At 39.7% G+C, this 124072-nt stretch overlaps 7 protein-coding genes, 1 long non-coding RNA gene and 2 pseudogenes across 8 annotated transcripts in view; 4 read left to right on the top strand and 6 right to left on the bottom strand.

Annotated features, from left to right (window-relative positions):
- napsa (napsin A aspartic peptidase) overlaps positions 1-797 on the top strand; it is a 25383-nt gene extending 24586 nt beyond the window's left edge. Inside the window, exon 9 of the mRNA XM_058404507.1 lies at positions 1-797. This exon is cut by the window's left edge and continues 685 nt beyond it. The gene's annotated coding sequence lies outside the window, so the exon portion shown is untranslated.
- Positions 798-5017: 4220 nt separating this feature from the next.
- On the bottom strand, positions 5018-8587 carry mief1 (mitochondrial elongation factor 1). Its single transcript, XM_058404506.1, has 4 exons — positions 8441-8587; positions 7947-8127; positions 7557-7828; positions 5018-7450 (listed from the first exon to the last, which is right to left on the bottom strand). The coding sequence occupies exons 1-4, from the start codon at positions 8585-8587 to the stop codon at positions 6632-6634; spliced, it is 1419 nt and encodes a 472-aa protein (XP_058260489.1). The 3' UTR covers positions 5018-6631.
- Positions 8588-8736: 149 nt separating this feature from the next.
- On the bottom strand, positions 8737-10697 carry LOC131362495 (mitochondrial ribosome and complex I assembly factor AltMIEF1-like). The gene is made up of 2 exons (XM_058404509.1): positions 10563-10697; positions 8737-8987 (listed from the first exon to the last, which is right to left on the bottom strand). Exon 2 carries the CDS (start codon positions 8947-8949, stop codon positions 8737-8739), a length of 213 nt encoding a protein of 70 aa, XP_058260492.1. The 5' UTR covers positions 8950-8987; positions 10563-10697.
- Positions 10698-12527: 1830 nt separating this feature from the next.
- On the top strand, positions 12528-20512 carry si:ch211-256m1.8 (uncharacterized). Its single transcript, XM_058404505.1, has 4 exons — positions 12528-12678; positions 13778-14225; positions 15730-16128; positions 16252-20512. The coding sequence occupies exons 2-4, from the start codon at positions 13779-13781 to the stop codon at positions 20113-20115; spliced, it is 4710 nt and encodes a 1569-aa protein (XP_058260488.1). The 5' UTR covers positions 12528-12678; position 13778; the 3' UTR covers positions 20116-20512.
- A 1911-nt stretch (positions 20513-22423) lies between these two features.
- Positions 22424-24139, top strand: mpst (mercaptopyruvate sulfurtransferase). The gene is made up of 2 exons (XM_058405336.1): positions 22424-23110; positions 23418-24139. Exons 1-2 carry the CDS (start codon positions 22522-22524, stop codon positions 23714-23716), a joined length of 888 nt encoding a protein of 295 aa, XP_058261319.1. The 5' UTR covers positions 22424-22521; the 3' UTR covers positions 23717-24139.
- Positions 24140-26025: 1886 nt separating this feature from the next.
- On the bottom strand, positions 26026-28709 carry LOC131362473 (uncharacterized; annotated as a pseudogene).
- Positions 28710-29980: 1271 nt separating this feature from the next.
- On the top strand, positions 29981-32747 carry LOC131362474 (uncharacterized). The gene is made up of 2 exons (XM_058404476.1): positions 29981-31753; positions 31870-32747. Exons 1-2 carry the CDS (start codon positions 31534-31536, stop codon positions 32445-32447), a joined length of 798 nt encoding a protein of 265 aa, XP_058260459.1. The 5' UTR covers positions 29981-31533; the 3' UTR covers positions 32448-32747.
- Positions 32748-37784: 5037 nt separating this feature from the next.
- LOC131362484 (uncharacterized) lies at positions 37785-43853 on the bottom strand. Its single transcript, XR_009206201.1, has 5 exons — positions 43637-43853; positions 43405-43467; positions 43175-43315; positions 42991-43043; positions 37785-41339 (listed from the first exon to the last, which is right to left on the bottom strand). It is a non-coding gene; the product is annotated as an uncharacterized LOC131362484 (long non-coding RNA).
- Positions 43854-51944: 8091 nt separating this feature from the next.
- On the bottom strand, positions 51945-72800 carry LOC131362933 (uncharacterized; annotated as a pseudogene).
- Positions 72801-96906: 24106 nt separating this feature from the next.
- LOC131362940 (uncharacterized) lies at positions 96907-98244 on the bottom strand. Its single transcript, XM_058405297.1, has one exon. The coding sequence runs from the start codon at positions 98242-98244 to the stop codon at positions 96907-96909; it is 1338 nt and encodes a 445-aa protein (XP_058261280.1).
- Between the last annotated feature and the right edge of the window lie 25828 nt (positions 98245-124072).

Here is a 124072-nt window from a genome sequence, read left to right as displayed (position 1 = left end):
CACACTTCCAGCCTGCAGCTTTAACTTCATTAATATAAAAAACACGGAATAATCCCCTCATTTCAGTCTGAAGTGTTTTACTGCTTTCCTCAAACATGCTTTAAACAACACTGAAGTCTTCAGAGCGCTCCAGTCTCCTGACTAGCTTCCTTTCTTTCCTTTTCTATTTCTTTCTTTCTTTTTCTTTCTCTCTCTCTCTTTCCTTTTTCATGCCCAGATATGGAAATAATGAGAACGTTCTTGAGAACAAAGTCATTTAAAAGCATCAGAATTGTGTTTTCAGAAAAGGAGAAACAAACACAAAAACAAACAAACAAACAAACAAACAAACACGTACCAGTCTGACAAACTTCTTTAATCTTTTTATAGTTAAAGTTTTTAGGTATTTCTTTATCTTTCTGTATACAGAACTAATGATTAATGATGAGGAATGTGATGAAGGAAAAAACTACAGAGTTTCAGAATTTGGAGTTAAACTACGTGTCAGTGATGGGAATGTTTTTATTTTCATAAACTATTCTGTTAAAAATGATGAAAAAGTAAAGAGTTGAATGTTTTGAATGTTGAAGTGTTTTTTGGTGGATCTGTGTGTATCTGATTTCCTGGACTTGGTAAGAGTTGTGTTTTGATCACGCTCTGATGGACTGTGAGGCTTCATGGTGTTTTAGAATGATCTAAACTCTTTATTTGGATGTTTTTGGGTTTGTTTTTTATCTGATTGTTGCACTGAGACTTGGATTTGCACTGCACCGGCTTTCAGCTGAGAAACTGAAATAAAAATAACGTGTTTATTAAAACTAATCTCTCTTTTTATCTCCCATCGTGTCTGATTTATAAGAGATCAGATTCATGGGGCTCAAACATCACACATCATTTAATCTCCTCTAGAGCTTCTTCATCTGCTGGATCTCATCTTCAGCTCTAAAGCACAATGATGTCTCTGTGAAGATCTCACTCAAACACCTCAGCTCGCTTCTGTAATAAAATACATCTTTATTATTATTATTATTATTATTATCAGTCAATCTGTAATGAAGATCATTCGTTTTATATGGAGGTAAATCTTTAACTTACTTTAATCCTCGCTCAAGTACAGAGTCCAGCTGTCTCGTGTCCTGATCTCCTGACTCCCCTGATCACATGACTCCCCTGATCACATGACTCCCCTGATCACATGACTCCCCTGATCTCCTGACTCCCCTGATCTCCTGACTCCCCTGATCACGTTTCAATTTCAATTTATTTGTATAGAGCCTTTTATAATGGACATTGTCTCAAAGCAGCTTTACAGCAGAGAAACACACACACACACACACACACACACTATATATATATATATATATACACGTTTAAATTAAAGTTACTATTTTATCCCTAATGAGAAACCTGAGGTGAGGGTGATGAGGAAAAACTCCCTATGATGATTTGAGGAAGAAACCTTGAGAGGAACCAGGCTCAGAAGGGAACCTCATCCTCATTTGGGGGACACTGGACAGGAAATAATGTAACTGTAACTGATTAATGCCCTTTCTACAACAACAATCAAGAGCTCCTGAGGAACTATGAGGTCAGTGTAGTTTCTGAGGTCATTATAGACACTAATTCCTTGCTGTCACAAGCTGACCGATGAAATGGCAGATCTGTGATGGTGTGAAAGTCCACAAGTGTCTCTGTCTGCGGCTGTTTCCTGGTTACAGGTTGACCACACAGATCCATCCACAGCATCAGTGAGCACCACCAAGCGACGAGACTCTGACCAGGGGTAGAGCCCATGACAAGACTCCTCCAATCACGCGACTCCCCCGATCACATGACTCCCTAAATCACGCGACTCCCCCGATCACATGACTCCCCCGATCACACGACTCCCCCGATCACACGACTCCCCGATCACACGACTCCCCCGATCACACGACTCCCTAAATTACACGACTCCCCGATCACACGACTCCCTAAATTACACGACTCCCTAAATTACACGACTCCCCCGATCACACGACTCCCTAAATTACACGACTCCCCCGATCACACGACTCCCTAAATTACACGACTCCCTAAATTACACGACTCCCCCGATCACACGACTCCCCGATCACACGACTCCCTAAATTACACGACTCCCTAAATTACACGACTCCCTAAATTACACGACTCCCCCGATCACACGACTCCCCCGATCACACGACTCCCCCGATCACACGACTCCCCTGATCACTGTAACGTGAGGCGTTGATTTAATTGTACTGTTAGAATGAAGATCACATGTTTTTGTACCGAAAAGCCAGAAGGATGGGAGGAGTCACACCCCATTGATTCTCTGAGTATCAGTCTGGTCTCACAGATCAACACTCATCTGAATTACTTATAAAATTAATATTTTTTTCTTCATGATTTTTTTTAAGTAATATAATATGACTTTGCTTTAAAGAGTATTTTGAGCAGTGTTCAAAACAAAATACTGTCTGATAAACCCCGCCCACATACACTAGACTTATGGAGTTCCACCCACATAAACCCTACCCATTACGCCCCACCTACACATAACTACACCCATTAAGCCCACATAACTATACCCCATTAACTACACCCATTAAGCCCCACCCACACATAACTATACCCCATTAAGCCCACATAACTACACCCATTAAGCCCCACCCACACATAACTACACCCCATTAAGCCCACATAACTATACCCCATTAACTACACCCATTAAGCCCCACCCACACATAACTATACCCCATTAAGCCCACATAACTACACCCATTAAGCCCCACCCACACATATCTACACCCCATTAACTACACCCATTAAGCCCCACCCACACATAACTACACCCCATTAACTACACCCATTAAGCCCCACCCACACATAACTATACCCCATTAAGCCCACATAACTACACCCTATAAAGCCCCACCCACACATTCCTACACCCAGTGGTGGGCAGTAATGAAGTATTTGTAATATATACTTTACTAAAATATAACATTTTTTCAGACTTTTTACTTTCACTCCACTACATTTTGAAGTAACACATCGTACTTTTTACTCCATTACATTATATTTATATTAAAGAAAGAAAAAAGAAAAGCAGTTGTCCTTATACAGTAAGCAAACCGAGCTACAGCGTGTGCATTATTTCTGATCTAACATAACGTAACATTTTGGTTTGATTAAATGCAGCGAGCACAAGCGGTTCTGTAGAGCATTAACACTGCAGTGTCACAGCCTGAAATACTGTAGACTACGATGGAAGAAAACCCTGACCACAGCCCTCCACCTGACCACCCATGGCCTGACGTGCAGGATTTGTTTTAAGTAACAGACGCAAGACTCTTTCATATTCAGATTCCTGCTCTGTCTCAGTAACCTACCATTACTTCTCACAAGAATTCAACATCATATTTGTGTAAACATAGAGGTCAGTGCATCCTGTGGTCATCATAATGACCATTTTCTTTAATATGAACCTAGTGTTAGCTTGCAGTGTTGAAGGATTTTACTGTGTATGTGAATAAATCTGTCATTATCTTAATGATGTCACATATGGCTAGTCATACTTTAGTTAGCTAAGTAAGCTAACGTAATCAGTAACTCTTGAGCAGCAGTCTACATTAACGTTACTGATGTTCTACAGCAACACAATCACCCAAGAGCTCAACTTTTATTGTTGATATTTGACCGGTCACCAAGTAACATTTCTTTTTCATGTAAAGCAGAATCAGATTACTGCACAAACACTGTAACTGTCCATCACACACTAAAGCATTAGTTACTGAATACTGAAATATTCACTGAATTTCAACTTTATTTCCTCTGAATCTGTAGAGCAGCAAGTTTCTGTTAAAGTCAATCTGCTTAGATCCTCACTGGTCATTTGTTTAAAACTGATTCCCAGGACACAGGAGTGTCCAGCACACATTAGTTATTCTGTATGAGTGACCGAGTCCGACTGTCCCGCTGTATGTAAACTTCATATTTTCTTCTGCTGTGATTATATTTTCATTTTTAAGCACTTTATGTAGGAAACAGTTTACACGCTACGTCTTTATATAAGGGTCCTGTTTCTTGTGTAGTGTCCATGCACAAATACCTGTGCCCTGTAAACACACACACTAAAGTGTTTTATCATGGTTTTAATTTGTTACTATAATAAGAATAATCTAAATTGTCTAATTGTTCACCAGTCCTGCTATTTTCCAGCCCCATGTTCCCCTTGTGCTCCTTTATTTAGAATAATTTTCATGACATGATCATTTCTCAGACCTTGTATTAACAGTCATGTGTGAGTAGAGGGACTGAATCTTCACATAAAATAAAATAAAATAAAAATGACATTGGTGATAGATAAATGTAGTACTTTTTACTTAAATACATTTGTACTTTAACTCAAGAAAAAAGGACTTCTACTTTTACTGGAGTAATACCTTAACTCGAGTATCTCTACTTTCACTTGAGTACAGGAGACGTGGACTTTACCCCCTTATTAAGCCCCACCCCCACATGCCACACCCAGTCAGCTCCTGCCACCACACACTAACTCTACTGCTGTAGAGTTAACTATTTATACTTGTGAATCTTTGTTTTTAATTCCATTTGAAACCTATGAATTAAATGTGAATAAATATTAACAATTACATTTTAAGTCAAATAATAAAAACTGAATTACGTTATATAAACATATATCTGTTTGTCCTTATCTGATTTGTCTGTACAATGAGCTGCTTGTTAAAAACACAATATATTAAAGGGTGTGTGTGTGTGTGTATGTGTGTGACAGTAAAATTCTAAGTGCCTGCGTGGCGTTGATTAATCAGAGTTGATTAATCAACACCAGTGCAACTTAAGAACTTTTTATCCATTAATAGTTACACAGCGTGTTTTTTGAAGGTAGTTCCTGTTGTCACTTACATTACAGCAGCTATAAACAGCCGTTCCCTCACCAGCCTCCGAATTACAGGATCCAACATAATCACTCATTCTGCTCCAAATAACGCAGGCGGACGTGAAAGCGTGAGCGTTGCTGCTGTTTTAATAGATCACAAGACACGTTACATCACAGTGCAGTGAATCATCATCATCATCATCTGTATCATAACTAACATGTTTCTCTGATTAAATACGGCTTTAGATCTGATGTTACTAGAGTTTGAGTTGCATTTCATACACAAATAGCGTTCTTAATAATTTATCTGTTTATTCATTCATTCATACCAACCGTCATTTATCATTTGCTGAAGGTCATCTGCTTCGAGGCGTCTATTAGCAGCAGACACGACCCTCAGCGAATAATAAACAACACGACCATAACAAACATTCTTAAGGTACCAAAAATATTCACACACTATCAGTAACATTTAAAGCTACCCCCCCCCCCTTTTATAAATAAATGAGTCCAGGATGAACATGACCCTGTACGACTCCATAACACCGAACTCTTCTGCACACCATTCCCAGTATAAAAAACTCACTGGTGGAAGAGAGAACACTGAAAGGGACGTTTGCATAATGATCTCCTCAGAAACGTTCGGATCTTCCATCAGAGCATCTCGCTCCGCCTCGTCCCGCGCTACAGTCACATCAACACCACAGACATGCCATGAGCGAGCTGAAGAAACTCCAAAAACATTTCAAATAAAAGTCACAGTCATTAAATTATGTGAAATGCTGCAGCTCTTCTTCACTCATTTCACATGTTTCCGAATCTTATTAGACCTGATAAAATGGCATGAAAATAAAAGCCTCTCCTTCCCGTCACAGTTACTGCACATCGCTGCAGAGTTCTGGATTCTGATTGGCTGGAAGAGAAGGAGATGGTTTGTTTTCTATAACAGCATCAAAATCATAGGTTTATACGAATGCGTTCGTTCTGAGACTTTTTATCGTTTCTATAGTAACAGCTCGGACGCGGCGGTGGACGCTCCACTGATTATAAAGACATTACGAGACGTGTGGAAGGAGTCTCCGGTGTCAGCGCTTTGTAACAGTCTTTGCAACACTTCTGTGCAGTTTCTATGACAACATGACAAGCTGTGATGGTCTGAGAGAGAATACAGAGAGAGACTGATGAGTGTTTATAGCTGCTATAACAAGCAACAGCAGGAACTGACTTGTTTAAGTGTAACTGTAAACAGATTAAAATGTACCGTGTCGTTCTTTCAGCAATAAAAACTGTAATTCTTGCTAAATTACAGTGTTGTAAGAGGAGTAGACTCTTGAGGACATGCTGTTATAGGAAACTAATCCCCCTGAGGGCGGTGCCAGGAACTCCGCCCTGCACTGGGTTATGAGGAACCAAACTCATGCCATGACATCAGCGCTGTTTTATTTAAATTATTCTTGAATTCATCAAATCAAACGGCAGGGTTTTGATCTCAAGCACAAACACTTACATTAGCAACACTGATCAACATGCTATCACACACACACACGACTGTTTTATGAAGGAAAACAGCATGAGTGAGTGCGGTGACCTGTTTAACACCAATGAAGTTTAGCAGCAGACTATTTTAGCAGTGTGACGTTTTACACACACACACACACACACCTTATTCAACTAATGCATGAGCTAGTTTTGGTAGTAAAGTCATGTTTTACACTGCAGTGTGTTTGTGTGTGTGTCTGTGTGTTACACAGTTCTGAGCAGACTCTCAGGGTCTGATAGAGAGCAGTACAGTGTGTACCCCAGGTCGTCAACCTCTCGTGGCGTGAGCTCACACAACAGGTTGACCTTGTGGTCCAGGGCGCAGGGCAGTCTCCCGGCCTCTAGGTGTCCCACTAGTGCACGTATGAGCTGCGTGAAGCGTTCGGCCAGCACCTCGCGGCTCCAGTTGCGCTCACTCTCACACAGCAGGAGCACGGCGTTAGCGAGGTGACTGGCGTTCAGCGGCGTCAGCGCCGGGTTCAGTTTGCAAACGGCTTTGGCAATTTTGAGGCAAACGCAGCGGCAGCCATCATCGTCTCGGTCCAGAGCCAGCAGCTTCGTGGTTTCCGCCGACCAAAAGCTCTGCCTCCAGAGGTTCTCTCGCTCGCGGTGAGGTTTGGCGATTAGAGACACAGCATCCTCTGAGACGAGCAGGGGCAGGAAGTCGACGTGGAGCCGTCGCTCCGAGTCGTACTGCACCTCCAGAGAGAGCGTGAGCGCCTCTGTGTGTGACGGGACGGCAGGACGGACCACGTAGCCCAGCACGCTGCCAATCGCCGGCCAGTTCATACACCCTGTCACCAACTTCTCAAACACCTCCAGCACGCTCTTCGGTGAGAGGTAACCGCCGATCAGGCAGCGGTCCCAGTAGCTACTGCCACGAGGGAAGTACTCCAAGTTCTCACGACGCACGAGCCAGAACCCGGGAACGTTCATGATGGTCTCCTCACCAGGAATGAATGACCACAAACTCTTCTCCAGGATCAGAGGAACCATCAGCTGAGCATGATCCGCTGACACCACCTACAGAGACAGGATATTATTTGGTATCATTATTATTATTATTATTATTATTATTATTATTATTATTATTATCATCATTAGAATCTTGTTGTTGCTGAGTGCTGACCTGTAGATCATGGTAGAGGCTGCCGCTGAGGTACATGTCTCGGAGCGGCATGTCTGGCACTTTGGTGTGGATGAAAGCTCGGAGCTCTGCACAGATTTCGAGGGCAGCATGTCGAGCTGCCTGCTGCTCCTCAGGCGAGATGTTTACACGCTCGTGATAAAACGCCCACAGGTGCTCCTGCAGGGACAGACGCATACGCCCTCGCTGCAGCGCTGCTTTACTACTGCTCCTGCTGCTGCTGCTGGGACGTCCTGCTGTCCTCCGTGGAAAATCTGAACACACACACACACGCAGACACACACTATATTGGTTAAAATGCCACCTGATGAGAACAGATTGAAGTATTTAACAATGCAGTGAGTGTGGTATAAATAATAAGCAGCACTTTACCGGGCTGGAAGGAGCTGGAGGACGTGGGGAGTGTCTGCAGTGACCGACTGACGTTCTGCTTCATGTCGTGGTTCAGCGTCCGTGGCGATGACCCCAGCCAGCTTGGCTCCTCCCAGCTCCTCTTTCCTGATTGGTTGGCCTTTGTGGGGCTTGTGGGAGCGCTGAGGGTTCGGTCATACATCTGAGACAAACGACACACAAGACGAGTGTTCAGTGAGGAGCTCAGAGAGGAGAAAGACAAAGACCAGGAGACACTCTACGTCTGACTGAGAATCTTTAAAGGTCAAAAGGACGTGCAAATGGTTTATGAAATCTATGGAACTTATAAACTGGGTAACCTACAGAACCCTAGGAACAGGAAACCTTTAATCATATATGAATTCAGAATCCTGTTGAATAAATAGTCTGAAGGCTCGAAAAAAGTAAACCTGTAGAACATAAGGACTGTGTAATCTACACACACACACACTCTCTCTCTCTCAACTCTCTCTCACCCTCTTGACTGCGAGTGTAGCGATGCCCAGCATGGCGGCTCCTCCGACCCCCAGCACAAGTTTGGCGTTGGACAGCACAAAGTCAATGGCTGAGCCGAGGCCGTTGTCATCTTTCTTTCCTTTTCGATCTCCGTTCACTCCTGCCATCCTTCACCAGAGAGAGAGAGAGAGAGAGAGAGAGAGAGAGCGAGTTAGTGCACCCCAGTGAGTCTCCTGCACTCCTCTGTAAGCTGAATCACTGCAGTGATGTTTGTGTAACAGGACAAGTACCTGCTGCTTGTTAACGTGGCTCTGTTCTAGACCAGTCCGCCCAGACGGCTGGTGAGGAAGAACTGCCCCCTCTTCAGCGCCTCCTCTTTTTCTCGAGGCTCACTGAGAGACTGGCAGCGTCTGAACTCGCGGGCGATGGCACGTCTGTAGTAGTTGCGGTCGGTGTACTGCAGGTGGCGCCCTGCACGGAGCAGCGCTCTGTACAGCTCCAGCACGGCGCCGCGGGACCAGCCGCCCATCAGGGAGAGCTCTCAGAGTCTCTCTCACACACACACACCTACAGGACATGGAATAGAGACCATGGAATGAAGCCCCGCCCACCATTGTATTATTACAGATTAATAACAAAAAAATAAATAACTTAAACAAGAAGTGTAATGAGCTTTTAATAGCAAGACACCTCAGGAACTCACATCAGTCATATTTCATATTTCTGATGAAACTGATAAAAGAATCTACAGAACCTCTGTTTTTATATCTAACAGTAAAAATGTTTTATTTCCCCGGTTCTGTTTATTTGTGTCAACTACATTTTCCATTCCTCAGCAAATCCGTCCATGTAACAAACACATCCTGTTAAGTGATCATCTTCTTCTTCTTCTGGCTTTTCCCTTCAGGGGTCTCCACAGCGAATCATCTCTCTCCACCTCTCGCTATCTTCTCCATCCTCAACACTTACACCCACTAGCTTCATATCCTCATTTATTACATCCATATACCTCCTGTTTGTCCTTCCTCTTTTCCTCCTGCCTGGCAGCTCCATGTCCAACATTCTCCTACCAATATACTCACTCTCCCTCCTCTGGACATGTCCAAAGCATTAAGTGATCATAGAAAAGTGCATTTTCTCTTCTAGGGGTCAGTTCAGGTGTCATGTTGATCTATGTGCAGATGTTTTTCATACAAACACACAGTGTCTGTACAGCGAAGTCAACATTGTTATAATAAAGCAGGGAAAGCACAAGTTTCTGGTTTTATGAATTATGCAAATTCACATACATTTAACTAAACGAAGCCTTGTTTACATAAATAGATGCTGGGATTCACTTTTGAAGAATTGTAAACAGCTATTAAAATATCAGCCGTGTGGTTTTGTTAAGATCAGATGGAGGTTGTGCGAGATGTGAGGACGTTCTCGGGGGATTAGTCCACCATCCTGTGGCTTTTTAACACACAGACCAGTGAAAAAAGACACCACCAACAATCCCTTTCAGCTCTTCATCTCCAGGTTCTCTCATGACTCCTGCTGAGTTCTGGGTTCTGATTGGCCAGAAGCTGTTGATCAGTTTCCTGTAACAGCAGCAGCGCAGGTCTGTACGCTTTCTACAGAGAGACTTTATTCACAGAGACAGTTTATTCAGGAGGTCACGCTTCTACACTCTCTCACGTAATGGCTTCGTTCCCTGAACAGGTCCACGTTTTAAATAGCAGCACTGTGTTAAGTACAACCTTCCCAACACCTATTACAGTAATAACACGTGCGGCGTTATAACTCATTTATAACACCCACCACAGCGCGAGACACATAGAGTTCTGAGACATTTACCCAGAGTGTGATTTCTGTAAAAACTCTAATTTAATCACAACGATTAATCAACGCATAGCCTATGAATTAATAATAATAATTCTTATCAATAATATCAATAATAATAATAATAATAATAATAATAAGGCACCAAGCATTTAAAAATGGAACAGTTAGAGCTAGGTGGCTAACTCGCTAGCTAGCACCTCACTCGGTGACCTTTAACAGCTAAAAACATCAACGGAACTAAAGTTCTTAAATGAAAATATCTAACCTCTCCAAACACTGAAACAATCACTTTTTAATACATTTAACAGAAATGCTTACGATTAAAGAAGTTTATAAAACGTTTCGTCCTTTATTCCGAGGCGGAGCTGCAAACTCCCCTCAGATCCGGCACCGGAAGACCCACACCACGTGACCCTACGACAAGCGAGAATGATTTCCGGAGGACAAAACGTTTAGATCTATAAATATTTTTCGAAACTTAAATTGTACTTATACTATAATGAAGCTACACCTGTTGAAAGAAATGTCAATAATATACCATTTAAATATTATATATATATATTTTTAAATAATAAGAACAGCATATGCAAATAAGTCAGCGTGACGCTAAACGGGTGTTATTTACATATGATTTGCATATCACACGGCAATTCCATCAACACTTTACATAATGTCGTTTTTACACAACTGTCCTAGAAAATAGTGTCGTTTATCTAAAAGCGAATCAATCAATCAATCAATCAATCAAACAAAGCCCTACTCACACACATGAGACACTGATAAAATATCACTGGATAAATATGAATAAAATCCTGTCCTTGTACATGTGAGACATCGGTTTAAGAAAAGTTTTCATGGGCAAGGAAATAATAACGTTTATGATCTTTTTTTTTTTTTTTTTACACTTTCTAAATAATTTAAGACTTTATCCAGAGAGATAAATCCCCCCATAACTCTTAATGTGCTGGAATGATTCCTGTTCTTAAAATCCGGGTCTGTAAGGAGAGACAGTAGCACTGAGTCTTCAGCGAGGGTTGAGTTCTCAGGCGAGAGATGGCATGTGGATGGTCAGAGAGTCACATGGTTCCTGAAGCTCCTTATTATTGGAAATCTGATCACAGAGATGACCAGAATGATAAAAGACCCTTTGTCCCATTAAACTATTTGGCTAAAAGAAGATAAATGGCAAATTAACCGGTGAAGGAATAAAGAGATTCACAGGATTCTAGAGTGCCTATAATTAGCACCACCACTTCAGATGATAGCTCCTCAGAGCTCTTGTAAAAAAATAAGGCAAAATGAAGTGCCTAATTATTACACATAAAAGATATACAGAATATTTAAAGTGCATTTTCACATCCCTGTACATATCTGGAAATAAAGTTAAAATATACTTTTTATAGTTTATCCCCCAAAATGTAAAGCAACAACTTTTAAATGATACTTTAGCATGCTGCAAGTTTAAGTTGTCTTGTATTTGTCACATATACATTACTGCACAGTGAAATTATTTCTTCTCATATCCAGTCCTTGGAGGTTCGGGTCAGAGCGAAGGGTCAGCCACAATGCAGCACCCCTGGAGCAGGTGGGGGTTAGGGGCCTTGCTCAGGGGCCCAACGGTGGCAGCTTGACGGTGCTGGGGCTTGAACCCCGATCTTCTGGTCAATGACCCAGAGTCTTAACCACTTAATGTGTTCTAAAATAAAGTCACCAATGTTTACCCCTTCCAAAATGGCACGCTAACTATTCATAAATTTTGTAACCCAGATATTTCCTTATTAATAAGATTTTCTTTGCAGCAAATATGCCTGAATATATAATAAAATGAAAACTTTCTACATAAAAACCATACTTCTATAAAGATGTATATAGTCAATATGTGGTTTGAAAACCTTTTTTTTTTTCCTTTTTCAAAAAGTACCGTCAGCTGTGACATGAGGATTGTGTGCAGTTTTATAAGGAAACGAGTTATGTTTTATGGAGCATGCTGGAGAATCTGAATATCACACTCACTTTTTTTTAGGTTAAACCCAACAGACTTCTATTTTTTTTCCATCTGAAATGTGCATAAATATGTAAAAGATGCTTTCTTTACTAACTTACAAACATTTTTTGCAACGTTTAACTTTGTATTTAGATTTGTCCTAAACATAAGAGACCACATCTGCATAGCTGTGTAGTTGTTTCAGACATTTACACTCTACGGCATAAGTGTTGACGCGGTTTGTGTTGCTACGTTGGCGATTTGGACTGAACAGAACGGGGAGGTGAACAGATGGGGCAGTGACGGACTCCGCCTGTACGGGGAGGTGGGAAATTAAATTCGGTAATTAAAGTCACTCGGTCTGCGTTACAGACTTCATCCTGTTCAACTTCTGCAACAAAACCGGAGTTTGCTTCAGCACACAACTGTGGTCTGACATTCTGCTCTCAGGTGAGTCAAAATTCTATTCAGATAGATAGATCATATATAAAATCTGTGATATATAATAACTATAAATGCATCAAAATATCCAGATTTAGAAAAATTGAGAAATTTCATCCCACAGTGCTGTATAGTTCTGGAATCTGATTGGTCAGAAGGTTTTCCTTTATTTCCCACATTAAACAGATTCAAAGCGTATGTAAGCAGTAATAGAGTGACGTTTTATGAAAGGAGACAAAATACAAAAAAATTTAATTTATACTAAACCTTTTGGAAACTCTGAGCATCTGTTTCTAAACTGCCAACTTGTTTACTTTTCTTTCAGCAGTGAATGTTATTTCTGTCAAACAAAAAGAAAATCTCACAACTGGGTGGACTGTTTAGTTATATATTGAAATGTGCCTAAAATATGTTTAGGTGCTGCTAAGAATACAAAATAATTATCATTGTCAGAAATATCATTGTAAAATAAAAAGCATCCTTATCAGACAAACTCATATTAAAGCCCCAGTGCCATGTTTCCATGAAGACGTGATACACAAACACCGTGCTAGGCTAATTAGGTTGGAAACAAAAGTGTCTCTCATGCATTAAGTAAAATTTCATCTTAGAGTATCCTGTGGGTTGCATTAGAATTTCACTGAAACATGAGGAAGCGCTGGTTTGTGAAAATGAGATAATGAACTTATTGAATTTTCGCCTAAACAATGAAGTGCTGCAGATCATGTGAACTGTGAGGAGATCGTTACAGTCATAATTTATAACCAAGTCACATGTCCGGCGCTGTACTTACCACAACAGTTACCGTAGCAAAATAAGAACAAACAAAAAAACTAAATGTGGATAAATAATCTTGAGAGAAATAACAGATGAATAGCAGGACAGAACAAAACCCAACATCTCCAGAGATATAAGCAGAAGTGAATGTACTGTGATCGGAAGTCAGGTGGAAATGAATTTGCAAAAATCTGTGGTGCAATACTTCTGCACCCAACTGTTAAACACATGCTCATTATCTTTTTTAGATACTGTGTTAAGTGATAATTTACAGATAATCTGGTTTAAGAAGTGATCAAAAAAATCTGGCCCTGGGTTCTCTTGTCCTCAGGATGGCGCTTCTCGATTACCCCGTTCCCGACTTAGACATCACTTTGAAAGAAGCGAGCCGGGTGCTTCAGCTCGTCCTGACTCCAGAGGAGTACACCCACTATAAAAGTGCTCTTACTCAGCAAACAGAAGCTCTCAAGGGTATACACAAGCAGCTGAAATCCAGCATCTCCTGCCATGAGAACTGGGTGACCGATCAATTCAAACAGCGTCTCCTGTCCAGTTTCGACTCTCTGCCGACCTCCACAGCGATTCCCTCTGTGCTGCCTCCATCCAAAGCCAGTGGAGAGAGTGTACAGCTTGAGAGGGCTACGACTCTGCTGTGGGCTGTAGCCAAACTGTACAGTGAGCCCTGGCTTGTTGAGGGAGATGTACCTACAGAACGCACGCAGCAGTCAGAGATGTTTGCTGCCAGTCGTTTACCAGGCAAACATCAGGATCAGATAAAGGTAAATATGTGGTGTTTAAACCTCTTTTCAGACAGAATTAGGTTTAAAAAGTGTAAATTAAACAGTTTAAATTATGTACTTATTACTTGAGTATTTCAGGGATTTAGTCCTGCCTGAAATGTTCCTTTCTACAAAATAAGAAATAACTGCAAGTAATATACATCTACCATGTTGGTACAGACAGCATTTGTTGCATGTGACATACAGACACACAGCCACATCCCTTACAACAAACGCATATATTAAAGATCAAAACAATCAGTAGGGCTTTTCACACTTGAATTGTTAACCCTGGACCATCCTAAACCCCGGATAAACAGAATCATGGGTTATCTGTAATCACGTTTCACGCTGCTCATACTATACCTGGGATTGACTCATAATCCTGGGTATTCATTAACAGACATTGCACACTGTACATTCCCAAACCCCGGGTTAACATTCTTATTTGTATATTTGCGGTGTCACTGTCACTGATTGGACGAACAGTAGGCAACCTGTTTACATGGCTTTTTCTGCGTCTTGCTGGTTATTAAAAAAAAATGTCAAAAAATGTTATGTAGGTCTTTAGCCATTTTAAGCCACATGAGACACACAAAGGCAAGAAAACAAAGACGACAAACAGAGAAAAGTGTGTGAATATTTCTTTGAATTTCTTTTAAGTGTGGAGAGATTAGTATTTGCTTGTACAGTAGCATCATTGTTTAGAGTCACATCCTCATTTCGGAAATTATGGGTGGCTCCCAGAAGTCATCACTGGTAGTGTTTCATTGCAAGCGTTACATTTACTGACAGTGACCGGATACGCCACTTTCGAATGACACAAACAACTTTTATTTATTTAGTAAATGCTTTGAGACACCACATTATAAAAGTCAACACTTCTCTACGAAATGCTATTGATGCAGAACGGAGTCGCAATTACATTGTAGCGCCTAGCAACCAACAATGGAGTATAGCTAAATTTGTCAGTCAGTTCCTTAAATACTCTCTTAAAATATTTTTCACCATGCCTTCCGATTTGTCTTGAACAGACTTTTCTCACCATAACTGTAAGAATAATACCGCCTCCTTATCACTGCAGTTAACATGCTTTCCGTCTTTTGACATTTCTTACCTTTCTCTCATGAGCTGCTCTTTACATGATGCGTGTTTCCTGTTACTGATGTGACATGAGCCTCGCTGTTACATTTCTGATTGGCTGTCTGTTGCCAAGTGTTCAGCAGCAACAAGCAAACACCGTTTGGTTTCACACCGAACAAACTTAGGACCACAATGTGGGGTTAACACCGCAAATGCGCTACTAAATGCATTTCATAACCCGGGGTAAAAAGTGGCACTAACACCACTTTCAAATTACAGGTGTGAAAGCGCAGTGTGAAAAGCCCTAGTGTGTATTAAAATGAATCATCCGACATATACCCACTATTCAAATCTCATCTGAATAGTACATATGAATATACTTCAATAAATAACAGTACAACTATTCAAATTTTATTCTCAGGTGTATCCAGAAAGCCTCCATGCCATCGTGATCTGCCAGGGAGGTGTATTCCCAATTCAGATTATACAGAGTTGTAGCGAATCAGGCAAGATCTCGCCTGTGCCACTTCTTAAACTCTACACCCAGTTAGCTCATGTAATCCATCTTCCAACTGCATTGACTGTTCAGGATCCTTCTACAATTTGTGGTCTGTCTGCTCTTAATCGTCAAGCATGGTACGCTGTTAGGGAGGAGATCCTGAAAGCTGGCAGTGAAGCAGCAGGATCACTTGGAGTGATGGATAGTGCTATTCTAGCTCTGTCACTGGAAGACTGCTCTGCACCTGTGGATCTGGCAAATACCCTCAATGTGGTCCGTTTGGGAGTTGGGAACAGCCAGTGTCTGAGGTACTATGACAAGGTATGTGGTAAAAATGTGGATGCTTTAGAAACTCACTCCATTGCAATTGAGAAACAACTTTGCTTCATTAAAAGGTACAAGTGCATTGAAATTTATATGCAATTATGAACATTTTGTTTACAGGTGGTAAACATGGTGGTGTTCAAAGATGGTGTTGCGGGCATGCTATTTGAACACAGTGCCCTGGATGGCATGGTGGCTGGCCTTGTGGTTGGACGTGTATGGAAAATTTCAGAGTCTCTAACTATTGAGCATATAGACAGATCAGATGATACCGTTTCCCTCCCAAAACCTCTCCAGTTCCCACTAGGAGGTATTAAACTGCTGGATCAACCACTTTACCCCCTTTCAGAAGCAAGTAACCCCATTGTTACTTTTGAAGTTTCATCTTACCCAGATGTTTTCACAACTCTAAGGAGTCACAGAGGATTATATGATGCATGGATCAATTTTGCATTGCAGCTCTCTCTGAGGCAAACTCTTGGAGAATCAGCTGATCGGTACATCATGGTGACCCCTACTCATATGCGACACTACAAACATGGTCGCTGTGATCCCACATATTCAGTCACAATGCTGTCTCGTCAGCTAGTTACAGCCCTGGAGTCCTGCATTGGGCCAGATGATGTCCCTCACTATACCAGAGAGCTTTTTCAACAGTTCCACTTAGCATTCATGGAGCACAAAAAACATATCAAAGCTACCAAAAGTGGTAGCGGTGTAGGACCTCATTTAGCTGTCTTGCGCAATGGTCTATCTCAAGACAACCCGCTTAAGAAATTTCTAGATCTTTTTGGATGCCCCTCCATCTACCTAACTGGTTCAGATCTGATGGAAGGTGTTGAATGTGCTGTTGGCAATGTCTATGCAACTGACCAGCTAGCTGTTACATATCTTGGCAAGAAGGACAAGGTCCGAATTGTGCTGAATGCAAAGGGAACATTTGCTGGCATCTTAGGAAAACTCAACCAGTGTCTTGAGTTAAATATAAAGTCAGTGATGCTTCTTGCAGTAAGGTATGCAATTGCTGGGCAGATGGAGGCCATTGAATGCCTTCTGGGAACTGAGAAAGAAAGAAATGGCACAGCAGCAGATGGGTTCACAAATAATTGGAATAAATTGGTGGACAAACAATCTCCAGACTCTACTTTATCAGGAAAGTCAGATTTCACTCTGGTCATTCATGGTGGAGCAGGGGAGGAAATGATGATGAACAATAAGGTGGTCAGGGTTATTGAATTTGCCCTTCACACAGCACTTACACTGGGAGCGCAAGTGCTAACCCAGGGAGGCAGCAGTCTGGATGCAGTGCAGCGAAGTGTCACTGCTTTAGAAGACTGTTTCTTATTTAATGCAGGCAAGGGCTCTGTGTACAACCAAAATGGCCAGCATGAGTTGGAGGCTTCCATTGTGGATGGCCACAAAAAGAACTCGGGGTCAGTGGCTTGCTTGTACAATGTAAAGAACCCAGTGAAAGCAGCCCGTTATGTCATGGATAAGAGCAACCATGCATTACTAACTGGAGATGGTGCTCAGGAGTTTTTGCAGGGTCTCTCAGAAAAAGAAAAGCCAGTGAAAACAGACTACTTTCACACTGACATCAGATATAAGGAACTTGCAGGGAAACTCAGTGGAAGTACAAACAACCATCCTCAAACTGTAGGTGCAGTTGCTCTGGATTGTTGGGGCAAGCTAGCAGCAGCCACATCCACAGGGGGCTTAGTAGGCAAGTGGAAAGGTAGAGTTGGAGACACAGCGATTGTCGGAGCTGGAATATATGCTGATGATAAACTTGCTGTTACATGCACTGGTGATGGTGACGCATTCTTACGTCAAACAGTTGCTCATAAAGTAGCTAGTCTCTATAACCTCAAAGGGTACAATCTGAGACAAGCCTGTCGAGAAGTAATTTATGAGGTTCTGGGTGCAAAATGTGCCGGAATCATTGCTGTTGACCACAAAGGTGAAGCTGTAGTTGAGACAAATGCTGGGGTAATGTTTGTTGCATCAATGAAAAGTGGTATTGCTCAAGCTGAAGTCTTCAGACCTATGATGAACTTCGCAAATGTAATTTGGGAAAATGATGAACTAGTAGCTTATTTGCATTCTGAACCCTGGACCCCAGGAACAACCATTCTAACCCGAAAAGCCTTAAATGGGCCAAACAGTATTTTTCACTTAACAGTGCCTGACTATGTGGCAATGTTTTTAGAGGCACAAACAGTTGCTAACTTGCTTTGTGAGAAACTAGGAGTGTACAGATGTGCTCTTATGCTTAGACCCCAACCAGACAAGCCTGCTTTTATCAAAATCCTGCCTCTTTATGGCCTAGAACCCAACTGGAAGGCTTATCTTGCCAGGGAAGAAGAATTCCACACACACGACCCTGGCTGCTGTAGTTCAAAGAATGGCCCACGTTGTGAGGATGAATTCCTTGACCAAGTCCAAGCAAAGATCAAGGCTCAGCTCCCAACACCCAATGCTCCATCTTACTATGATTTCCATGGAGATCCATCTCACAGTGAACTTTTTTCACACATTGTGAGAGGGGAGGAGCAACACTGGCGTGTGTGGGAAGATAATCAACATGTAGCCTTTCTTACCCCATTCCCCAACACACCTGGCCTTACAGTTCTGGTTCCAAGAAAACCTCTATCAAGTGACATCTTCCGTCTTGGCAAGAACGACTACATAGCCCTCATCTTGGCCGCACGGAAAGTTGCCCAACTTCTGGAAAAGGGAATGGGGGCTAGAGGTGTAGCCCTCATATTTGAAGGTTTGGAAATAAACTATGCCCATGCCAAGTTGATTCCAATTGTCACAAAACCAGGTGAAATGCCTCCCACTGTGCCTCCTCAGTTCTGCCCAATCTATCCTGGGTATGTCACATCTCTCGATGGTCCTCCAGCAAGTGCAGATTCTCTTAAAAAGATCCACACAAAAATCACAAAGACAACTCCACCCCGAACTTGGGAAAACCCTAAAAACCACTCCATATTAGCCATTAAGAGCCAATGGTACCGCAATCTCTTTCAGATCCAAAATACTCTATTCCACAGTACAGTTGATTACTTTAGTAACAAATGCAAGTACTCATATGCACTGACACCAATCACAACTGACACCATTTCTTCACCAATGGGTCTAGGGTCTGACTCTGAGCCTGTTTTTGTCAATATGCTTGGCCAAGATGTGTACTTGGCTGACTCCATGCAATTTGTCCTAGAATACTTCTTACGATTTCAAGAGGGGCTTCCAGGGACATACTATGTCTCCCCCAGTTTTCGAGGAGAGGACCCTGATGCTACTCATTTGAATCAGTTTTACCATGTTGAGTGTGAGCTGCTTGGTGACATGGATGCAGCTATTAGCATCGCAGAAGGCTATGTGGTCCACTTGACACAGGCAATGTTAAAAAATCACTCAAAGATCATCCTAAGTGCAGCAGGAACGCTGTCTCATGCACAGGATCTGTTGACGAGTTTGGAGAAACCACTCCCAAGGGTGACTCTGGAACAAGCTATTCCAATGATGCCATCCTCTGACTGTATTGAATGGGTACAAGATGGGCAGCCTCAGTTTGGCAGAAAGCTTACTCGCAAAGGAGAAGCAGTCTTGATTGAAAAGTATGGCGGTGCTGTTTGGTTGACAGAAATGGATCACCTCAGTGTACCTTTCTACCAAGCTTATGTTAAAGGCTCTAGTGAAACCAAAGCAAAGGCAGCTGATTTGCTCTTGTGGTTGGGGGAGACAGTAGGGCTTGGGGAACGGCACTGCACCCCCGAGATGGTTCAAGAAGCCCTACGACACCATGCAGTGCCAGAGGAATCATATAAATGGTACATCAACATGAGGAAAGTCATACCTTTGTCAACAAGTGGTTGGGGCATGGGTACAGAAAGGTACCTGTGTTGGCTACTGCAGCACAATGATGTTAGAGACATGCAGATCATCCCCCGAATGAAAGCCAAGAAATACCTGCCTTAAAATACACTATTAAGTCTTTGAAGTAATAAAGAAATATACTTTTTGTAACAATTACACAATTCCCATTGAAGGTTAGTTTTAAAAAGCAAGACATAAACATAATTTACATGATTTGATCCTGTACAGTGACACGTAAGATTCCACATATTACGATGATTTTTATGACCACATATATGAAATTAGATTTAAATTAAGTATTCATGTATGTCTTTCAGATATTGTGCAATGATGCTCAATAAAAATAAACATTGCATTCTATAAAAGTATGTATCTCAGCTTGTACACCTAATCACTAAGTAAGGAACATGGGTATGTGACATCATCAGTAAATTAGATCTTTTCATTTCTTGGCAACTTTGTTTTCTGAATTATGGAAAATATCAATAAAACCATTATGATACCCATAAAAGTGTCTCTGTTTTATGTGAGCTGTTTCATCTGAATTGTTCTGATCTGAATTGAGATAATTCAATTGTTGGTGAAAATTCATGAGTTTGTCAAAAGGGAGTAATAAGATTTTAAAATTCTACAAGTTAGGTCAGGAAAATTTCTCTCTCTCTCTCTCTCTCTCTCCATTATGTCACCATGGTTAAGAGTGGTACTTTCATTTTTGTTCATTTGTAAGACCCCAGTTCAGCACATCGCTAACATACTTTGCAAATGGCAAGAAAATAAAACGCAATAAAAATAAAGAGACCACACATATTATAATTAAAGGCTTATGAGGGTTTCATCACAATCTCATAACTGGGACACACAAATAAAATAAAATGGCTCCTCAACTTCTTGACAATGTGACTGTTCCTAATTCCTCTTAATGTCTGCAACAAGAAAAAAGCAATGGAATTTTTACTTTGCATTCTTTATTTAAGTGGGTCAATAATAACAACAATATATAACTGTTTTTACAAGACCCCATAATTATTTAAATATAGGCCTCTATCAAACGGTTGCCCAATCAGCTTAGGTTAACCTAAAAAAAATTGTTAATGAAATATAGTGACTCAAAATGTGGGCTACCAAAAGGTTGCACAGAACATTAAAGGACATAACATCTAACATCAACATAACTTCTCAACTTTCCCAAAAGGATTTTTTAAAAATAAAGTTTTCGTGTTTTAAATGTCAGGATCTTCTGGAAGGTAGAGGGACCTGCTGCAATTTCATTCCAAGACAAATCAAAAGAAGAGTTGTATGGATGTGGATGGAAAGTTTGCTTTAATTTGAGCACTAAAATGGACATCAGCACTGTATTCATTCTACATCTAAATTAGTTGCACTGTTGAAACACCAGTGAAAACCCAGGTATTTTATTCAACTGTGGAAGGACGTTTACACTTAAAATGATGCCTCAGGCTTTGCTAAGGAGCTAACTATGATTCAACCAATCACTTCCTGTGTCAGAGGTTATTTATGTAAATATCTGTATCAATAATGTATTTGTGGAACAATTTACAAATGTATTTATTTCTTTTTTTTATTTTAAGTAGGGTTGCACGATTATTACAAAAATCATAATTGTTGATTATTCCATTGAAATTGTAATTGCGATTATTAATTACGATCACAATTTACATTAAATGGTGTTTTGAATAGCTTTAGCATTGTTTGAAGCAACTGCATGCCATATTATATATATAGTTGACAACATTCTTCCTGAAAAACATTTACTACTTAAGACTCAAATGTCAACTATGCATTTAAATAAAAATTAAAACAAAAAATATGCATGGTATAAATAATGTTATTCTAAAAATAAAATTAATTTATGAATCTAGACTAATCTAATATGCAGGGAGGGAATGACGTATCCTGTTTATCATTCAGTCATTTTTTTTTACATTAAAGTTTGTTAAAACATTTCATAGAACTGAGAATTTCAATCAAACCATGACCCAGAAAAACCACTGGACACTCTTTTGAATCACCCCAAATGGTTTCCTTTATTTGACCTCTAACTTCCTCTTCCTGTTTTGATTTAAATAAGAAGAACAAGCAGACAATATCATCATGATCTCTCATGCTGTTTCTGAGAGACATGCAAAACATATAAACTTCTTTTAAAATATAGATGAAGTCTATTATGATTTCCGTGGACTAAAGGTATTTTTCCCCCATTTCAATTCATTTGTTAAAAGTCACATGTAAAGAAGTGTTATCAGAAACCGGTTTTCATTACAATCTACTATAACATCCATTAATTTTTGAACATTAATATTTTGCCTGTGTTATAAAGGTGTATTTATATTTCCTATATACATAGTTTAATTGAACTTTACCCGATTGCAGAAAGTTTTGCTTGTGATTGATAATCGACTCGATGAATTCAGTTAGGAAGGTCCCAAAATGATTCGTTCAAACGAATCGATTCTTTAGTGAATCACTGGTTCAGATGAGCCGAGTGTCATGGCCGCTCAGGTGAAGGCTCTGGTGAGCACTAAGTGGTTAGCCGAGGCGATCAAAAAGAAATGCGTGGGACCGAGTTTGCGGATTCTGGATGCCTCGTGGTACTTACCGAAACTGAACCGGAATGCCCGTGAGGAGTTCACGCAGCGCCACATCCCAGGCGCGTCGTTCTTCGACATCGACGAGTGCTGCGACAGGGCGTCCCCGTTTGATCACATGCTGCCCGGGGACAGCGAGTTCGCCGACTACGTGGGAGAGCTGGGCGTCGGTAACGACACGCACGTGGTCGTGTACGACTGCAGCGACTTCGGCTCGTTCGCGGCGCCGCGCGTGTGGTGGATGTTCCGCTTCTTCGGTCACCGCTCCGTGTCCGTGCTGAACGGCGGGATGAAGAACTGGCTGCACGAGGGTCATCCGGTCACTGACGTGTACTCCACACCGGCGCGCGCGGAGTTCCGGGCCCAGGGGAACGCGGCGTGGGTCAAAACGTACGAAGACGTTCTGCAGAACCTCACTGACCGGAAGTTCCAACTCGTAGACGCGAGAGTGGAGGGACGCTTCCGGGGGCTCGAGCCTGAACCGCGCGAAGGTAAACACTGTAGTAATAATTAATAACCGCGTTATAATTAACATTAAAGTATTATTTTATTAGAAATGCTGTTTTAATTACGAAGTCTCTGTTATTAGAAGAGTGCATGGATTAACTTTAGATAATTAACTATAAAAATATCTTAAATAAATAGAAGTACACCTCTCTGTCTGTGTCTGTCTGTCTGTCTCTCTCTCTCTCTCTGTCTGTCTGTCTGTCTGTCTGTCTCTCTCTCTCTGTCTGTCTGTCTGTCTGTCTCTCTCTCTGTCTGTTTGTCTCTGTCTGTCTGTCTCTCTCTCTCTCTCAGGCACAGAACCCGGTCACATCCCTGGCAGCATCAACATGCCCTTTCCTTCCTTTCTGGATTCCTCTGGTCTGGAGCGTCCAGTGGAGGAGCTGATGGAGATGTTCCAAGTTGCAGGCGTCGACCTTCAGCAGCCCTTCTGTGTGACGTGTGGTTCGGGGGTGACGGCGTGCCACATCACGCTCGCAGCACACCTGTGTGGACACCCGGGCGTGTATCTGTATGACGGCTCGTGGTCCGAGTGGTTCTCCAGGGCGGCACCGGAGCACATCGTCTCAGAGGGGAAAGGCAAACAACAGTGAGAGACAAAATAATGAAAGATCAGAAAGCTGGAGTGCAGAATGTGAAAGTGCACTTTAAACTAGTTCATTCAGTGCCTCGTGTATTGCTTTCGACTGTGTTTATAATTCAGAAGAATATAAATGGTTAAGATTCATGTTACTGATTTTATATCTCTTCGCTAGGTCTATGAACTTAATGATTTTAATTAAGCTGTAGTTCACAGAGTGCACTACATACTGAAAGGTTTAAAATCCTACACCTGAGTAAACTCTAGCTTTGCTAATGCGCTAATCTGTTGTTGTTTACAATAACTAACATAAGAAAACTGTTTTCTTCTTATCATTTGTATCATATAAGCAGCATTAATAGTCATACATTTTAATTAGGAAATTCATTATTTTTTGAAATTAATTATGTTCAAGCAAATAAAGAGTAAAACTATACATACAGACTATATGTTTACTCATACCCAATTTTTTCTTTATACGGGATAATACAATATCATGAGTGAATGTAGTGTATGTAAGTGACACATCTCCTGCTTCATCATCATGACTGTGTCCCAGAATGCACTTCTCTGGTACTTACTGCTGATCCACATCATGACTTTTGCTGCTGGATATCATTACTCCAGGGCTTTATTCTAAATCCCAAACACACCAGTCTTTATTTTATATACAAAAACAAACACAATGACAAATTCATTATCTTGGGTGAAGGGAACAATGTTTAATAGTCAATAATAATAATAAATAAACTGAACAAGAACTATTACATGCACAGTGAACCTCCATCACTTTCAGGTTTAGGTTCTAACATTGAAGACACCCTAAAATATTTCCATACAGCATGTGACATGAGCATTTGACCATTAGGCTTCTTAGTATCAGGAAAGGTTTGAACAGGAAAGGTTTCCTCAGGATGCTGTGTGTGAAGCTGCAGAGTTTTGAGGTTCTGCAGGTTCTCCTGCTGTAAGTTTCCCTTTACACAGATTCACAAGGCTTCTTGAGGCTGGAGTCATGACTCTGGGTGACAGATACCCGGCAAGATCTTTGTGACCTGACCTTTTTTTTGCGCTTTTCTTTTGGCTTTCAGCATACCCACCTGCCAATAGTCCTTCACTCCCATGCAGTCTTCCTCTGCCCAGGAGCCCACCCTGACCAGCTGTTCACTTCTACTTGCTAACATTTTGGGACAATGACTGCCTGTTTCACTCAGCAGCTCCAAGACACCTGCTGGAGGTGGCTGCTTGCACACCAATGCTACGCGGGAGCAGTTCATCATTTGACCATCAGATGGGACAACGGAACAGGTCCAGTTCCACAAAACCTTCCAATCAGTAGTCCAACACCTTAACCACTGCGCTACCACTTCCTTCAGCCACAACCATAATCCAATGTTGAACTTTTCTTTCTGTATTTTACAGTTATTAAAGATCTTAATGCTTCAGCATACCAAGACATTTTGGACAATTTCATGCTCTTTGTGGGAACAGTTTGGGGATGACCCCTTCCTGTTCCAACATGACTGCACACCAGTGACCAAAGCAAGGTCCATAAAGACATGGATGAGTGAGTTTGGTGTGGAGGAACTTGACTGTCCTGCACAGAGTCCTGACCTCAACCCCATAGAACACCTTTGGGATGAATTAGAGTGGAGGCTGTGAGCCAGACCTTCTCGTCCATCATCAGTGCCTGACCTCACAAATGTGCTTCTAGAGGAACGGTCAAAAATTCCCATAAACACACTCCTAAACCTTGTGGAAAGCCTTCCCAGAAGAGCTGGAGCTGTTAAAGGGGGACAACCCTTAAACCCTTCAGATTAAGAATGGGATGTCATTAAAGTTCATGTCCATGTGAAGGCAGATGTCCCAAAACTGTGTGTGTGTGTGTATACATATATATATATACACACACACACACATATGTATGTATGTATATATGTGTGTATATATATATATATATATATATATATATATATATATATATATATATATGTATATATATATATATATATATATATATATATATATACACACATATATACATACATACATATGTGTGTGTGTGTGTATATATATATATGTATATTTATGACCACCTGCCTAATATTATGTAAACAGCCCTAACCTGTTGAGTCATGGACTCCACTAGATCCCTGAAGGTGTGCTGTGGTATCTGGCACCAAGATGTTAGCAGCAAATCCTTTAAGTCCAGATGCTGGATTGGATTGAGATCTGAAAGTAGAGTTCTTGATTAATCTGCAAGGGGAAATCTGCAGTGTCAAAAGACAGAATGGGATTTAATTGCAGAAAGCTTTAATTGTGGCAAAGTTATGGTCAAAAAACAGGTAAAGGTCAGATGATGTACAAACATGGTCAGTGTGTGAACATCCAGATATCAAAAAACAGAGAAACAACACAGGATTAAAGAAAACGTTTTTCTTGGCAGAATCTTCCAGTGGGTTTTTCTGGGACACTTGGGTTGGTACTTTGATGGAGGACTAATTTCACATCGACATGCCCACTGAAAAAATAAAAACATGATAATTTGTAATGAGAACACAAAGAGGAATTAATTGAGATTTTGTGATCCTAAAAGAAACTTCTGAATTCTGAGTAGGAAATCTTTATCATTTACTGCAAAGCTAATGAAAAAAGTAAAACATTATATTATTGTATTAGAAAGTAATTTGAAGTGCAAAATAAATTTGTCACTTTGCTGCTAAGACAGAGTGTTAATTATACACAAGAATATAATGTGTATGTAATATTTGTGATATGAATGCAATTAGAATGAATGTTTTAAAGCATTAATTAAATGAGAAAAAAAATATGAATAAGAATATGATGCAAAACGATGTTTGAGAAGAACATTTTTCTGTCAACTGTAAAACATATATGTTTAAAAATATTAGCAACATATGATTACTGTGCTAATTACACTATAATGCACTTGTTTTATATTTTAGGTGCTTTATTGGATATAATTGTAGAGAATCTTTGTTCATTCACTCAGGCATAAGCTGCTTCCTCATTCTCTGTGAATCCACTTTTAACAGCTGCTTGAATGCTCTTCATCTCTTCTGGAGAAGCAGCAGGGAGAATGGCGAGCAACTCTTTATCAATCTTCTCCAGTCTTGCATCACTCTTCCCTTCAAACTCTTTCTTGTTCTTGAGGACAAGAGCTAAGATGGCTCTCTGAGCCCCATCACAGGAGTTCCGTAACTGCTCCACCTCTGACTGAAACTCTGGCTTTTCCTTGTCCATGGCCATCAGTTTTCCCAGAGAGCTGACACGATCCATGAGGTGCTTGGTGGACACCTCAGTGTAGGTTGTAGAGATCATGTTGACAAGGCTGGCGATGTTAGAGGCTTGAAAGGCTTGATTGTAGAGCAGATCTTTGGAGAAGAGCTTTGCATTATAGGAAAGTTTCTGTCTCTTCTCAGATGTGGAGACAAAATCTTTAAGGGTTCTGTTCAGGCTGATTTTCACAATGTTGGACACCGTCTGAAAGAAGTGTACCATCTTCTCCCACTGCTCCTTCACTCTCCCCATGGCATCCATACCCTTAACCAGCATTTGTATAGTGGTGTTAAAATCTATCTCTTTGACCTCACAGTTCCTCATGGTGATCAGGATTTCAGTCAGCTCCTTTTGGTTCTTCTCCATGTTCTCTACACTCTTCTCATACATCTCTCTGGTTTTGTCCAGTTGAGCACGGCTCTGCTCTATGCGGAACCTGGCGTTCTCTGATGCCCTTTCTGAAGCTTTCCCAGATTTACTTTCTTCTTTGTACATCATTGGTGGTTTGGGAGTCAGAGCAGGAGAATTTGTAACAGCTTTACTTTTGCTGTCGAAACTGCGAGCTGATTCATTCAGTTTTCTGATCCTTTCAATCAACTCCTTTGTTTTGGCTTCATCACATTTCTCCTCTGGTGCATACTTTGCTAGTTCTTCACAGATCTCAATGCCTTTGTTACATAGGTTTAGAGCTTCCTCTTTTGCTGTGCAGTTTGGAAATTCTTCAAAACTCTCCCTGATTCGTTTGAACTGATCTGCCTGGAATTTTGTTTTTGTAATTTTGTGTTTTTGATCATACAGACCTTTCCAGTTAATTGTCTTGTCCTTCACAAACTCTTGAATTTCCTCTGTGCATCTCAGGATTTCTGCAGATTTACTATAAATATTAATTTCATCAAAGCAATCAGCATCAGATTCTGGACCTTTAGTCTGACATTGTCGTATTTTGGATCTCATGGACATTATTCCATGAACAATTGCTGTGAAGCAGTCAGGTATGCCTGCAACCCAATCCATCCCTATCATGTCCCATCCACTGGGTAATGAATCCATTGCACTCTTGTATGTTTCATGTGCTTCTTTCAGTTCTTCTTCCATAGCCTTCATTGCTTTCTCTGAGCGTTTAGTAGCTTCTTCAGATGATTGTTTCCTCAGCTTGGACTCATCCAGTTTCTTCTTGATAGCATCCAGCTCCTCTCCATAAAAGTGCTCAGCATTTACACATGCTTCCAGCAGTTCTTGGATAATGTTGATGACATCAGTGAACCTCTTTTCTGTTGAACTGGCCAGCTCAAGACAGTCATCTGCAATGACACGGATGTTCTCCAACTGGTCAGGGAGGTGGGCTTCAACAACCTCATCATTGCCTTGGAACAGGATCTTCACAGCCGTCTTCATGTAATCTGGAACTGTCATGGTGTGGAGTCTAATCTGATCCATGTTCTTATGGGCCTCATTGAAAGCCCACCAGCCTGAGTTACACACCTGCATGAGGCAGGCACGAAATGAATCTGGGTATCTGATGAACTTGTAGCCACCTTTAGGTGGGTTCTTGTTGATGGAGAAATCAGTTTTGGAGGAGATGAAGACCAGCTCTCCCAGGATGGCTATGGAGAGAGGAGCAGGAACCAGATACTCCTCCTCCTGGTTTGGTTCCTCATCTCCTCAGCTGTGGTGAGGCTTTGATTTTTCTTTGCAATTTGGGAATCCATCACTTCCTTGTTCCTATTAAAAATAAAGTGAAAATGAATGAATTAAGACATGATACCAAATCACCATGAATCTTGGGTGTCAGCAGAGAACAATTTGGGCACTTACAGTGCAAACTATAATAAATAATAATAATAAATAAACTGAACCATGATTCACAGATACAAGAGCTGAGAGCCCTGACTTTTGGTGGGTTTAGATACACACACACAAGGACAACAAACCAATCACTGGTCAGAAAATTAAAAGAAAAGTTAAACAAATAGATAAGTGACTTAGAATGGAATATCATTTCCCCATTCATTTCTTTCATGCCTTGTGGGTAAGCCTGCAGGCAGCTTTTTATAAACTTTATCTTAATAGACTTTTCACCAGCACCACCTGATGAAAAGGTTCCCAGCACCATCACACCTTTTCCTCCATGCTTCACTGTGGTAGAGATGCTTTCACTGTTGTATTTCTTACCAGATCTGTTTCTAGCTTTTCCTCCCAAACAGTTCATTGAGGAAAAAATAACAAGAAAATAGTGGCACAAGACGTCTTAGGATTGCATTTGTTCAATTTTTGCTAATTTTCCTACACGATTTGTTAAGATCATTAAAGCTTAATTTTTTTATTTCACAGGATTGTACATGAATGTGTTATTCACAGCATAACCCACTATAGCTGAATACATAAAAATGGCTAATGGCTAATTTAAAAAATTATATTGTAGCATTATTGTAATTTATTCTGTAATTATCCAGGAGGAGGACAGCAACACACACACACACACACAGACATATACTGTATATTGAGAACAGCATCCCTCTTCCTACCTTGATTTCTGCCCCAAACCCGAAAGTCCCTGAATATTTATTTACCTTCTCCATTTCACTCACCCATCTCTGATTACTCTGACATTCTAGCTTAAAATGAGCTCATACATCACACGACTGACTGCAAACGAGTTTAAAAGGAAATAAATAGGCATAACAAAAATGTTGAGGTGATGTTGAGGTAAAGGCTCAGAAAATAGTATCTAAAGCTCTTCTTTAGATGGTATAAGCTAAATCCTAAAGATGATATGGTCTTGTTGAAGTTTTTTTTTTTCTAAACAAGATCCTGCAGGATTGCTCGGCAACACAAGGTTAATAATTCATTTGCAATTCAGGTTTATGTTGTTGCATAGTTTAACATTACATGGTCTAAAGCCACTGTATTATGTGAAGATGAACGGTGTTTAAATGCTAGAATACACTCACAGTGTGCTGCAGTACTGCTAATAAATCATGACCCTAAGTGTCATCTCTATTCCAGAAACATAAGCTGACTGGACAGTGATTCAGCCTTTCTGAAGCTGTAGTGAACACTGATTTTTTTTACCAGCTTTACTATAAATGAATAATGGAAATAAAAGGATATTGAAATAACAAGGGATACAGCACATAACATTAAAATTACTGTGTAACTTCTAGAGACTGCAGGAGATGCAGGATTGTGCTCATGAACACAGCTGAGGCCGTTCTCATGCCACTAAAAGGCACCATCTCCTCCCTGAATGAAGTCTATCAGGCACTTATTGAGACAGATGTAAATCCTCTTATTGCACAATGCTCCAAACTATTACTACATCAGACAGCAAAAAGTGCAGTCTCATCAGCTCCTCTTTCACACACACACTACAGCACATAAATACAGAGTTCTACAGCGTTATTAAGAATTACATGGCATTTATATCAATGTCAATGTTTTTTTTGCATACCTAAAAACCTTCTTGTATTACATTCATAGAAATTGTACAGAGCGGTGTCTCTCTTCCTACCTGGATATCCTGAAAGTCTTCAGTGAAGGTGTGGAGGATCTCTGTCAGCTCTGCAACCCAAACAGTGCACTGCTCCAAGACTGAAAGCCCCTGTGTATTTATAATATGGAATCTGCCCTCCCCTTTTCACCCTCCCATCTCTGATACTCTCTTAAATAGAGCTCATCTTATAAATCTCACATACCCGACTGTGGTGGGTTAGAAGAGAAATAACAGCAATGGAGGTAAACTTTCACACTTTAATTACAGATCTATCTTTAAGAAACCCTGTGACAAGGTAATCATGTTGCATGCTGTTTTTCTGAGTGCTGTATTCTTTTTATTGTGTTCAAATATGTAATCATTTCAATTCAATCATTCAAACTGGTAAAGTATAATAATAAAATGACTATGACAAATATGAGGAAATAAAGAGGAAAAAAAGAACAATCTTGTTTAAGATTCACAAAATACTATTTTATTGTCAAGGACTGAGATTTTATTTAACATCCTTTTTAATCTATAGATGACTTAGTTAATAAAATCATTTTGTAAGAGATGACAGATGATAATCTTATTTTATGATGACTCAGGTTTGAGTTTCTTTCATTCTAACACTTTCACATTATGTTTCAGAGGAAGATGATCCAGCTTTCTTCACTGGAGTGAGAATTTACAGAGAAATGAATAATAACTCAATTTTTGAAAGGAATTTTCCTTTAAAAAAACTTTTCTCTTGAAGGCTTTTTGATTTTCTGTGTTTTGTTTGTCTCTACAGAGTTGTGCTGAAGAACACAGCTGAGGCTGTTATAATTCCACTGAAAGGTGGCATCTCCTCCCTGAATGAAGTCTGTCAGGCTCTTATCGAGGCAGATGTAGATCCTGTAACTGGGAAATGCTCCAACTACGACTACATCAGACAGCAGATAGTGCAGTCTCATCAGCTCCTGGAGCAGTCAGAACAGGCAGCTAGTTCAGGGTTACAGAGTCTGGATGAAAACTTAGAGAGACTTATACAAGATGAGGGAAAACTCAATCAGGAGATGAATGAAATAAAACAAACCCTAGACAACTTGAGAGAAAAAAAGGAATCAAATAAAATATTACTCATAGAACTTCAGGGAGCTCTGCAGCTGGCCAGGAGAAATCTGAATTCAGCAACACAGACCCTTCAGGCTCAGCAGAAGAGGAAACGTGATGCTGAAATCATCACAGGTGTTGGGGCAGGAGTGATGGTCATTCCCATCATTGGATGGATTGCAGGTGAGAATTACAGCATCTAGATAAAAATAATAACATCTGAGCTGTTACATACATCATCATAACCTTCATGTCTCAGTGTTTGTTCAGACTCTATAATTTGTATTTTCACTGTTCAGGTCCTGCCATGATGATTGGTGGAGCAGTTGAACTGGATCAAGCAAACAAAGCTGTCCAAGTGGCTCAAGAGGAGGTGAGAAGGTCTGAGAATGAGATGAGAAAATATGAACATAAAGTATCTCACTATGAGTCCAGGATTTCCCAGACTGAACCTGACCTCAGTCAGAAAGATGTCAAGCTGAAGCAGATGCATAAAGTAATCCAGAAGGTGAGGAAGCTGATTCAGTCTGTAGCTGAGTTCCAGGAGAAAGTTAGAGGATCCCTCCATCTTCTCAGTATCCTGAGTGGGAGGGTCAGTGTGGGTGAACATCAGACTCGCAGATTCGTTCTCCAGGAGCCTTTAATGGATTTGATGGAGGATGTGATGAAGGCCATAGAGCAGATCACAGGGAAACAGCTCCTCTACAGCTATGACCTTCCAAGACTCATCAATCAGATGAAGGAGAACAACCAACGCCTGGCAGCCCTCTGTGCCTCAGAGAACCAACGACTGGCAGATATACGTGATTTAGAGAACAGCTCTAAGAAGAACACCACATGCTGCTTCTGTTGTTTTAAACAGAAGTTCACTGAATAATGGAAATTCTGGGGCCTGTCAGAGTATTGAAATAAGGATAAAGTATTTAAAACAAATGATGCTTCGGTCATATACAAGAGCATTACATGCCACTAAACATAAGCATAAAATAAATACAGTAAAATTAACCCAGTGTGTGAGCTAGAAGAGAAATAAACCCTGTGACTAGGTAATCATGTTGCATGCTGTTTTTCTGAGTGCTGTATTCTTTTATATTGTGTTTAAATATGTTCTAACATGAACACTTTCATTTAAACTGGAAAAATATAAAAATAAAATGGCTATGAGAAATATGAGGAAATAAAGAGAATAAACAGAACAATCTCGTGTTGACTCACAAAATAGTATTTCAGTGTGAAGGACTGAGATGATTTATTTAACATCCTTTTGATCTATAGATGACCAAGTTAATAAAATCATTCCGTAAGAGATGGCAGATGATGATCTTATGATGACTCAGGTTTGAGTTTTTTTCATTATAACACTTTTACTCTCTGTTTCAGAGGAAGATGATCCAGCTTTCTTTATTGAAATGAGATAAATTACATAATTCACAGAGAAATTATTCATAACAATTAACTCACTTTTAAAGGGAGCTGCATGCAAAAAATCCCATCAGTAAGTATTCTTCAGAGATGAATAAACTAACATAAATTTCCTTAAATTTCCTTGATTTTTACTGTTATTTTTCAATTTATATTTATACTTAACTATCATTAAAATAATCTAATTTTGGTCAAATTAATGTGGAAGGCTGCTGAAAGTTTTTTTTTTATTAAACATAAATAAATAATTCAAATCTTACAAAAAAATTTGTCCCAGATTTCCTGTATGGCAAAGAAGTGTTTTTATTTTACTTTTTATATGTCGATTATTTCATGCTTTACACAGACGAGATTAGAAACCTGATCCATATCTGAACAACTGCAACTGTATGACAGATGAAATTAGAGTTTACATTAATGCACATGTAGAAATACAAATTTCACTCCCTCCCTCTTCCCCACCCCCATTTGTCAGCCAAACCTGACTAAAACATTTCAGCAGCCTTACAACAGTTTCAGAAACACTAACTTTCTTCACACTCACATTATTATGATGAATGTGGATCATTAAAGCACTGGGTGAAACTGGAAGAATATAAATGTATATAAATATTGTGGATTGTAATCACTAGTTCTGATTACTGAGGGGATTAGCTCCACCCTCCCCCAACACCAGGAAACTACCTCCTTAATCACTGAATTTAATATAAAAACATTTTAGAAAAACCCAGCAGATGGCGCTGTAGGACTGGATTTCTCATTAAACATGCCAGGTACTGAGCCTCATCTGTTGGTAAATTTGTGTGTACGATTTTGCATAAGCCAAACCTGACTAAAACATTCCACCAGCCTTACAAGAGTTTCAGAAACACTGACTTTCTTCACACTCACATTATTATGATGAATGTGGATCATTAAAACACTGGGGTGTTTATTTTAACTGCTGGGTTGTACATATTCAGTAGTTTAGATTGGATTGGATTGGATTGGATTGGATTGGATTAGATTAGATTAGATTAGATTCAGCTTTATTGTCACTGCACATGTGGGTACAAGGCAACGAAATACAGTTAACATCTAACCAGAAGTGCAAGATTCAAGAAGCTTTTATTGTCAGTTCAACCACATACAGCTGGCGCAGTACATAGTGAAATGAAACAACGTTTCTCCAGGACCTGGTGCTACATAAACATACAACAACAAGTTCAATGCATTTCGCAGTGCAAATAATTAGCATATATAATAAGTATATAACAATAAATAATTTGCATATATGAACAAACCGCCACTGGGCGGTAGTCATTAAGGCAGGATGCAGTGGAGTTTTTGGTACAGGCACAATGGAGGTGGTCTTAAGGCAGGTGGGCACAATAGCTTGGGCTAGAGACAGGTTGAATAAGTCTGTTAGGACCCCCGCCAGCTCCCCAGCACATGCTCTGAGGACGCGCCCGGGGATACCATCAGGCCCTGCTGCTTTCCTTGCATTGATCCTGCTTAGTACTGCACTGACGTCATTAGTTGAGAATGTGAGTGGCTGGAAGTCTGCTGGGAGCTCGATTTTGATTGCTGGCTCCAGATTATCCCTTTCAAAGCGAGCATAGAAGTTGTTTAGCTCATTGAGAAAGGAGATATCAGTAGACGGTTGTGAAGGGTTGATGGGCCTGTAGTTGCTAATGGCCTGAATGCCCTGCCACATCTGCTGGGGATTGGAGTTGGAGAAGTGTTCTTCAATACTCAGCTTGTAGCAGTACTTGGCCATCTTAATGCCCTGCTTCAGATTGGCCCTGGCTGTACTGTAGGCCTGCGCATCACCAGATCTAAAGGCAGCGTTGCGGGCCTTCAGTAAGAGGCAAACCTCTTTGTTCATCCAAGGCTTCTGATTTGGGTACACGGTGATCTGTTTCTGGGTGGTGACGCTGTCTGTCGTGGTGTTAATGTAATCCAGTATAGAGGAAGCGTATGCTCCAGTCGGTGTGTTGAAACACTGTTTCATTACGTTTCATTATTGGATTCATTGGAGATTCTTAATCGGAGGATTAATTCAGGTTTTGTGAAACATTTAATTTTAAATGTATTTTTGTTAGCTTATTTGCTCCATTCCTGTTGCACATTTACCAAAATTACCTGAACTGTGTTTCTCAATTATGATAAAATCTAAATTGGGTGCATTGTGTGTATTTTATTTAGACTGCACACATAGCTCATAAAAACTCTGTGCACTTACAATATAGAGATATTTTGAATCAATCTTCTCCAGTCTTGCATCACTCTTCCCTTCAAACTCTTTCTTGTTCTTGAGGACAAGAGCTAAGATGGCTCTCTGAGCCCCATCACAGGAGTTCCGTAACTGCTCCACCTCTGACTGAAACTCTGGCTTTTCCTTGTCCATGGCCATCAGTTTTCCCAGAGAGCTGACACGATCCATGAGGTGCTTGGTGGACACCTCAGTGTAGGTTGCAGAGATCATGTTGACAAGGCTGGCGATGTTAGAGGCTTGAAAGACTTGATTGTAGAGAAGATCTTTGGAGAAAATTTTCTTTGGAATTTTGGAATCCATTACTTCCTTGTTCTTATTAAAACGTAAAGAGAAAATTAATTGCCTTTAGTGAAGCTTTGTATTCAGCTAATTGAATACAATTGTTTTTGATGTACATTTAAAATATGAGTCTCTGAAAAATGAGTTATGGCTAATTTTAAAATTATTGTAACATCATTGTAAATCATCCTGTAATTTTCCTGGAAAAGGACAGCAACACACACACACACACAATCCAGACAGAGGGAATTACCCCAGAATCCCAGAGCTCACTCTCCTTCACAATTCTACAAAAACTACATCTGACAGCAGATACTGCAGACTCATCAGAACCTCTCTCTCTCTCAAACACACACACACACAGACATATACTGTGTATTGAGAATAGCATCCCTCTTCCTACCTTGATATCCTGAAAGTCCCTAGATGGTGCACTGCCCCAAAACAAAAAGTCCCTGAATATTTATCATCACTAATCCACCTTCTGCATTTCACCCACCCATCTCTGATTACTCTGACATTCTAGCTTACAGTTAGATCATATATTACATGACTGACTGGAAATGAGCTTAAAAAAAGAAAGAAATAGACAAAACAATTATTTTGATGTAAAGTTGAGGTGAAGGCCCAGGAAATAATATTTAAGGTGTGAGTTTCTTTTTATTTAACTTCCTTTTAATCTGTCTGATGTCACATGATCATGTCTGATGTCACATGTGACATAAAAACCATTTCTGGGTTTAAACTCCATGATATGCCATATTCTTGCTGAGGTATTTTGTGTAAAGAAAAAATGCATGCTTGTGCAGCAACACAAGTTTAATAATTCATTTCTAATTAATGTTGATGTGTGGTTTAAATGATTTATTATTATTTATACTATTGACATTGTTATTTAAAGCCATAGAATTATGTGAAGATGAATCGTGTTTAAATGAAATGTTAAAATACACTCACAGTGTGATGCAGTAGTACTAATAAATCAGGACCCTAATTGTTAACTCCTCTCTGAAATATTAGTTTAATAAACAGTGGTTGAACAGTGTGTGAGTTTTAAACAGGTGTGATATAAATGAATAGTGGAAATAAAAGGCAAACTATGAAAGTATGAGTTTCAGAAACTCAGTGGAATCTTGGACCCAGAAACAGTATTATTAGAACTGCTACAAAACAACTTAACAAGCGGGTAAATTATAGACGATTTTTTTTTGTTTGTTTTTTTAAAGAAATTACCCCTGCTCACGTTTGCCTTTTCCCTACAGTAGTAATGGTGAAAAGAAGCTTTGCGAAGCTTTGAAGCTTTTCCCCTCAACTCTCATGAAATGGATCATCAAGCAAAGCTTTTTAACATGGTGTACATTAGTGACATCTTGTGGTCAAATCTTGAATAGCTGCTGAATAGCTGCCTTTGTGTGCCAGCCACTTTCTGATTATTTCATGTAATAAATTAACCTAGTATAAAATCCACAAGGGCAATAAAAAATGTTTCATTTTGTCCTATGTACGCATAAACAAGGATTTATGTATGAAAAAAATCAACACTTGCAGCTTTATTCACATAAAGTTTTGTCCTGGTCCTGAACCTATGCTTCTGATCTGGAGAGTGGACATTTTCTTAAATAGGGAATGAAATATTTTTAATTAGAAACTTGAATGGTTCAGCAGGGTGAAGTCTGAGTCTATTACTTTATTAACTACTTCTACCGTCTTTTAGAATATTCTCCCACATGTTTCTTGGCTGGTTCCATGTTCCACTAGTTAAGTGAATGACACTTGAAACCTGAGCAAGGGATACGCCCTATTTTTGATCCAGAATACGAAGCAGTCATGTTGTTGTATGTGGAAACTAATGTCACAAGTCACGTGGTTATGGCAAAACGAATCAAGCTCTGGTGCAGTGCTTGACTGTGAGATGTCGAACGTCACATCACTACCCTATAGCCCTTTTACTTTCTGAGTAAGATGGTCCTGCGTTCTTCAGTGGAGTAAGTATATATCAGTATTCACAGAGAAATGATTCAGAACAGTAAACATTTAAAGTAACTGCATCCAAAAAATTCCAACAATAAATACAATTTTTCAGAAATAAAATAACTAAAATACAATGAGTTTGTCTCTGCAGATTTGTACTTAATGTTTCTGCTTTATTTCTGTTTGATGTAACTGTAAAGCTTATTTATTCTGATAGAACTATATCTGAGACATTTTTTTTTTCATAAAAAACTATAAACTCTATTAAACTATAATACTGCCTGCCCTGTATCTCGCTCTCTCATTGGCTGTAGGTCATTGCTGAGGTGTTTTTCAGTCAGAGCTCCTTTCACACTGCATGACTTCTGGCGATTTTGAAATCACCATTGCTTTTGTCCAATTAGACTCAGAATAGCCAGGTTTGTTGTTCGTTTGTTGTTCGTTTATTGGTGTTAGTTGCTCAATAAAGGATGTACTTAGTTTGAGACAAAAGGAAGACAGAGTCTTTAGTTACTAACTAGTCAATTAATTTGAGTTTCTTCATTTCACTGCAAGTGTTTGCTTTTTTGTGTAATTTTACTCTGGATAACAGTTTAGTTGTTTCCTGCCAACATTCACGCCAGTTCGTGAGTTGCCTAGCTAAAAGAACATTTATTATCTTTGTTCTGGATTATCCTCTCCACCGAGTAACCGATGCTGAGCAAAGCTAGCATTTCATTGCTACTGGATTCTCACTTTTAACCAAAAAGAACAAAACAAGTTGAATCGCGCTTATATACGTTTGAAAACCACTGCTTTAGACATTTTGGGAGCTTGTTTATTTCATTATTTGATGAAAGACTGTTCAAAGGAGCCTGTTAGAATTCCTTATACCTGCATGGTTTAGAATTCCTCTGGCATTATGAGAGAGGAAGTTTGCTGATGTTCGTTGCATGCTGTGAAGGACTGTGTTTCAGCAGGTCTGTGAGCGGCTTGAGGACATCGTTTGCTTGAACCTACAGAAAGAGGATTTGTATTATTTGAATTGGCTTTTTAAGAGTGAAGTGGGCATTTGTGTTTTCTTAAGCCACAACGCACTTAGCTATGCCTCAGGCCTTCAACAGGGTGGGGTGGTGAGACTGGTGTGTGTGTGTGGGCCCAGATTGGTGTAGTGTATGTGATGCTACACTACCGTTTCTTTAAGTATTTAATACTTGAGTTTGTGTATAATTTTATATAACTAAATTTGAGTTTTTTATGCTGTTTTTTTTTTTTTTTTACATAGAACTTGGTCTATCAATTTCTTTTCTTTTTCTACGATTAAGTATATATTTGTGTTAATCTATCTTTATCATTTGTAAATACATTCTGTTAATTGTTATTTATTCGTTTTGAGTTTTACTTTCTAGAAAGAAACGGGTTATGGGGCACTTGAGAGACTTGAGAGACTAACTATTAGTAACCTGATGTTCTGCTCTATATAGTGAGCAGAGCATCGGCGTTACATAAAAATAGAGGTGGTGGTAGCTCACGATGTTAAGGTTCTAGGTTGTTTATCAGAAGGTTGGGGTTTGAGCCCCAGCAAGCTGCCACTGTTGGGCCCTTGAGAAAGGCCCTTAGCCCTTCCTGCTCCAGGGGCACTGCATCTTGACCCTGAGCTCTAACCCCAACTTCCAAATCTGGGATATACAAAGAAAGAATTTCACTGTGTTGTAATTTATATGTGACAAAAATAAAGGCTTCTTCTTAAATCTTCAACAGAAATTGTTGAGAACAGTGTCCCTCTTCCTACCCTGATATCCTGAATGTCTTCACTAAAGGTGTGGAGACTCTGTCTGCTCTGCGAACCAAATGGTGCAAGGTGAATAAACAGAAAGTCCCTGAATTATTATGATCTAATACTCATTCACCATTTCACCCTCCCATCTCTGATACATGCTTAAAAGGAGCTCATCTTATTACTCTCACATAACTGCCTGCAGTGAGCCAGAAGAGGCAGAACAGCAATGGAGGTAAACTTTCACACTTTAGTAGCAGATCTATCTTTAAGAAACCCTGTGACGAGGTAATCATGTAGCATGCTGTCTTTCTGAGTGCTGTATTCTTTTTTATTGTGTTTAAATATGTAATAACTTGAGCACTTTTATTTGAGCATTTAAATGGTACAAATAAAATGATTGACATTATATAAGAAACTAAAGAGAGAAAAACAGAACAATCTTGTCTTTAAGATTCACAGAATAGTATTTTAGTGTCAAGACTGAGCATGTGTTTATTTATTATACTTTTGATCTATAGAGGACTTTTAGTTAATAAAATCGTGTAAGAAATGACAGATGGCTAAAGAGATTTTTATTATAATCTCATGCTCAGCTAGGAGTTTCTTTCCCTATAACACTTTTACTCTCTGTTTCAGTTTAAGATGGTCCATCTTTCTTCATTGGAGTGAATTAAATTCCAGAATTCACAGAGAAAGGATTCATAACAATTAATTCACTTTTTAAAAGCAATTGCATGAAAAATACAACAATAAATATTGTTTTTCAGAAATGAATAAATTAAAATAATCTAATTTTTCTACTTTAATTTTTAATGCTTTTTTATTTTCTGTGTTGAAATGTTTTGTTTGTCTCTGCAGAGTTGTGCTGATGAACACAGCTGAGGCTGTTATAATTCCACTGAAAGGTGGTATTTCCTCCCTGAATAAAGTCTATGAGGCCCTGGTTAAAGCAGATGTAGATCGATCCTGTAACTGGGAAATGCTCCAACTACGACTACATCAGACAGCAGATAGTGCAGTCTCATCAGTTCCTGGAGCAGTCAGAACAGGCAGCTGGTTCAGGGTTACAGAGTCTGGATGAAAACTTAGAGAGACTTACACAAGATGAGAGAACTCAATCAGGAGATGTATGAAATAAAGCAAACCCTAAACAACTAGAGAAAAAAAGGATTGAAATGAAAAATTACTCAGAAAATCTCATGAAGCTGTCAAGGACACATTTGAGTCAAGTCAAAAGTCAAAGTCAAAAAAGCTTTATTGTCACTTCAACCATATATAGCTGATGCAGTACACAGTGAAGTGAAACAATGTTCCTCCTAGACCAAAGGTGTCTGTGTCTGTGTCCAGCACAGTTCAGTTCTCTGTTGAGATACCTGATTGCTTGAGGGAAGAAGCTGTTCAACAGTCTGGTTGTGCAGGTCTGAATGCTTCGGTACTTCTTTCTGGATGGCAGAAGGGTGAAGTGTGTGTGTGAGGGGTGTGTGGGGTGTGTAAGAGTGATTTTTTTGAAACATTTGCTTTCCATGCACCTAATCATTAAGTACATTTGATTTTAATCAGTAAGGGAAGGTTAATGCTAATTCTAATGACAAATCTAATTCAGTTTTAATCTGAGACCGAGAAAACGTTGACGAAGTTCAGAATCCTTGGGCTTAAGGGTGAGAACACCATAACAGTCTTATTTGACCTGACTCTGACTCAAGTGTTTATTTTAGGAAAATTAATGTTAAAACTACCTTTATATAATGTGCAGGTGTTATATTGCGTCTTATCATCTTATGCAAATAAAAAGTAGCTTACCGTAGTAAGTGGATTTAAACCCCAGAAGGGGTATGTTTATTGAGAACTGAGAACTGAAAGCGGGTGGAAAGAGGGAGAGTGGAGAATACTCAGCTTTTTCGGAGGAGACTGTGAGCCGGAGCTGGAGGCAGATGATGCTGTGCACAGAGGTGAGTGGAGTTGGGAAGAGAAGCGATCGTGGAGGAGAAAAAGGAGGAGAAGGTAGTAGTCGGGGCAAAACAGGGGAATAGCGGAAGCTATAATGCTAACAAATGTCAGCGTGATATGAAGTCGGTGAAGCCCTAGGAGCAAAAACATTCTTACATAAGAAATTTATCTTTTAAAATTATTATTATTGCTCCACTTCAGCATTTTGCCTTACCTTTACTTTATATACTCTTACATTTTTGTGTAATTTTATGTGCAACATCTAGCAGCTAGATTTTTATGTAGGTATTGTGAACAACAATACATGAATCCCAATTTGAAAGACTAGTTTTAGAGTTTTTAACATTATTGTTAAAACTGGAGGTCAATGTACATCTTAAAAATGCTAAATATTTTTCCTAATATTTGTTACCACTTACTTGTCTCAACAATAAGTTTGATTCCAGAGCCAAAGTAGATTCTCCTGGCCCCTTCAGTCACACACTGTTATTTTCCTAAGCAAAAAATTCTCTCTTCTAAAGCAATATTCATCATTTTTTTTATTTTATTTTGTAATACTGATTGCTTCATGGAACTGTAAGTAAAAGTTGTATTATTTTACTGTATGTATTTTTGAGCATGACAATATGCCAGTGTTACATGCCAGTGCTAGCTAACTAACGTAAACGCAGTCAAATTTCACAAAAACATCAGAAGGTTTAGAAAGATTATCTAAATTGATAGACATTGTTTGATATAATGCTTTTCTACCAACTATAATCTGTGTGGTGATGCTTTAGGGAAAACTCAAACTGAATATATATATTTATAATTTGTTCAATGTCAGCACTTGCACATACCCAAGCATGTAAGAATATGTTTCTCTCAAAATTTGTTAGCCACTTACTTGTCTCAACAATAAGTTTGATTCCGGAGCCAAAGTAGATTCTCCTGGCCCCTTCAGTCACACACTGTTATTTTCCTGTGCAATAATTTTCTGGTTTTAAGCTGTTTTAGTGCCATATATTATCATATCTTATTTTGAACAATGACTGTATAGTATAAATCTTTTACCTGGCATTTTTGCACATTACAATATGCAGATATTAACGTTACAATATTGGGTACCAGTACTATTTCTACTCAGTCCAGTTTCTTAGAAACTTTATAATGTGATGCTTCAGTCCCAGTCACACTAAGCTCTTGATATACAAAGCAAATATTATGACGCAGCTTTTGTGCAAAGTTAAAATTTGTTATCTACTAACAATTTAATGTCAGTAACTTACTTGTATTTACTGTCAGCACTATGCCAGTGCCAAAGAGGATCTTATTTCCAGCTCCAACATTCACACATTATGAGAACATGCAGCAAAAACTTTTTTAAATAAGAACTGAATTTTAGCGGTAATTATTGTTCCGCTTCAGCAGTTTACCTTACTTTATCATAATATATATATTTTATTTTAGTGGAATTTCTAATTGTTTCTAGTTGAATAATTTTACATTACACATGTAAAATAAAATATAGACAGTCGATATGATTTTAAGATTTGTATTACAAAGATTAGCTTTACAGTTTTAAAAAACTTTTCATAATGTGCATAAAAGGCTTACTTGTTTCAACGACTAACTGGATTAATTTATGTCAGTACCACTGGTAATTGTTATCTCCTTTACTGACCACATAAATAAAATGTTATAAATTTGGGGTAGCTACCATACACATTTTTCACAATTTAAAAAAAATAACTTCACATTTTCACACTTTTCCTAATGTGTGAAAGAAAAATGTGAACGACTTACTTGATTCTGTGCTTAATTTGATTCCAAGAGAGTCTGTGGGGTGACTATGGAACCTGCAGGAGATAAACTTATAAATTCTATGCTTTATCAATAGAAACATACTTCTCCATATGCTGAGCTTTTACAATCCTTGTAAAATGGGTTGGTTACATTTTTAGAATATTCACATTTTATGTTATCTTACCCGCAATTCGAGGAATTGGTTTAGGCCATGGATGTACTAAAGCGGTAGGCCTTTGGTCGGAGTCAGATCGTTCTGTTGTTCTTAAGCCTTGCACCGATGTTTCAAGACACTTGTCATCTGAAATAATCACTATGCTGTTGTCTAAGACATCATAGGAAAAAGATTCTATTAGTATTCCGAGTTATACATTTCATATTAAAACAATGTTCTGTGAGACATAATGAAATTACCTAATGCTGATTGATTTCGATTCCCTAGACACTACTGCCAGATATGTATAGTCTGACCTTGTTCTGTAATTAAATGTATCAAATTAAACTTTATATATCTGTTTCCATCTATAAGTAAATAGAACAAGATATTCTTTCTAATTATATTATTCTAATATTAATATTAATGACATTCAATCTAATACACATAAATGAAATGATTCAAGTTAGTGAAAATGTGTTAAGTTCTCACCTGCAGAAAGGTCTGTGATCTCTAAAAGTTAGATTGGAGAGCGTAGAAGTTCTGTACCCTCTGTCAGATCCTCTAAGTTGTGAAACCACTTGGGAGACCCAACAATTTATAAAACATTTTTTTTAAATAATAATTTCAAATAATCAGTAGACTAAAAACAAATTAAACTTTACTTATAAACATTTTTAAAATAATAATTTCAAATAATCAATAGACTAAAAACAAAATAAACTTTATTTTTTATAAAACATTTTTTAAAAATAATTTCAAATAATCAATAGACTAAAAAACAAATTAAACTTTATTTATAAACATTTTTAAAATAATAATTTCAAATAATCAATAGACTAAAAACAAATTATTCTTTATTTATAAACATTTTTAAAATAATAATAATTTTTAAAATAATAATTTCAAATAACATTCTTGTTCATATGTTTATGTACGTAGGTGTGTCACGTACAGGGGGGTTTGTGTACGTGTGTGTGTGTGTGTGTCATGTACTGACGGTTTGTGCACGTGTGTGTGTGTGATTAAGATTCTGATGACTAAGGGAATATGTACCCCACCCCATCAAACAAACTCATCGGATGAAAGGGGGCGGGATATTGTGACGGATACGTTTTTCTGATTGGTTGAGAAGGAGGCGGGAAAATGTGGCGGATACGTTTTTCGGATTGGTTGAAAAGGGGCGGGACAATGTGACATGAACGATTCTGATTGGTTGAAAGGGGCGGGACAATGTGACGTGGACGATTCTGATTGGCTGTCAGACCTGTCAAAATCGGTTTCGATGAAATATACACCATAATTCTCTCTCTAATGTATATGTACAAGACCAGATATACTTACTAAATGTAGCTGTTGTTGATGATCTGCCTGCTGACATGATTTTGGGTAGGGACTTATGTCGGAACCCAGAGGCTCCCTCCAGGTGGACACCACAGGGTGGTCCTAGAGTCTTCTCCAATTACCAATACAATCCAATAGTTGTGTAGTTCCAATTAGAAATTTGCAGAAAAACAAAGAAATAAAGTACTCCTCCAGGCTTGGATGAGAAAAAGCAACCGGTTTTATTTAGAAAAATATCACCGAAACTGACACTCAAATACACGGACTCATGAATCGATGCAGTCAAGTACACCCCCCTTCACAAATCCCCCAGTATATATACCCTTTAGCCCAGCTGCCTAACCTTGCTAGATTCTATGTTTCTATGGATTGTTTTGACGTTCACCCATTATTCCCTCTGAAAAACAGCCCCACCTTTCTGTGGCCTTCATACACTCTATGGGTCACAAGTTTTAATATTGACACACATTGTTGATCTATCTAACTTCTAATAAATCTTATTTAACCCAAAAACACATTTATGTCATTATACCCCTTACACCTTTAATTCAACATTCACCCACATGTTCCATGTATTCGTTGTGGTTGTTCCTGTGTAGTTGAAGGTGACTGGCTGACATTTATTAGAAATCTGAGGACTTTACCACTATTTTTATTATCACATTTACATTTACACCATTCTATGTATTCCCACTATTTATCTTTTATCTACATCAGTTTACCCAAGTAATACTGCTAATAAGGTAAAAATAAAAGGGCAAAATAGCTCTGTGTGCAGTTTAGGTTTACGTTGAGTTTGTTTATTATTGATTTATTTAGGCTAGGGGTAGTCAGTTTACTTTAATTTAATTTAAATTCCTAAATCCTCTCTATTAAAGTCTGTGATTTCCATTACACTTACTCAGTGTGTTGTGTCCCTATGTTTACATTAACATCAGTCACTGCAATAATATTTTGCTGGCGCTTCAATAACATCTTCTCCAAACCCCCTCCCGTCTCGGTGCCTATTGTTTAGTTCTTACTTATGCCACAAGGAGTTTTACCAACTTTCCACTTGCTACGGTAAGCTACTTTTTATTTTCATAAGATAATAAGATGTGATATAACACCTGTACATTATATAAGGGTAGTTTTAACTTTAATTTTCCTAAAATAAACAGTCTAGTCAGAATTAGGTCAAATAAGACTGTTATGGTGTTCTCGCCCTTAAGCCCAAGGATTCTGAACTTCGTCAACATGTTTTCTTGGTCTCAGTGGAGCCAACACCATGATATGGTACGATGTGCTAGCCTATGTCCTTGTGATGTTTATGCCAAAGCCAGAAAGTTCGAGAATAATAACCCACTAACGATGATTCAGCCAGTTATGCTCATCTCTATTTTTATGATTTCATATTTTTTTTTTGTCCTATAACTTCTACGTTTAAGTTTATGCTAATTTTATCTATTTATCCTAAGCTTACCTGCTGACTAATGATTATGGCAGGTGCTTAACAGTGAAAGAATTATTAGAAAACCAAATAATCAAATAACTATGATTATTATCAAATAATCAATAAATTAGAGATGCTAATTAGACAGGCAACATATCGGTGATTAACAATGAAAGTAAGTACTGATTACCAAAATGAAAATCATCATATATTTAAACATAACTGAATGAATCTAATGATTAACCAATTTATCCTTAATCATTATCTATGATTAAACAATTTATCTACTCTCTTTGTTCATGTCTTAATGATTAAACCTGACTCGGATCTATCTTAAAGATTAAAAGAAAGTATTCAAAATTATTAAAATTAGAATTAAAATTAGCATTAACCGTCCCTTACTGATTTAAAATCAAATGTACTTAATGATTAGGTATAAGACAAATATAAGTTTCAGAAATTTCCCACACTTACCAGTGCTTCCTGAACTCTTACATTTTCCTACAGATTGTGTAACTACCTCTAACCTTGTCAATGTTGCTTGTCCGGTGGTAACCCGTGCCCAGTGTAAAGCAGGTTTGCAACCATTGCCAGACTTACACCATAGTCTGCTGCAAGACGGGACTAAGGGCCCCAGAAAGACACGTCGTCAATGACGACTGGAAAAGGGTCTTGGAACCCCAGCCCCTGAGATCCAAACTGATGGTCTTGAGGTTCATGGCATGAAGGTCCCAGAAAATATATCAGAATTGCAGAAAACTGACAAGTCACTACAACCACTGTTTGAAAAGGTGTTTAAGGACAATGGAGCTAACTTGTGTGAGGAAAAATATGTTATAAGTAGGGCTGTCAAAATTATCGCGTTAATAATGGGTTAATGCAAATTCATTTTAACGGCACTAATTTTATTAACGCGTGATTAACACAGCACACATTTTCTGTTTGACCCTTGGCCTTGCCCGTAGTTTGGGAAATGGGAGATGCAACAGCAAACCGAAATTGAGGAATAAAAACGTCTTCTGAATATATAAAACAATGTCTGATGGTTCTGTCGACAAGACAAAGTCTGCATTTATTGTCTATGTGAATTATCACCTCAGCATGTCGAGTTTAAAACATCACTTGATGGTGAAGCATACATCTGATACAGAGAGCTCTCCTGCCCCTCGCCAAAGGCAGACAACACTAGATTATTTTCAGCAGAGATGTAATGTGAACCTGTGTTTTTTCTATGTTCTTTTCTTCAAGTGTTTAATAGTCATGAACAAGTTATTTGAAAAACATGTCTATGTTCTTTATACTCTATATTTAAGGTGGTTTCAGTAATAAATGTACACTTTGCATGTTTAGAAGAAGTGATCTGAAAATGTTAACAGGCTTGTTTAAGTAAATCGCTCAGTGCAAAGAAAGAAGTAATTGTTTTCTATGTTCTTTTTTTTCATATGTTTAATAAATATGAACAAGTTCTTTGAAAAATATCTATGACCTTTGAAACATGTCTAGTCTTCATGCTCTATGTTGAGTATGGTTTCACTAATAATAAACAACAGACCTTTCAATATTTGTCCATGCCCATGTTGATTAGAGTATTAAAAATTTAAAAAGTATTAATTTAAGGTGCATTTTGAATGGATAAAAATGTGCAATTAAGTTGCGATTAATCACGAGTTAACTCATGACAATCGTGCGATTAATCACGATTAAATATTTTAATCGATTGACAGCCCTAGTTATAAGTAATGATGTCTTATACATGCAAACCACTGAATATACCCGGTTGGTTGTTCCGACATGTTGTTGCCCCATGGTTTTACACCTTGCACAGAGTATTCCATGGGCAGGACATATGGCACTACAGAAAACATACACACACAAGTTCACGGTTTACTTGGCCCTCCATGTATACTGATGTCTAGACATACTGCCACATGCCCCACATGTCAAAAAAAACAGTGCTGTGCACCGACAGGATAGGGCACTGTTAATACCTCTGCCAGTGATATCTGTCCCTTTCCAGAGAATCTCCATGGACATTGTGGGTCCCCGGGAAAAGAGCAGGGCAGGACACCAATACATCCTGGTCATCAGCGATTATGCAACAAGGTATCCTAAGGCTTTTCCTCTTCACTCCATCACTACACCAAAGATCATCAATGCCCTCATCCAGCTGTTCTCCTGAGTGGGGATTCCAGATGAAGTAGAGTGCTTTAATCAAATGCTCAAAAACATGCTTCGCAGGTTTGTATCAGATACCAGAACAAACTGGGACAAGTGGCTGCCATTTTTACTGTTTGCCTACCGAGAGGTTCCTATCAACAGGCTTCTCTCCATTTGAGCTCCTGTTTGGGTGGCAGGTCCAAGGGCCACTGGATCTTTTGCAAAAGAGTTGGGAAGCCCCATCGTCATCTGAGGTGAAGCCTGAGAAGGGCATTGTCCAGTTTGACCACCTGGAGTGCTACAGGGAGATGGCCAAAGAGAACCTCCGACAGGCCCAAAATCACAAAAGTCATGGTACGACCAGCATGCCAGAAAGCAAGAGTTACAGCCAGGACAAAAAGTACTACTTTTGCTCCCTACATCAACGAACAAACTGCTGACAAAGTGGCAGGGACCTTACATAGCTGTTTGCAAGATGGGACCAGTGACTTTTTGTCATCCAGACAAGGGCAAAGCTACAAAGACCTACCACAATAATTTGCTGAAGGAGTGGAGAGAGCCACCCAGCAAAACTGAAACAGCGCTGCTGATTTGAGAAGTGGAAGAGGATCAGGAGGATGAACAGCCCACAATGAAGGTGGAAGAGCCAGCACAGCCAGCAAGCATCAACCTACTTCATCTGGAGGAGTGCCAACAAGCTGAGCTACATCACTTTCTTAGCCACTATCTTGTGTTGATCCGTCAGAGGCCTGGGCAGACCAACCAGATACAACACCAGATTCCCGTCCTTGATCAGACACCCTGCGGCCATATCGTGCCCCTGAGAGGCTGGTGGGACCACTCAAGGCAGAGATTGAGATGATGCGGGGTTGGGAGTCATTAAACCCTCCAAGAGTGAGTGGAGCAGCCCCATTGTTATAGTCCCAAAGAAAGATGACACACTGTGCATCTGTATTGACTTTCAAAAACTGAACTCTCAGTCAAGCTTTGACGCATACCCCATGCCACACATTGATGACCTCCTGGAGGGCATCGGCCAAGCCAAGTACATCACCATGCTGGATCTTTGCAAAGGGTATTGGCAAGTCCCCCTGGATGAAGCATCCAAACCATACACAGCGTTGCTGACCCCGGTAGGGCTATTTCAGTTCATGGTCTTACCATTTGGTCTACATGGGGCACTGGCCACCTTCCAACATCTGATGGACCAAGTTCTTTGAGGCTGTGAAGAATGGGCAGCTGCCTACTTACAGTCTACAGTACTATCTACAGTCAGACTTGGGAGGACCATATTCAGCACATAAAAAAGATGTTAAGCAAGATACAAGAGGCTGGCCTGACGTTAAATGTGGTGAAGTGTGAGTGAGTGAAAGCAGAAACCAACTACCTTGGACACCACCTTGGAAATGGGGAGCTAACACCTCAAGTGGACAAGGTAGAAGCCATTCGATGCAGCCCAAGACCGAGAACAAAAAAGGAGGTTCAGTCTTTCTTGGGGCTGGTGGGATGGTATCAATGTTTCATCCCCAACTTCTCTACTACTGCTGTCCCGCTGACCACCCTGCTCTGCAAAAATGTCAAAAACACGATTTGCTGGACTCAGGAGTGTGAGAGGGCTTTTAGCAACTTAAAGGAGCAAATGTGTTCGCAGCCAGTCATCAAGAGTCCAGATTTCGCCGAACAGTCCATTGTGCAGGTAGATGCTTCTGCTGTGGGACTTGGAGCAGTCCTGGCCCAGGGAGGTGAGGGTGAAGAAAGACCTATTGCGTTCCTAAGCAGGAAATTGTTGCCAAGAGAGACCTGATACTCCACAGTAGAGAAGGAGTGCTGACAATCAAGTGGGCATTAGAGAGCCTCAGGTACTACCTGCTGGAAAGGGAGTTTATTCTGGAGATGGATCACCGAGCCCTGACACAGATTCACAGCATGAAGGATCATAATGCTCAAGTGACCAGATGGTATCTCTCCCTTCAACCCTACTGGTTTAAGGTTCGTCTCGGTACCCGATCAGTTCACAGCCTGGAGAGGGAGGAGGTGATGTGAAAAAGTGACCCAGCCATATCGGTTAGTGCAGCACTCATCCCTTGTAATACTCTGCTATAGCGCTGTGGGTGCACACACACGCTACTAGCATACTGGGCGCTCATCCACATACACAAATATATCACTTCCATTTTCATCCCCCAAGAATAATTCACATTGCACCTAACACACAAACATAAGACCCACTTGTGAAGTTTCTGTGATTTTTATTTTGTTTTGCTTTAAACCTATTTACCTGCTATTTCTTTTGTGTTTCATCTTTGTGTTGTTTTTGCTGTATTCGACTGACCAACCTGAGCGCCACCCAGAGGCCTGGCTAAATAGTGCTGGTTCAGGCACAATACAATGAGAATTGGACTGTTCCACTTTGTTTTGAGGAAAGGGATTTTGCAGTTGTCAGTTTATTATTAATGTTTATTTTCTTTTTATATTATGTTATATATATATATATATATATATATATATATATATATATATGTATATATATACATACATATATGTATGTATATATATATATATATATATATATATATATATATATATATATATATATATATATATATATATACACACATCTAGCTCAAAATTATAAATATTATATTTATATATAATTATTTATAATATATTATATTATAAATATTCAAATTGGGGTTTTAGAACTAAATGTCAGAGAATCAATAACACAATTATTTGATTTGTTCGTCCACCAAACAGACAGTATAATTATGCATTAATTCCAGGGAAAGTTATCTTCCTGACCAAGAAAGAATAACTACTTTATAAAGTACTAGCTGTAATTTAGCACGTAGCAAGAGCAATGTTCAGGGACCCCGAAATTGTGAACAAAGCACAAAGACAATCACTTGTGAATAAAATGCATTTAATAAAACAAAAACACACAACACATACTAACTACGACACACATATATAAAAGACAGGATAGGGATTATAGAGAGGGGATAAGTAGGCATAGAGAGATTGAGATTAAGGAAGGGAATACGGAGGAAATCAGAACGAGAGAGAGAGAGAGAGAGAGATAAGGAACTAGAGAAGAGATCAAATATGGCAAGTTTCAGATCAAGTTTTGATTACAATGTGTGAGAATCGTCAAGATAATTAGGATTCGCCTTAATAAAGGGGCTTCATCTTAAAATTGCAGATCTAAAATAATTAGTAGCTTTTACTTGCATTGGTTCATTGACAAGTGTTCCCCCCCACATATATATACACTATATATATATATATATATATATATATATAGTGTGTGTATATTTGCACTTCTCTGGTACAAAAAAAATAAAAAACTGAACAAGAACTATTACATACACAGTGAACCTCCATCACTTTCAGGTTTAGGCTCTAATGCTGGAACTTCTAGTTTTCTCCAGAGACTCTGCTGCATCATGGTATAAGTACTACCTCTGTCAGTGTTTTTTATGTCGTGGTGTTTTATGTAGCACCATGATCCAGGAGAAATGGTGTTTCATTTCACTATCTACTGCCTCAGCTATCTGCTTCTTGACTTGACTTTCACTTTCTTTCCCACCAACCATCAGAAACACTGGGAGTAGGGAGGGTGTAATGAAGCTGGAGTCTGGATGCTGTGTGACAGACCTGGTGGTTTTTCTTATTGCTCTTGGGATTTCAGCATACCCACCTTCTGCCAGTAGTCCTTCACTACCCTGCAGTCTTCCTCTGCCCTGGAGTCCATCCTGACCAGTGGTTCAATGATTATTTCTCTCTCTCTCTCTCTCTCTTTCTCTTTGTTGCAAGTCTTGACTCTGAAGACCCGGCAGCCAGATTACTGTAAACACAGGAAACAAAGAGAGTCAGGAATTGCGTGTCTTCTGTCGGCTCCTCTGTATTGTAGTGGAAAATTTTAAACATTCTGTAATAATGTATGTACAAGGCTTGTGTACGTGCAGATTGTTATGTATATGTGTGCGAAAGACTTGTAGTATGCTGACAATTGTATTTCTTTTTATAATCGTTGAAGACAACATGTCGCTTCTAAGGGTAACTAAGTTGGCAGGGTAAGGAACTGAGAGGAGACCCCTGCAAATATAGCTTAAACTTTGAACTCATGCAACTTCTGTTAAGAGTCTATGCATAAAAGCAGCATGAAAGAAAGGGGAAGCGCCTCTCACTTGCAGATGCACTGTGTGTGTGACAGACGTCCTGCGCAGTCTTTTTTATTAATAAACTTTTCTACTCTTACTACAACTTTAGTGAAGTCTCCAACTTATTTAAATTTGTTTAACTGATTTCCACGACAATTCTTTGGCACCCCCAGATGGGACTCCGCAGTTGAGCAGCTGGAGGAGACCGAGTAAGTGTGGTGCACAGCACTTCGAAGGCGTTACTTCATCCGACGCTCTCGTATTGGCTATTTAAAGCTGAGGAACTTGGGAAAAATCCCCACTCTGTTCGACGCCAGGGTCAACATCAGGTAAGAGGTAAGTTTCTAATTTCTGCAGATTGCATAGGAAAGACTTATCTTATACCTGGGATTTGTCGCGGCGCGTCTGGGTTCGTCATAAATTGGGCAAGTTAACAGACACTGATTAGGGTCAAGAGATAGTGGTCTAGAGTACCATGACGTAGGGTGAAAGACCCCCACGAGATGTCTTGTTTCTTGCCTAGGCTTTTAGCTGGTTTAAGGAAACCACCTTTGGGACTGACGAGTCCATTGTACCGTCCTCTGAGGGACCTTCTCTGGAGAAGAAAGCAGGTAAAAAGTAAAATCTGCAGAGATTGGAAAAATGAAGTTGAGTATGGAAAATGGGGACTTGTCAGAGTGAGTCTAGAAATAGGAAGTCAGAGCAAAAGTTGACAGAATTAACAAGCTATCCCAATGTGAAATTTATGTTAACTAACTATGGGTCAGGTTCACTAAAACAAAATGTGCTCTGGGTGGATGAGTGTGGCTTCCCAGATAAGGGCAGTTTTAGTCTGAGACAGCTGGAGGCTTTAGGAAGTAAACTCAAAAAGAAAGAAAAAGAGAAACTTGAAGTAGATTGGTCAGCGTTTAAACTGTGGGAAAAAGAGAGTAAGAATAGAATGAGTAAATCACAACCTAAAATGTGAATAAACGTAAACTTGCACATAACCTGCAATGTCCTAAGTCAGTTATAGAATATGACCTGGATGGACCACCACCTCCGCCCCCGCCAGCACAGCAGTTCAACGCAGGCCATGGCTTAGAAGTTCGCCAGCCAACGATGCATCCACATGCCGCCGATGCACATGGCCCTCCATCAGCGTATGACAGACAACTAAACGTCGACCTGACACCGCAACCTCCACCAGAACAATCGACTGACCCGCTGAGGGAAGAAGTTGCAACTCTGAGCAAGGTCGTAAAAAACCTGGCAGAAAAAGTGAGCACGCCTTTGAGCCCCATGTCCAGTCACACCAGAGGCAAAACCAAGCTGACAACCAGCAGGCCAGATCCCTACAAATCAACCATCGAGGAGTACGATGCTGAAGCTGACATCGACGACCACCGGCTGAAAGATTTCCAACTCCCAATGGTTGAAGTAGCCGGGGCTGGAGGGGGCCCAATGCTTGTGCACCAACCGTGGACCCCTGCAGACATAGAAGAGGTCCACAAACAGCTTCCAGACCCGAGGGAAGAAGTTTGGTGAAGAATTCTCTAACTTCTGCAAAGAATTCAGACCAACCTGAAGCGAGTTAAGGAGACTCGTCGGAAGGAAACTGGGAGTAGATGTCACAAGGCTGAGAATGGCGTGACCTGCGAACCCAACCGCAATGACAACCCCGAAATGGGAAGATGAGGAAAATGCCTGGTATAGGGTCCTGGTGAATGAGATGCTTTTCCAGTGAGAATGGGCATGACTAAGATAGCAATGTGCAAACAGTGAGAGGAAGAGACTGTTTCACAATATCTGACCAGGCTGATGGATGTACATGATGCTTACAGTGGTCTAACAAAGCCTACAGATATGTCCGCTGAAGGGGTGACGCCTTACGAAGCACAGCTTAGAAATAACTTCATGAATGGACTAAAAGAAGACATTGCAAGAAAAGTTAAAGACACATGCATAACATGGGACACTGGCAAACTCACACTGATTGAGCAGCATGCTGTCCATGTGGAAAAGCTCTTGAATCAAGATAAGCAGAAGAAGCAGAGAAGGTGTGAAGATGACACGCACAAAGCACAGAAGGCCCTTCTCCAGATGGTCGCTGTTCAAACCTAACAAAGGCAAAGTTCAGGGAACAGAGGACGAGGTAGAGGACGTGGACGTGGCAAAGGCAGGGGTAGAGGCCAAGGAGGAGGACCAGGGAGAAGTGGATGTTTCATTTGTGGATCCAACGAACATTGGATGAAGGACTGTCCCAAGAAGTCGCCTCATCAGAGTCAGCAAAACAACAACAACATGGGAGATTGAAAAGAAGAGAGGGAAGCAGAGGAGGGGGCTCCATAAGGTTTGGGTGAGTCACAATCTTTTATGCTATGCAATGAAGACATGCTTAAGCTAACCAAAACCTCTCCTGTCACTGATGTAGTTGTTCAAAATGCTCTCTCTTATTTAGAACAAAAGTTCCGTTAGGTTAAAATTTATGTTAAATATCAGACAGAAGCTTATGGAAAATTGCCACACATTGGTACTTGTAGTTGAGGGAAAACCTGTCCAATTTTTGGTAGACTCGGGGGCAGGGAGATCAGTGATTAAGTCTAGTGAAATCGCCACACCTCCTAAGCTGAGTGGACGTTTTCTGCATTCTATAGGGGCATTGGGGGTTCTGGTAACAGTTCTCAGTACCACTAAAATGTAGATTGGAGGGCTTGAGGCCAATGAAATTCTCTTTTATCATATCTGAATGTTGCCTGGTAAATCTCCTGGGGAGAGATCTTATGTGTGAGCTTAATATTAGCATTTCCAGTGATCACACGGGATTGTCTGTCAGTTATCCTGACAGCACAGAGTTCCGCTGTGTTAAGTATGATCCAAGCAGCTTGACCTATGTATACAAGTGGAAATTGTGTGACGCTGCTATAGGAACAGTAAATCGGACACTCATTGACAAGGCACATGTCCTTACTAACCCAGTATGCACTGACTTCATGGCACCTGACAAATTGAATTGCACAGCAAATGAGAGTGGGCCAGATAGTGAATATGAGTCAGAATGGTTCAGAGAAGGTAGGGAACAAGAAGTTTTGTTGTTGAAGAAATTCTTGTGGAATGCACATTTTTGCGCGGCTAAAGTAGACCTGCCTGGCATAAAAGTTAGAATGGGTAACCCACACCCATTCACTGTTTGGAATTCGGCCCTGCATGTCTCTCTGGCAAAGCCACCTGATGCCAAATGGAAGGATGTCGGTCCATGGGTTTTAAAGGTTGTGAAGCATAGGGACTGGGTCCCAACTTCTGACCCAATGGTCAAATTTAGCCCGGGAGCAAATGCCTATAGCATGTCCCTCGATTGGGTGACTAAGGTAGAGAGAACTGTGGAAATGATTCCTGATGGCAGGCATGAACCATCAGTTTGTGCCACATGCGTACAATTGGCCATTACAGATCCTAGGTTACAAGGAGTTCCAGAAACATTATGGGCAAAACATAAGTATGATGTGGGATTAATAAAGAACTGTCCTCCGGTACAAATAACTCCAAAATCTGCCCCGCAAGCCTCAGTACCCATTGAAACCAGATGCCTTTGCTAGGATAAACTCCTGTGTTCAAATCCCTGCTAGAGACAGGAATTATAATTCCCTGTGAAAACTCTCCGGTACGCACTCCTATTTTTCCAGTTAAGAAAATAAGGGCTCCAGGGGAGCCAGAGGAATGGCGCTTTGTGCAAGATCTGAAAGCTGTGAATGACGCAGTCATTCCTGGAGCTCCTAATGTACCGAATCCCTACACCATACTTATGCAATTGACACCTGAATGCAAGTGGTTCACGGTAGTTGAGCTAGCGAGTGCATTCTTTAGTGTGCCAGTACATAAGGATAATCAGTTCTGGTTTGCGTTTTTGTTTAATGGAAAATCTTACACTTTCTCCCGACTGGGACAGGGTTACTGTGAATCACCAACTATTTACAATGAGGCGCTAAAACAAAGACTGGATTCACTTCAGCTGAGTGATGGTTCAATTTTACTTCAGTATGTAGATGATTGTTTATTAGCAGCACCTACTGAAGAACAGTGTGAATCGGATACAATCAAATTGCTGAAACATTTGGAGGAAGAGTGTCACAAAGCTAGTTTATCTAAATTACAATTTGTGCAGCAAGAAGTCAAATTTCTAGGGCATTTGATTTCAGGTCAGGGTAAAAAGCTTGAACATAGCCGAGTTGAAGCCATTCAGAAAATACCGAAACCGGTAACCAAAAGACAGCTGATGTCATTTTTGGGTATGTGTTCCTATTGTAGAATGTTCATTCCAGATTATGCAATCCTTGAGGCCCCTCTGAGCGCAATAGCTCACGGGAAGGGTCTACAGGCCCACAGTGCACTTAGTTGGACACCCGAGGCTGAACAAAACTTTATGGCATTGAAAAGAGCTCTGCAGACCACTCCCACATTGGGCATTCCAGATTCGAATAGGCCTTTCATCCAAGCAGTAGATGAAAAACAGGGATGTATGTCATCAGTTCTACTCCAAGATCATGGGGGTAAGTTGCGCTCAGTGGCTTACTTCTCAGAAAAACTGGATCCAGTGGCAGCTGGGCTGCCCATGTGCTTAAGATCCGTTGCTGCTGCAGAAAAAATCTTACTCCCAATGCAATTGCAGTGTGTAAATGTGAAGCTCATACTAACAAAAGTGATCCCGTTTCACAGGGCAATGCAAAAGCGGATGCAACTGCAAAGGCTGCGGCCAAACTTCCTCTTGCACGCAACCACAGTATGTGTATGACTAACATTTTACTCTCGCAGAAGACATCAAAGAGTTACAGACATTAGCCACACCAGAGGAAAAGGCAGTGTGGAAAAAGGCGGGGTGTTCTGTCACAGACGGGGTTTGGTACAGCCCCAATCAAAAACCATGCTTGCCTAAAAAGCTATTTCCATTTTATGCTAAATTGACACACGGTCTCGACCATGTGTCAAAAGGAGGGATGTATAACAGTATCTCAAGACATTGGTTCACCAAGGGCTTTACTATTTACTCCCAAAAATTTTGTGAAAAATGTGTAGTATGTGCAACAAACATATGTGGGGTGGGGCACCAAAATAGCCCAGAGTGCACATCCTCCACCAGAGCATCCCTTTCAACACTTACAAATGGACTTCATTAAACTAACACCCTGTGAAGGGAAAAAGTACTACCTACTGATAATAAACATGTTCTCAAAATGGGTTGAAGCATTCCCAATGTCCAAACAAGATGCCAATGCAGTAGCTAAATCACTGCTGACTGAAATTATTCCTAGATGGGGCATCCCTGAGAGAATTGGCAGCGATAATGGGACTCCATTTGTTAATCATGCATTGCAACAAATTAGTGAGTATCTTGGATTTGATTTGAAGCAACACTGTGCCTACCACCCAGCAAGTGGAGGTGTAGTGGAGCGTGAAAATGGCATGTTGAAAAACAAATTGGTTAAGTGCTGCGAGGAGAAAGGGCTGTCCTGGGTAAAAGCCCTGCCACTCACGCTAATGCACATGAGAACCCGAATAAGTGGAAAAGCTAACCTAAGCCTGTTTGAGATACTGTTTGGCAGGCCGCCTAATACAGGAATTGGTCCTTCCCCGACTCCAAGGCAATTCATGGGTCAATGTGAAGATGAAATGCTTAATTATTGCTCGAACTTGTCCTCTGCTTTGTCTGTAGTCCATAAACAGGTGAGGGAGGCCCTACCAGAACCCAAACAGACTGACCTCCATGACCTGAAGCCAGGTGACTGGATCGTGGTGAAGGACTTCAGGCGGAAGAATTGGAAAGCCAGGAGGTGGCTAGGTCCGTTCCAGATCCTGCTAACAACTCAGACAGCAGTTAAGGTGGCGGAAAGAGCAACCTGGATACATGCAAGCGAGTTCCAGAGCCAGAGATCAACTAAGACAGAATAGTGACAGTCACGCTGTCCCTGTTGTCCTAAAACCTCATAAGGGTGGGATGAGTGCTGATCGGGTATACCCACACTCCGAGCACCTGAGCGTCAAGAAAGGTGATAGTACACTGTACAGGTAGATAGGACAAACAGTTAAAAACATGAAAAGCTAACTCACTGAATAAAATGAAGATCCTCACTCTGCTGATAGGGATAAGCCTCAGTGTCTGTCCAAGTGAATCACACCCACATGACAATGTCTTCTGGCAGTTTGCAAACTGGACAGCAAAGCAGCATACAATTGAGTCATGTTACGTATGCATGCCCTGCCCACGGCGGTCAATTCACACACGCTGCGACCGTCAACAGCATGAGAAAATACAACGCTCACAGCAGTGGCTCGAACATGTTTCACTCCGAAGTGTTTGAAATCTAGCAATTTAGATGCGAATCTCACACATGCCACCTATAACAAGCAATCAGGAATCAGGTGGTGTGAGAACAACACAGACAAGGACGTTTACATGAGTGCTGAGGACAGCCTTATACGGCTATCAAAGAAATGTTGCAGAAAGGAAAGGGTTCAAAGCCATTTTTCCACCGCACTTCATGTTCCCTGCATGTTTCAAGGGCAATGGGAATCAATTCCTGGGTGTAACACATAATTCATCATGTGCAACTACCTACGAATCTTACAGCAGTAATAACAGTTGCAGCGAGAAACCATGTTCAGCATTACATCCCAGAGAAAATGGCACGCTTCCTCATAGCGATGATTGGTACTGGGTGTGTTGGCAATGGGTATACACCTTTCTTCCCAAATATTGGAAAGGCATCTGCGCACCTGCACAGTTCAACGGATCCCTGATTTTGGTCACAAACAGTCCCACGGGTTTAAATCACCATTACCGTGCAAAAAGAAATGCAGACGATGGGTGTCCCCTGCCTGAGCACCAACTCAAATTTCAAATTTCGCTGGCTTCTGGGATGCCTTCTTCCCACAGTATGGGGTAACTCAACTGTGGAACCAATTAGAGGTCACCCAGCAGTTGAGGGCATTAAAAAGGAACTCTCAGTGCTGCGCCTAACAGCAGTGCAAAATAGAATGGCCCTGGACATAGTTCTAGCAAAGGAGGGTGGTGTTTGTCAAATATTGGGCGACACATGCTGCACTTTCATTCCAGCCAATGATGACGACCATGGGCAGATCTCCACAACACTGGAAAAGATGCATGAAGTTGCTGATCAGCTTAAAGATGATGAAAAAGGCCAAGTGAGCTGGGGACTATGGCATACTCTAAGTTTTACTTAGTGTTCAGTACACATAGTAAAATATCATTATATTTGTGTATACATTTTTGTGGGTACCACATCTCTTTCTCTCTTTGTCTGAGTAGTGAAGCTCTTTCTCTTGAGTGCTGTTTATCTGCACTCATAGCCACATAGTAGGTATCAAGTGTTCTGATGCGACAAAAGGGTTGGGTGATAGCAGATGATGTACTGAAGGGAGGAAATCTGATAATTATGGCAAACTCATAACTATTCTGAACACAAATAATGTTTCAAAATAAATTATTTCCACATATGTTTCAGTTGACCGTGGTTATAAATATTTGTGGTTGTAGTCATTATCACTGATTATTTTGGAGATTAGGATTTTTAGGTTTCTTTTTTGCATATTTCACCTTAAAACTGAAAATTTTCACCAGCCTTCCAACAGTTTCGGGAAGACTAACATTCTTCACACTTGCATTATTTTGATGAATGTTGATCATGAAAACACCGGGATGTTTATTTTAACCCAAATGCTGGGTTGTACATATTCAGTAGTTAGTTGGGTTGTTTGTTTCAGTATTGGATCAATTAGTTTAGTAAAACCCAACACGTTGGTTTAAATATTCAAGTTTTGTGTGACATTTAAATTTTAAGTTTATTTTTAATATACTGTGTTAGCTTTTTAGCTCAGTTCATGTTGCCAAAATAACCTTAAATGTGTTGCCCAATGATGATAAAAAATAAAATTGTAAGTGTATTGTGGGTATTTTATTTACACTGTAGACAGAGCTCATAGAAACTCTGTGCACTTACTATATAAAGATTTTTTGATTGCATAAAAGTCTCTTGGTGCTTATCCTTTAAATTTACAATGATCTCATTGGGGCTGTTGTTACACTGAGAGCTGAAGTGCTGCTGGAGAGTGAAGTGTGAAATAACTCTTACTAACACACATCATTCCATCACAGGAACAAGTGAGGATTAACTGTAACTTTAATTACACACAGAAATGGACAGAATTTATTGTAATATAAGTACAATTAAATGGGAAGTTTGAAAATTAGTTAATGAACTGTAAGAAAAAGTGAATGACATTTAAAGTGATAATTCAGATGTTTAAAGAAAAAAAACACATCCAATAGTAGAAAATGTGAACACTATGACTAGGATAATATAATAAACTTCTGTTATGCTTCAGTTTTTTCCCATAGGATAAAGTGATGGAAAAATGGGATTCCTAGCTGTTTATTCAGTTAGAAGTAATCTTCCTCTGTGAGTCCACTTTCCTGTTCTGCTTCCTCTGTGAATGTATTTTCATCTTCCTCTTCCTCTGTGTATCCACTTTGAACAGCTGCTTGAATGCTCTTCATCTCTTCTGGAGAAGCAGCAGGGAGAATGGCGAGCAACTCTCTATCAATCTTCTCCATTCTTGCATCATTCTTCTCTTCAAACTCCTCCTTGTTCTTGAGGACAAGAGCTAAGATGGCTCTCTGAGCCCCATCACAGGAGTTCTGTAACTGCTCCACCTCTGACTGAAACTCTGGCTTTTCCTTGTCCATGGCCATCATTTTCCCAGACAGCTGACATGATCCATGAGGTGCTTGGTGGACACCTCAGTGTAGGTTGTAGAGATCATGTTGACAAGGCTGGCGATGTTAGAGGCTTGACAGGCTTGATTATAGAGCAGATCTTTGGAGAAGAGCTTTGCATTGTAGGAAAGCTTCTGTGTCTTCTCAGATGTGGAGACAAAATCTTTAAGGGTTCTGTTCAGGCTGATTTTCACAGTGTGGGACACCATCTGAAAGAAGTGCACCATCTTCTCCCACTGCTCCTTCACTCTCCCCATGGCATCCATACCCTTAACCAGCATTTGTATAGTGGTGTTAAAATCTCTCTCTTTGACCTCACAGTTCCTCATGGTGATCAGGATTTCAGTCAGCTCTTTCTGGTTCTTCTCCATGTTCTCTACACTCTTCTCATAGATCTCTCTGGTCTTGTCCAGTTGAGCACAGCTCTGCTCTTTCTCTCTGTTTGCTACACTTTTCTCACAGGTGATTGGTGGTTCTGGAATCAGGGCAGGGACCTCACAGTTCCCCATGGTGAACAGGATTTCAGACATTTCCTTTAAGTTCTTCTCCATGTTCTTTACACTCTTCTCACAGATCATTGGTGGTTCCTGAGTCAGGGCAGGAACCTCACAGTTCTTCATGGTGATCAGGATTTTAGTCATTTCCTTTGGGTTCTTCTCCATGTTCTCTACACTCTTGTTGCCCTGCTCTTTGCTGAACCTGGCATTCTCTGATGCCATTTCTGAAGATCTCACCTTCTTAGATTTATTTTCTTCTTTAAACATCATTGGTGGTTTGGGAGTCAGAGCAGGAGAATTTGTAACAGCTTTACTTTTGCTGTCGAAACTGCGAGCTGATTCATTCAGTTTTCTGATCCTTTCAATCAACTTATTTTCATTGCCCTCATTACATTTCCCCTGTGGTGCAAACTTTGCTAGTATTTTGCATATATTTATGCCTTCATTACACAACCATTTGCTTTTCTTTTTAGGTGCACATTTTGGGAATTTTTCCAGACTTCGTTTAATCCTCATAAACTGCTTATTAATAAAATCTATTTTTGTACTTTTGCTCTTTTGATCATATAATTGTATCCAGTCAATCTTGTTTTCATGAATTAACTTTTGAAAGTTCTCTGTAAGTTTGAGGATTTCTGCAGACTTACTGTAGATGATAATTTGATCAATTGCATCAGCAGCATCAATTCCAGCAGCAACAGCAGCAGCAACAGCAGCAGAAGCAGAACTTTCCTCTTTATTGTCGTTCAGTGTGTTAGCATTGTTTGATAAATAGCTGGAACATTTGTTTACTAAACTTGTCATTCCATTAGAAACAGCTGTGAAGGTCTCAGCCACAGCCCCAAGAAGATCCATTCCTATCATTCCCCATCCACTGGGTAATGAATCCATTGTACTCTTGTATGTTTCATGTGCTTCTTTCAGTTCTTCTTCCATAGCTTTCATTGCCTTCTCTGAGCGTTTAGTAGCTTCTTCAGATGTTTGTTTCTTCAGCTTGGCCTCTTTCAGTTTGTTCTTGATAGCATCCAGCTCCTCTCCATAAAAGTGCTCAGCATTTACACATGCTTCCAGCAGTTCTTGGATAATGTTGATGACATCAGTGAACCTCTTTTCTGTTGAACTGGCCAGCTCAAGACAATCATCTGCAATGACACGGATGTTCTCCAGCTGGTCAGGGAGGTGGCCTTCAACAACCTCATCATTATCATGGAACAGGATCTTCACAGCCGTCTTCATGTAATCTGGAACTGCCATGGTGTGTAGTCTGATCTGATCCATGTTCTTATGGGCCTCATTGAAAGCCCACCAGCCTGAGTTACACACCTGCATGAGGCAGGCACGAAATGAATCTGGGTATCTGATGAACTTGTAGCCACCTTTAGGTGGGTTCTTGTTGATGGAGAAATCAGTTTTGGAGGAGATGAAGACCAGCTCTCCCAGGATGGCTATGGAGAGAGGAGCAGGAGTCAGATACTCCTCCCAGTTAGCATATGGCTGCATCACAAGCTTGGTTTGGGTTCTCATCTCCTCAGCTGTGGTGAGGCTTTGATTTTTCTTTGCAATTTCAGAATCCATCACTTTCTTGTTCATATTAAAAATAAAGAGAAAATGAATTGATAAAGAGATCACCATGGATGCCAGCAGAGAACTTACAGTGCAAATCATAATAAATAAACTAAACTATGATTCACAGATACAACAGCTGAGAGCCCTGCCTTTTGGTGCGTTTAGTTATTTGATAGACACATGAGTACAGGTGCAGTGTTTACATCTGATAAAACTAAAAAGTTCAACAGTTGACAGTTCAACACCAGAGACATTAGATATGATTGTGTTGAACATTATAGAGACTTTAAGATTCTAACATTGAGATGCATCTCAAACATTAGCACTCCATCAAGCTGACATTTACGGGGATTATTTAACAAACTCTAAATTCTAAAAGAGGGTGAAATGTCTTTAGTATATTAGATCAATGATGAACCATCAATTTAACTTTTTAAAGGTCTTAACAACAAATCAATAGTCAGAAAATTTAAACAAATGAATAACGTTAGTATGGAATGGCATTTCCCCTTTGAATTCTTTAAATGCTCAAGCTCTGTGGGCAGCTTTTTATAATCTTTATCATTAATGGGCTTTTCACCAGGACCAAAAGTTGCCCAAAAGGTTCCCAGCACCATCACACCTCTTCCTCCATGTTTATCTGTGGTAGAGATTCTTTCACTGTTGTTTTTCTCACCAGATCTGTTTCTAGCTTTTCCCCTCAAACAGTTCACTGAGGCAAAAATAAACAAGACAATCATGGCTCAAGAGGTCTGAGGAGTGCATTTGTTTAATTCTTGCTAATTGTTAATTCTTAATTCTTGCTAAGTTGAATATTATACCATTTGGGGGTTGGATAAATTCCCCCAGCATTGCTCATGAATGTGCTGTTCACAGCATAATCCACTATACATGAATATCTAAAAATGACAACAGATAATTTTTGTGTATTATTATTGTAATTTATCCTGTAATTTTCCATAAGGAAGATAGCAAAATACACACACACACACACACACACACACACAGAGAGAGAGAGAGAATCAAAGATAAAATCAAGTGTAAAATGTCCTATAAAATGGAAATTACCCCAGAATCCACACACACACACACATTTAATTAATTTAAATCACTGTCTTTCTTTGTATAAGTCCTAAGTCCTTCTTGCATTCCAAACTGTATAAAAGTATTAAATGTGTGCAGTAAAATTTTTTCTTTTTTTTTTTTTTTTAATGCAGTGTGCAGTAAAACCTTCCACAATTTTGTACAGAGCGGTGTCTCTCTTCCTACCTGGATATCCTGAAAGTCTTCAGTGAAGGTGTGGAGGATCTCTGTCAGCTCTGCAACCCAAACAGTGCACTGCTCCAAGACTGAAAGCCCCTGTGTATTTATAATATGGAATCTGCCCTCCCCTTTTCACCCTCCCATCTCTGATACTCTCTTAAACAGAGCTCATCTTATAAATCTCACATGACTGATGTGGTGGGTTAGAAGAGAAATAACAGCAACGGAGGTAAACTTTCACACTTTAATTACAGATCTATCTTTAAGAACCCCTGTGACAAGGTAATCATGTAGCATGCTGTATTTTTTTTTTTTAAGTGTTTTGAATGTCTAATAGCTTGTAAACTATAAAAATAAAATGAAGATGACACATGACAAGGAAATAAACATGATAAGGAAATAAAGAGAATAAACAAAACAAGCTTTGTTTTGTTATACAGTCTACTTTTTGTTAATAAAATCATTCTGTAAGAGAGTGAGTTGAATTACAGAAATCAGAGAGAAATGATTCATAATTAATTCACTGTTAAACAGAATTGCATAAAATTACAACAATAAATATTATTTTTCAGAAACAAATAAATTGAAATAAAATGAGTCCAATATTTTTTCCTGAATGCTTTTTTATTTCCTGTGTTAAATGTATGCAATGTTTATTTTTTAATTAAAATTTAAACTCTATTATTGAAATATCTAATCTAGGACAGATTGATATAGGAGGCTGCTAAAAGATTTCATTAAGCATAAATATAAACCTTACTAAAAAGGACTTCTCCAGCTACTGAACATGGACATGTTTTTGTTTTGTTTCACCTTTTTCATGTCCATTATTTCATGCTTTATCCAGATGAGATCAAATAACAACTGCGACTGTATGACAGATGAGATGAGAGTTTATATTAATAGACATAGTAAACATCATGGTTTGTGTACTTGTGCATACTAATGCAATGCCACTAGCTGGATCTGTTTAGTGATTCAAATATCCATATCCATATTCATACAAATATCCTCATCCATAAACCTAAAGTGGGTGTAGCATAAACTAAAAGGTTGTTTGTTTAATTATATCTAAACCCTACAACCGTGCCCCTGCAAACCCTGGGAAAACCCAGTGATCCTAGAGATATCAGAGGAATCTGATGTGTGTCTTTCTTTGTTGCCAGAAAAATGGAAGCACAGTTGCCTAGAATGTGTTTTGTATCATTACGTTATTCCTGCACTGGAACTAGAAGGCCCCAACAGTACTAACACTACTAACCCCTGACCTCCTCACCCAACATTAGTGCCTGAACTCACTAATACTATTGTGGCCAAATGGGAAAATCCCCTCAGCCATGCTACAAAGTCTAGTGTAAAGCCTTAACAGATGTGTTCAGGTTATAACAGGAGTAAATGTGGGACTAAATCCAGAATAGAATGTTCTAGAGTAGTTAGTAATAGTAGAATAGTAGTTATTGATCCAGTGTTGGGGAGTAACTAGTTACATGTAACGGCGTTATGTATTTTACTTACAAAATAAATGTAACTGTAATTCTTTACAGTTACTTAGAAAAATGTGTAATTAAATTTCAGTTACTTTTGAAAATGTTGAAGATTACAAATAGAGTTACATCTGAATATTTTCTTTAAAAAACTAGTATATGTTGATTAAATATTAATTTGTTGTTAGAGTTTGTTAAAGCGGTGCTATTCTGATGATTTTGATTGGTTCTCTGGTTTGAATTTGCGGCGCTTCTGCCAATTACGTTAATCCACATTGCCGCGGAAAGCTTTAGGCCAATACACTGTCTGAGAGTGACCACCATGGCAAGTGAGAAAAATGTATTTCAGTCCAGGAAATTTAAAAATAATTTCATCCTGAAATCCAATAAGGGTCAAATATAACAGTTCAGGGGGAAATTAGTTTCCCAGCTATTAAAATGCTTTCAGCATCAAAGGCTTTATTGTTGAACCTGAGGAAGCATCTGCAGGTATGGAACCTAGCCTTTCTTTATTTTATAATATATTTAAAATGTATAATTTTTGTCATTATTGTGAGTGTACAGAAATAAAAACAGACCCTTTAGTTTGGAATGATATATTACTTGTTTCAGTATAATAAAAAGTGACGGAGTGGTCAGTTCATTTACTGAAGCTGCTCTGTGGAAAAAAATCCACTAAAACGCGCCTGCGTGTTCATCGAGCCCATAGTGTACTCAAGACCTGTATTCATAACTTTCAGAACAAATTAGCTAGTCTGCTAGCCATGGGCGTCACTAAGCCATTTTTAGGGGGGCTTTACCCCCCTCACATTTCTACTCAGCCCTTCTAAAATTCTGTGATTCTTCATAAACTCTACACAAATTAGTGATCTCAGTCCCCTTTAAATGTCATATGAAAATGGCGGCAGACTTCGGCTCCTCCCCGTCTTTCAGCACGTTCTTCAATCCGCAAACCGTGGCTTCACAGAGCGAGGATCAGAGGACAAGTGTGTGTTTGTGTGCGAGTGTGAGATCAGGAAGACTCGTATTTGTCTTGTTCAGTACTCAAATCATATACACATTTATGCAATACAGTGGAATGCTGTAATAAGTTTACCATCCTACCTGGATAGTCAAACCTTTATTTATTTATTTATTTATTTATTTACTATTATACCCTCATTGGGGGCTGAGCCCCCTTTAAATGAAAATCCTAAAATCCTCCCTGCTGCTAGCTCCCTTTACCAGGCACACTTCTATTTATGAACCCTTTGACAGTAAATATATATCTCACACTTTTCCTCCTTGTAAATGTGTTGGTGTCAGATCTAATATAACTTAGTTATTTTAGCGCTGTAGCGTACATTATGATGACTCTTTTCAGATTATGTTTTTTTCCCAAGGCATTGTTACTTTCCAGTGTGTCCTGTCATAGCTATGCAAAGATTAGATTCCTAAAACAGTATTAAACAGTTTTTGATCTGAAGTCTGGTTTTGTGGCTGGGCTTAAAATTAAATTAATATAATCTTAATTCAAGTGATGAAAGATTTAAAATTCTAACAGTAAACAGAATTGAGTACAGAGTTGTAAAGTTAACGCTGCCTGGGATAAATGTTTGGAAATGATTTAGTTGAAAATATCCATTAGAAACTTAAAAGTAATCAAATGTAATCAGTTACTTTACTTTTATAAAGTAATTGAAAAGTCACACTACTTATTACATTTTAAACAGGGGAATTTGTAATCTGTAACCTATTACATTTCCAAAGTAACCTTCCCAACACTGTTGATGTCCATATAGAGTAGTTATTTCTAATGAAAATTCTTGGCCTACATAATAAGCCAATTAATCCCTATCAAGACTATACAACTATACAACAGGGTGTCCTAACTTTCCAAACTTTTGCATGTGCCAAAATGATTATTTTTCCCATTTCTAAAAGTTCATATGATATAAAATAGCATTTGCACAAACATTTACTGAAGAATGTTAATAGCTGCAGTGCTTGTGTGGGAAAAGCTGCTCCTTCAAAGAAATTGAAACCGAAAGAATACATTGTACCCTGCATACAATGCGGTAGGTGAGATATGAATCAGTCCTTGCTGCTTTTTCTTACTTGCTTTTTCCTGAGGGCTGCACTTTCAGAGCAAGTGAAAGTGAAAAGAAATCTCTTGACCTTGATTTAAAGTACAGAATGCTTAAAAGGTCTGATATCTGTGACTTTCATGGCCTGGTTGTTGGTGCCAGACGGCCTGGTCTCCTGAGATTTTCACACATATCAGTCTCTAGATTTTATAGAGTTCTGTTAAAGTTTTCTTAGTAATATTATCAACTTAAATGTTAAATAGTCATAGTCTAACTCAAGGATTGTAGAAGCACTATCCCTTTAAATGTAGTGATTACTTAAGGTCAGGTCATGAGGTTTATAGGCACAGGATGTAGATCATCTACATACTGTTTGACAGTGATGAGCAATATGATTTCAGTGTGCTTCCTAGGTGGTAGGAGAAAATTTGCTCTGTTTTTAAGTTCCAGTCTTCAGGGGAGATTTCTGGGATTTCTTTTTTGTTTCTCTATTCTTGATTTATGTTGGTTTTCTCACAAGGTTAGTCTTGCTGAACACTACTTGGATGGCAGAGGTTGGATCAGTGAGTGATTCATTCCAGGATGTCTATGGGTTATGGACCTAAATGTAAAAATTTGTATTTTTTTTAATTATGTAAAAGTCTATCATTAAAATAAGATTGATTGATGTCGAAGGCTGTTGAAAATGTTCATTAAACATAAATAAAAAATAAATCTTACTGAAAGGACTTCTCCAGCTTTATCAAAGCCCATTTCTGTTTGTTTCACCTTTTTCATGGCCATAATTTCATGGACTGGTAAACCTAATCCGTATTTGAACAACTGTGATTGACAGATGAGATAAAAGTCGACCTTTATGCACATTGTAGAATAGTAAAAGTCATGGTTTGTGTACATGTGCATAGCCTGGATCTGTTTAGTGATGCAAATATCCATATCCATATTGTAAACCTGAAATGGGTGAAGCCTAAACTAGAAGTTAGTTTGTTTAATTATATCTAAAACCTACCACTGTGCCCCTGCAAACACTGGGAAAATCCTCAGATGCACAAATGTCACTCAACCTCCCCTCAGGCAGGTAACCTGGACACATTCCTGGCAGCAACAACATGTCCTTTGTTTCCTTTTTGGATTCCTCAAGAACAGGAGCCTTATAAGAATCTAGTAGAATATACAGTATCTCACAAAAGTGAGTACACCCCTGACATTTTTGTAAATATTGTATTATATCTTTTCATGTGACAACACTGAAGTAATGCCCCTCTGCTCCAGTGTACAGTAGTGAGTGTCCAGCCTGTATAACAGTGTAAATTTACTGTCCCCTCAAAATAACTCAACACACAGACATTAATGTCTAAACCGTTGGCAACAAAAGTGACTCCACCCCTAAGTGGAAATGTCCAAACTGGGCCCAATTAGCCATTTACCCTCATGTGACTCGTTAGTGTTACAAGGTCTCAGGTGTGAATGGGGAGCAGGTGTGTTAAATTTGGTGTTATCGCTCTCACACTCTCTCATACTAGTCACTGGAAGTTCAACATGGCACCCCATGGCAAAGAACTCTCTGAGGATCTGAAAAAAAGAATTACATAAAGTTGGCCTAGGCTATAAGAAGATTGCCGAGACTGAGCTGCAGCACGGTGGACAACATCATACAGTGGTTTTACAGAACAGGCCTCACCATGGTCCACCAAAGAAGTTGAGTGCACGTGCTCAGTGTCATATCCGGAGGTTGTCTTAGGGAAATAGACGTATGAGTGCTGCCAGCATTGCTGCAGAGGTTGAAGGGGTGGGGGTCTGCCGGTCAGTGCTCAGACCATACACCACACACTGCATCAAATTGGTCTGCATGGTTGTCGAAGCCTCTACTAAAGATGATGCACAAGAAAGCCCACATACAGTTTACTGAAGACAAGCAGACTAAGGACATGGATTACTGGAACCATGTCCTGTGGTCCGATGAGACCAGGATAAACTTATTTGGTTCAGATGGTGCCAAGCGTGTGTGTGGGGGCAACCAGGTGAGGAGTACAAAGACAAGTGTGTCTTGTCTACAGTCAAGCATGGTGGTGGGAGTGTCATGGTCTGGGTCTGTGTGAGTGCTGCCGGCACTGGGGAGCTACAGTTCATTGAGGGAACCATGAATGCCAACATGTACTGTTACATACTGAAGCAGAGCATGATCCCCTCCCTTCAGAGACTGGGCCACAGGGCAGTATTCCAACATTATAATGACCCCAAACACACCTCAAAGACAACCACCTTGCTAAAGAAGCTGAGGGTAAAGGTGATGGACTGACCAAGCATGTCTCCAGACCTAAACCCTATTGAGCATCTGTGGGTCATCCTCAAACGGAAGGTGGGGGAGCACAAGGTCTCTAACATCCACCAGCTCTGTGATGTCATCATGGAGGAGTGGAAGAGGACTGCAACCTGTGAAGCTCTGGTGAACTCCATGACCAAGAGGGTTAAGGCAGTGCTGGAAAATAATGGTGGCCACACAAAATATTGACACTTTGGGCCCAATTTGGACATTTCCACTTAGGGGTGTAGTCACTTTTGTTGCCAACAGTTTAGACATTAATGGCTGTGTGTTGAGTTATTTTGAGGGGACAGTAAATTTACACTGTTATACAGGCTGGACACTCACTACTTTACACTGGAGCAGAGGGTCATTTCTTCAGTGTTGTCACATGAAAAGATATAATAAAATATTTACAAAAATGTCAGGGGTGTACTCACTTTTGTGAGATACTGTAAATAAATTAGCTGTTACTGATATTATACCCCTTCACTAAATTTATGTTCTTTAGTATGTAATTAAAAAGCTGAAGGACACATACAGTAATCAAACGCTGTGTTATCAAGCAAGGTAATAGTCGGGTGATGTGCAGTGGAGGGGTATTTTAGTGGTTTTATCTGCCTATTATGAAAAACTCCAATGATGTTACAAAATAAATTAGTTCTACATATATTTCAGTAGATTATGGCATAAATATTGGGGGTTGTAATTGTTAGTTCTGACTACTTAGGGGATTAGTTCCCCCACCAGAAGCTATGCCCCTGGATCACAGAATTTGATGTAAAAATCATTTTAAAAATTGCCAGCCAAACCTGATTAAAACGTTTCATCAACCTTACAACAGTTTCTTGAACAATGACTTTCTTCACAATCACACTATGTTGATCAAAATAATTTATAATATTGCTGTAAACATTGTTGTCTGATCGATGTTTATATGTGAATAAAAGCCTAAATTCGATCTGTTCATCATATAAAGTAATAATGACTTTTCAGAAGACTTGGATTAAACCGCTGGATTCATTTAGATTTATTTTTGATCTCTTTACAAATATTCTGAAGCATCAGAATTTTGGGGGAATAAACTTTCAACAGAGGGACATAAATCTTGCAGATATCATTAAAAATATCTTAATATGTGATCCAAAGATGCATGAAAGTGTTAAGGGTTTGGAAAGACATGAGGGGGAGTCAGTGATGACCGAATGTTCATTTTTGGGTGAACTGCCTCTTTTTAGAAACATCAGTGCTCTTTTAATTGAACTACACTAACAATGTAGAAGTACAAAAAATAAATTAAATAAATAAAAAAACAAACTTGTTGAACATTACAGTATTAAAACTTTTGGACTCAGAAACAACTCACACTCCTGGAGATGGTCATCTCTCCTGCTGTGCTCTAATGGCCCTCTTTCCACCCCTGTCTCTTGCCCCAGTGAACCATTTGGAGATCCTTTTCTGCCTCTTCAGTCATTGTGTTCTTTTTCAGTCCACCTGTAAAAGCAAATGCACATTAACATCTGAAATGTCCAGCTGTATATTATGGTAACACTTTATTTTGGTGTCCCTGTTCCAGTGTCATTGTCCATTCAAGTACTCAGTGATATTAATGATGAAAATCTGCTTACAGGGTAAAAGGTCAGTTTACCCCAAAATCAAAACGTGCGCGCGCTCTGACAAAATAAACGGCTCTTTTTAATGCACGGTCTCATTATGCGCTGATTTAAATAAATATAGTGTAATTAGTGTCATTATCAGTCACACACAATAACTTAAACACATATACGTTTTTCTGTGTATGTGGAAAAATCCGGCGAGTCTCTGCCCTGTTATGAGCAGGACAGAGCTGACCACCGGGAATTCCCCCGGTTCACCTGATGACCACTCCGGGCCTGGTCTCACAACTGTCTGAAATTCACCCTAAATGACCTCGCCTCCGAAAGCAGCACTTTACTCTTCTAGATCCCTGATCGGATACCTCAGAATTCACAATTATGCTAATTGTGCTAATTATTATAACTTGGCGCTCCGTTCGTTCCTCATCAGCAGCTGGCTGTACGGTAAATTTACCTCAGGGGAAAAAATGGCGGCTAACCTTACACAGACACAAAATACACAAGGAAAGCAGAAAATAAACAAAAATGTGTTCAAACTCAGGAAACAAAAACCTCTACACATTACTATCAACACATATAACCATATTTTAATCCTCACACACACTTAAGTGATTATAACTGTTTCACGCTTCTCCCCCCACAGAAAAGTTATTAACATTAGTTTAGCGGTTTCAAAGATCATTTAAACTGTCAAAACAAAGTTCCCGATGCTTGAGACCACAGATGATAAAGATAAATAATAAAGATATCTTTAGAAAATATTCATTTACCCGCTTATTCCGCTCCACATCCACGTCCTTCAGCCGCCTTCAACAGATGAAGTGATCTCCCTCCCGCCTGTCACTCACTGGGTCTGGAAGAAACTGTATCCTTACGCCATGGCGGGATTTCCTCTACTTCAAATATTTAACATCTTCACAGCTGTCATTTTAAATTTCCGCTCATTTTCAACTAAGATCACATGATACATGATATTATGATATAATGTTATAAGAAGAAATTCATAAGGAAACAGTCAAAGCAGTAGGACTACTTTGTCAAGCGGAAGGTGATGTCAGTGAGTGAGTAGGTCTTATTGAACAGGTAGGTCCAGTGAGACCCATTTAAATGTCTTCCTTTCCGATTTCTCCTCATTCCCAATTAAATACATTTTGATAAATGCACAGGCAAGTGAACACTGTAATGCTGAACATTCAAACAAAGAAACAAAATAAAATAAAATAAAATAAAATAAAATAATGGAAATATACAATGAAATACAATGGAAAATAATGCATTTTAATATAAAAAGTAGCTATATCAAAAATCTGTGATATTCGTTGTTTTAAAGTGATTAGTAACCACATTTAATTATTTTAATACGATTCAAGGTATAAAGATGTATTTTAGGTGTGAAGTAATTTTGCCCACTTGGAGCCCACATGGGACCCACATAAATTGTCCATTTCCAGCCCATGCCCACTTGGAGCCCATGCCGTCTGGATAGAGCCCATATGGGGCCCAGATATACATGTTGGCTGGGATGCAGGTGTTCGATCATCAAAGATAGAAATGGAGAAAACAACAGAAGTGCAAGCACTGAGTAAGTATGCCCTCTGGTGGTCTGTGGGGGAATTATGGTAGGCTTATGATGGTAAACTGTTCACTGATGGAGATTGCAAAATTGTTCAGTTGCCAATGACTGTGGCAATTGTAGTTCTAAAACCATCATATCAAGTCATCTTTATGATTAAAAAGTGGTACCATGCCCAGTAATCTCATGTATCTCCAGATCTCCATGTTGGTCCATCCTTACAGCATGGAGTTTCCAAGTGATGAGTCTATAACGATATTACTGTTCTGTCATGTTATTCATATCATCTATATTACACATGTCCAGTAACTTTATGTAATTACTATGATGTTACTCATGTCAAACACATTACTCATGTCAGTTATTAATTATGTCAACTTTCCCATTCCGGATAAGATTTGACACCACTGCATAAGACACACAGGTAACACTATGATATAGTATCCATGATTAAACTGCAGACAAATTGATCCATTACTTCAGAGGGCTGTTTTAACAGCATTCAGCTATTCTTTCAAATGATGAATAAAATTATTGCTTGAGCACACGAATCCTTTTGTGAATATTTTGCTATAAATATATTTTGATTATGATGTGTGATGATGAGGTTGGTAGTAACTAGAGATCCGATCCATTCCTATTTCGGTATCGTGTCAGAAATTTGGCATATTTCACTTATTTAACTTCACTGTTCAAATGATGCAGGCAAGCTTATTGCTGTATTTAACTTATTTAAAGTTATTTGAGATATTTATTTCTCTTCAGCTGCACTCTATTCTAAAAATTTCCTTTTTTGAATCAGCACACAGTTGTTGTTGCTGCAATTGTCCTAATCCTTGTCCTGTTTAGATGATACAGCCAAGCTTACTATTAACATTCTAGAAACATCTTTGGTATTTAAAATGTTTATTTCAGTTTTGCATTTCAAATAGTTAATTTGAATGAAAATATTGCAGCTGTTGCTGCTACCTGTTTGTACTTAAAGTGTAACATGAATACGCTGCACAAATACACTATATTGCCAAAAGTATTCGCTCACCTGCCTTGACTCGCATATGAACTTAAGTGACATCCCATTCCTAATCCATAGGGTTCAATATGACGTCGGTCCACCCTTTGCAGCTATAACAGCTTCAACTCTTCTGGGAAGGCTGTCCACAAGGTTTAGGAGTGTGTTTATGGGAATTTTTGACCATTCTTCCAGAAACGCATTTGTGAGGTCACACACTGATGTTGGACGAGAAGGCCTGGCTCTCAGTCTCCACTCTAATTCATCCCAAAGGTGTTCTATCGGGTTGAGGTGAGGACTCTGTGCAGGCCAGTCAAGTTCATCCACACCAGACTCTGTCATCCATGTCTTTATGGACCTTGCTTTGGTCACTGGTGCACAGTCATGTTGGAAGAAGAAGGGGCCAGCTCCAAACTGTTCCCACAAAGTTGGGAGCATGGAATTGTTCAAAATGTCTTGGTATGCTGAAGCATTCAGAGTTCCTTTCACTGGAACTAAGGGGCCGAGCCCAGCTCCTGAAAAACAACCCCACACCATAATCCCCCCTCCACCAAACTTTACACTTGGCACAATGCAGTCAGACAAGTACCGTTCTCCTGGCAACCGCCAAACCCAGACTCGTCCATCAGATTGCCAGATGCAGAAGCGCAATTCGTCACTCCAGAGAACGCGTCTCCACTGCTCTAGAGTCCAGTGGTGGCGTGCTTTACACCACTGCATCCGACGCTTTGCATTGCACTTGGTGATGTATGGCTTGGATGCAGCTGCTCGGCCATGGAAACCCATTCCATGAAGCTCTCTGCGCACTGTTCTTGAGCTAATCTGAAGGCCACATGAAGTTTGGAGTTCTGTAGCGATTGACTCTGCAGAAAGTTGGCGACCTCTTCGCACTATGCGCCTCAGCATCCGCTGACCCCGCTCCATCAGTTTACGTGGCCTACCACTTCGTGGCTGAGTTGCTGTCGTTCCCAAACACTTCCACGTTCTTATAATACAGCTGACAGTTGACTGTGGAATATTTAGGAGCGAGGAAATTTCACGACTGGATTTGTTGCACAGGTGGCATCCTATCACAGTTCCACGCTGGAATTCACTGAGCTCCTGAGAGCGACCCATTCTTTCACAAATGTTTGTAAAAACAGTCTGCATGCCTAGGTGCTTGATTTTATACACCTGTGGCCATGGAAGTGATTGGAACACCTGATTCTGATTATTTGGATGGGTGAGCGAATACTTTTGGCAATATAGTGTATATCATTTGGAGTGGCTTAAACTGCACCGATTTACTCAGTCTGTTTAAAGACAAATGTTTGGAAAATACGTTTTATCTCTTATATATCTTCCACTATCTCAGAATGTAATGAAGCAAAGAGCAGCTACAGTGAAGCAAGGTTCTCCCCTGGGCTGAGTATGCACAGAATTCTCTCATTCATTCATCCACGGATTGAAACCTTTTCAATGCATGCTGGGCTACCAGCCCCCTGTGTTCCCCTGGTCCAGTGAACCATCAAATGTCCCAGTCATAAACAACTAAGAGGAGCTAAGCTTTTTTGGAAGGTGCTCATGTGCATCTCCAACAGGCAGTGCACCAACAATGCATCCAACCTAAGAGCTGTTGGTGCCCACATCAACAATTGGCAAATGAGTATGGCTCTCCACCCGTCACCTCAAGCTCAAACTTCTCTGTCTCAAATTAACTCCTTGTTTCATAGGTCCCTTCAGAATTGTCAGACAAGTCTACTCTGTCACATACCAACTCCAACTTCCGCCTACCTATCGCATCGTTCCACATTTCCCTGCTCAAACCAGCACCCCCCCCCATCGAATAAGAAAGCATCGATGTTAACCCTCCTCTCCCAGTTGACACCAAAGGCTCTCCCAACCTATCTAGGAAAATAATGTGGCAAAAACCAAACAGTCAAGAACACAGATTTTTAACATCCATGAAGCTAGATATTTATAGAGGTGGAGTGTGTTATGGTAGGTCACTTAATACACACGATAACTCTCAGAGACACATCTGCCTGAAGGCCTCTGATTACAAAAGCTGGTCTGGGAGCATTACAAAGAGTTTCGTAAGCTTGATAAGGAAACATTCAGTTTTAAGGAACTAACAGGCTAATTCCAGCACATAAGTTAATTACTAAGTTGAACCAGTGTGTGTGTGTGTGTGTGTGTGTGTGTGTTTACAGAAAAATCTGAAAGTGTGCAAGTCACAAAAACATCATCATTCAGGTCTTATAGAGCCATAATTAAATTCCACTGATGATGATTTTACAAAACTCTTCTTTCAGATTTAGTGCAAGTTGATCATATCCTACAAAAATAAAATTTTAACCACTGATGCAAGTGTTCTTATGCATTATGTACAACAAGATACATTACTCAAGACTTTTTCACACAGTTTCTGTGTGAAATTTATTGGTCAGATATCCAAGTTGATTTTAAAAAAATTCTTTGTTATTTTAAATTCAGAGTCAAACAGTTTTTTTTTTACGATGTATTAGGCACTCAGTAAGTCTGGTCATGATGAATGACCTGACCCAGCATCTTTCTCAGCCTAGTAGCCAAAACTGTAGATAAAATTTTGAAATCCAAACACAGAGGAGAAACGGTACAATTCTTTATACATTTGCACTGAGAACAGTGTGTACATGGTGGACATGTTCTTCCAGAGTGGCTGAGTAAATGAGGATGTTATTGATATAGGTTATGACACAGTGGTTGAGTAGGTCTTTGAATATCTCATTCACAAAGGCTTGACCCATTGGTTAGTCCATAAGGCATTACCAAATATTCATAGTGACCCCAGGTGGTGTGAAAAGCAGTTTTCTATTCGTCTTCCACTTTGATGTAAATGAGGTTATATGCACTTTTTAAATCAAGCTTGGTAAAGACACACGTCCCCTGAAGCTGTTCTAAGGCAGCTGGGACTAGAGGAAGTGGGAATGGGAAGTCTGCCATCTTTTTTTCAACAAAGCAGAATCCAACTGTGGCAGGGGAAGTGGATGGTCAGATATAACCAGCTGCCAGTGCTTCTTCTATATAATCCTCCACCTTGCTTTTGGGGATAGATAGCAGGTACACCTGGCACTTCAGGGGCATTGCTTTGGGTATTAGGTTAATGGAACAGTCCCCCAGATGATGTGGTGGTGATTTAGTGGCTCTCTATCTGAACACTGGTAGTAGATCTTTGTATTCTGCTGGAATAGCTGTTAACTTGTTGGATTTAGGGCTCTCCATAGAGGTGTTCAGACATGACCGGGTCATGGTTCTGTAGACAGTAATGTAGACAGTAAGGGACAATTGATTAAGCTCCTTGTTCCACCATGACATTTATGGGTTATGTAAATATAACCAAGGAAAAACCAAGATTATAGGCTTATCAGGTTAAGAAATGATGTATAGAGACAGATCCTCAAAGTGGACCAGTCCAGTCTGGAGGTTGATAGGGGTGGTCTGGTGTGTAATGTAACCTCCTCAATAGGGGGATTGTCCAAAGTGGTAATACAGAGTGGGATGGCAAAGTTGGTAGCTGCAGTTCCTCGCTGAGATGACAGTCGATCAGATTAACTGTGGCTCCGGTGTCAACTAGGGTTTAAGGCAACAAACTTCCTCAGTGTAATTTAATAGGAATGGTCAAACTAGATACAAAAGATGTCCAGCCATACTTAGAACTTAGGTGTGAAGGTTTCTCAGGACTCCTCTGATACCTGGGTTCTGCCAATTTGTATGGGTTCCCCTTGCTCCTCAACTAACTTCAAAAAAATGTAGATGGTTAGGCATTAAAGCACAGTAGCATTGGTCTGCTCTCAATTTGGAACAGATGGATGGCCGAATATATTCTTCTTCAGATCAGAAAAAAGTATGGGTCAAAGTAGATATATTCCCTCGTTATACTCTCCATCTGGAGCATACATAAAGGAACACAATGAAATTAGGAAGAGTAACGTTTATTTCTACACAGATTTGTATAAGTGTGAGAGTCCTGAGGTGGATAAGCCAGCTAATTTAGATCTTAAAAAAATATAAAGAATTGACCCGTTTCTCCTCTGTGCTTGGATGTAAAAAATTTATCTACAGTTTTGGCCACTTGACTGAGAGTTTCTGGGTCAGGTCATTCACATTACTGACTACAGTTAAGCCGGCTGCTCTGCCTGAAACCAAGGTTAATCTGTCTCAGGGATTGTGCAGAACAGCTATCAGACATCTTCACTGACATCAACATTTTCCCGGGCAGGACCGTTCTTCCAGTGTGCCACAAGACAACGACCACTGTCCTCATGCCGAAGAGGTCTACAGTGTCCTGCCTCAAAGACTGTTTGCCCGTTACACTTACACCCATCATGATGAAATCCTTTGAGAGGCTCGTTGTGAAAGTGATTGACCTCTTCGTGGCGAATGGCAGCACAGGCTTACACGAACGTACATCAGTTAGGCATCAGTACTATACCTGTTGATATAGTTTCGGAGTAGTGGGTGCACACGCAATCCTGATAGCACTGGGACATTTATACGCATATCATACACTATATTGCCAAAAGTATTCGCTCACCTGCCTTGACTCGCATATGAACTTAAGTGACATCCCATTCCTAATCCATAGGGTTCAATATGACGTCAGTCCACCCTTTGCAGCTATAACAGCTTCAACTCTTCTGGGAAGGCTGTCCACAAGGTTTAGGAGTGTGTTTATGGGAATTTTTGACCATTCTTCCAGAAGCGCATTTGTGAGGTCACACACTGATGTTGGACAAGAAGGCCTGGCTCTCAGTCTCCGCTCTAATTCATCCCAAAGGTGTTCTATCGGGTTGAGGTGAGGACTCTGTGCAGGCCAGTCAAGTTCATCCACACCAGACTCTGTCATCCATGTCTTTATGGACCTTGCTTTGTGCACTGGTGCATAGTCATGTTGGAAGAAGAAGGGGCCAGCTCCAAACTGTTCCCACAAAGTTGGGAGCATGGAATTGTCCAAAATATCTTGGTATGCTGAAGCATTCAGAGTTCCTTTCACTGGAACTAAGGGGCCAAGCCCAGCTCCTGAAAAACAACCCCACACCATAATCCCCCCTCCACCAAACTTTACACTTGGCACAATGCAGTCAGTCAAGTACCGTTCTCCTGGCAACCGCCAAACCCAGACTCGTCCATCAGATTGCCAGATGCAGAAGCGCAATTCGTCACTCCAGAGAACGCGTCTCCACTGCTCTAGAGTCCAGTGGCGGCGTGCTTTACACCACTGCATCCGACGCTTTGCATTGCACTTGGTGATGTATGGCTTGGATGCAGCTGCTCGGCCATGGAAACCCATTCCGTGAAGCTCTCTGCGCACTGTTCTTGAGCTAATCTGAAGGCCACATGAAGTTTGGAGGTCTGTAGCGATTGACTCTGCAGAAAGTTGGCGACCTCTTCGCACTATGCACATCAGCATCCGCTGACCCCGCTCCGTCAGTTTACGTGGCCTACCACTTCGTGGCTGAGTTGCTGTCATTCCCAAACACTTCCACGTTCTTATAATACAGCTGACAGTTGACTGTGGAATATTTAGGAGCGAGGAAATTTCACGACTGGATTTGTTGCACAGGTGGCATCCTATCGCAGTTCCACGCTGGAATTCACTGAGCTCCTGAGAGCGACCCATTCTTTCACAAATGTTTGTAAAAACAGTCTGCATGCCTAGGTGCTTGATTTTATACACTTATGGCCATGGAAGTGATTGGAACACCTGATTCTGATTATTTGGATGGGTGAGCAAATACTTTTGGCAATATAGTGTATGTTATGCTTATGATATATACCTGTATATATCATACATACACATTGTCTCCTGTTTTGTTTAACTGTTTAATTGTTGGGTTTTTTTGATCGCCTCAGTCCCCTTTAAATTTCATATGAAAAGTGCAGACTGTGGTGTCGCAGAGCAAGGATCAGATGACAAGTGTGTGTGTGTGTGTGTGTGTGTGTGTGTGTGATCAGGAAGACTCGTATTTGGCTTGTTCAGTACTCAAATGTAATACACATCTATGCAATACAGTGGAATGCTGTAATTAGTTTACCATCCTACCCTGTTAGTCAAATGTTTATTTTTTTTATTTTTTATTTTTTTACTATTTTACCCTCATTGGGCCTGAGCACCCCTTAAATGAAAATCCTAGAATCACCCCTGCTTGGGTATATATTTTTGATACAAACATTTTAGTTTGCATTCTTTTTGTTTTTTTGTTTGTTTGTTTATTGCTGATTTGTTAGTGTCCTCCTTTTGTTTTCTTTGACTCTGGACTTTGTAAATATCTTCACTACTGGATTGCTGGATCGTGGGCTTTTCTGGTGCACTTATGAATAAAACATTGCACTCGGGAGAGTATATGCGGGTGAGGCACCATTATACCCATTACCCATCATATCCACCCCTTTCCTCCCTAATGCCACGGATATTATGGGACCACTAGAAAAAAGCAGCACAGGACATGGGTACATCCTAGTCATCTATGACTATGCCACATGCTACCCAGAGGCTTTTCCACTCCGCAGTATCAGCACGCCAAAGGCCATACAGGCTCTTATCCAACTGTTTTCCAGGGTAGGCATCACAAACAAGATCCTCACGGACCAAGGGACAAGCTTCACTTCATGGCTGGTGAGTCAATTCCACAGGCAATTGGGCATCACAGCACTGAGGACCAGTCCATATCACCCTCAGACAGATAGGCTTGTGGAGAGATTCAATCAGATGCTAAGGTATGCAGCAGAAGTTTGTCTCCATGGTTCCACCAGCCATGACTGGGACAAATGGCTACCCTTCCTTCTGTTTGCATACCAGTTGTCAGGAATAAAATCAGAGGCAGAGAGAGGATCCAAAGGGTGATTTTTATTTCAAACAGGCAGGAGGGAGAATAAGGAAACTTAGAGAAGAATCAAACAGAAACGTAGACAAACAGAAAATGCACGTATGGCTCTCACTCATAAATAGTCTTAATACTCGCCGCTGCCCTCGGCAAGTGAGCGCTTTAAATAGTCTAGTGGGATAGAGTGCAGGTGGTGCTGATTAGAATTCCGGTGATTGTGAGCGCGGGGGTGCGGTAGCAGTTGGCGAGCCCATGACACCAATAGAGTTCATGGACCCCTGGACATCCTGAAAAGGGCATGGACAAAGGCCCCAGCAAAGTCAGAGGAGAGAAGCATTGTGAAATTCATCCGGGAGATGAGGGATCGGCTGAAGAAATCTGTGAAGACTCGTATTGACTCGTATTGTGTGAAGGGCCGTTCACTACCTTGAAAGATAGGTTGTGCTTGGATTCAGCCTCATGTCTGACTAAGTCTGACTTTAACCAGCAATTCCTAGCATGAGTAGATGCCTCCGACAAAGGGATTGGAGCAGTAATGCCCCAGGGAGCTGTCGGAGAAAACAGCCACCTGGACAGCAGAAGGGGGAATTATGTTAAAAATGCTGTTTGTTGACTACAGTTCAGCGTTTGACACCATAATTCCCTCCATACTCACCACTAAGTTGTAGATCCTGGGCCTCAGCCCATCCCTGTGCCAATGGATCTCCAACTTCCTGACAGACAGACCACAGGCAGTACGGGTGGGCAACCATGTCTCACCCTCACACACCCTCAGCACTGGAGCCCCCATGGTTGTGTTTGGAGCCCCCTGCTATACTCACTGTACACCTATGACTGTATGGCTACTTCTAGCTCCACCAACATCATTACTGTGGTGGTGGGCCTGATCTCCAACAACGATGAAACGGCCTACGTAGAGGAGATTGGAAACCTGGAGACATGATGCCAGGACAACAATCTCCTCCTGAATGTCAGCAAGACTAAGGAGCTGATAGTGGACTTCAGCACAAAGCAGGAGAGCAATTACCAGCCCCTCACTTTAAATGGGACCCCAGTGGAGAGAGTGGACAGTTTCCGGTACCTAGGTGTTCACATCACGCAGGACCTGTCATAGTCTTGTCACATTAATACCCTGGTGAAGAAGGCCCAGCAGCATCTTTACCATCTCAGATGCCTAAAGGACTTCAAACTGCCCTAAACGGTTCTAAAGACAACTAATTATTGTTATACAAACTAATAAACTGACTCAAATCATCCACAAGGAACCTGAGCATCAAACGAAAATGCTAAACATGACTATTCACAAAAGAAAATATAAACCAAAGGCTTCAAACCTGGAAAACAATAAATCAAAATACGTTCAACCAAGACTTAACAGATCAAGAAAATTTAATCATATAACCCCAATATTATCATCCCTCCACTGGCTACCTGTGAAGTTTAGAATTGACTATAAATTAGCTCTACTCACATACAAGGCTCTAATTGGTTTAGCTCCCACCTATCTTTCCAGTCTCCTTACAATCCACCACACTCTTTAAGATCACAAAATTCCGGACTTCTAGTAGTTCCCAGAATATCAAAGTCCACAAAAGGGGGTAGAGCGTTTTCGTATTTAGCTCCTAAACTTTGGAATAGTCTTCCTGACAGTGTTCGGGGCTCAGACACAGTCTCCCAGTTAAAACGTAGACTAAAGACTTATCTCTTTAGCCAGGCATACATCTAACACTTCCCATAACCTTGTACTCCAGTACATCTGATTAAATGCACATTCAGCTAGTACTGCTAATATTATGAACAGTAGCTACGCTAATGCTGTTCCATTTTTTCCCTTCTTCTACCCATCCCGAGGCATACAGAGACTGTGCCGGCTCCAGTGGCATCCGGAGATGGACCAGCTCCAGCTTGGGATATTCAAGCAGCGCCATGAACAACAACCTCCTTATTGATTTACATAACATTATACACATGCTGTATCTGCATCACACAATTGTCACCCAAATGAGGATGCGTTCCCTTTTGAGTCTGGTTCCTCTCAAAGTTTCTTCTTCGTACCATCTAAGGGAGTTTTTCCTTGCCACAGTCGCCTCAGTCACCTCAGGCTTGCTCACTTGGGATAACATCTAGGACTGTCTGTCTGTTTGTCTGTTCATATGTTTGTTGTTTTTTTATGTCGTTTTTCATGTAAAGTTGCTTTGAGACAATGCTCTTTGTTAAAAGCGCTATACAAATAAAATTGAATTGAATTGAATTGAACAAATACAAAGAGAACATACATAAGAAAACTAAATAGTTAGCTGAAACCCCCATTGGAAACAGAACAGCTCTGCCGACCAGAGCAGACTAGAATACAACCACAGGCCTTTATGGGAAACCTAGAAGAAATGAAACTCTATTATTGTTACTTCACTGAATTTGACCCCCCATCCCAATTATACAACTATATTAAAACATACTGTCAGAGAAAGTACATAGATATCATACATCCTACATTACCCTAGATTTAAAATGCTCTGCATAGAAGTAGTGGTTATCAATCATATATCAAATATCTACCAAATATCTATCAAAATTATTTAGCTTCGGATTAATAGTAAGCTTTTGAGTAACGCAAGTACATCAAATATATATCCTTTATAATATCACGCTTTGGAGCTTTGGAGCTTTTGAGCTTTTGATTAATGCACATGTGTAACTTTCATAATCATCAAGCAGTGGTGAGATGGGGATGTTTTTGTAAATTTCATAATCAGGCAGAAATAGTGCTGAGATGGGTGAAATAGAGGGGATGTTTTTGTGCTGAAAAGTGCAAACGTAAGGGGAATTTCACCAAGAATAGTCACCCAGACAGACATAACCTAGACATAACCTAGGCATCTTATGAGGTTTAGCATTGCTTAATAAGCAACAGAGGAGCACATTTAGTTCCAGACACAAAGAGTTAAACTTAGAAATAGAAGTATGGTTTTCCGAGAAATTGAAGCACATCTAATTTGGACACCTCGAAAACATCGAGGTTGGTACGTGCGTACGTGCACATTGTTGGTGTATACATCATGTACCTGAAAGGTTGTATGAGGTCATCAAAGGGAGGATGTTTTAATTTAGGGGCGGTATCAGGACAAATAAGAAAATATAGTAAGTATGTTAATTAAGGAAGGAGGGATTAAAAGTATACATACATTGAGTATAATGTGGAAATTCCTAGAAATATTTAAATTTGGAAGAGGAGGCGCCATGGGGCGTCTGAGGTATAAGAAGAAGGGAATTTTTGGGTTTTTTTTTTTAGACCAGCTGCTCTCTTCAGAAATGCATGTGATTGACTGCATGGCTGAATAAAGAAACCTGCTTCTTCTCATCTGCTGACTGAGATCTCCTTCATTTTGGCTAAGTATTTGATAGTTTATTGACTTTATTTGGTAAGATTATTGAAACAATAGAAATAGGTACAATTAAAGATTCCACCCTGTGATATGTCCACTCGGAGGGGGCTCTGAGCTCCGACAATACCAATCGTCAAATATATTATTTTGATTAAAACCAAAAAAGTGAATCAAAAAGTTCTAAAATATATTCTAGTGCTTTGGAAACACATGACTCATTGTGACTGCAAACTATTAACAAGCACTTATCCACATACATCCCATAACTGCTCTGATGTCCACATCCGGTTCATAATATAATGACAATGACCCTGTAAGCGAAGATTAAAGCCGGAAGTAGCAATTGAAAGCGAAAGCACACTTGGAAATCACAGTCTCTAAAACATAGAGTAGACAGAGAAACAGAATCAAATGCATGTCTTGTAACCAAAAAAACATACATGTACACACAAGCATTGCATTTACCTTAATGCCATGTATCCACGTTCAGTTCCTATGACAATGACAACAGCGTATTAATGACACAGCGGTCTACAAGTGACGTATCCCAGGTGGTACGCAAGCTTCCATTATATTATGTGCTACAGAGTGCAGCTGATTGTCTAAAACAGCAAACAAATAACAACAGAGGCAATTGCCCCTCCTGTCACATTAGCAACAGATCCTTTCAGTTCTGAAATGCCGAGTTCACACTGCACGATTTTCAAAGTGTCGAATCACCGTTGTTTTCACACTGCACAACTATCTGGGAAAGCATTCAGTCAATGCTGTGTTCACAGTGCATGATGGATCGGTGACAGGAGGTATCACACTGCAAGACTTAACAACAGGAAGAATCGCCGACAACCCTGTCTGGTCCACAAACTGCATTTCTGCAAACATACGCAAGAAATGATAAGGAAATAATGCAAGGCCTCATGTGAGATCAGAGTTCTCACTCGAGATTGGGAAATGGAACCCCGCAAAAAGTTCGCAATCCAAATGGTCAGTGCAGGGAACAAAATATTTTTGCGATGTCCTGCTGCTGATGCGGCTGGTCAAACAAATGTTTCTGCTTTATTTCTGTTTGGTGTAATTGTAAAGCTTATTTATTCTGAAATAACTATATTTAAAATATTTTATATAGCTTTAATAACAACCTATAATCTCTATTAAACTATAATATTGTGCTCCAACTGAAGCTATGTTTGCTGATATTGTGGTCTATAACACCCCTGAACTGCCCGCTGCCCTGTATCTTGCTCTCTTATTGGCTGTACATCATTGCCGATGTATTTTTCAGTCAGAACTCCTTTCACACTGCAGGATTTTGAGTAAATTAAGAAATAGAAAATACATACGATAGAAATATTGTATGGTTCAGATGTTTGCTTCTACGTTGTCCTGGAACCATGGCGTGGAGACCAGTGCTGCTCCTCTGTTTTGAAGGTTACAACTAGAGATGAGCCGACCAACATTTATTCAGTTCCGATCCCATTCTGATACACAATTGTTGATACAGATACAGATTTAGAACTTTACTTTTATTTTAATATTAACATAGTTGTTGTTTGTATTGTGTTTAAGATTATGTCATGCATACCGTACTTATTATTACAAGAGCAATGCATTTCATTTCAATGTATTTGTGCAGCGTATTCATGTTACACTTTAAGTACAAACAGGTAGCAGCAACAGCTGCAATATTTTCATTCAAATTAACTATTTGAAATGCAAAACTGAAATAAACATTTTAAATACCAAAGATGTTTCTAGAATGTTAATAGTAAGCTTGGCTGTATCATCTAAACAGGACAAGGATTAGGACAATTGCAGCAACAACAACTGTGTGCTGATTCAAAAAAGGAAATTTTTAGAATAGAGTGCAGCTGAAGAGAAATAAATATCTCAAATAACTTTAAATAAGTTAAATACAGCAATAAGCTTGCCTGCATCATTTGAACAGTGAAGTTAAATAAGTGAAATATGCCAAATTTCTGACACGATACCGAAATAGGAATGGATCGGACCTCTAGTTACTACCAACCTCATCATCACACATCATAATCAAAATATATTTATAGCAAAATATTCACAAAAGGATTCGTGTGCTCAAGCAATAATTTTATTCATCATTTGAAAGAATAGCTGAATGCTGTTAAAACAGCCCTCTGAAGTAATGGATCAATTTGTCTGCAGTTTAATCATGGATACTATATCATAGTGTTACCTGTGTGTCTTATGCAGTGGTGTCAAATCTTATCCGGAATGGGAAAGTTGACATAATTAATAACTGACATGAGTAATGTGTTTGACATGAGTAACATCATAGTAATTACATAAAGTTACTGGACATGTGTAATATAGATGATATGAATAACATGACAGAACAGTAATATCGTTATAGACTCATCACTTGGAAACTCCATGCTGTAAGGATGGACCAACATGGAGATCTGGAGATACATGAGATTACTGGGCATGGTACCACTTTTTAATCATAAAGATGACTTGATATGATGGTTTTAGAACTACAATTGCCACAATCATTGGCAACTGAACAATTTTGCAATCTCCATCAGTGAACAGTTTACCATCATAAGCCTACCATAATTCCCCCACAGACCACCAGAGGGCATACTTACTCAGTGCTTGCACTTCTGTTGTTTTCTCCATTTCTATCTTTGATGATCGAACACCTGCATCCCAGCCAACATGTATATCTGGGCCCCATATGGGCTCTATCCAGACGGCATGGGCTCCAAGTGGGCATGGGCTGGAAATGGACAATTTATGTGGGTCCCATGTGGGCTCCAAGTGGGCAAAATTACTTCACACCTAAAATACATCTTTATACCTTGAATCGTATTAAAATAATTAAATGTGGTTACTAATCACTTTAAAACAACGAATATCACAGATTTTTGATATAGCTACTTTTTATATTAAAATGCATTATTTTCCATTGTATTTCATTGTATATTTCCATTATTTTATTTTATTTTATTTTATTTTATTTTATTTTATTTTGTTTCTTTGTTTGAATGTTCAGCATTACAGTGTTCACTTGCCTGTGCATTTATCAAAATGTATTTAATTGGGAATGAGGAGAAATCGGAAAGGAAGACATTTAAATGGGTCTCACTGGACCTGCCTGTTCAATAAGACCTACTCACTCACTGACATCACCTTCCGCTTGACAAAGTAGTCCTACTGCTTTGACTGTTTCCTTACGAATTTCTTCTTATAACATTATATCATAATATCATGTATCATGTGATCTTAGTTGAAAATGAGCGGAAATTTAAAATGACAGCTGTGAAGATGTTAAATATTTGAAGTAGAGGAAATCCCGCCATGGCGTAAGGATACAGTTTCTTCCAGACCCAGTGAGTGACAGGCGGGAGGGAGATCACTTCATCTGTTGAAGGCGGCTGAAGGACGTGGATGTGGAGCGGAATAAGCGGGTAAATGAATATTTTCTAAAGATATCTTTATTATTTATCTTTATCATCTGTGGTCTCAAGCATCGGGAACTTTGTGTTGACAGTTCAAATGATCTTTAAAACCGCTAAACTAATGTTAATAACTTTTCTGTTGGGGTGAAGCGTGAAACAGTTATAATCACTTAAGTGTGTGTGAGGATTAAAATATGGTTATATGTGTTGATAGTAATGTGTAGAGGTTTTTGTTTCCTGAGTTTGAACACATTTTTGTTTATTTTCTGCTTTCCTTGTGTATTTTGTGTCTGTGTAAGGTTAGCCGCCATTTTTTCCCCTGAGGTAAATTTACCGTACAGCCAGCTGCTGATGAGGAACGAACGGAGCGCCAAGTTATAATAATTAGCACAATTAGCATAATTGTGAATTCTGAGGTATCCGATCAGGGATCTAGAAGAGTAAAGTGCTGCTTTCGGAGGCGAGGTCATTTAGGGTGAATTTCAGACAGTTGTGAGACCAGGCCCGGAGTGGTCATCAGGTGAACCGGGGGAATTCCCGGTGGTCAGCTCTGTCCTGCTCATAACAGGGCAGAGACTCGCCGGATTTTTCCACATACACAGAAAAACGTATATGTGTTTAAGTTATTGTGTGTGACTGATAATGACACTAATTACACTATATTTATTTAAATCAGCGCATAATGAGACCGTGCATTAAAAAGAGCCGTTTATTTTGTCAGAGCGCGCGCACGTTTTGATTTTGGGGTAAACTGACCTTTTACCCTGTAAGTAGATTTTCATCATTAATATCACTGAGTACTTGAATGGACAATGACACTGGAACAGGGACACCAAAATAAAGTGTTACCATAATATACAGCTGGACATTTCAGATGTTAATGTGCATTTGCTTTTACAGGTGGACTGAAAAAGAACACAATGACTGAAGAGGCAGAAAAGGATCTCCAAATGGTTCACTGGGGCAAGAGACAGGGGTGGAAAGAGGGCCATTAGAGCACAGCAGGAGAGATGACCATCTCCAGGAGTGTGAGTTGTTTCTGAGTCCAAAAGTTTTAATACTGTAATGTTCAACAAGTTTGTTTTTTTATTTATTTAATTTATTTTTTGTACTTCTACATTGTTAGTGTAGTTCAATTAAAAGAGCACTGATGTTTCTAAAAAGAGGCAGTTCACCCAAAAATGAACATTCGGTCATCACTGACTCCCCCTCATGTCTTTCCAAACCCTGAAGACTTTTGTTCATCTTTGGATCACAAATTAAGTCATTAAGATATCTGCAAGATTTATGTCCCTCTGTTGAAAGTTTATTCACCAAAAATTCTGATGCTTCAGAATATTTGTAAAGAGATCAAAAATGAATCTAAATGAATCCAGCGGTTTAATCCAAGTCTTCTGAAAAGTCATTATTACTTTATATGATGAACAGATCGAATTTAGGCTTTTATTCACATATAAACATCGATCAGACAACAATGTTTACAGCATTCAGTTTTGGTAAATAGAAGCACAAACATGATTGATTCTGTTTATATTAGTTGTTTAGCATTAATATGTGAATTAAACCTTAATTAAATCTATCAGATAAAGTGATCATGTCTTTTCAGAAGACTGTGATTACTTCTTGATTCATATGAATTTATTTTACAATCTTTTTATGAATTTTTTGAAGTGTCCAAGTTTTGGGGAAATAGACTTTCAACAGAAGGACTGAAATCTCAGATTTCATTAAAAATGGCTTCATTTGTGTTCTGAAAATAAATTAATTTCTTATGGGTTTGGAGCGACATGCAGGTGAGATGATGACAGAATTTTCATTTTTGGGAGAAATATCATTTTAACTTTTGACTGTTTATTTCTTTTTCCCCAAATGTTATGTACCATTGGTTACATAAGACCAGATGCCGTAGTATTATACTTGAGTTATATAGAGTATTATACTTGAGTTATATAGAGTATTATACTTGAGTTATATAGAGTATTATACTTGAGTTATATAGAGTATTATACTTGAGTTATATAGAGTATTATACTTGAGTTATATAGAGTATTATACTTGAGTTATATAGAGTATTATACTTGAGTTATATAGAGTATTATACTTGAGTTATATAGAGTATTATACTTGAGTTTTACTGTTAGTTTTTAGTTGTTGCTGTTCAACATTTTACAAAAGCCTGAAAATTTTGATTGAATGTGTCAGATAATAAAGATGATAAAGTATTTGATATACTGAACCTTTACAGCATTTTGATTTCTGATTTTTAAAATTTCACCTTGTTTTTTCTTTATAGACTCTTACGTTTAGACATTTACCAAAGTAAAATCCTGATGTTGCTTTTATTACTTAATAAAAAAATATGTTTGGGATAGCACCAGAATGTAAAAACCACAGGTAAATTAAAAATAAGAATTGTGCATAAAACTGTTTGAATATAAATAATTATACTGTCCAGGTAAGATGCCTCAAAACACACACACACACACACACACACACATCCATGTGGGGCCAGTCTAGTACCCACTGATAAACCTATAATGGGCCTTTGTATATACCACATGGGCTTCACAAAGTGGGACCAATATGGGCCTCATGTAGGTTTCCCAGTCAGGCCCTACATTTGCCCCAGTCAGAATATATACGTGGGATTCATATGGGCTAATGTAGATGGGGCCCATGTGGACCCCGTGCACAAACCCATCTAGGGCCCATGTTTCAAGCCCATATGGGGCCCACATGGGCCCCACCTTGCAATGTTGGCTGTATTTTTCAATTTGTAACTTTATTAAAGTTTTCTGTTTACCTTCTTTGACTTTATGTTCAAGCCCGGGTTTATGTTTATGGATGAATATATATATATTTCTAATTAACAGAAATAAATTCTGGATATCTTTTTAAGTTATTTTGTGCTATACAAATAAAACTGAACTGAATTAATGTAGTAACATTGTTGACATAAACATTGTTCATATGTCTGACTGACAGGTGATGTGTACAATATAGTTTACTGAATAATTCAAAGCAGATTTGTATATTTAAGGAACTATTTTAGATTCAAAACCATGAAAAATGAATATTATTCTCTCTTAGCTAATTATTTGCAAACACACATGAAATGTCACCTTTGTTACACAATCATGTCACAAATGAATGCAAATTAATCGAGCTTTATAAGAATGCATTTCATAAAAGCACTTTTTAATTTAAAAACACAGCTGATTGTGGAAATGTTGGATTTTTCAAATTAGATTCAGTGTATGCCAAGTATTTTTATGTTTATTTTGTTTTGCTTTTTTCGACAATATATCTAACAGAAACCGTAGACTCTCATGTCATTAAAGATATCTATTGAATTAGAATGAGTGCAGATGTGAGTCAGACACATTCAGTTTTATTGTTAAAAACCCAAAGTGAGAAATTTAGAAATTGTAAAGCATTTGGAATTGAAAATTGTTCATTACAAAAAATAACACACACAGTTCAGTTCGGTACAGTAGGTTTGTATAGAAGTTCACAGAAGGATAAGTACTTAATTCTTTTTTCCGGTGGGTACAAGGCACACAGACCCAACACCCCCACAAATCCACCACAGCCAATGAACAATGAAAATTGCAACTAGCTATGGAAAAGTATGGATATTTTAACTATATTAATCATTTCTGCATAACTAAATGTTTTTAGCACTGTGTACAGGATGGTCGGTGACGGTTTGTATATATTACGTTATGTGATCATGTGCCATTAAACTACGTACTCAACACACACAAACACACACACACACACAAACACACACACTTCAACATTACAGAATGGCACGAAGGCAGAAAGGAAACATGGCGTGGTGTGGTGCTACTTCTCAACAGTGGGAAAAAAATACACAATGCAATTTTTGTGATAAAAAAGTCACACACAGCAACAATACAAGCAACCTGTTAAACACTTACAGACAGACACTCACACACACGCTGAAACTTATAAAGAGGCAGAACAAAAACAAGCTGCCCAGTCTTCCTCTGCCCAGTCTCCCTCTGTCCGATAAAAGACATTACAGCAGGGATGATCCTAGGATTTTCATTTGAGGGGGGCTCAGCCCCCAATGAGGGTATAATAGTAATTAATAAAAAAATAAAGGTTTGACTAACAGGGTAGGATGGTAAACTTATTACAGCATTCCACTGTATTGCACAGATGTGTATAACATTTGAGTACTGAACATGCCAAATACGAGTCTTCCTGATCGCACACATACACACACACTCACACTCACACACACACACACACACACACACACACACACTCACACTCACACACACACACACTCACACTCACACACACACACACACACACTCACACACTCACACACACACACACTCACACACACACACACTCACACACACACACACACACACACACTTGTCCTCTGATCCTCGCTCTGTGCAGGACAAGTGCACAGTGATCTGAATCACTGACTTGCATTTTAATATATTTAATATATTTTTCCCTGAATGTGTATTAAATTATTCCCAATAGTCTATTCTCTACATTTTATAGCTTTTCTCTTGGTTGTGCTGCTTCCAGTAGTGTATATTTATGATAAGAGTATTTATCCAATCATATTTCAGCCAGTGGCTGACATCATGTGTTGCCAGCTTTAAGGCCTTCAGAATCAATAGTGCAGGCGCCATAGCTTAAAATAAGTGGCAATGAAACTGTTCCATTAACCAATCAGATTTCGAGTTGGCGTCACTGGGGCCAGCTAGCAGGCATATGATTACGTCAGCAATTTCACGTCTTTTGATTGGATGATTGGAGTAGTCAGAGACAGCAAATCGCACAAACTAAATAATATACACTACTCACAAAAAGTTAAGGATATTTGGCTTTTGGGTGAAATTTATGGAAAATGTAAAAAGTTCACGCTACAGTGATATTATATCATGAAAGTAGGGCATTTAAGTAGAAGCTGCAATGATGATTTCCTCATCTCAAACAATTTATTGAAACAAAAGCCAACAACAGTGGTGGGTATACCACAACAAAAAATGTCAATGTCTCAATAATTTGTCATGTGCCCTTGACCATTAATTACAGCTTGACAACGACGTCTCATGCTGTTCACGAGTCGACTTATTGTCTGCTGACGCATGGCATTCCACTATTCTTGAAGGGTGGCCCTCAGGTCATTGAGGTTCTGTGGTGCAGTGTTACGAGCCTCTACACGGCGACTCGGCTGATCCCATAGGTTTTCTATGGGATTCAGGTCTGGAGAAAGTGCAGGCCACTCCATTTGAGGTACCCCGGCCTCCAGCAGCCGTTCCCTAATGATGCGACCTCGATGAGCTTGAGTATTGTCGTCCATGAAGATGAAATTAGGCCTGTGTTGTTCATGCAGGGGCACAATGACTGGATTAATTATGTTATTCAGGTAGTATTGGCTTGTCACTGTACCATTTACAAGATGTAGGGCAGTTCTGTATTGAGTAGACACACCTGCCCAGACTGTAACACAACCACAACATTGTTGGCGGCCATCATTTCTGCTCAACGTGAATCGACTTTTATCAGAGAATAGCACTGAGGCCCACTGGTCCCTCATCCAGCGTAAATGCTCCCTGGCCCGACGCCTGTGCCTGGTGGTGTGGTCAGGTACCCTTGCAGGTCATCTAGCATGCAGACCACGCTGATATAAACGGTTTCGAATGGTCTGACGTGACACTTGGGTGCCTCTCACCTCCCTTAAATGTGCCTGGAGTTGAGTGGCATTCATCATCCGGTTCCGCAGGGCACTGTTCACAATGAAGCGGTCATCAACGTGGGATGTGGCCAAAGGGCATCCACTTCTATGCCTTTCTGTGACTCTTCCAGTCTCTCTGTATCTCTGTCGCAACCTGCTGATGACACTCTGTGACACTCTAAGCTCAGTGGCCACTTCCCTCTGAGAACATCCTGTTTGAAGCCTCACAATGGTGAGGTTCTGTTGATCAATTGTTAGGTGTGGTCTTGGTCTCATGATGTCAAAATGTGAACAGCATGATGAAGAGGACTGTTTAAATACCAATTCTAATTGAACCAGAAAATGTATTGGTGGATTCATGGATCAAACACCAGTTGTGAATTTTGCCGTTAAGCACCTTGTTAGAGAACAGCAAGTTATGCAAAAAGTACTGAAACACTGAACAGTTGGACATGTGCATTCAAAAGTGTAGAGAAGGTCAAATTAAGTTCACCTGGAAAGGTTATAGTGCATTTTAGGTGCATCCTGAAATTTGACCCGAATATACTTAACTTTTTGTGAGTAGTATATATATATATATATATATATATATATATATATATATATATATATATAATTATTACTATTATAGATTATTGTGGATTTCGGCCACCTTCAGCATTGTTTTACAATGTAGAAAGAAATAAACATCAGGAAAGACCATGGAATTAGAAGGTGTGTCCAAACTTTTGACTGGTAGTGTAGGTAGGTAGGTAGGTAGGTAGGTAGATCAATGAAATACAAGGAATGCAATTCCTTCTGTATGTGTATAGATTAGATCATTATTTTACACTGATTTATTTATTCATTGTGTTTTGAAGTTCTTCAGATGAAGGAGAGAGAGTGTGTGTGAGAAGAAGGGAGAGAAAGAGTCGAGGGTGGATAAAGTTTCGGTGGTTTTTATGATCAAACCACGTCAGTGAAGTTTTCAGCTTTATGTTACTATGTTACCACATCTTAGAGAATAAAAGTCATCAGTCACAGAAAGTTCCACATCATGCTCAGCCTTTCTGCTGTTCCACTGTATAGGCTTCATATAGGTAACTGTTTTATTCACACACACACACCCACCCACACACACAAACATGAATGTACTTCTTCCGTATTACTATACACACATTTTACAACTCTTTATTGACTGAAGGTAAAATCTCCAAAATAATGGACTAAAAATTAAATATTTACATGAAAAAGCCAAGAATCCTGAACATACCCACTGCTTTAACACTCATTAATTAAGATCACAGTTTCTTGCAGATTGTGCTGCTGCCAGATCCACCACAGCACTGAGAAATTCTCACTGGTCAGAAGGTCTCTCACAGATGTTTCACAACTGAACTGAACTGAACTGAGGTTCAGGTTTCTTAATAAATCAGTTTGAGGTTCAGGTTTCTTAATAAATTAAGAAATGGAAAATGCCACCTAAAATATTGTATGGTTCAGATTTTTTCTTCATCGTTGTCCTGGAACAATGGCGTGGAGACCAGTGCTGCTCCTCTGTTTTGAAGGTTTCAACCAGCCTCATGAACACACATCACAATCAAAATATATTTTAGAAAAATATTCACAAAAACATTTCCTGTCATTCTGTGAAAAGCTTTGTGAAGTAATGGATCTATTTGTTTGCAGTTATAATCATCAATCCTATATCACAGGAAAACATTTAGAATGTTGTATGTCTTACATTTTCAGGACTACAATTGCCATGAACAGTTTTGCAATCTCCATCAGTGAACAGTTCATAAATTCACCAAAATAGACTTTGTGTCACACTCACCACAATTCCCAGTGACATACGAATCATTGTTCATGTATCTGAGAGACTGGTGATGTGTATAATATACTGCAGTTTACATTTCAATATTAATGGAGCTATTTGTAGCTTCAAAACCATGAAAACTGAATCTCATGCTTTATTAGCTAATTATCTGCAAACACACACAAATTAATGCAAACATGATTTTTAATCATGTGTTTAAGAAAGTTTAAATTCATCACATCTTTATTGTACTAATCTATTATTAACATAAGGCAACAGCAGAGGGCGCTGTAGGGAAGGTCACTGCAAGGATCCTGTTTTTTGAACAACACACAGACACACACTTACTCTATTACTGTAGTGACAGTGTAATGTAAAAGTGTAAGCCAATGTGACTACAACAAACAGACAAACAGTATAAAAAATCTGGCCTGCTGTGTGCACCCCCCCAATCCCCCCCCCATGATAGGTTTCTAGGTTTGTTTATTTGTTTGATGTAGCAGAAGAGAGTAGCAGCAAATATCAACCTTCCTCAACCCTTGTACATTCAGGTAAATGTTGCCATGGTGATAGCTTCAGGTGTTGCACCTAACACATGACTTGTACAGTAACTGTACAAGTGTTTCAACTAAGTAGTACTAGTGGAGTACTTGATTAATCTGCAAGGGGAAATCTGCAGTGTCAAAAGAAGACAGAATGGGATTTAATTGCAGAAAGCTTTAATTGTGGTAAAGTTATGGTCAAAAAACAGGTAAAGGTCAGATGATGTACAAACATGGTCAGTGTGTGAACATCCAGATATCAAAAAACAGAGAAACAACACAGGATTAGAGAAAACTTTTTTCTTGGCAGAATCTTCCAGTGGGTTTTTCTAGGACACTTGGGTTGGTACTTTGATGGAGGACTAATTTCACATCGACATGACCATACTCTTTACACATCAGGAAGATGGAGGTGAAGTAAATGACTCTTGGTGTCAGGTCTACTGTATATTATAACACACTTACCATATAAGAAAGTACTGAACACTGAGTAATACATATAAGTAGGAAATCTTTCTTTTTTGTTTACTGCAAAGCTAATGAAAAAGTAATACATTATATTATTGTATCTGAAAATAATTTGAAGAGCTATCTATCTATCTATCTATCTATCTATCTATCTATCTATCTATCTATCTATCTATCTATCTATCAAGAAATTAGCACTGTATGATTACGTAAAATAAGAAGCCTGAGTAGTAACAGTTAATTACACTATAATGCACTTGTTTTATATTTTAGGTGCTTTATTGGATATAATTGTAGAGAATCTTTGTTCATTCACTCAGACATAAGCTGCTTCCTCTTCCTCTGTGAATCCACTTTTAACAGCTGCTTGAATGCTCTTCATCTCTTCTGGAGAAGCAGCAGGGAGAATGGCGAGCAACTCTTTATCGATCTTCTCCAGTCTTGCATCACTCTTCCCTTCAAACTCTTTCTTGTTCTTGAGGACAAGAGCTAAGATGGCTCTCTGAGCCCCATCACAGGAGTTCCGTAACTGCTCCACCTCTGACTGAAACTCTGGCTTTTCCTTGTCCATGGCCATCAGTTTTCCCAGAGAGCTGACACGATCCATGAGGTGCTTGGTGGACACCTCAGTGTAGGTTGTAGAGATCATGTTGACAAGGCTGGCGATGTTAGAGGCTTGACAGGCTTGATTGTAGAGATCTTTGGAGAAGAGCTTTGCATTGTAGGAAAGTTTCTGTGTCTTCTCAAATGTAGAGACAAAATCTTTAAGGGTTCTGGTCAGACTGATTTCCACAATGTTGGACACCATCTGAAAGAAGCACACCATCTTCTCCCACTGCTCCTTCACTCTCCCCATGGCATCCATACCCTTAACCAGCATTTGTATAGTGGTGTTAAAATCTCTCTCTTTGACCTCACAGTTCCTCATGGTGATCAGGATTTCAGTCAGCTCCTTTTGGTTCTTCTCCATGTTCTCCACACTCTTCCCATACATGTCTCTGGTCTTGTCCAGTTGAGCACAGCTCTGCTCTATGCGGAACCTGGCATTCTCTGATGACCGTTTCCTCAGCTTGGCCTCATCCAGTTTCTTCTTGATAGCATCCAGCTCCTCTCCATAAAAGTGCTCAGCATTTACACATGCTTCCAGCAGTTCCATGATAATGTTGTAATGGTAATCAATGAACTTCTTTTCTGTTGAAATAGCCAGCTCAAGACAATCATCTGCAATGACATGGATGTTCTCCAGCAAGTCAGGGAGGTAGGCTTCAACAACCTCATCATTGCCTTGGAACAGGATCTTCACAGCCATCTTCATGTAATCTGGAACTGCCATGATGTGGAGTCTAATCTGATCCATGTTCTTATGGGCCTCATTGAAAGCCCACCAGCCTGAGTTACACACCTGCATGAGGCAGGCACGAAATGAATCTGGGTATCTGATGAACTTGTAGCCACCTTTAGGTGGGTTCTTGTTGAAGGAGAAATCAGTTTTGGAGGAGATGAAGACCAGCTCTCCCAGGATGGCTATGGAGAGTGGAGCAGGAGTCAGATACTCCTCCCAGTTAGCATACGGCTGCATCACAAGCTTGGTTTGGTTCCTCATCTCCTCAGCTGTTGTGAGGCTTTGATTTTTCTTTGCAATTTGGGAATCCATTACTTCCTTGTTCCTATTAAAAATAAAGTGAAAATAAATTTATAAAGGGATCACCATGACTGCCATTTTGGGTGTTAGGAGAAAACTTACAGTGCAAACCATAATAAATAAACTGAACCATGATACACAGATACAACAGCTAAGAGCCCTGACTTTTGGTGGGTTTAGTTATTTGATAGACACACGAGTACAGGTGGAGTGTTTACATCTGATAAAACTAACTGAACTCAGAAAAAAGTTTGACAGTTCAACACCAGACATGTTAGATTGTGATTGTGTTGAGATTCATCTCAAACCTAAACACTCTATTAAAGGCCTTAACAACAAATCAATGTTCAGGAAATTTGTAAAAATGAATCAAATAGATAAAGTGACATAGCATAGCATTTCCCCAATCATGTCTTTATATGTTTAAGCCCTGTGGGTAAACTTCAAGATTCAAAGAACTTTATTAATCCCAGGGGGAAATTCCTTTGCCATGTTAAAGTTGCTCTAATGAAAAATAAAAATATAAGAGAAAAAGAAAGAAATATATACACTGTTTATGAACCGTAAAAAAAGAATAAATGAATACAAATACTGTACAAATACTACACAAATACTAGTGTATAGCTGTAATATTGCACACAAGGAATGTAATTTGTGATAATGGTACAGTTGTATGTACATGATAGGAAAAAATGGTGAAATTGTAATGTGCATGAAAAGGCCTACAATTACTAAAGCACTATTGCTCATGAAAAAGAAAATGTCCCAACATTTAAAGGGAGGAATTGTACAGTTTTATCGCCATAGGGATGAAAGATCTCCTAAAGTGCTCAGTGCTACACTTAGTCTCTGGATGAATGTGCACTTCTGATCAACCAGCACACTATGTAGTGGATGAGAAGGGTTGTCCAGGACTGAATGGAGTTTTGGCAGCATTCTTTTCTCAACAACAACGTGAACTGGGTCCAGCTCCATGCCAAGTACAGAGCCAGCCCTCCTGATTAGTTTGTCCAGTTTATTTCTCTCTGCCATCTTCATGTTACTTCCCCAACAGACCGCTGCATAGAAAATGACACTTGACACCACAGACTCATAGAACATCCGCAGTATGGTGTTGCAGATGTTGAAGGACCGGAGCCTCCTCAGGAAATACAGCCTACTCTGTCCTTCTTGAGCACTGTTGAGTTTAGTGTCCAAAAATAAAGAAGAATTGACACGAGGTATTAGGGATGTGCATTTGTTTAATTCTTGCTCATTTTCTGACCAATGATTTGTTGATAAGACCATTAAAGCTTTTAAATTTTGGCCAATGTTTCTGCAGGATTGTACATGAATGTGTTGTTCAGAGCATAATCCACTATACATGACTACTAAAAATGACTGATGGGTAATATTTTTACATTTTTAAAATGATTAGCATCATTTTAAATCCTCCTGTAATTATCTAAGAGAGAGACAGTAAAACACACACACACTTCATTATTATGAATTCTATGGCATCTAAATCATTGTTTTTTGCATACCTAAAAACCTTCTTGCATTCCTACCTGTATAAAAGGATGTGTGATATACATGTGCAGAATGTAAAATCTTCAATAGAAATTATTCAGAGCGGTGTCTCTCTTCCTACCTGGATATCCTGAAAGTCTTCAGTGAAGGTGTGGAGGATCTCTGTCAGCTCTGCAACCCAAACAGTGCACTGCTCCAAGACTGAAAGCCCCTGTGTATTTATAATATGGAATCTGCCCTCCCCTTTTCACCCTCCCATCTCTGATACTCTCTTAAACAGAGCTCATCTTATAAATCTCACATACCCGACTGTGGTGGGTTAGAAGAGAAATAACAGCAATGGAGGTAAACTTTCACACTTTAATTACAGATCTATCTTTAAGAAACCCTGTGACAAGGTAATCATGTTGCATGCTGTTTTTCTGAGTGCTGTATTCTTTTTATTGTGTTCAAATATGTAAAAAGTTGAGGATTTCATTCAAACTGGTAAAATATAATAATGATAATAAAATCACTATGACAAAATTAGGAAATAAAGAGGAGAACAATTTTTTTATTTAACTTTTTTTTTATCCTATAGAGGACTTTCTGTTAATAAAATCATTCTGTAAGGGATGATAGGTGGTTAGAGACACTGAAGGAGATTTTTATGATGATCTCATGCTCAGGTTTGAATTTTTCCATTCTTTAACACTTTTACTCTCTGTTTCAGTGGACGATCATCCGGCTTTCTTCATCAGAGTGAGTTGAATTCCAGAATTCACAGAGAAATGATTCATAACAATTAACTCACTTTTAAAATGGAATTGCATACAAAAATTATTTAACCAAAATAAAAATGAATTCCATAATTAGTTTAAGGCTTTTTGATTTTCTGTGTTTTGTTAGTCTCTGCAAAATTGTGCTGAAGAACACAGCTGAGGCTGTTATAATTCCACTGAAAGGTGGCATCTCCTCCCTGAATGAAGTCTATCAGGCTCTTATTGAGGCAGATGTAGATCCTATAACTGGGAAATGCTCCAACTACGACTACATCAGACAGCAGATAGTGCAGGCTCATCAGTTCCTGGAGCAGTCAGAACAGGCAGCTAGTTCAGGGTTACAGAGTCTGGATGAAAACTTAGAGAGACTTATACAAGATAAGTGGAAACTCAATCAGGAGATGAATGAAATAAAACAAACCCTAGACAAATTGAGAACAGAGCAGGATTCAAATGAGAAATTACTCAGAGAATCTCAGGGAGCTCTGCAGCAGGCCAGGACAAATCTGAATTCAGTAAAACAGACCCTTCAGAATCAGGAGAAGAGGAAACGTGATGCTGAAATCGTCACAGGTGTTGGGGCAGGACTGATGGTCATTCCAATCATTGGATGGATTGCAGCTGAGAATTACAGCATCTAGATAAAAATAATAACATCTGAACTGTTACATACATCATCATAACCTTCATGTCTCAGTGTTTGTTCAGACTTGTTTGTTTCTTCACTGTTCAGGTTCGGCCATGGTGATTGGTGGTGCAGTTGAACTGGATCAAGCAAACAAAGCTGTCCAAGTGGCTGAAGATGAAGAGAGAAAGTCTGAGAATGAGATGAGAAAATATAAACATAAAGTATTTGACTACGAGTCCAAGATTTTCCAGACCAAATGTCACCTCAGTCAGAAAAATGACAAGCTGAAGCAGACGCATGAAGAAATCCAGAAGATGATTAAGCAGATTGAGTCTGTAGCTGAGTTTCAGAAGAAAGTGAGAAGTGCCGTCAATCTTCTGGGTATTCTGAGTGGGAGGGTCAGTGTGGCTGAACATCAGACTCGCAGATTCATTCTCCAGGAGCCTGTGATGAAGGTGATGGAGGATGTGATGAAGGCCATAGAGCAGATCACAGGGAATGAGCTGCTCTATGGCAATGACCTGCCAAGACTCATCAATCAGATGAAGGAGAACAACCAACACCTGGCAACCATCTGTGCCTCAGAGAACAGCTCTAATTAGAACACCAGAGGAAAATGCTGCCACTTTTGTTTTAAATAGAGATCCACTGAATAATGGATTTTCTGTTGCATGTTTGCATTTTTTTTAAAGAACTGATACTTCTATGTCATATGCTAGAGCATTAACAGCCAGTAAACATGAGCATGAAATAAATACAGTAAAAGGGTGTTGCAGTAAACTTTGTTAAATAAAACCAATTTGTGAGCTAGAAGAGAAATAAACCCTGTGACCAGGTAATCATGTTGTATGCAGTTTTTATTGTGTGAAAATATGTAATAACCTCAGCACTTTCATTCAAACTGAATATAAACTGAATAAAAATATAAAAATAAAATGACTGAAGAAAATAAAAAAAAAAACTCAAAACATAATATTTGAGTATCAAAGATTGAGATAACTTGATAAAACAATCAAATAAAACAGTGTAGGGTTCATAGATATTTGGAGCTCTTTTGAGGGCAAGGCTGGTCTGTTAGGATGGGTCTTTCATTTCTTGAGCTTAGCACATAGCCTTAGAACAGATCTAGTTAATTGGTGACAATCCAGAGCCAGGGTCTGGGAGCAGACAATGCAGGTTTGATCTGAAGCTAGGACTGTTAAATATAAGATCTCTCTCATCTAAATCACTATTTAACTTCATTGTTAATGAAATGATTACTGATCAGAATATTAATGCTATATGCTTAACAGAAACATGGATTAAACCAAACGAGCATGTAGCATTTTCTCTTCAGCATAGTCTGCTCGTTATAGTTATATGTATCAGCCACACCTAACAGGCAGGAGAGGAGGTATCACAGTTATTCATGATAAGCTCGGCGGCAGGAAAAAGTCTAGACATGAATTCAACAAGTTTAAAATTTTTCTAACATGACATATGTAAGCAGAAAAATAAGTGATAATGACTCACAAAATAATATTTTATTATCAAAGACTGAGATAACTTGATAAAACATCTAATCTTCCTATTTGTGTCCAGAAAAATAAGTTTATCCACTCGATTCCACTAATTGTTATTTACAGACTTCCAGGGTCATATTCTGAATTCCTCTGGAAATTTGCAGATTTTAAACCTAGATGTTTCGTTATATAAATCATTAATTGTAGGAGACTTTCATATTTATTTTGATAAGTCAGAAGATCTTCTTAGAACAGCAGTTGTGTCCATCTTAGATTCAGTAGGTGTTAATCAGAACATAATAGAACCCACTCATAAAGGAGGTCACACTCTGGATCTGTAATGAATCGCCAAAGATCTAGGATCCATATGCAGCTTTAATAAGAATTGGAAAATGGCAAGCAAAGACGAAAACCAGAAATGTAGCAAAGGGTCAAAACCAGAAAAAAAGCAAACACTAGCAAAGAATTCCGAAGACACAAAACCGAACTCAAAATAGAAGCAGGAATAGCATATAAAAATAGCCACTGTACCAGCAGTATACTTGTAATAAACAGATATAAATAAAGCAGTGAAAGATACGTTAAAACATCTGAATGAATATATATCTGAGTAAGTGTAAACAGTGAATTCTATTAAATATACAGATATAATTCCAAGGTGCAAATAAACATGAAGATAAATGTAAACATTCAGAAGTTCTGGGTATAGAGGCCTTTGTAAGATGCAAGACAGCATGTCTAATGATGTCCAGAAGAAAGGGCAAAGAGACACAGATGATCTTGCTGGCTGTATTTACTATGCGTTGCAGAGTCATTCGACAGGAGGCAGTGTAGCCTCCATACCACACAGTGATGCAGCTGGTGAGAATGCTTTCAATGGTGCCCCAGTAGAAGTAGCACATGGTATGAGGTGGGAATTGTGCTTTCCTCAGTTTGCGAAGGAAGTAGAGGCGTGACTGAGCTTTCTTGGGCAGCGATGTGGTGTTCGTCATCCAGGAGAGGTCCTCAGAGATATGCACGCCTAGGGACTTGCTAGGTGCTATTCACTTTCTCCACTGCAGCACTGTTGATGATTAGTGGGGGGTGCTGTGGTGGTCCTCTTCTGAAGTCAATTCTTGACAATTTCTTTGGTCTTTCCCACGTTGAGGAAGAGATTGTTGTTGGTACACCACTGGACCAGTCGGCTCACCTCGCTCCTGTAGTTGGCCTCGTTGTTGTTGGTGATGAGGCCCACTACAATCATTTCGTCTGCAAACTTGACAATGTGGTTGGTACTGTAACTGGGTACACAATCATGGGTCAACAGGGTGAAGAACACAACCTTGTGGCAACCCTGTGCTCAGTGTGACGGCGAAGTTTTTCCCCCGACCTGTACATTCTGGGGTCTCTCTGATATTAAGTCCAGCACCTAGTTACAGTGAGGGGAGTCCCAGGTGTCTTAGTTTGTTCATGAGCTGCTGGGGGATAATTGTGTTAAAATCTAAGCTAAAATCCAAGAATATCATATGCACATAGGAGTCTTTGGAGTCCAGGTGTGTAATGGCTGGATGGAGAGCGGCTGAGATGGCTTCAGTGGACCTGTTGGTTCTGTATGCAAACTGGAATAGGTCATGGGAGGGAGGAGGAATGGATTTTATGTGCTGCATGATCAGTCGCTTGAAGCACTTCATAATGATGGGGATCAGTGCAACGGACCATTAGATGTTATGGCTGGATGGGTGCGGCTTCCTTGTGACTTATGATAATCATAAGTTGATTATCAAGTTGAAGCTGTGTGTGTGTGTGTTTACAAAAAAAAAAAAGTGTGTGCAAGTCACCAAATGTAAGAATTTAGGCCATATAGTCACATAATTCAATTCCACTGATGATGATTTTTACAAAACTCTTGTTCCAGATTCAGTACAAACTGGTCCCCTGCTACAGAAATACAGATAAGAAATATAGTGCATCAGAGGGAAAGAGTGAGTTATTTTTAACCACAGATAAGAGTGTTCTTAGTAAGCATGAGTAACAGAAGTGGTAGAAGTACCAGTGAAAAAAAAATGAATGAAACAGCCTTTATTTGTCACATATACATTACAGCACAGTGAAATTCTTTCTTCGCATATCCCATCCTTGGAGGTTGGGGTCAGAGTGCAGGGTCAGCCATGATACGGCGCCCCTGGAGCAGAGAGGGTTAAGGGCCTTGCTCAAGTGCCCAACAGTGGCAACTTGGCAGTGCTGGGGCTTGAACCCCTGATCTTCCGGTCAACGACCCAGAGCCTTAACCACTTGAGCCACCACCAGTGTTAGCACTAGCATTACTATTAATAATGATAGTAATGTACTATTACTATGAACAAAGTATCAGAAGTAGTACCAGTAATATTTCTTGCTGCAAATTTCCCTGCTATGTGACAAATAAAGGATTATTTACCTTATCAACTTAGATAGCTGACCAATAAATTTCATTTCTTATCTTTCTCACTCTTTCTCTCTGAAGTGCTTTATTTCTTATCTGTGTTTCTGTAGAAGAGGGCCAGATTGTACTGAATCTGAAACAAGAGTTTTGTAAAAACGTCTTCAGTGGAATTTATTTACAGCTCTGTAAGACCTGAATGCTGACATTTTAGTGACTTACACATGTTCAAGTTTTTCTGGAAATCACACACACACACACACCCCGCTCCAACTTGATAATCAACTTATGTGCTGGAATGAGCCTGTGAGTTCCTTAAAACTTAAAAATTAACTTATGAAACTCTTCATAATGCTCCCAGACCAGCTTTTGTAATTCAGGTAGACGTGCCTCTGAAAGTAATTGTGTGTATTCTTTGACCTAACATAACACACTCCACCTCTAAAAAAAACTAGCTTCATGGATGTTATCAATCTGTTTTTGACTGATTGGCAAAAATAATCCATGTGTTAGAAACCAATCTTAAATATGACCTTTGTTAAACTTTACAAATTTAAATTTGACATTGCTTATTGCTTATTTAATTTTGACATCTTATTGTTCATCCTTAATATTTGTTTATAAAACATCTTAAATAATGTGGACCTATTAATTTAAAAATATGTAGTTAAATGAAAACAGTAGTTTGTATTATAATGTGACACGGACACCTGATTTCTGGTGGTTTAAAATGATGTTGATGAGGATGTCGTGATCTCAGATGTGAGCGGGTCTCGTTGTAAGTGAATGTGTTATGTTTGTACATGAATAGCTGAAGTAGGGGTATATACCATTAAGAGCCCTGAAATCATTTTGTAGGATTTGTAGTGAAATATGAGTAACATGAAAAAGACCAGGAACGTTGCAGAATCACAAGAGCTGTCTCGTGGCAATAGAAAAAGTTCTTTGTAACTCATTCTAAATAACAAGGTTGGATTACTTGAAAATGTTTTTACAATGCTAGAAGAAATTGGATGATGGTAGTGGTTTAAGAAATTTTAAATGATAACATGTAAGTCATAATAATTTTACATATGCAATGATTTGTTGATGTTTCATACACTGTTAACTTCTATCGACATCCTATGTGGTGTCATATGTCAACCAAGTAAATGTGGTATGTTTTTAATGAGCTACTCGAGAAACTAGGTATCTAATAATTATATATATATTTATATATATATATATAATATATATAAGTTTGGACACACCTTCTAATTCCATGGTCTTTCCTGATGTTTATTTCTTTGTAAAATGCTGAATGCTGTCGAAATCCACAATAATGTCCTTTGAACAGTTGATATTGAGATATGTCTGCTACTGATGCTCTGTAAAGCCTTCATAATGCCTCTAATCTGAGGTGCTGTTAATTGGTGATTTCTGAGGCTGGTAACTCTAAATGAACTTCTCCTCTGCAGCAGAGGTCAGTTTTGGTCTTGCTTTACTGGGATGGTCTCCATGTGAGCCAGTTTCATCATGGTGCTTGATGGGTTTTGCAAATGCACTTGACAATACTGTTCTTGCAAGAACACCTGACCTTCATGTCTTAAAATAACAACTGACTGGTGTTTTTTGTTGTTGTTACATATGTACATAAATCCATGTGTGTTATTTCATAGTTTTGAAACCTCCAATATTGTTCTAGAATGTAGAAAATAAGTCACTAAACAATAAACATTGAATTAGAAGGTGTGTCCAAACTTGTGCGCAAAAATGGCAGTAGCGGTGGTTGAATTTTTGCAAATAAAGTGTAAACATTTATAGTGTGAGTCAGTTCACACAGGTGAGTGTGTGAGAGAGAGACAGAGACAGAGTTCATACCGATGCAGTTTTGGATGTTGAGGAGCCTGATGGCTGGAAGTTAGAAACTGTTACACAGTCTGGTTGTAAGGGGCCTGAATGCTTCGGAACGTCTTTCCAGATGGTTAGGAGGTTGATGGTGTGTGTGAGGAGTGTGTAGGGTCATCCACAATGCTGTTGTCTTTGTGAATGCAGCGTGTGGAGTAAATGTCCATACTAGAGGGGAGAGAGACTCCAATGATCTTCTCAGCTGTCCTCAGTATCCGCTGTAGGGTCTTGTGATCAGAGACGGTGCAATTTCCAAACCAGGCAGTAATGCAGCTGCTCAGGACGCTCTAGATGGTCCTTCTGTTGAACACGGTCAGAATGGGGAGTGGGAGATGGGCTTTCCTCAGCCTCTGCAGGAAGCAAAGATGCTGCTGGGCTTTTTTTGGTGAGGGAGCTGGTGTTGAGTGACCAGGTGAAGTTCTCTGTCACATGAACACCAAGGAATTTTATGCTCTTGAGGATCTTTACAAAGGATCCGTCGAGGAACAGCAAAGAATGGCCAGTATGTGCTATCCTAAAGTCAACAACCATCTCTTTAGTTTTGTCAGTGTTCAGAGACAGGTTGTTGGCTCTACACCAGGCTGTAAGCTGTTGCACCTCCTCTCTGTACGGTGACTCATCATTCTTGCTGATGAGACCCATTATGGTCGTGTCACTGGCAAACTTAATGATGTGGTTGGAGCTGTATAGTCGTGAGTCAGCAGAGTGAACAGTAGTGGGCTGAGCACACAGCCCTGAGGGGCGACAGAGTTCAGTGTGGTGGTGTTGATGATACTGTTCCCGATCCGGACCGACTTGGGTCTCTCAGTCAGGAAGGCAGTTCCAGTTGCAGTGGGAGGTGTTCAGGCCCAGCAGACTCAGCTTCTCAATCAGGTCCTGAGAGATGTTTGTATTGAATGCTGAACTGAAGTATATGAAGAGCATTTGTAGGTATGAGTCCTTATTCTCCAGGTGGGTGAGGGCCTGATGGAGGGTTGTGGTGATGGCATCATCCATGGAGCAGTTAGGACAATACTCTGCAAGGGGTCCAGTGATGGTGGTAGCTGGGTCTGGATGTGCCTTATGATGAGCCGTTTGAAGCATTTCATCACGATTGGTGTGAGTGAAGTGGGCTGTTGGGCAGTTTTCACAAAACGTTGCATTGATTTCTTTTCACACACTGTGGAGCTTCCATTCCACACTATGGTCTCAATAATGCAGCAGTAAATTGGTCAGGATCTTGGGGGACTGGTTAACTTTTTTTATTCTTCTCAGAAAGTAAAGATGCTGTTATGCCTTCCTAACCAGAGTCGAGGTGTTTAGATGCCAAGACAGATCCTCAGAGATATGGACGCCCAGGAACTTAAAGCTGGGATGGTGGTAGCTCAAGTGGTTAAGGCTCCGGGTGGTTGATCAGGGTTCAAGCCCTAGCACCACCAAATTGCCACAATTGGGCCCTTGAACAAGACCCCCAACCCATCATTAGCATGACAGCCACCTAGCTAGCTAGCAAAAAGCAAAATAAGGAAAAAGTGGTTCATCCCAGTGAAGTCTGAGCAAAGATCCTAAATCTGGGCATTCATGTGGACTGTTTGTGTAATATTTATGACACAAGCATTGTGACACCCCTTGTATGTAAATGAAAAGGTGCATGTATGTTTTAGGTCAGTCACATGTAGGCTGTGATACGTGTTGCATGTGGATAATAAATGCTACGTTTCTTTTCAAACTGAAGCCCTCATCTTGACTATACACACACACCCCCACTCCAGAAAATAAGACAGTTTGCAGTTTAAGAGACATTAGATTGAGGGCTAGAAAGTTGTAAAGGAAAAGAAAAGCTTTTCAGCTAGCCATATATGGTGAATGTTAACTTTTTATTTCTCAGTCACACACACACTGGTTTAACTTGACAATCAACTTGTCAAGCTGGAATTAGCCTGTTAGTTCCTTAAAACTACACATTTCCTTATCAAACTTACGAAACTCTTCGTAATGCTCCCAGACCAGCTTTTGTAATCGGTGGCCTTCCGGCAGACATGTCTCTGAAAGATGTCATGTGTATTAAGTGATCTAATATAACACTCTAAAAAAAAAAAAAAAAACAGCTTCATGGATGTTACAACATGGTGCAACAACTAGCAGCCTGGTGTAAAGTCAATAACGTGTCTCTGAACGTCGACAAGATTAAAGAGATGGTGGTTGACTTCAGGAGAGCAAAGAGTGACCATTCTCCACTGAACATCGATGAGTCCATCGTGGAGATCGTCAAGAGCACCAAATTCCTTGGTGTTCACCTGGTGGAGGACCTCACCTGGTCACTCAACACCAGCTCCATCACCAGAAAAGCCCAGCAGCGTCTTTACTTCCTGCGGAGGCTGAGGAAGGCTCATCTTCCACCTCCCATCCTGACAACCTTCTACAGAGGGACCATCGAGAGCGTCCTGAGCAGCTGCATCACTGCCTGGTTTGGGAACTGCACCGTCTCGGACCGCAAGACCCTTCAAGTGGGTTGAAGTGACAATAAAACTTCTTTAACTTTATTTGAGAAGTTTTACAAATTTATATTAAGGATGAACTTCATGATGAGCAATGTCAAATTTAAAACTTTAACAAAAGTCTTATTTAAGATCTGCAAAAAGAATCCATTTGTCAGAAACCAATCAGTCAACACCACAGATTTTTAACATCCATTAAGCTCGTTTTTTAGAGGTGGAGTGTGTTATGAGAGGTCATATAAAACACACGATAATGTTTAGAGCCAAGAACAACAAGATACATGACTATGTTTAAAAAATTAACTTAATTCATTATTATTATCATTATTATTAATTCAGGCACTAATCAATGTAATGTAGGGTTGTCAGTAAGGTTTGTTTTCTAAGCATTAGTACCTAATAGTGAGCATGAGTAATAGTAGTGGTAGTATTAGCGGTGTTAATGGTGTTTTTATGTTTTAGACTTAAATTGGCTGGCTTATCCACCTCTGGACTTTCAAGCTTATACAAATCTGTGTAGAAATAAATGTCTCTCTTTCTATTTTCATTGTGTTACTTTATGTCTGCACCAGATGGTGAGTATAACGAATGAATATATCTACTTTGGCCCACTCTTTTCTTTATCTGTCCTTAGTTTGATGTGGATGTTAATGAATTTAGCCTCTTGCAGGACCAGTAGTGACTGTACAAGAACTCTGGTGTATCTGTACAGGTTCAGAAACTTCAGAACAACCAATCCAGAAATATAATGTGTGTGTGTGTGTGTGTGTGTGACTGAGAAATAAAATTAAATAAAGTTTACAGTCACCATCTATAGCCTGCAGCTCCATCACTGCTCCTGTTACAGGTAAGAGAAAGCCTTCAGATTTATTTGGATTATGATTTGTTTGCTATTGTATATTGCTATTAGATCTGCACATAAATCTCACACTTGCTGCCTCTGGGGCTCTACAGAATACTTTTCCGCAGTTTGATTCATCAGATGTCTCATAGCCCCAGGAAATCAATGCACATCATGGTGAAATGCTCCTTGTGTACTCGCTCTGCAAGTCATCAATGCCCAATTGCAGCAGAACCAAGAAGCCCAGCCAACACAACTGGCTTAAGCTCCTCCACCTCCAATCATATATGGTGAGAAATTGAGGGCTCTGCAGAGGGGCTTGCTGAACCAATTCAATATTATGTTCTATCTGCAGACCTACTGAGAGAAGAGCACTAAATTTCCCATGTCCATCCTCACAGGAAATTGCTGGACTGGGCCTCTGCCATGTGGGATAGTGACCTTCAGGTTAGACTTTCATTTGCATATTTCGCCAGTCTCATCAGAGTGGTTTTTAGGTACCCGATGGGAGGCAGAGATGTTTCTGTGCATTTACTTCAACTGTGTCAAGGTAATGATACGGCGGCCAACTACAAAAATAAAATTTACTACTACTCGCTGCTCAATCTTATCTTATCAACTTAGATAGCTGACCAATAGATTTCATTTCGTATCTGTGGTTAAAATCACTCACTATCCCTCTGAAGCACTTTATTTCTTATCCATATTTCTGTATGAGGTGAGCAGCTTGTACTGAATCTGAAACAAGAGTTTTGTAAAATCATCATCAGTGGAATTTAATTACAGCTCTGTAAGACCTGATTGCTGCCATTTTGGTGACTTACACATGTTCAAGTTTTTTCTGAAAATCACACACACACACCCACACACACACACCCCGCTCCAACTTGATGATCTTATTAATCTTAAATACTTATTAATAAACTTAATCATAAATACGACCTTTGTTGAAGTTTACCATTTTAAATTTGACATTGATCTTCATGTTGTTCATTCTTAATATTTATTTATAAAACTTTTTAATTAATTTGTTATAATAATAATTATAACACAGTATGATTGTAAGGGCCCGAATGCTTCGGTACATCTTTCAGGATGGCAGGAGGTTGATAGTGTGTGTGAGGAGTGTGTAGGGTCATCCACAACGCTGTTGTCTTCGCGAATGCAGCGTGTGGAGTAAATGTCTGTGATAGTGGGGAGAGAGAACCCAATGATCTTCTCAGCTGTCCTCACTATTCGCTGAAGTGTCTGGTGATCAGAGATGGTGCAATTTCCAAACCAGGCAGTAATGCAGCTGCTCAGGATGATGGAGCTGGTGTTGAGTGACCAGGTGAAGTTGAACACCAAGGAATTTGGTGCTCTTGACAATCTCCACAAAGAACCTTCTGCAGTTCATCACTCCGCAGAATGTTAATAGCCCCAAAGAGTTCACATTTTGCCTCCTTACCATTGGTGCTGGTGGGAATGTACACTCCAACAATGAAAATTCATGTGGTAAATAAAAATCTATCTAAATTAGATAGATAGATAGATAGATAGATAGATAGATAGATAGATAGATAGATAGATAGATAGATAGATGTAATCTATGAATGAACAATATGTAAACTGAAATTATATTATACAGAGAAAATGTAGCAGAAGGTACAGGGTGAAGCAGAACTGCAAGATGGTGAAGTCTAGTGAGACATGAGTGTCCTAGTGGTGTAGTGTAGAGTTCTGTAGATTTATGGCAAAAAAAATGGGAAAAAAGACTCGCCCTGAACCTGCTGGTTCTGGTGCAGATCGACATGTATCTCCTCCAGGATGGAAGGAGGTTGAACAGTTTGTGACTATGTTGGGAGTCCTTGATGATTTTGTATGCTCTATGCAGACATCTACTGTAGTGAAGAGACTCAGTGGCAGGTGGTTAGGTGCCAATGATGTGTTGGGCAGTTTTCACAACACTTTGCAGTGATTTCTTTAAAAATTGGTCAGGATCTTGGGGGACTGGTTAACTTTTTTTATTCTTCTCAGAAAGGAAAGACGCTGTTATGCCTTCCTAACCAGAGTCGAGGTGTTTAGATGCCAAGACAGATTGTCAGAGATGTGGATGCCCAGGAACTTAAAGCTGGGATGGTGGCAGTTCAAGTGGTTAAGGCTCTGGGTGGTTGACTGGATGATCAGGGTTCAAGCCCTAGCACCACCAAGTTGCCACAATTGGGCCCTTGAACAAGACCCCCAACCCATCATTAGCATGACAGCCACCTAGCTAGCTAGCAAAAAGCAAAATAAGGAAAAGTGTCTCATCCCAGTAAAGTCAGAGCAAAGATCCTAAAACTGGGCATTCATGTGGACTGTTTGTGTAATATTTATGACACTAGCGTTGCAACACCCCTTGTATGTAAATGAAAAGGTGCATGTATGTTCTAGGTCAGTCACATGTAGGCTGTGATACGTGTTGCATGTGGATAATAAATGCTACGTTTCTTTTCGAAGCAAACCCTTGTCTTGACTACACACGCCCCCACTCCAGATAATAAGATATGGCATCAGAAGAAAAATTAATGAAAAAAAAAGGATTTTGTACCTTCTGCGCACATGAACTGGGAATCATCTAACTTACCAGATGTGTGGCACAAGTTCAAACAGTATGCAGAGCTCATGTTTGCTGGTCCGCTGAAGACAAAGAGCAAAGAGGAAAAGTGCAGTTACCTGTTATTGTGGATAGGAGAAAAAGGAAGAGACATCTTCAACACTTGGGTGCTGAGAACAGATGAAACAAAGGTATTGAAAATGTATTACAGCAAATATAAAGTGTCTTCACCAGTCTTCACCAGATATGAATTTCATGAGCAATTTGTGACAGAATTGACTGCTAGTGAAAGACTGTGCTTATGCTGATAGCGGGGAAATGGTTAGAGACTGCATCATTTTTGGCATTCACTCTCAGCGAGTGTGGGAAAAACTACTCAGTATTGGCTCCTAATTGACATTAGACAATAGCCAAATCACACGAACTCCCACAGGCTCAGCTTAAAACGTTCGCAAACAGCACAGGAAACCACCGTGATCAAGCCGTGCACACAGTCAATACACGTAGCGAGTGGCAAGGGTGAATGCCAAGAGCAGGAACTAAAGCCCCAAATCGGAGCAGCAATGAAGTTAGAGTGCACCAAAACATGCGGTTACTGCGAAAACCAGGATCATGGTCGCTTTGAGAAATGCCCTGCAAAAGGCAAACAATGCTCAAAACTACTTTGACAAAGTTTGTCATTCTGCTTATAAAAGGCATGTCCACACAGTAAACAAAGAGACTTGTGACAATAATGATAACGACTCACCTGCAGAGTTTTTTGTTGATACAGTCTCGGAGAAACCATGCATAGCTGACACGGAACAGACATTTGCAAGCATTCAGATGGGAAAGGAAAAGACTGAGATTAGTTTCAAATTAGACACTGGAGTGCAGGTAAATGTTATTCCAGCACACACATTTGACAAGCTCAAGACTCAGTGCAAGCTCATGCCAACTGCTCATCCTTACTGGATATGGAGGACAAATGCTCAGAGCAAAAAGGACATGTGAATTGCCATGCAGATATAAGGACAGAGAAATGATTATGAACTTTTATGTAGTCAGCACCGAAGCACTGCCTGTCCTAGGACTAAAGGCATGCTTAGACTTGGATCTAATTAAGTTGGTCCTGTCAGCGAACGCTCTCAATGAGAGTAAGTCCATCATGGAGGAATATGCAGATGTATTTGATGACATAGGATTATTCCCCAGCGAGTGTACGACTCATCTAACACGTGATGCAACCCCAGTCATTTATGCACTGAGAAGGCTCTACATGACAGGCTCAAAGATGAACTGAAAAGCATGGAGAAACAAGACATCATAGACAAAGCCACTGACTGGGTAAATGCACTCCTTGTTGTGGAAAAACTGAGAACTGGAAAGCTCAGAATATGCCCGGATCCCCGCAATCTCAATAAAGCCTGTTTGTCAGAGATCAACGCACCACTCCGTCAAGTGCTCAAACAGTCAAGTGAGTTCAAATGGGATTCACAGCATGACACTGCATTCCACAAAATGAAAGATCTCATAACTAGAGAACCCAGTCCAGTGCTGGTGTACTATTACCCAAAGAAAGAACCTTCAAATGGATGCATCCAAATACGGTCTTGGAGCAGTACTTGCCAAGAAAGATGCTATTCAAATGCCACAGTGCCCATGATCCCTCATGAGGTACCAACCAGACCATGGCAAGTGGTAGCTTCAGACCTCTTCACCTGGAACAGTGAAGAATACATAATCACTGTGGACTACTTTAGCTGTTTCTTTGAACTGGATAAGCTCAGCACCACAACATCTGAAGCTGTCATCAAAAAACTCAAAGTTATCTTTGCAAATCATGGCATCCCAGAGAAATTTGACAATGGCCCTCAATATCGATGCAAGGAATTTAAGAACTTTGTGACAGCATGGGGTTTCACATACAACACCACAAGCCCCCATTATCCCCAGAGCAACGGTTTGGCGGAGAAGACAAATAGCAAATAGCAAAGACAATTTTCGTCAAAGCCAAGATGGACAGAAAAGATCCCTACCTCAGTCTGCTAGACTACAGGAACACCCCTGTTGACAACTTCAAGTCACCCGCCCAGCTTCTTATGAGCTGCAGGCTGCAATCTATCTTGCCCATCAGCAACAAGCAGCTCATGCCCGAAGTCATCAGTTATGCAGAAACACACTCCCAGAGTGTAAAGAAACAGCAACAGCAGAAAAGGTATCATTACCGCTCTGCTCATCCTCTGTCACAGCTTCACCAAGGACAATTTGTTCGCCTACAAGAACATGGCCTTAGGAAACCAGCTGCTCACACTGCCAATACCCAAAGATCCTACCATGTGCACACATCTGGTCAGCTGTATCGCAGAAATCGTCCCCCTTCTCACCACAAAAGAAGATTTTGAGGATGCCGGGACATTTGCAAGCATTAAAAAAGAACAAGCTGACAACACTTCAAGTGCATGAGGAACTTCCGTTACAGCAGCACAAGGACACAAATATACAACCAGCAGATACCAGATCTGGTCGAGCAGTGCGACCAAGAGTCATCCTTGACCTGTTATTCATCTGGGGTGTAGGTAGATCGCTGCCCCTACAAGACAAATTGAGCACTTATCTGAAAACAAAAAACATTATTTGAAAGCAAAAGACATTCTGTTCATTAGCACCATTGCATTTTGTGCTTTACTATTTCTGCTGAAGCGCTGTCATACTAAGTCATGCTGTATGTATACAAGTAATTAAGTCTTTCCAAGGCACTAGTCTAATGATATATTGGGTTTATTTGCTGCACTTGCTTAGTGTTCTCTTTAGTTTTTTTTGTTCAAAAGAAAGAGGATGTAATATTTATGACACTAGTCTTGCGACACACCTTGTATGTAAATGAAAAGGTGCATGTACGTTTTAGGTCAGTCACATGTAGGCTGTGATACGGGTTGCATGCGGATAATAAACGCTACGTTTATTTATGCTATGAGAGGTCGGCTGCAATCTTGGCTGCACTTCCAGGACCCCTCTCATCCCGGAAACAAACTTTTTCAGTCCCTCCCCTCTGGTAAGAGGTCAACCAGGACCAGGACCTCACACCACAAGAACAGTTTATTCCCCACTGAAGTCAGCCTGCTGAACAGTGCCTCACTTACCCCCAGATGACCAGACCAACCCGGACACTCACTTCCGCATTATAAATTGCACTACTGTTCATTCGAACTCACACTTTTGGACACAATATTTATCTCATTATAGATTGTGTACATACCTCACAACTGTATATATGTCTGGACAGTCACTTTCACTTTTTACATTCTATTGCACTACTTCTCATACAAGTCACTTCATACACACACACACACATTATATTTCTGGATTAGTTGTAATGAGGTTGCTGAACCTGGCAATTGCCTGCTCTCGATTTGGAACAGATGGAAGGACGACTACATTCTTCTTTAGATTAGAAAAAAGAATGGGCAAAGTAGATTTCTATTTCATTCACTCTGTATAAGCTTGAGAGTCAAGAGGTGGATAAGCCAGACAATTCAGGTCTGAAATATATAAAGAATTGATCTGCTTCTCCTCTGTGCTTGGATCTAAACATTTTATCTAGAGTTTTGGCCACTAGGTTTAGAAAGTTGCTGGGTCAGGTCAGTCACCATGACTTACTGTGTGCCTAATTCAAATGGATCAAGTTTTGATAAGATACATTTAATTTCATCATTGTTGATATATATTTTTTTAATTCTACAGCATAAAAAACCTTTTGGCTCTGAATTTCAAACAACAAAGAATCTTTTATTAAATCAACTTACATATCTGGCCAATAGATTTCACACAGAAACTATGAAAATGCTCACTGCTGATCTTAAACATTGTAGCTGGTAAGCAATTATGTATCAAACTCACTCTACCTGTCTGAATGGCATTTCTGTAAACACACACAATCATCTTGTCAAGCTGGAATTAGAATGTTAGTTCCTTAAAACTAAACATTTCCTTATCAAACTTATGAAACTCTTCGTAATGCTCCCAGACCAGCTTTTGTAATCGGTGGCCTTCCGGCAGACATGTCTCTGAAAGATATCATGTGTATTAAGTGACCTAATATAACACACTCCACCTCTAAAAAAAAAAAATCTTCATGGATGTTATAAATCTGTGTTCTTGACTGTTTGGTTTTTGCCACATGATTTTACCCAATAGGCGGGAGAACCTTTGATATCCACTGGGAGAGGAGGTTCAACATCGTTGCTTTCTTGTTTTGGGGGTGCACTGGTTTGAGCAGAGAGACGTGGAACGTGGGAGAGATAGGTAGAAGAAAGTTTGAGTCGGTGTGTGACAGGGATGACTTCTCTGACAATTCTGAAGGGACCTATGAAATGAGGACTTAATTTGAGACAGAGAAGTTTGAACTTGACATACTTACATACTTGTATGCCAACCTGGAATTGTCTATGTGGGTGCCTACAGTGGTTAGTTTGGATGCATTCTCCTGTTGGTGATGCGCATGAGCACCTCCATAAAGCTTAGCTCCTCTGCATCCAGTTGTTTATGACTGGGACGTTTGATGGTTTGATGGACGAGGGGAACAGAGGCGGCTGGAAGCCCAGAACGCACTGAAAAGGTGTCAATCCGTGGATGAATGAGTGAGAGAATTCTGTGCATCCTCGGCCCAGGGGAGAAACTCGCTCTACTGTTGCTGCTCCTTGCTGCATTACGTTCTGAGATAGTGGAAGCTATAAAAGAAATAAAACAGTATTTTCCAAACATTTGTCTTTGAACTGACTAAACAGAGTAAATCTGTGCAGTATGAGCTACTCCAAAAACAAAAGAATATACCAAACTGTAGTGCAAAACAGTGTACTAAACTGTACACGACACCAAACGGTAAACTAAACAGTAAATAAAACGGTAGTGGTGATACTGACAAAATAAAAAATACAACTATTCTTCACTACACCACACACAAACCTCACATATCCATAAACATTTTAAATCATGCATGTTAATGCATGTGCATCTTCATTACCAGGATTCTATGTGTATATGTCTTATCTTTCAAAATTTCTTAGTCCACTACCATCATCACATGAACTCATTCATCCAATTTCCAAAAAGCAGTAATATAGTAAAGAATATTATATAATATAATATAGTAAAGAAGTAAAAAAGCAAATTTCCAATATCCAAAAAGCAGTGTTGGGAAGGTTACTTTGGAAATGTAATAGGTTACAGATTACAAATTCCCCTGTTTAAAATATAATAAGTAGTGTAACTTTTCAATTACTTTATAAAAGTAAAGAAACTGATTACATTTGATTACTTTTTGATTACCTACGGATATTTTCAACTAAATCATTTCCAAACATTTATACCAGGCCGGGTTAACCTTACAGTAGTACTCAACTCTGTTTACTGTTAGAATTTTAAATCTTTCATCACTTGAATTAAGATTATATTAATTTAATTTTAATCCCAGCCACAAAACCAGACTTCAGAACAAAAACTGTTTAATACTGTTTTAGGAATCTAATCTTTGCATAGCTATGACAGGACACACTGGCAAGTAACAGTGCCTCAAAAAAAAAAACATAATCTGAAAAGAGTCATCGTAATGTACGCTACAGCGCTAAAATAACTAAGTTATATTAGATCTGACACCAACACATTTACAAGGAGGAAAAATGTGAGCTATATATTTACTGTCAAAGGGTTCATAAATAGAAGTGTGCCTGGTGAAGGGAGCTAGCAGACTAGCTAATTTGTTCTGAAAGTTATGAATACAGGTCTTGAGTACACTGTGGGCTCGATGAACACGCAGGCACGTTTTAGTGGATTTTTTTCCACAGAGCAGCTTCAGTAAATGAACTGACCACTCCGTCACTTTTTATTATACTGAAACAAGTAATATATCATTCCAAACTAAAGGGTCTGTTTTTATTTCTGTACACTCACAATAATGACAAAAATTATACATTTTAAATATATTATAAAATAAAGAAAGGCTAGGTTCCATACCTGCAGATGCTTCCTCAGGTTCAACATTGAAGCCTTTGATGTCGAAAGCATTTTAACAGCCGGCAAACAAATTTTGCACTGAACTGTTATATTTGCCCCTTATTGGATTTCAGGATGAAATTATTTTTAAATTTCCAGGTCTGAAAATGCATTTTTCTCGCTCGCCATGGTGGCAACTCTCAGACAGTGTAGAAGCCTAAAGCTTTCCACGGCAATTTGGATTAATGTAATTGGCAGAAGCGCCGCAAATTCAAACCAGAGAACCAATCAAAATCATCAGAATAGCACCGCTTTAACAAATACTAGCAATAACTTAATATCATTTAACATATCCTAGTTTTTTAAAGAAAATATTCATATGTAACTCTATTTGTTATCTTTAACATTTTCATAAGTAACTGTAATTTAATTACACATTTTTTCTCAGTAACTGTAACGAATTACAGTTACATTTATTTTGTAATTAAATTATGTAACACCATTACATGTAACTAGTTACTCCCCACACTGCATCTGAGATCACAAAATCCTCATCAGCATCAATTTAAACCAACAGAAATCAGGTGTTCCTGTCACAGTATACTACAAGCTACAGTTTTCTTTCAACTAAACTTTTTTAAATTAATAGGTCCACATTATTTGTTTATTGTTGTAAGTTTTACAAATAAATATTAAGGATGTACTTCATGATGAGCAATGTCAAATTTTAAACTTTAACAAAAGTCTTATTTAAGATCTGCAAAAAGAATCCATTTGTCAGAAACCAATCAGTCAAGAACACAGATTTTTAACATCCATGAAGCTCGTTTTTTTTAGAGGTGGAGTGTGTTATGCGAGGTCATATAATACACACGATAATGTTTAGAGACACTTCTGCCCACAGGCCCTCTGATTGCAAAAGCTGGTCTGGGAGCATTGCGAAGAGTTTCGTAATTTTGATCAGGAAACATTCAGTTTTAAGGAAGTAACAGACTCATTCCACCACATAAGTTGATTATCAAGTTTGAGGTGTGTGTGTGTGTGTGTTTTTCCAGAAAAATTTGAATGAGTGTAAATCAAAAAAATCTTAGCATTCTGGTCTTACATAGCTGTAATTAAATTCCACTGATGATAATTTTAAATAGCTGGAGGCAGTGGCAGCACTGCTGCTCCTCCTCTGGTACCTTGGTTCTGCCAAGCTGCATAGGTTCACCTCGCTCCTCATGAGGTGGGTCAAGCTAGATCCTGAACATACTATTGGACTAAGAGGGGCCACTGACCAATTGCTAGAGCTGGGAGCAGGGAAGCCCCAGAGGCAGCAAGTGTGGGATCTATGTGCAGATTTAATAGCAAAATCCAATAGCAAACAAATCAAAATCGTAATCCAAATAATCACAGTGGAAAAGACAGTCAAAAAACAACCAGAACAGGCAAACAAACTCTGTAGAGGGTTCCCTCTACTGGTCACAAGGGGTAGTCACAAGTAGTGACATTACAATGGATTATTTTTGCAGATCTTAAATAAGACTTTTGTTAAATTTTTTACAATTTTAAATTTGACATTGCTCATCTTGTGCATCCTTAATATTTATTTATAAAACTAAAAAAATATAAATGTGGATCTATTCGTTTAAAAATATATATTTGAATGAAAACAGTATCTTGTAACACAATAAAACAGGTGATTTCTGTTGGATTAAAATGATGTTAATGAGGATATTGTGAACAAAAAATCAATTGTGTGATTAGATCCTTAAACGAGGCATTAATGTGGACTGTTTGCAGTTTAATAACCTTTAGTTTGAGAATTGAAAAAAAGGTCAAATGCTTTGAAGGAGTGTTTCATCAGGAGCTCTGCCTGACGGCTTTGTCTCACCTGTAACAGGAGCAGTGATGAAGCTGCAGGCCATACATGGTGAGTGTTAACTTATTATTTCTCAGTTTCACACACACACACACACACATTACATTTCTGGATCTGGTTGTTATGAAGTTGCTGATCCTGTACAGATACTACAGATGTTTTGTACAATCACTACTGATCCGGCTGGAGGCTAAATTCGGTAGCATCCACATGAAACCAAGGGCATATTGAGCTCCTCGTATCAGTTCAGTTCTCTGTTGTGTGCATGTGTGTGTGTTGTGTGTGTGTGTGTGTGTGTGTGTGTCCAGCAGAGTTCAGTTCTCTGTTGGGATCAGATCTTGGTTGTGTGTGTGTGTGTGTCCAGCTTAGTTCAGTTCTCTGTTGAGATACTTGGTTGCCTGAGGGAAGAAGCTGTTCAACAGTCTGATTGTGTGGGTCCGAATGCTTCGGTACCTCTTTAAGGATGGCAGTAGGGTGAAGCATGTGTGTGAGGGGTGTGTGGGGTCATCCACAATGCTGTTTGCTTTGCGGATGCAGCGTGTGGAGTAAATGTCCGTGATAGAGGAGAGAGAGACTCCAATGATCTTCTCAGCTGTCCTCATGTCGTGTCATTGTCAAACTTGATGATGTGGTTGGAGCTGTGCATTGCTGCAAAGTCATGAGTCAGGAAAATGAACAGGACTGATTGGACTGAGCACACAGCCATGAGGATCTCTGGTGCTCAGTGTGGTGGTGCTGGAGGTGCTGACTGAGGTCTTCCAGTCAGGAAATCCAGGATCCAATTCCAGATTAAGGTTTTGATGCCCAGCAGACTCAGCTTCTCAATCAGGTGTTGAAGAATGATCGTATTGAATGCTGAACTGAAGTCAATGAACAGCATTCCTAGGGAAGTGTTTTTATTGTCCAGGTGTGTGAGGGCCAGATGGAGGGTTGTGGTGATGGCATCGTCTGTGGAGCGATTTGGACGATATGCAAACTGCATGGGGTCAAGGGAAGGTGGCAGCAGGTTCTTAATGTGCCTCATGACAAGCCTCTCGAAGCACTTCATGATGATGGGTGTGAGTGCAACTGGATGGTAGTCATTGAGTCAGGACACTGGAGACTTCTTCAGCACAGGGATGATGGTGGTGGTAGGCACGTTGGGATGATGGCACTGCTCAGGGAGATGTTGAAGATGTCTGTGAAGACATCTGCTAGCTGTTCTGCACATTCCCTGAGCACTCTGCCAGGAATGTTGTCTGGTCCAGCATCTTACGTGGGTTAACTCTGCGTAGAGTTTTCCTCACATCAACCATGGTAAGACAGAGCACCTGGTCCTCTGGAGGAGGGATGGTCTTCCTCACTGTCACGTCATTTCATGCCTCAAACCGAGCATAGAAGTTGTTCAGCGCATCTGGAAGGGATGCATCACTGTCACAGGCAGGTGGAGCTGGCCTGTAGTTGGTGATGGACTGGATTCCTTGCCACATGCGCCGAGTTTTGCCACTGCTCTGGAAGTGGTTGTGGAAGTGGGGAGTGTGCACGCTTTACCTCTCTGATGGCCTAAGACAGTTTGGCCCATGCTGTTCTTAGGGTGTCCTTGTCTCCAGCTCTGAAGGCAGAGTCTGTGGTGATGGACTTGGAGATGGTCACATCATCTATGCACTTTCCAATGTAGCTGGTCACTGATGACGTGTATTCCTCCAAGTCTATGGTATCGCCGTTGGTCGCAGCCTCCCTGAACATATCCCAATTAATGCACTCGAAACACTCCTGAAGAGCAGAGATGGCTCCTGCTGGCCAGGTTTTAACCTGACAGAGATGTAGTCTGAGTAGCCAAGGTGGGGCAAAGTCCACATGTTGATGGGATTTAGGGAGCACTGTTCTGAGATTTGCTTGATTGAAATCTCTGGCGATAATAAACAGTCAGTCGGGGTGAGCATTCTGCAGCTCACTAATAGCTCCGTACAGCTCACACAGAGCCTCCTTAGCATTAGCGCTGGGTGAAATTTACTCTACAAAAATGAAAGCAGTAGTGAATTCCCGGAGTAAATAAAAAGGTCTGCATCTAACAGTCACAAACTCCACTAGCGATGAGCAGTAATTAGACACAAGCACAGAGTCCTTACACCATTCCGTGTTGATGTAAACACACACACCACTACCGCGAGTCTTACCGCACAGAGCTGCATTCCTGTTGGCACGAAACGCGGTTAGTCCGGCAAGCTGAATGGCAGTATCTGGAACTCTGGCGCTGAGTCATGTCTCAGAAAAAACAAAGACACACCAGTCTCTGTACTCACCCCACATGGTTCGCTGTAGTCGGATGTAGTCCAGTTTATTATTCAGTGAGCAGACGTTGGACAAAATGATGGAGGGGAGTGCCGGCCGGCTAGGGTTTGTTTTTAGCCTAGCATGGACACTTGCCCGTTTTCCGCGCTTCCACTTCATTGAGCACTGCTTGCAACAGCCTCTCTCCCATCCACTGGCATCAGGTGACGCAGAGAACTGAAGGCCTGGTCTTCACAGCAAGCCGAGGTTGGAAATGACAATACTTCCAAAGGTTCTTTATCGGTTTCAATCTTTACCAGTTTTTCTGACCAAGTCTTTTTTCTGTTTAATCAATCACTCTATATTCTCCTTTATCTGGGAAAACAAAACTCTGAGGGTCAACAAAAGTATCCTCCAGAGGAGGCGTGAAGTAGGTGGATTGGGTCTATCAAAAGATACTATACTGCCCTGATACAAACTGGTTTTCAATTGAGTCACAAATGTGTCACTCTTCATCTCTCCCAGCTTTAGTATACTTTAGTATATATTCTTTACTCTTCAAAGCCCCTTATTTTATATCTAATCCCATAGTGCTTTCCACTCTTAGGACCTTTAACCAGTTTTGCTACCACTATAAGTTGACATCAGCAAGACTAGGCTTGCTGGAATATATCTTTGGTCGGACGAAAAGGTTTCTAAAATTAGAAAAGTTTTACTTAAAATGGGAAACCATTTTGTCATACTTCAGGAATCTGAAGGAATTACCTAGCAGATAATTTGTGATGCAGACACGTTTGTGTATATATGTATGTACGTGTACATATTGATATTTTGTTATTTCTTTGCCCCGTTTCTTTTATTCGCTATGTTGCATCTCTGTTTCACAGTTTGGTTGATTTATAATTGTTTTGTCTCTTTTGCCTTAATGCATGGGCTTATGTCTAAAGTGTGGTGACATAACTGTGGTAAATTACTTTTGTTCAGCGCAATGATATATTTATGTGCATGTGATTTTTTTTAGATAAAAGGCAGCAAAGAAGGCAATTCAGTGTATTTTCTTTTCAAATGTACTGTTCAAATCCTTCAATAAAGAAAGGAAGGGAAAAAAAGCCAGTGCTGGGGCTTGGACCCGACCTTCTAGCCTTAGAGCCTTAAACACACACAATACAGAACTACAC

This window comes from Hemibagrus wyckioides, linkage group LG12 (genome assembly GCF_019097595.1).
Source record: "Hemibagrus wyckioides isolate EC202008001 linkage group LG12, SWU_Hwy_1.0, whole genome shotgun sequence".
NCBI classification, from domain to species: Eukaryota; Metazoa; Chordata; class Actinopteri; order Siluriformes; family Bagridae; genus Hemibagrus; species Hemibagrus wyckioides.
Note: the sequence above shows the minus strand (reverse complement) of the source record. Positions and strands in the feature narration are given on the sequence as shown.

Bases quoted from the DNA above. Each gene is read 5' to 3' on its own strand.
- LOC131362940 (XM_058405297.1), bottom strand. From the start codon at position 98,244: ATGGATTCCCAAATTGCAAAGAAAAATCAAAGCCTCACAACAGCTGAG.
- LOC131362474 (XM_058404476.1), top strand. From the start codon at position 31,534: ATGAATGAAATAAAACAAACCCTAGACAACTTGAGAGAAAAAAAGGAA. The intron at 31,754-31,869 runs GTGAGAATTACA...TTCACTGTTCAG, and splicing joins CATCATTGGATGGATTGCAG to GTCCTGCCATGATGATTGGT.
- mief1 (XM_058404506.1), bottom strand. From the start codon at position 8,587: ATGGCAGGAGTGAACGGAGATCGAAAAGGAAAGAAAGATGACAACGGC. The intron at 8,128-8,440 runs GTGAGAGAGAGT...CGTTTGTCTCAG, and splicing joins CTACACTCGCAGTCAAGAGG to ATGTATGACCGAACCCTCAG. The intron at 7,451-7,556 runs GTCAGCACTCAG...CTGTCTCTGTAG, and splicing joins GCCTCTACCATGATCTACAG to GTGGTGTCAGCGGATCATGC.
- LOC131362495 (XM_058404509.1), bottom strand. From the start codon at position 8,949: ATGGGCGGCTGGTCCCGCGGCGCCGTGCTGGAGCTGTACAGAGCGCTG.
- si:ch211-256m1.8 (XM_058404505.1), top strand. From the start codon at position 13,779: ATGGCGCTTCTCGATTACCCCGTTCCCGACTTAGACATCACTTTGAAA. The intron at 14,226-15,729 runs GTAAATATGTGG...TTTTATTCTCAG, and splicing joins AACATCAGGATCAGATAAAG to GTGTATCCAGAAAGCCTCCA. The intron at 16,129-16,251 runs GTATGTGGTAAA...TTTTGTTTACAG, and splicing joins GTCTGAGGTACTATGACAAG to GTGGTAAACATGGTGGTGTT.
- mpst (XM_058405336.1), top strand. From the start codon at position 22,522: ATGGCCGCTCAGGTGAAGGCTCTGGTGAGCACTAAGTGGTTAGCCGAG. The intron at 23,111-23,417 runs GTAAACACTGTA...TCTCTCTCTCAG, and splicing joins CGAGCCTGAACCGCGCGAAG to GCACAGAACCCGGTCACATC.